The sequence below is a fragment of the Dermacentor albipictus genome, chromosome 8, assembly GCF_038994185.2.
Source record: "Dermacentor albipictus isolate Rhodes 1998 colony chromosome 8, USDA_Dalb.pri_finalv2, whole genome shotgun sequence".
NCBI classification, from domain to species: Eukaryota; Metazoa; Arthropoda; class Arachnida; order Ixodida; family Ixodidae; genus Dermacentor; species Dermacentor albipictus.
In genome coordinates this window covers 76,211,197-76,337,500 of record NC_091828.1, presented here as the reverse complement: position 1 = coordinate 76,337,500, position 126,304 = coordinate 76,211,197, and the positions used below count along the sequence as shown (strand labels likewise).

At 44.6% G+C, this 126,304-nt stretch overlaps 3 protein-coding genes across 10 annotated transcripts in view; all 3 read left to right on the top strand.

Annotated features, from left to right (window-relative positions):
* LOC135895871 (uncharacterized) overlaps positions 1 to 7,565 on the top strand; it is a 53,999-nt gene extending 46,434 nt beyond the window's left edge. For 2 of the 3 annotated variants that reach the window (XM_065424096.1, XM_065424082.1), the window contains exons 11-12: positions 2,564 to 2,680; positions 7,229 to 7,565. In XM_065424096.1, the coding sequence (XP_065280168.1) occupies positions 2,564 to 2,680; positions 7,229 to 7,423 (312 nt within the window). In that variant the 3' untranslated portion in view covers positions 7,424 to 7,565. The remainder of the gene's footprint in view (positions 1 to 2,563; positions 2,681 to 7,228) is intronic. The other variant, XM_065424089.1, reaches the window with a different exon arrangement.
* Positions 7,566 to 22,347: 14,782 nt separating this feature from the next.
* LOC135921041 (myb/SANT-like DNA-binding domain-containing protein 3) lies at positions 22,348 to 24,788 on the top strand. Of its 2 annotated transcripts, XM_065455365.2 has the most exons (4): positions 22,348 to 22,478; positions 22,576 to 22,688; positions 22,745 to 22,930; positions 24,022 to 24,787. In XM_065455365.2, exons 2-4 carry the CDS (start codon positions 22,679 to 22,681, stop codon positions 24,486 to 24,488), a joined length of 663 nt encoding a protein of 220 aa, XP_065311437.1. In that variant the 5' UTR covers positions 22,348 to 22,478; positions 22,576 to 22,678; the 3' UTR covers positions 24,489 to 24,787. The 2 variants fall into 2 exon arrangements, with proteins under 2 accessions (XP_065311437.1, XP_065311427.1); XM_065455355.2 differs by having other exon boundaries at positions 22,361 to 22,688; positions 24,022 to 24,788.
* A 6,975-nt stretch (positions 24,789 to 31,763) lies between these two features.
* Positions 31,764 to 108,843, top strand: LOC135895841 (uncharacterized). Of its 5 annotated transcripts, none has more exons than XM_065424055.1 (12): positions 31,764 to 31,946; positions 34,451 to 34,467; positions 35,593 to 35,711; positions 39,217 to 39,314; positions 46,548 to 46,751; positions 63,941 to 64,046; positions 81,633 to 81,795; positions 86,740 to 86,858; positions 89,646 to 89,817; positions 90,146 to 90,322; positions 98,276 to 98,392; positions 104,870 to 108,843. In XM_065424055.1, the coding sequence occupies exons 1-12, from the start codon at positions 31,943 to 31,945 to the stop codon at positions 105,089 to 105,091; spliced, it is 1,518 nt and encodes a 505-aa protein (XP_065280127.1). In that variant the 5' UTR covers positions 31,764 to 31,942; the 3' UTR covers positions 105,092 to 108,843. The 5 variants fall into 5 exon arrangements, with proteins under 5 accessions (XP_065280127.1, XP_065280119.1, XP_065280113.1 ...); XM_065424047.1 differs by having other exon boundaries at positions 63,800 to 64,046; positions 104,897 to 108,843; XM_065424041.1 differs by having other exon boundaries at positions 63,800 to 64,046.
* Positions 108,844 to 126,304: the final 17,461 nt, after the last annotated feature.

The window sequence follows — 126,304 nt, the reverse complement described above, 5'->3', positions numbered from 1 at the left end:
AAGTATGAACCAACTAGCCCTCATCAAGATCTTACTAACGATGCCTCACTTGGTGGAAAAAGTTATTTTTTTTAAATCAGGAAGGCCATCTTTTTCGAGCGTTCGGTATTTCTGTCCGAAGGAGCCTGATTATTTTTCAAGTACATGACATTCGCTGGGCTCCTAACGTCGGCATCTTTAATAACGCACATCTTTAATCTTGTTTTGCGTACAAGAGTCTTTCCTTCTTGTTGGAAGAATGCAATAGGCGTGCCAGTTCATCAAAGTAGCTGCATGAGCGACATCAGAAATTATCGCCCCATGTCATTCTAATCTCCGTTTGCAAAAGTGTTTGAAATAGCTGTTTACTCATCTGTCGGTTTTATTTGAGCGTAAAATTAGTGTATGCCAACATGACTTGGTTCATGCTAGGTCTGTGGAAACAAACCTTGTTTCTTTTCGTGATGCTGCAGGACCCGCTATTGCTAACCGAAGACAGTTAGACACCACATGCTTCGACTTGTCGAAAGCATTTGACATTGATTCTCGTGATTTATCCATAAACTCCTGAGTGACGGCGTTAGCACTAGCCTATGCACGTTTATCATTAAAGGCTATCTGTCAACTCGGTTAAATATTGTTCATGTTGTTGCTAAGTACTCTTTACTTTATGAGTACACTTCCGGTGTTCCGCGAGGGCCGATAATAGACAAATTACTTTTCAATACCTTCTTTATTAACCTTCAAGAATGTTTGATTATTCGAGTCCCCTTTTAAATGCTGGCGGTATTAAACTTTACCGTGAAAAAGAATAAGAGCTGGATTTATTACAGGAAGACGTTAATTCTGTTGTTCAATGGTGTGCTTCCAACTATTTGCGCATTAATCCAACTAAAACGGTTGCTGTTTTTTTTAATTGTAATATCTGTCCTTTACTATATGAATACTCCCCTGACAACATTCCTTTGGAAATAGCGAGTTGTATGCGCGACTTAGGAATATTGGTTGACTCCTGGCTAACCTTCGAAGAACATGTTTAAAGCATCGTTAATATATACTACAGGAAGTTAAGCTTCATTTCAAGGATGATTAAAAACTTTACGAATGTGAACTGCGTCACTCTCTTATATTCTTTTTTTCCGCTCGAATTTAAAGTTTAGTTCTCTTGTATGCAACAATTATTTCAACCAATGTTGCGAAAAGTGATCGTGTTCATCGACGTTTCATTCGTATCCTGTAAAATATGTTTCTCGGATGCCGTGTACTTTCTGCCTATGAGCGTGTATTGCGCATGTGTAATATTAAACCCCTAGAAATAAGGCGGAAATACCGTCATTACTTATTTTTGTATAAACTAATTCACAACCACTTTTGATGCCCGCGATTACTGTCAGCTGTAACGTTCTGGGTGCCGCTCCCTAACCTGCGTAATCCTAGCACTTTCTACGTGAATTCTTATTGTACCTCTAACGCTATAACGCGTCTTGCAACAAATAAAAATAACTTGCGGGATGATCTTGGTATATTCAGTTCTACTATTTCTTCATTATCTGCCTTCTCTCCCTGAATTACTTGATTTATTTTTTGCAATTTGTACCACTGTTGTTTGAGCTATTCTGTTTGGTTTTTTGATTTTATGTTCTTTGTGTTACACGAGTGCACCGATATCAAGGCGTAAAGGTGTTCTTGGGCACGTTAAGAAAAATAAATGAAAAAGTTGGCAAAGAAATTTAAAAAAATGTATTACGTTCTGCAGTTGGTTCTAGCTTTGCCAGTTATCTTCAGCGAACCACAGATTGATGCTAATATAGCAGCGTTATTTTTTTGTATTTCTTTTTCGTTGTATTGTTTTCGCTTAAGCATTAGTCTGCATATGTTAATATTGAACGAGAACAAATAAACCCAAGGTGTTAAATTTGTTGACAGAGACAGCCACCCGAAGCCATGCAACGTAGCCAATGCAACCGTGTAAATCACATGCAATCTCTTCCCCCTGTGTTAGCCGAACCCGTATCTTCGTCGTTAAGCCTTTGATGTTGTACCAATTGAGCCAAGGCAACGACTGCTGAGGCATCTAAACTATAGGATATTTCTGCACGTGTACGAGATGCGGTCCTTGGAGTATTAGCCAGCTACGTTCAGGTTTGAGGCAGGGCGAAGTGTACCCTTTAAAACAGAGGCGCAGCTTTTCCTTTGGATTTTCGTTACCTTGGTCGATTTTGTGCTTGTGTGTGTTTCGTGTGCTCGTTCTTGGCACTCGGCCATTTAATTTCTGTTTATTTTTTTTTCCTGTGTTGCGCCCGATAATAAAATTTGTGTAAATATTGTGTGAGTTTAATAAGAAATTGTCAGCTGCGCGCCTGTCTTCGTCCCTATACGTTCTTTATTCTAAGTAAACACGCACTCCTTATCCCACTGAGGAACTCATTAGCACATAAATGCATGTTGTCCTCCTACAGTTATTTTGAACCGCGTAAACGATCGCCTATAGGCGTGACTAATCCACTTTCGTTCGTCCACCAAAGATATTCGTGAACTTAATTCTCATGCTTGAATATCGCGTCTTTTCTTCTCTGCACCAAAGGTCTGCGATTCCAACATTCAAGGCAACTACTTCTATAACAAAAACTATGAGTCGGCATTTTTCAACGACAGTACTCGAGTCTTTACATTTGACACGGAAGAGGCACTGAGGGCTAAGGTGAGGTACACTTCATAAGAGCCTTTGTTTCAGGAGCGCCGCTCTTGGGCGCCCGTTCCCGCGGCAAGCGTCAGCGTAAGCGATCGCACGAGCGTAGCGAAGGATGAGCGAGCGAATGAAGAGCGCTGCGGAAGATGAAAGACGCGACGAGAGAAGTGAAGAGGAGGACGCAGTGGAACGATGAGGCGCAGAGCGGAGGAGGCTAGGGCGAAAGCGTTAAGGCTCAACCAGACGTACGCGTTCTTATGCGCCCGCACGCGCCGCACCACGCCTGCGTACGGCGTCAGGCGCGGAGGCTGTTTCGCGTGTCGGCGCGCGGCGGCGCGGAGACCTACAACCGCCAGGATTTTTGCGCCCGCGCCGGAAGCTGCCGCTCGCGTCAGTAGCATGACGCACCTCACATGACCGCAGCGAGCCAAAGTCATTTCCTGAACGACTTTTCGGGCGACGTTCAGGCAAGCCCGGGCAAGCTGCTTCAGCACCTCCTTGTTGGCTGTGCGCGTTGAGATCAACGTTCTTCATGGCAGGTGCGGAAATCTTCAGCCGTGACAGCTGCATTAACAATAAAACTTTGATTGCCGAAGTGCAACGTCGCCAACCATTGGTACTGCTGGTACCGACGTCGCCTTCTCTGCAGTATTAGCAGCAACGTCATCATTTTCATGACAAGCAACACTTTCTTTTTTCTGGACAATGGTCTCATGATTCAACAGTTAGCACAAAGGTAGAAAGCTTGCAGCGCAGTTCGAGGTCGGACACACCGTACAACACGCGGGGCGCGTAGCACACGAGTGATGCTATGCCGATGCTGCTGCAGGTTTCGCCGGGCTCGAAATACTCATATTATATAGGTCGCAGTTGACCTGAATGACCCGTAAGGAGTCGTAATATATGTTTCTGAAATATAAAAACAAATTTTAAGCTAAAATTATTCTGTTTTCTTGCAATATGTAACACATTGCTTAACGTGGCCGTTAAGCGAAGGCTAGACTGCCTTGAACACGGCAAGCTAGCAACGCTGCACCGCCGCGACGAGACGCACGGCTACGCGCGGCAACTCGAGCATCGTTTTGGTGCGCGCCCTCTTCCTCCGTCAGGCGCGGCGCGAGGTCGAGTCAGCGCGGCGTGTGCGGACGCACTGGAACGCGTACGTCTGGTTGAGCCTTTAGAAGAAAAGCGGCGGCGATGGCTACGAGATGGTGCCAGAGTAACGCGCATCGGTTAGGAAGTCCGTCGGCGGCTGCTGCTGCGAATCGCGCCCACGTGTGACCCAAGCGCAGGCTCTCGTGATCTCCAGATTAGATAAGTCGCTCCGTTTGCAACGTACCGCAGGAGACCGATTGTTCGCGCCAGCCATTATGTTGCGGAATGAAAACACGTATAGAGCTGCCCTCAAATTTCGCATGAGGGAGTGCGGTAATCATCCGTAAATTTTGGCTGTCCAGTGTAAAGTGGCGTGTTGTATTGGTATATTCCCCAACAGATAAAATGAGCTTACAGATTTTCTTTTGTCTTATTTTTTTTCTATCCTTGCCAAAGCAGAGTGCATTGCGTTGCAGATCGTATACCGCGCTCATCTTATAGACAGCGAAACGCGTCAGTTTCGTGTCTGATCGGCCACGAGAACTTTTTCGTATAAGGCCACGCGTCGTTCTCATTGCGACCTGCGAGTGAGAAATCCGGGGACTTTTCGTAGGGGACTCATGCTTCTAATGTGTGCTAGCCTAGGTACTACGGAGGACAGTGCGCATTGCTTTCGTGTGCTGCTTACACTTCCAAACTGGATCACAGCGATAGTTACATTGTCTGCAATGGCGATCGAGCGGCCGTTTTTTATCGTCAGTGGTTGGCCCGCGCCTTTGTGGCATACGTGGCGTCCAGTCTGCCGCTTCGCAGTCCGTGTTAGGCGCCCTGCCTTGCAGTGCCACGTTGTCGAGCCACATTTAGACGTCCTGGGCAGGCGCCATCCAGTCATGAACAAGAACCGAACAAGCGCAATTTAAATGACCACAAATCGCAGCAAAAAGTTGTCATTATTGATTGGTTTGCAGCCGCTAAAGCAGTATTTACCTAACCTCACCTCCACACCTACTACTTTCCGTGCTTTGCTCCCCTTGGCAGGAAATCACCTTTTCCAGCCTCTTGGGGAAGTATACATAGAAAACAACTCCTGGCGAAGTCTAACGGGAAAGTAATATAATAGTGCAGATTTGAAAAGAAAACGGGAACGAAAGAAAACTGTCTACCATGCGATTTCGGCCACGTACTTTAAATTAGGGCGCGCTGAGCTGTGACCGTTACGACACGAAGCACTGCGAAATAGTATCTTATTCAGGAGTATTTATCTGCGGCAGCATAGTGCAGGCCAGCTAGAGACATGCGGAGCAACGCGCGTCCTCCTCCGAAACAGTGTACTGTCTCGGGAAAAGGCAGATTCCGAAAAGCGAGATTCCCTAGATATCTGTCTGTCAACTCACGCATGCGCGCGTCCCCCGGTCATATCCGAGAAAGAACGTCCATCGCCAAGCACACTGTGTGAATCAACGGATGTGACGCACTTGGTAGAGGCATATCTGACTTCACCGTGTTAACGCTGCTATTGAGTTCTCTAACTCGGTGAAAGTCACGCCTACTGAATCGAAATTTCTTGAAGGTAGTCGCCGATTGTGCACGTGTATCGAGAGAGGCTTATCTAAGCACCCGCCGTGCTGTCTTAGTGGCTATGGCGTTGCGTTGCCAAAAACGAGTTCGCGAGCTTCCTTCTCGGACGCCGCCACCACGTTACTGTGGAGGCGAAATGCAAAAGCTGTCGTGTGCCGTGTGTTGGGTGCGCCTTGAGGAACCCATATCCAGTGCTCCATAACATCACCCATTAACTTTCTATGCTAGAGAGGCTTAGAGAATCGTGTTTAAGTCATGGGATGTGAGGAGCGTGCGAAGTGTGCTTGCCCAGGAATGTTGTTACGGGGACACGATTACTCCTGCGTGTAGTGCGTCTGCATATAGCGCATCCGCGTATTGGACAAAGTCTATATTGTAGCTCATTCAATTTCACCATAGTCACCTGCCGTCTACCCCTCTCTGTCTTATCGATCTCTCCCACTTCCCCTAACCCCGGTCAGGAGTAGGCGGCTAGAAGCAGGCTGTCCCACCTGGCGTCTGCTCCTTTCTCTTCATTAAAATCTGCTCCTCCTGTTTAAAGAACTCAAGCTGTTCAAAATCATTGCCTAATCCCCGGCAATGGCATTCTTCATGACGAAATCGCTGTTTGGTCAAACAGAACCCCGGAATTCGATTATTTATGCGTACCTTGCCTAATCAAATCACCAGTATAATGTTTGCCGTGAATGACCGGAACGGAGCGGAAAGAGACGGTGGGCTCACGCGAGAAATGCTGTAGCTGACTTCGACAACCATCTACGATAGATTCTTCCCACAGTTTTTAGTCAGTCAAGTTTGGAAGTCATTATTGTACCATGTCATTATGGGAAAATTCCTTGTACTGACATGCAACAGAAACCGCCATCTGTGAGATAATTTCTTTTATATATTGAAACAAGAATATCAAATGTGCCAAATCTGACATCTTGACACGAGTACCATTGCGACCAAGAACGCTATCCCGTGAGCGCGGTAAAAAAAGAGCAACAAAACTATTTACTACAGATATCGCAGATGAATCTCTTAATGCTAAGAAAACACTTGTTTGAAGAATAAAAATATAGATTTTCTTTCCAACAAATGTTTCATATTGAACTTGGATAAGGACACCAATTGTAGACTTTTAGCCTGTCAGCCATTCCGGCAAACGGGGGCGGTTTGAGTGGATTGCCGGATATGCGAGGGCGCACACGTGAGCGGCTGGAGCGGTGGAGCCACCTGGTGGCATAGAGTTCAACTAGACAAACACAGAGCTAAAATTGCAGCAACCCACTATATCCCGCTTCTCAGCTGGTGCAAATTTTCGGCAGCGACGTAATTGTAAGCACGATTACGCCCACCTCGAAAATTTACACCAGCAGCTAAGCAGAATACAGTAATTACCTCTCTGTTTGTGTGGTTGCGCTTTGCACAACCAGCTGGCGCGACCAGTCTGGCAGCTCGCGTTTGCGCCCGCGCTCAACGGGGAATCCGCCAGCGCGTGCCGGAATACCGGATGCCCTAAAATTAATATATTCTTAATAACGACGCTTACCACATGAGGGCGAGAACGTAGCCATTTCTTCAGATAATTTAGGTAGATGGATGTAGAAAACAGTGTGAATAACAAAACTCATTAATTAGCATTGATTATCAGAGCAACGATACGCGCATGCGCATCAAGCAAACACGCCTGCCGTAAAGAGGTATTCGCGCCAGCTTGCTTCTAAATCCCTAAATTGAAATAACAGGGGGACAAATTACGCGATCTCCTATAAACAACATGGCTACTTAGGCAGAAAAACAATTACTTTTCCAGAAAGGCCCAGTGTGCTTGCCTAACGCGGAAGTGATTCCACTTTCTCAGTGATGTGTTTCAATGTCTGTGCACTTTACATCCTATCGCAGATGTGTGCCTACAAGGAAAGAGTAAAAAATTTAAAGTTCAGCTTCGCCGTGTACGACATTGATGCCGACCAGAAAGACACCGCGTGCGATAAGGTCAAATACACGGGTCAATACAAGAGGCTGAATCTGCTCCGCAAGCTGATCAACTTCATGGAGAAGTACACCAACAAGAAGGACTGCGAAAGTGTATCCTAGCAAGTGTTTCCAGTGGCTGTGGTGTGTGGCGAAGGGAAACGACCTGATGCCTGATCGTCGACTACGATTAGTGCTCAAGACTGCACTTTTTTGTGTTTATATACCTCTCCCGTTTATAATGTGACTACCCTATATTATTTCAGCCACTGGTATGCTGTATGGTATTTTTTGCAATACGTTCCTTTCATAATGTTACCTCAGTTTCATAAGAGAGTCCTTGCGTAAAAACTTCATTGTGTGATAGAATACGTCGGTCATTTCGTTGCGAATCACTGCCTTGTGTATTTTTCTTTGTGGAAATGCGAAATGAATTGAATTTCCGTTGTTCAATAAGAAAAGAAGAAATACGAGAATACGCTGAAACATATTGTCATGAAATTGGTGAAAAAGACACTACGAACCTCATAAAATTGTAAGCAAGAGGAAGCCCAATAGACATAAGAGTAAGCGCAATCCAGGAAGCATAAAAAAAGGAACAAGCAATACGAGGCATGTTTCAATGGGCACTTTGCTTAGCAAGGTGTATTGTTAAATTATCGTAAAATTTTATTTATTAATATTGGATTTTCACATTTTCAACAAACGGTAATAAAACAAGCACGTGCTTTTACACTTATTAATAAAAAACGAAAAACGACAATAAAAAATAAGCCCACAATTAGAGAGCATTTAACAAACAGCTCGCAAAAATAAAGTTAACAACGCTTGATCCGAGTAATAAGGTCACAAACATTTCAATGTACAACAAGCCAGAAAGCAGACTGTAAAGTTAAATAAATTTATAACATTGCAACACATGAGCGTGCCTTCGTGCATCGCACCTATGAAAGTAACATCCGTCTCGAAAGACAAAACCCAAAATAACCAAGCTTCACCTTCACCTTCACACAATAACCAAACTTCGCATCTGAAGCACAAGTAGATAAGCGTGGATCACCTTCCAAAAAGGGCTACTGAGCGCCATTCTTCTATCATGCTGGTAATAACATGATCTGTATCCATTAGCTGAGTAACGAGGTGCGAAAGTTTTTGCCTGCAGTGATTTGACCAGGTTCCCTCAGTCTACAGGCTGTGTATCTGAAACTATTGGTATGTTATTTCCAAAAGCAAGCTTCACGGAATGCATCCTTGTTTGAGGTTATTCTGTCGTAAGTATGTGTCCCCATTTTATTGTAAAAATATTTTGAAACGTTACATTGTTGTGCTTGCGAAAGAGTTGGGTGGAATGCGTTCGGGGTGGAACGCCTTCATTTATGCCTGCGATTGTTTTTTTTTAATGTATGAGTACATTATTTCAGCTGCTGCGCCAAAAATAACAAACTAATAGATTCCTGAACAAGCACATAATAGAGCTGCTTTGCTACCTAATGCGGCAATAAACTCCAGGTTTTATTCATTGTAGTTATTGACCGTGACCTATTTGTAGGAAGTTTGTTGACATGGAATGGCCAGTTTAGGGTTTCATGGAAATTAAGGCCGCACAACTTTGACATACAGCGCGTTCAGTGAAAGCACCTCGAAATATAATTTGAATTTCACGGACTGTACGTTTTTTTCTTAGTTAAAAACCATGTGTTTTGAGGGCTACGCTCACACTTGTTTTAGTCATACTAGAAAATGGTCCAACAATTTATTATCTTGCTTTTCTAGATTACTTGAATTATTATTTGAATTATTATTGCCACCGAAAAAAAGTTGGCGCCTTCTGCATATGTAATGATGCTTGGTGTTAGTGGTGTACATACGGTATAATTTATGTACAACAGGAAAAGAACGGGCCATTTATACACCCCTGTGGGACACCGTATCTTATTTTACCCGTTTAAGATATTGCGTGATGCATGCTAGTGCACTCAACTCAATTTGTGACATAACTACTGAATATAATTAGGCAAAGACATCTTATTCAGCATTTGTTTAGCTTTTTCAAGAGAATTTTGAGCTTGATGGAATCAATGACCTTCTTAAAGTCGATAAATAATCCAGTTGTGTGAAGTTTCTGCTCAAAGTTTCATTTCATCTCATTTATTGCACGCTCAAGACCACAAGGTATTGTCACGTGGTGGTGACGTTGAATAACACAGTAGCAATACTGTAAACAACAAAACTAACTTTTATTGGGCGAACCTGTGCCCACAAAACCGGCTACACTTATAGCACAACGATAGCGGCGAACACAGTCAGCGATCGTCGAAAATCTGATCAGCGGGTCCAGCGCGTCGGCTTTTATACAGCAGTCATCGAATGTTCCAGACTAATCGTTGGGACCCGCGTGCCTTCCACAAAGTTCTACACCATTCGCGTCACACGATGACATCAGATAACATAAGGTTCGGCGACAAGAGACAGCAGATAGAAGCATCGATAACTTTCCAGAAACTTCGGATACACGCAGGCGCGTCCCGCGCTGTGCGACAGCATTTGTTAGGCGGCGTAACTTGGTCGCCCGATAAAGATAAGTACACGTGTCATTACCCCCCTCTTAAAAAAAGCATCGACCCGATGCTGCAAACAAACGAAAGTGACAAAGAAAAGCACTCGTAGCAAAGAAAACAACAAAATAAGAAAGTTCGTCAGCGTCCGTAAAATGGTTTAAGGCGCACCACGTGGACCACTTGGGGAGTGGTGTAAAAAAATAGTTACAAATTAAAGAGTCCTAAGAAGGCAGCAAGTGACGTAGCCATATACAAATGAAACCCGAAGCGATGATGTCGGGTATGGCTGTCCGAAATTGTGCGTGCTCTTCAATAGCAATCAACGCGCCGGGAAGGTGGTGACATCCTTGACACGTCCTAGGAAGAAAAGACTCATGACAAGCTCTAGTGCTACACTGCAAAACTCCAACTTTGTGAAGATGATCAATGCGAGTAGACATGTAGGTTGGGGATGAAATAAAATTGTCGCGCAGATTTGAATTGTGGAAGTATATTTATGAAACAGAGCTAGGCGAGAGCATTTGCGAAGACCAGAAAGCGGTGGAAGTTGCAGGAAGTTTGTTATAGAAGTTACGCTTGCCGTACGGTTATAGTTGCTTAAGATGAAACGCGAGGCATTATTTTGAACACGTTCGAGAAACTGGGTTAGTGTCTCAGCATATGGGTCTTCAATTTTACTTCTAATTTTCGCCTTGTACAAAATTAGCTTTAATGATGGCAGAGTGGAAGAGAAGTTTCGATGCATATAACCTAACATGCGATTACTTTTATTGATAACGCTGTCGATGTATAAAGACCAGGAAAGAGTAGACGTTAAATAGACACCTAGGTATTTGTAAGATGTAACTCCTTCCATGACAGTATTATTAATGTAATAGGTTGCAAGAGGAAGCTCACGGTGGGTTACACGCATGGTTTTGCACTTAGATGGGTTTAGTTTCATTAACCACAAGTTGCACCAGCTACAGGCAGCGTTAATGTAATTTTGCAGAGTGTTAGTATCAGCGGTGTCCAAAATTACACGACGAATAATGCAATCGTCAGCAAGAAGATAAATGCTAGAAGAAATTTCATTGGGTAACTCGTTAATATAAATATGAAAAAGGAGAGGGCCTAACACTGATGTTTGAGGAACGCCAGATTCAACAGGCCTAAATGTAGAGAAGTGGGTAATAAATTTAACGAACTGGGATCATTAAGAAAAAAGTGCTCTAGCCATGCAAACAGATTAGGGTCAAGATTTAGTTTACTAAGCTTAAAAATAAGTACTTTATGACATACCTTGTCGAAAGCCTTTTCAAAGTCGAAGAAAACACAGTCTGCGCATGAACCTTTGTCAAGAAGATGATGAAAATTGTGAGTGAACGAAAGCAGTCATGTTTCACAGGCTAAACTTCTGCGGAAACCGCGCTGTGCGCGTGTGAAGAATGAGTTATTGTCTAAGTGCTTAAATAAATGTGAGAACAAGATATGTTCGAGTACTTTAAAAGGAATGCTAGTGAGGGAAATGGTAGTGATGAGGTGAGCATTTGTTGCCGGACTTGTGAAGTGGGACCACGTTCCCAATTTTCCAGTCTGCTGGGAGCTGATGGGTGTCCAAAGATTGCTGTATTATTTTTGAAAGCATTAAAGATGAGTAAATGGAAGTGTCTTTAAAAAAACAGGTCTGGTCCAGGGCTTGACGACACCTTTAGATTTCTAATTACATCTTCTGCCCCAAGTGCCTCGATTATAATCAAATCAACAGCCGGGTAATTGCAGCTATCTAGGGTAATACAGGATGAGGACATCGAACGAAATTACTGCAGAATATGGAGTTCATGATTCGGGGACATTCAGCGTTGGGTATTTTGGATCAACAAGAAACATCTAAGGTTATTGTATCATCTTGGAAGGGTTTATGATGAACCGAAACATTTTCGGCTATTCTGTAAGTATTGTAGGAAAAGTGCGTTCTTGAAATATGCATTTAGCAAATTTTTTAGCTTATATGTAAGCTTTGTTGGCGTCCTTGTAAACGTCCCACTTAGATGCCAAATGACTTTTTTTTTTCAATGTGGTACAGGCGCTTTTTCCGATTCCAAAGCCTCCTTAGGTGGGAATTAAACCAAGGCGCCTTAGAATTCAATGATATTATACGCGACGGAATAAACATATCAGTTAGTTCATGTACTCTGTTTCTGAACATGATCCAGTTATTGTATACGATGCGATCATTGAAGTTACTTAAAAATAGGCCAAGGAAGTTAGATAGTTCCAAGTATATTTCACTAAAGTTTGCCTTGTCGTAGTCATGTATTAACATTTTTCCCCAGCTGGCTTTGACAGAGGAGACGTAACGTTAAATGAAAGAGATGGTCGCTTACACCAGGCATACATTAAACATCCGTAATATGTTCAGGATGAGAGCATAATATCAATAGATTGGCAGTATTCTTTGAAATTCTTGTTGGTTCAGATTACAGTTGAGTTAAAGAAAATAAGGAAAAACGGTCAAAACATTCATTATCCTTTGATGAATATGGATAACAAGCAGGTGGACCAGGGTTCCAAATTATATTCAGGAACCTAAATTCCCCCATTCTTATAACGGGCACTTTTGGATGCAGCACAAGAAAAAGTGTTTAGTGCGTCATGAAGGTCGGCAGTGAAAGAAGATGGGTAAGAGGGAGGGTGGTAACAAACAGCGAAAATATATTTTCGATGGCCTAGGTCAACGCGCACTACATCTAAGTCTACATCGCCACGTTGTGACAGCAGCAGACGCATAATAATGCAGTCCCACACACTATCGAAGAAAACAAGTGGGCAGGGGAGCAGCAATGAGTTATCAATAATTTGGCTTTATTTTTAGCACTCTCTTCTCGGTACATTTATTTTTATGCAAACCAAACTGATGCTCTGTTACAAGACATCAATCCCTCAGTAAACCAATCAATTGTTTTTGATCGATTTTCTAGAAAGAGGAGCGCCGAATGAAAGCTTTGTTTGGCAGCTCTTATTGCAAGCAGTTTGAAATTACTTTTTGCAGGGCAAGGTCGATAATCTTTGAGTATATGGACAACACGGAAATTTGCATATAGGTTTTCATGTCCTTTTAGTCACCATATTTTTAGATCACTGAAACTCTTTCAGTATTGAGCTTGTCGGTAAATATTCCAGTGCAGAAAATCAAGTCGCATGTATGTGAAAATGGTATGGCAATTTACAGTGGAACTGCTTATAATGGCCTGCTTTTATACCATCATCACAGGCAGCCCAACTATACCGTGGTCACATAATGACTAAATTCGTCTCCAATTCATCTGCGGAAGCAACAGAAATTGAGTTCTTAATTTCTGATGTAGAATTTGTAGCGGTTATGGGCACTGATCTCAGAAAATGCTTGTGAGCTTAAAATACGCTCGCTGAACATATCAGCAAGCGATGTGCCTGGACCAAAATTCACCCGCCGTTAAAAGTTCATAAAAAGTATTTGTGTTCGCTCTTGCCAAAAGATCGTGCAAAGTACTCCGAACTGCTTTCTGATCATTCATAATGCTTGTAAACTTATTTTATAGTAGTAGTTAATGCGTGCGCGCTTTATATTAGATGCTAACTTATTCCTTATCTGCTCAAATTGAAGCAATACGCCATCGATTTTGTTTTGATAAAGGTGTTGAGTAGCTTATCTGTCTCTTTCATTCTTTTTCAAAAGTGAGACTAAAAGTGATCCATGGATTTCTCGCTCATTTATTTGTCCTTATTTTTCAATACAGGTGGCAATCAAAGTTGTGAAATCTGTAACATTCATTACAAATATTTACTACGGCAAGTACAGCGTCAGTGATTTCGATAATTCGGCTCTAGTGAGCTTCAGCAACTAATTCTTTAGAAGGCTTGATTTTCTCGGTGGTAATCTTTCCGTAATAGGTTGAAGCAAATATTTTTGTTGACTTGTGCGTGATATGATGAATGCGAAAATTGGCACGTTGTGACTGACTCCAGGTACAAAAATGCCAGCGCACGTATCATTTTTCCAGTTGGTGAAACAGAAGTCGAAAAAAGTTTCAGGATATTCTGCCACTCTTGTAGGCACATGAACTTCGTTCTCATAGCCAAAACACAGCCATCTCATAAATATTGTAGCTTTAGCGAGCTGCGCCATGTATGCACTAGATATGGGCCGCCCTTCAATAAACCTCTCGGTAGCCTGCATTACTTAGTATGAGCCATTTAGCGTGCATAAAGATCGTAACAATCACAGCGTTTGCAGCGACCGGCACGCCATGCTTCTCGTCTCGGAAGCCATGCCTGGACATCGCGGCAGTGCCATCAGATGGCGCAGCGTGTCCACAAAGAAGCGTATAGAGGAGCCCGGCGCTACGTAACGCGCTTCTCAGGCGCCATGCATTTCGCAGGCCATGTGCAGGCTTCTCTGCGGCGACGCTAGATGGCGTCCAGTGTTCTTAGGGAAGCGTGCAAGAGGCGTCCCGCTGCAGCGCACGCCTCCTACATACCTCGTTTTGATGTTGGCAATACTTTGTGTGGCTCTATTTATTCAATGCTAACGCATTACCGTCGACAATCATCGTAAAATGGGTTCTGCGGCAATTCCTTTCTTTTTTATAAGTTTTACACTGCTCCGCAAGCAAATCGTGTCGAGATTGCGATAATTTTAACATGCCACCCGCTACGGAATCTAGCGCATTGTTTCGGTACCGCACCCAGACAAGTGGACGCCCAGTTCGCTGATGTTATTTTCGATCAAATTGGGCCAACGTTTGCGCGTAGCATCTGGAAAACAAATACTTACAATTCATGGCATGACCGATTCAATATGGGAGGAATGTTAGGGCATCACAGTCTTGGTATCACGACGTTGGTAACTCCAACATGGCGGTCACCAAGGTGCAAAACTACGTTTATGAACATTATAGTTTTCCTTTGATAGGCAGTTCCTGCCTCACCTGTAGAGGCATAAGACACTAACAAAAGAAAGTAAATTTTGCTCCGCCAGGCTAAGCAATTATGTGTAACAATCAAATAGAAGATGTCACGGATGTAATTCAACTTCCTATTTACATTGTGCCTTTCTATCAATGCAGTTACCGTTCTGGCGTCTCATACATAGCAGCATAAATCACTGAGGATAGGTGAAGTAGTAGAAACGGGATTAACAGAGGGGCCCGATTTTTATATATCATATCATCAGAAGCCCACAAACATAGACACCAAGGGAAATTCATCATAATCAATAGCAGCAGCAGCAGCCGCGGCCTATTTTCTGTGCACTGCAGGACGAAGGTCTCTGCCTGCGCTCTCCAATTGCCCCTGTTCTTTGCCAACCGATTCCCACTAACACCCGCAAGTTTCCTAATTTCGTCTCCACACCTAGTCTTCTGCCGTCCTCTACTGCGCTTCCCTTTTCTTAGTACCAATTCTGTCACCCTAATGGTCCAACGTTTATAATCAACGGTTCCAACGGTTATAATCAATCTGCGCATTACATGCCTGCCCAGCGCCACTTCTTTGTCTTGATATCAATTAAAATATCACGTATACCCGCTTGCTCTCTGATGCAAACCGCTCTCTTTCTGTCTCGTAATGTAGTGCAAAGCATTCTTCTTTTTGTATCTTGTAACCAGCCGGGGGCCACGCTTGTGGGTACTCTAGCGCCATCAGTGCAGTATCAATAGCCTACCCAAGCAGTGAGGTGTGTCTTGAGTTATTATGAGATGTACCGGCCAGTCGTCCTCAATAAATCTCGTGCGCTACTGTCGTCTCTTTAATAATGGCGACGAGGATGGGATGAACCGCCGGTCCTGATTCAAGCAGAAAGCAGCAGTAGACATCACGGGCAACGATCTGCCAGCGTCATCAAGCCACCAACCATTCGTCGGGTGCCTGACGGAATTACGTACCACGACAGGTAACATAGCTATCTACTTAGAGTGGTTCGAGGCTTTGCGAGAGTGAATAAGCTGCCTGAACAAAGCATGACGGATGTTCTTATCACCATCGTGGGTGACAGCGCGCACGACACATTGCGGAACGTGATGTTTCCAGATGCTCCTGAGAAGACGACGTATCAAGAGATAATACATGCGCTTCTGAACCATTAAGCGCCAAAGCGGTCGATAGTGACGGAGCGTTACAACTTCCATAAACGCACACATGGACCCCTGGAGGCAGTTCACGACTTCATCGTGGAATTAAAGCGGCTGGCAACGAACTTCTCGTTTGGAGCCTTTTTAACTGAGACGCTCAGGAACCAGCTCGTCATGGGTGCGCGCAGCGAGGCTATTCGATGCAAGCTTTTGGCCGCTGAAGACGACAAAGGCCTAACATGGGACAAGGCGTGTGTTATCGCCACGTCCATGCAAGCCGCGGAAAACAACGCGAAGGTGACGCTACCAGGATGAGACGTGACCCGAGAACAAGACAACGACGTCAAGTGGCAACGCGGTGATAGTGCCGCGACTACGCGCTCGACCAGCGACTGTCGGCGACGTGGTACGGCGGCTGCGAGGAAAGGGTGCGTTGACAAGGACAGGATGCGGTCGTGTTTTCGTTGTGGGCGTCGTCACCGCTAGCCGGGCTGCCGGCACATAAAGGCAAGGTGCTACAGTTGTGCCCAGACGGGACGTTTAGCTATTATGTGTAAGAGAAGGCAGAACAATTTCACCACGGAAGAGGACGTGTCTAGCTTAGAATTGTACACGCTAGGAGAAAGAGTTGAACTGTACAAAAGTTGATATGTATATAAATGGGCCAAGCATGAAAATAGACACGGGCTCGGCGGTATCTATTATGTCTGAAAGTGAATTTTTGAATTGTTTTGGACATCTGCCATATCAGCCTGTGCAGTATCGCTTAACGACATATAGTGGCTCAAACGTTCCCTTGAAGGGCAGTGTAACTGTAAATACAACTCATGAAGGCAATTATTTTAGACTCCCACACGTGATAGCTGCGAATGAACGGAAGCGCACGGTGCCGGCATTGCTAGGCCGAGACTAGTTAGGTGTGATCGCCTAAACTGGTCACATGTTTTGTGAGGGAACACAATCGCTAATTAGGAGGGGTTGCTAGACAAGCACAAGGAGGTGTTCACGGGCCCAATTGGAACCATTAAAGGTTTTGTGGGCTCCAATGTTTTGAAGCAGGGAGCGCAACCTGTCTTCTCTAAAGCCAGGCCAGTGCCCTACGCCCTGAAAGACAAAGTCGAAAAAGAGTTGAAGGAGTTGGAATCGGCCGGTGTGCTGTACATGGTGCATGAAAGCCAATGGGCAACATCTGTCGTAGCAGTTCTGAAGAGTGATGGAGAAGCCGTCAGGCTCTGTGGTGACTACCACGTGCCTTTAAACCCCTGTATTACGGTTGCCCACTACCCGCTACCATTGCCAGAAGATGTGTTCGCGTCGTTGGCAGGGGGACCTTGTTTCATTGTGCTTGATTTATCGAAAGCGTACGTGGAACATAGAATGGATGACCATTCGCAAGAGTTGCTAACGATAAGTACACACCTTGGCCGTTTCCGTTTCACGCGTTTACCATTTGGTCTCGAGAGCGCACCTGCCATTTTCTAGTCAGTTATGGATCGGGTATTGGCCGGTATGGAGGGCACAGTGTGCTATCTCGATGATGTTCTCATAGCAGGATAGACCGAACACGAGTGCCTGAGACCCACCGAACAGGTGCTCTAGAGACTACGGAAGCATGGAATTCATGCCAACTCTTATAAAACCACGTCCGCTATCTTGGTCACGAAATTGACGCGATTGACATATATCCTACAAAAGATAAGGTATAGAAGCCTTATTGAGTGCTGCAACTCCGACTAGTGTCTTCGAATTGAAGACCCTCCTAGGGTTGGTGAATTTTTTCGCTACGTTCCTTTCCCAAACAGCCTGCACCTTAGAACCGCTCTACAAGCTCCTCAAAAAGTATTGTCCGTGGGAATGGACAAAAGAGTGTGAAACCAGCTTTCAGAAATGCGAGCTGCTCCTAAGCGACAATTCAGTGCTGGCTTTTTACAATGGAAACAAACCGCGGCGCCTGATATGTGACGCATTGGCATATGGCCTTAGAGCGGTGTTCACGCACTCCGAAGGTCGCGGCAAGAGACCTATCGCATTCGCGTTGCGCACGCTCACGGTGGCCGAACGCAGCTACGCACAAATTGAGCGCGAGGCTCAAGCCAATATTTTTGACATTAAAATGTTTCATAAGCACTTGTTCCGTCGGCAGTCCGAAATAGAGACTGATCATCAGCCGCTGACGCAGTTGTTTGATCCGAAGAGAGACACCACTCAAGTAGCGATAGCAAGAGGACAGCGACGGAAAAATTACATGGCTTGTTATCATTATGTGATCAAGTACAATAAAGGCCAATAAGTGGGCCATGCAGATGGCTTATCGAGGCTTCCGTTGGAAACAACTATGGGGAAACAACAAGAAATGATTTCTTTTTCACCTCTTCTAGAGGTTCCCTGTACAGACAACCAAGTGGCTGAAGAAACAAGCAGCGATGAGGTTCAGAGAGCGCTAGTACACATGACATGGCACGGTTGGCCTGCAGAAACAGAAGAGCAATACCGCCCATATTTTAATCGTCCACACGAGTTCTCAATAGAGCAGCGTTGTTTGTAGTGGAACACTCGGGTTGTTATCCCGAAAGCCCTTACGCCGAGTGTTTTGTCTTTATTAGACGAGAGCCACCCTGGATTGACTCAAATCAAAATGCTGGGGCGTAGTTGGATTCGGTAGCCAAATATTGATACAGAACTAGAATACATAGTACGAGCATGTGAGTTCTGTCAAAGTGTACGGAATTCAGCGCAGTCAGTACCGGAGCAACCACGGCCAATAGCTGTAAACGCTTGGGAGAGGGTTCATTACTGGGAGTAAGCTAACGGGCCCGTAATTTTTCAGTTCTTTAACGTCTCAATATTTGTGGATTAGTATAATGTTTGCATTCTTCCAGTTTTCTGGCACCCTCGCAGTCGATTGACACTTTCTATAGAGAGCACTCTATTTTTCTAGCGTTATGTCTCTTCCATCTTTGATTGAATCGACTGTATTTCCATCTTCTCCTGCCGCTTTTCCCCGTTTCATGACTTACCAGACCCTTCTGACCTCACCTTTAGTTTTAGGAGCTTCTGGATCCAGTTCAATATTGTACCGAATGGAGTACTCCAGAGTTTTCTGGGTACTGGATAGGGCAGCATAGAATTCTTCCGATGCTTTTATTATACCTTCGAGATGGTGGTGATATTAACCTGCTTATCTTTCAGTGTATACATCTTGATTTGTCCTATGCCAAATTTCCTTCTCAATGATTTCAGGCTGCGTCCATTCTTTACGGCTTCTTCAGCCTTTCTCACATTATAATTTCGAATGTCATTAAATTTTGTTTTGCTGTTCAGTTTTCACAGTTCGCCAAATTCTATCTTATCTCTTGAGATGGACACTTTCATTCTTTGTCATTTTTTTATTAGGCCTTGTTACTTGTGAGAGCTTGCCTACTGGTTGCCTTGGTGGCATGCCTCTCACTTCAATTGCTGCCTCTGAAGCCAGCCTAGTTACGGTTTCATTCATTAGCTTTATATCATCAGCTCTCTGTTGTAAGGCTGTATGTTTATTTGTAAGTACCAGCCTAAATTTGTCTGCTTTTACCTCTACTGCCTCTAGGTTGACCTGTACCTTTTTGACCAATTTTATTCTTTCTCCAAATTGAGGTAAATCCTAGCCCTCACTATCCTATCATCACTGCATTTTACCCATGCTATCACTTCTACATCCTGCACTATGCTCGGATCGGCAGAAAGTATTAAGTCAATTTCATTTCTTGTTTCACCATTAGGGCTTTTGCAGGTCCACTTTCTCCTAATACGCTTCCTCACAAAGGTGTGCATTATTTGAAGCCCATTCTTTTCTTCGAATTCTACCAGCATCTCCCCTCTAGCGTTTCTAGAATCGACGCCGCAGTTGCCAATTGCTTCTTCGCCAGCCTGCTTTTTCCCCACCTTTGCGTTGAAGTGTTCCATAAGTACCTTAAACTGAGTTTGCACTTTTCTCATCGATAATTGAACATCTTCATCAAACCGATGTACTTCATCATCATCTTGAATGAATGTTGGAGCGTAGGCTTGTACAACCTTTAATCTATACCTCCCATTAAGCTTGATTATGACTGCAGCTACCCTCTCATTAATGCTGTAGAATTCGTCAGTGTAGCCCTATGTCTTTATGAATTAAAAATCTTAGCCCGTTTTGCTTCATATCTAGGAGAGCTCTATAGCACACGACACATCCGTTATTCAGCAACGTATAAGCCTCATCAGTTCTTCTAATCTCACTAAGGCCGATGATGTTCCAAACAGTGTCTGATAGTTCCTCAAAAAGCCCCACTCAGCCAGCCTCACTCGAGAAGGTTCTGGTGTTAAACGTTGCAAGGGTCAGTTTTCATTGGTGGCCTGTCCGGACCCTGAGAATCTTAGCGCCCTCTGCAGTGTGATATATCTGACCACCGTCTTGGTCAGGTGCTCCTCAGCTGCTGGGGACTGAGGCCCATTGGTTAATTGTAGATATCATCAGGGAGGTTGTGGCCTAATACTGCACCAGGGAGGCCAAATCCTGTTCTGCTGAGGGAGTGTCCTTTTTCAAGCATAGTGGGCCATCATAATTTTCTTGTACCTTTATTAGTATTGCCCCCCTCGCTCTCGGCACCTTTCGCCGGTGTCAAGCATCACACCAAGCCTGCTGAGGTACTTGTACCTGTACTTAGCAATTTCTTGCACTCATAATTATTAATGCAATCACTTGTGCTTACTAATTCGAAAAATGAATGATAACTTATCGGCAATGAAATTAAGATGAAGAAGTTACTTGTCGCAGGTCGGTAATCATTATTCGCAGCTTATTCGTTGCCGCGAATTCTGCCAACATCTCTCCTCTAGTGTTTCTATAATCGACGCCGTAGTAGCCGGTCGCTTGTTCACCAGCCAGCTTTTGTCCCCACTTTTGCATTGCAGCCACCCATAACAACAGCATAGACAAATTGCGCTTTTCTGAGCGCTAATTCCACATCTTCATAAAACTGATCAACATCATCATCATCATGACTGCAGATTGGAGCCAAGGCTCGTACTACGTTTAATCTACACCTCTTAATAAGTTTTATTACGTTTACTGCTAGCCTCTCATTAATGCCTCAGAATTGTAAATATTGCCCGCCACGTCCTTATGGATTAGGAATCCTACTCCGAACCGCTTCTTATTGGGAAGTCCTCTATAGCAGAGGACGTGGAAGTAGTCAACTGTATAAGCCTCAGCAGCTATTCTAACCTCAATAAGGCAAAATATATCGCAAACAATGCCTGATAGTTCCTCAAAGAGGCCTACTGAGCTAGATTTACTCGAGAGAGTTCGGGTGTTAAATGTTGCCAGGGTCGGTTTCCAATGGCCATACTGTAGCTTGTACGGCGTCAAAAAAACTAGCAAATATACGTAATGTAATGGTGTAGTGGTCTAGTACTTATATGTCTCTATCAATTCTTTGCATGTGGCAGAAAGCGCGAGTTTTAAACCGAAGCTCTTTATGGATACGTTTGCGTGCATTTTTCGTGTCTGTCAACAACTCTGCGTTCGCAAAAAGTTAGCTCCCTAACGAGATGCAAATTCTCTTCATTCTATGCAAAAGCGTATGCCGGCCATCGCTTGTATATGCGCATTCAGCAGATTAGTTACCACTAGGTGCCATTTTCACGATCACTAGACTTTCAGGTAGATTTTTTTTCCTTGCTTACGGGGGAATCAGCAATTCAGTTTTACGCGATGGACAAATTTCTTGTTGCGTAGCTGTACAAATGGTTGAGCAGTTCTGTGCCTACGGAAGTGATACGAGAATCTGTGTGCGTGCCTGTCTTCACGGTGACCTGTGATCAGGATAATAAATGTGTTCGTAGCTTTCTTCAAAATTCTGTGTTACCTCTGGGTCGTGTGCTAAGCATTTTCGCTGGTCATCGATCTTCACAAAATGAAATGGCTGAAGATTTATTTTCCAGTAGATAGTGCGCCCAACAGCCTGCAGACACACTAAGGCCCGTATTCTGAAACGTTCCTCACCTCAGACCATTTCCTTACCTTACGTGAGGAGCCCTTCATGCCTCCTTACCTCAAGGAGCTCCTTCAGGGCTCCAGCGTATTCTAAAAGCTCCCTTCAACGTTCCTTTCGAAAGGGCCTCCTCAGTGAGGTAACGTGCGTACTTCACGAGTCTTGGTTCGAGGGTAGATGTGAAATATTATATAAACATTCACTTTCAAGCCAGAATAAAGAATATGTGTAATATTTTGTTATGCGCATCGATAAATGTTGACGTGCGCACTGCTATTTTGCTAGGCAGGTGCACATGTTGTTCTGTTTTATTTAACGTTCTGCTTTTTCGGCAGGCAAAAATGTTGGTCTAGCAACATTGGCGACAATCGTCTGACCGCTTCTGACTACGCCACCACGCTTCTGACTTCTTCTGACCAACGCCGCGTTTTGACAGATTGTGATAGCCGCGTACGTAAAAATATGCCGGGGAAGCTGTTTTACAGCGACGAAGAAAAAGACCTCGTAACAGAGCTTGTGCGTAAGTACAAGTTCTCAATCGAAAACAAAAAATCCGACACCGTGTCGCTGTCGAGAAAGATGAAAGCATGGGATGCACTGACTGCCGAATTCAACAGCGCAGAAAATGTGCGGCCGCGCACTGTCGCACAACTAAGAAAGCTATGGGACAACCTAAAGCAGCGCTGGAAGAAAGAAAAGGCCAAGCAAATAAGGGATGCCATGGCTACAGGTGAGATTGTGCTACTCTAGAGTTTGCCCTTGTGTTCGAGCCAATGTCTATCGCAGGAGGTGGGCCGCCGCCGGAACCTGTGGACGAGCGGCTGTCGCAGATCGAGGCTGCAGTTCCGCATCTTTCCGAACGCGTCAAGAACCCGTATGATAGCGACCGACCACCATCAACGCAACCTGCCGATAGCGTGGCTGACATCATCGCCGGAATGACGCAGAGCAACCCGGAGGACAGTGACGACGGTCAGTGACGACCGGCCGCTATACGCACTACTACAGTGTGTTTTTGTGACATTGCTAGGTTTGATAAATCGTTGTGCATAGCTCACCGATGTATAAGGTGTATCGAGACAGCTGCAACGCACCTGCACAGAATGCCGCCGAAGCGTGCATTCAATGCTGTTCTACTTATGCAGCGACCAATTATCTCACGCAAACGGTAAAGCCTTGCTTTCACCGATTCGAACAGTTTGTGGGATCTGTTGTCTTCACGGTGTGGAGTAAACAAAAACAATAATGTAAGCAGAGCGAGGGGAGATGCACTGTGTCATGTTTGTTTGCATGGCACTGCTAATTCGTTGTGATGTTAGAATTATTGTGCATACCAGCTAAGCTGAGCTGATATTATATATATATATATATATATATATATATATTTGGTAACCCATATCTTGGTAACACCTTCAGAATGCAGAAAATAAGAATACACGCATAAACATGCAGACGTTCTTATTCCTTGGTTATTTGTCTACCCAGTATGTGCATGTTTTCTTATGCTGTGAAACAAATACCAAGCAATGTTATGCATGCGAACAGCGACATCACTCAACGGTTACTGAAGTTTCATCTTTCTTAAGCACTGCCTAAAACAGTGCGTACCATATCTACATGTAGATAGATGTGGCGGTATAAAAATGTAATTTTTATGTAACAAATAAGCCAGAGTGCCATAATATTACTCTTAACCCATACATATCCGTGTTTCCTTATTGTGTAGCCTTGTGCACGTCAGTTTTTCTGGGCTCTTGAATGCATGAGTACTATACGAAACCACAATGAGCGCCAAGTGCAAGAGGAAATGTGCAGGGTCCGCTATTTTCTTGCGTATAAGGACCATGAAATAAGCCACTACTACAATGTCCGTGGCTTACTGTTTCGTTTCTATGAGTAGATATTTATCTTCAACTGTAAGCACATGAGATGGCCAAATAAAGCACAAACAGCGAGCACTGCTATTTAGACAATTTTTATTTTATAGTATGATAGAATACTAGTTAGCAGCAGACTAGATAATTGAATTTGTGTTTTCTAAAAATGCATTTTTATTTTTGCAGATCGCACCCTGGAACTAAGTAGCACTGAATATTTGCATGTGGATTCTGCGAATGCAAGATCCCCGTTACCAGCAGACCCTACTGATGCCTCATATGAGCCTGCGCAATGCAGACAGCAAGCCTCTCAGCATACTCAATGCGCTACAACCCAGTCAGCATCTCAAGAAACAGCGGTTAGCCGGCGTGCACTTTTGCAGCAGACGCTATCCACCGAACTGGAATCCCGGCTGCAAGCGTTGCAGGATGAAAGATGCCAAAGAGCCACAGAGCACAAAGCCAGAATGAGAATGATGGAAGAAGAACATGGATGGAAAAGAGTGCAATATGCTGACGAGGAGAAGAAAAGAAATTTTTTGCACAGGATGCAGTTGCGTCTTCTGAGGGCTAAACTGAAGGTCTCCTCAATGAGAGCAGAAGTTCTTGCCAAGCAACTGGCTGGTGATGAGGCAAAGAGTAACTCTCAATAAACAAGTTGTAACAGTTTTTAGCGTAATGTTCCATTGGAGCCATTACTAAATCAATCAATCAATCATTTTATTTCAGTATCAAAGACACTTGGTGGGTACAGACAAAAAGCCATTCATCAGGCTTGACGAGGTCTGCACCCCCGAATATTGGCAGACAAGGCGCAAAACAAATACAGCACGCCTACATAAATAAACCGAACAGTGTACAGAAGTTAGGTGTGTGTGCATTTACGGTCTTAAATCAGCTGCTATTGTCATAAATACTAGTAAAAGAAGCATAACAAAAAATTACTCTGTAGAAACAAATAATAAGATAAGAAAGAAATACGCTTGAACACACGACAGGGTCACATGAGTACATGAATACTGCATGAGATTACATACTCTATTGCGAAAGCAAAAAGCACCGATAATTAGAACGTCACAGTAAAGCAAAGCAGACTATTAGGTGTGGCATTGTGTTATATTTGAAACTCTGAATTGTTAAGCAGCGCAGGTAACTGGTATTTTAACATCTGAGTGCCGTACTTTGTAATTACATATAGGAAACAAGGCATGCACATAAGACGAATGTTTAGATGTCCTAACACACCAGTGGTGCCATGAAGTAATAATGGTCTGTCGTTTTCTCCGTCTATGTCCCTGTCTGGTGAGCTGCAGTGCTCGAAAAGCGTCTCTCAATGAGCCGCCTCCGCAGCTGGTTGCCACGAGGACTGTCAGCTGGTGCAGGCCCTGGTTCACTTGCATCCTCTTCTTCATTTCCACTCAACCAGAAATCACCCAATTGAGACGCCACGTTATGAAGTGATGCACATGCTGTTATTATTGCACATGTCCTCTCCTTTTTTGTCTGCAGTTTTGTCTTCAGGCAGCCAAACCGCCTCTTCCAAACTCCAAATGCTCTCTCTACAGAGTTTCTCGTTTTAATTTGGCTCTTGTTGTATCTGCACAAAAGTACACAAAGTTACAGCAGAATTAGTCAAAACAAATCAGTCAGCCTGTTAGGTCACAGATGAGCTTAATTATTCGAATTTTTTTGTATACACACATCCGACATACCTTCCCATCAAAACTGGATGTTAAGTAGTGCGTTATGGCAATACATAAAGTGCATGGCAACTCTTGAGGAACATGTAACAAAGGGTACACTTTCCAGCTGCACTGTTTCGTGCACAAGGCACTTTCTTTAACTTTATATCCTTTAATTCAAGTGGTGCATGTTATCTATGGCACTCACCATAAGGTACATGTACACCGCCAAACTGCACACAATCAATAGAGCTGATGAATTTAAATATGCATCCTGCCTTTTTTCTGCAGCTGTCTGGGGGTATTTCAGGGGTGGCATGAGGTACGGCAGGCAAGCGTATCCCTGGTCTCCCAGAAGCATGCCAGACACAGTTCCCTGCTCGTATGACGTCATTACACGACTGTTTTCAAAAATTCGGTTGTCGTGAACTGAACCAGGCCAACCTGCAACAATGTCAAAGAACTGAAGCTCGGGTCCTGTCACAGCCTGGAACAGCAAACAAAAAAATGTGATTTTAGAAATACTGCATACCTCTGCACACAATAAAAATTCAACACAGAATGAAGAAAACGTTAGTGACATACATTCATCATCATCAACCTGTGTTTATGTCCACTGCCTCCGCCCCCTCCCCCCCCCCCCCCAGGACGAACGCCTCTCCCTGCGATTTCAAATTACCCGTGTCTTGCGCTAGCTGACTCCAAGTTATGCCTACAAATTTCCTAACTTCATCACCTCACCTAGTTTTCTACCGTCTGACAGGATTTGTCAGTGTCGGCCGTATGCACTCAAACCCAATTTTATTCTGTAAATTCCCTTCTCATGATGATGACATGCATTACTTGAGCTATAAACAGTTTACACGTTAAAATGACACGATTGCACGACAGGAAATTAATACACGGGACAGACTTGTCTGCAGTGTTTCTTGTTGTCTGGATCAACTTACCCAGAAAAACGTATTACATCGCTTAATTAAAGTTGTGAAATACACGGTACGCACAGCTACTCATCGTGCAATAATATTTTAGCTACCTCGACATGTCACTAACGCGCAGAAGTTCGCGGGCATCAATCAACGAGGTATTCCTTGAAAACAAGTAAAAAATAAAACGCCCACAACTTACCTGCACATTTATCGAAAACACGCCTTTTCGGTTCCGGTACACTTCTGCGTTGTCTCCTCCGGGACTGATGATTTGCACGTGCGTGCAGTCGATGCAGCCAGTGACGCCCGGAAAGCCAGCGATATTGTAAAACCTTGTCTTGACGGACTTCGCTTCTGCACTTGTTGGTAGGCGCACGTACTTGCGGAACAGTCCCACGCAGATTGCTTGCGTCACCTCCCAGATGCTCCTGCTCACGGATGGCTGCGATACGTTGACGAGGTCACCAACAACAGTCTGCATCGCGCCGGTCGCGTAGAATCGGAGTGTGATGAGGAGCTTTAACACAGGCGGAAGAGGCTCACCTCTTTTATCATCATTTCTGTTGAGCCGGAGCTCTTTCAGTAGCAGCACAATAGACTGCTTGGAGAAGCGATATCTACACCGAAATTCTTCATCGCTGTACAGTTCTAGTGGGTTCAACCGATCTCTCAGGTTTCTCGCTGAAGGTGACGGATAGCGGTACACCTCACCGTACACGAAGTCAGTTGCTCGTAGCGCGAATTCCAGAAAATTTTCAACATTGCTGTCAATGAACGAGCCACACACCGCCATTTTTTTTTTTGCAACTGGCCGCGGCGCCGTAGCCGCCTAATAGCCGCGGTGCTACTAGTGCCATCTGTTGGCAGATGAGAGAGTTTGCAAAGTGCTGCAGAGAAGCGCCCTTTTAGTGCAAGGAGTGAGGCAAGGCGGCACCAAGGTAGCTCCAGCGCCACCTTAACCATAAGGGAGCTCCAAGGAAGGCCTCAGTGAGGGCACCTTAGTAAGGAGCGTTCCAGAATATGTGGTAAGGCGTCCTTAAGCAGTTGAGGTTTCCTCAGTGAGGTAAGGAGCGTTTCAGAATACGGCCCTAAGTGCCTTAGAAGTGCTGTGCCTTAATAGAGAGATCGCCATACCGGTTTCGGAATTCCGTGCGAAGGAGCGTATTCAAAACTGCCTTTCACAAAATATATGTTTAAAAGAGTGGCATTCTATTGCGTTATATTACCTTAATACTGACCCCGTAATTTTTATAATGCCTGCAAAGTTTAATAGAATGACACAAGAAGCTAGAGCTGACATTGCACGCCCATGCTCAGGCACCTTGTTCAGTGAAATAACTTTTCTTCGTTCAAAGCTTTCACTGATGTTGCACTGCGGTCACGTGCCATCTTCCATGCAGATGTTTACACTGAACAGCATACTTTAATTATTGTTTGACCAAGATTTTTTTTGTCAAACGTCGTCTTCATTGTGCATGCTCTCAATGCTTTTTTTTTTGTATAAAATGCAGGAAAAGCAGTACAACCACTTCAAATTCCGAGGTACGATGCTCACATAAGAATCCCACGCAACATTCTTTCTATGTATACATATCTGGTGCATATTTACTTACACATAAAAACTCTTCCTTACACATAAAATTACGTAAAGGGCAACATAGCTGTGACAAGAAAACCCGCTGTCGTGAAGTCTGTGCTGCATATCATAGAGAAACGGGCAAAGCCGGGGCCAGATAGTAATAAATAGATTTTGTACAGACTAATTCGAAGATCTTATGCTCTTCCCTAAAACTATCAGATGAACATTTTGAATTGAATTTCACATTTTGTTGATAAATTTAAACAGTCCCTTGCATGACTACCTTCCCAGTTGAAAAAGACAACAGGAATTCCTGTCGCAACTACAGAAATTTCTGTTGTACAACAGGATTTTTCTGTAGTAACTACAGATTCCTGATGGAGCGACAGACTTTTCTGATGTACAACAGACATTTGTTGTTGCTACTACAGAAGTACAGTCTGTCGTATGTCTGTTGTTACAACAGAAAGCTGAAGCTCTACAACAGATTTTTGTAGTACTACAGAAATTTCTGTTGTACAACAGGATTTTTCTGTAGTAACTACAGATTCCTGATGGAGCGACAGACTTTTCTGATGTACAACAGACATTTGTTGTTGCTACTACAGAAGTACAGTCTGTCGTATGTCGGTTGTTACAACAGAAAGCTGAAGCTCTACAACAGATTTTTGTAGTACTACAGAAAAAATTGTCATCACTACAGGCACCCTGTTGTCCCAACAGAAATACTCCTGAAGTAACCCGAAAAACTTCTGTAGTGCTACAGAGAGCTGTTGAAATACTACAGAAACCTATTGTGGCAACAGGCCCCCAATTGTCACAACAGAAGTGTTCCTGATGTAATGCGACCAACTTCTGTTGTACTACAGAAAAATGTTGTTGTACGACAGAAACCTATCATTGCAACAGGCCCCCAGTTGTCATAACAGAAGTGTTCCTGAAGTAATGGACAAACTTCTGTTGTACTACAGAGAACTGTTCCACAACAGAAACCTATCGCCGCAACATATACCCAATGATCACAAAAGAAGTTCACTGAAATTGTGTGATGCGACAAGCTTCTGTAGTGCCCGGTTGAAAAAGACAAAAGGAATTCCTATCGCAACTACAGAAATTCTGTTGTACGACAGAAGTTGTTGACATTTCTTAATTGGGAGACATTTCTGACGTTACGGCAGAAATTCTGACTTCGCAACAGAAGCATTCTGTCGCGACAACAAGAGTTCTGAAGTCGGAACAACAGCTTTATATCCTGACAGCGACTCCGACGTTACGACACCAATTCTGACGTCGCAGCAGAAACATTCGGTCGCGACGGCCAAGAGTTCCGAAGTCGCAACAGAAGCGCTTCCCGTCGCGGTCCTTTAAAATTGTATGTTTTTGCATCGGTAGTGTACACTGTACTTTTCTCCTGCGCGGTATTCAATCGCACTACTCTGAAGCCGGCAATGCTGACACCGATGGCACCGACACCGGTATTAAAGTCGACGTGGCGAATAGTTATAATTGTGCCGTGACGACGCGGCACCAGCAACGCCCTACCGGCTTCCTCAAAATCGGCCGCTGATCAAAATCATACCATCTGCTGGAATGGCTGCGTAACCGTTTTTTTTTTTGTAAGATGTGGCACACAGGCCTGTGGACTTACATGTGCTGTTACACTGACACATTAGTTAATTTCCCAGGAATATTTCACAAGCTTATGCGAAGCGGAAAAGAAGATTTCGGTTGTTCCACAAAGTTGCGTGAAAAGCTGTCTCGCTCGGGTCTCATTAATCTGATACAGTGCTGCCGTGAGAAGCCAGTATGCTGTCAGAAAGAACTCTCATCCACGAATGTTTATGTAGCTATTTTGCATTGAACACACGAATTATATGCGCGCTCAAAAGTGTAAAGAACGAGAGACAACTGTCGAAACTAGCAGTAATAACCCTAAAAGTGAACGTTGTCTATTTCTGAATTTCTTATTTAATATGGATATCGTACATCAAAATCGATGTTCTAGCACTGCACGATGTACTTGTCGATGGTACGAACACTCTTGCTCTTTTAGAGATGCGGCACTTGACGCGGTGGAGTGATAGCGGATATTGGCTCTCAAAATGCAAATGTAAACATCAGCGCATCAGCACGTCGTACTATTCACATGGCCAAAACGTACAATCGAAGAGCATGTCAGGGGTGGTGCAGTGGTAAGATGCCTGGCTAGGAATCGAGAGGTCGTATGTTCAAATCCTAGGCAAAGACTTTTTATTTTTTTTATGTTTTTCTTTTTTGTGCTAACAAATTTACATAATCTTACGGACGTCTCTGTCAATTTTTAATTAAATATTGATCAAGAACTACAGAACTTTCTACTACAGGACGTCACACTACAGACAACAGAACTACAGGCAACAGAACTACAGGCAACAGAACTACAGACAACAGAACTACAGACAACAGAACTACAGACAACAGAACTACAGAAACAACGTCCCAAAATACAACAGACTGGTAAAATTTCCTGTTGTGTTTTTCAACTGGGTTGCGCACTTGCTAAATAGTAACACAATGCCTACAGATCCTTCACTCTGTTATGAGAAGGCTCGGGAAAGTCATTAGCACCTTTCGCTTGGTTGGTTATTTTATGTATGGCATCCAAATGTAAGGCCAGGTTTAGAAGCTGAGATTTTTGAAAAGAATCACGCGCTGTGCAAGCTCACTTTAAACGCAGTCACTGCTGTTATTATAACATATCATCTCGATATCGTGCTTTGCTTGTCGCCTCATAAAATTCAGTGGTAATAAAACTGTTGCGTTGCACCTATATCATCAGGATCAGGTTACTAAGAGTACTGGTTCACTGTTTGTTATACTCAAACGAGATGGCTGGCTGGTTATTTAAGGAGATCATCTCTGAATAGACCTGTTATTTCTAATTTTCGAGTGTCGGCTCACATCACGGTAAGAAGTTAATGAATATTTCCAATATAGAAACTTCATCGGAATATAAACAACAATATTCAGAAGCTTCCAAGATCTCGGCCTTCCCTGGAGAAGTCAACGGTATCCATCATGAAAATAAGAGGTATTGAATACAAGGAAACGCTCTGGTATCTCCGACTAAACCTACATATACGCGCGTGCAGTCTGACAATCTCTCGACTACGGTTTTTTCAGGAAACCTAAATCTGCCAGTAACTATCTTTAATTCTATCGCCAGTTATTAGAACAAAAATAACCTACATGAAGATGTGCTTCGTAAATGGGGATCACAATCGAGTGCACTAAGGAGTTAAACTCTTTATTGGAGCTTCCCCAGTATGTTTTACCCAAAAGAACATGTTTGACGCTGTGTGTGATTATATTAGAGTTACAAAATGGTTGCCGCGTAGATGTCAGTTTTCTTCTGATAAGCGCTGCTATAACTGTTAGTTAGTTCGAGTCTAAATTATTCCGGGAACCTTACTTTACATACTTCAATGCAATTACGCAATTACCACTCTCGAGTACTCTGATAAATAAAAATTTCTTCCCAGACTTTTGAACTTTCGGATTTATATTTTAGTTCCATTAAACAAACTTGCGTTCAAGTCACCCAATTTTCGACTGATCCCTTACTATGGTTACGCGCAATTTTCGTAAGCCTAATGAACGTCATTACCATAAGCAGGGCAATAAATGCCGCGGTTTTCTTCGTCAACCCGTGATCACGTGGGCACTGGCTGATAATCGCCAGAAGAAGACGGCGTTAGCCGCGAGCGGTCGTTCTGCTGCTGCGCTCCGACAAACCGACTTTTCAGCCCAGGCATTCCCCGAAGATACAAGGCGTTGCTGGTCTCGGCGTGTCCATCCGGCATAGTGACCCTGTCTCAGCGTCGTGACCAGTCGCTGGACGTCCTCGCCTTTCATCCGCCACCTGCGCTTTATACACCATGGGTAGGCATTCGCTTCTTCTTTCTCATATTAGCCAAAGCCTACCTATCAACGTTTTCACTAATATGAAAGCTATTTACCTATAATTCTTGCAACTTTCATGCAGGAAATGTGCGCGTAGCGTCTTCTGTAGCTGATAACGTCTATTTCCTACTCAGAATTTAGGCAGTGCAAAAGAAAGAAAATCACTTAACGTCCTGTTGTTTTGAACGCACGGATTTTAAATACAACGTAAAAAAGGTCATCGGAAGGTCTGAAGGGACCGACCGATGTTTTGTTAGCGGTGATTGATCGACATCGTTGTACTTGCAAAAGCGGTGCACGAGCTTTAGCTACGTTTACGTGAATCTGATACAGAGAAGCCGAGGCTGATTTCGGGGCGAAATTCGGTGGTCGGTTTCACTTAAGCGCCAGCAGGTCAAGCCAAGCCAGCGTAGAGGTTATTTCTGCCATAGGTGGGTCATTTAGTCCGATGGGCTTTGCTAATTGCCTGTAAAGACGGCGGGGTCACGCTGGGTCACCTCGGTCTCTGATTCGACCCACTAGTGTGGAGGTTATGTAAACGAAAGTTATCAGACGTTGGCGGGCTAGTGGGTTAGAATCCATGATAGCGTGTATAAGCGCGACTGAACGAGGACGTAGAAAGAAACAGATGCACACAGAAAGCGCTTCTCTGTTTATCTGTTTCATTCTACGTCCATGTTCAGTCGCACTTATACACTCTACCATGGAAACTTATCGGTCGCATCGTAGAGGAGAGATGCGGAGTAATTTCAAACATCCAGGCTTCTTTAAGGTGTCTGCTTTGCGCCATATCCAGCGATGCTGCCTCGGTGGGAATGTAGCACCTACGCCCAGGCATTGCACCTGCGACCTCATTATTAGCAACATTGCGTCATAGCCACAGAACCACGGGATTATTCGATCAAATGTAAGCGCGACAGGCGTTTCGTAACAAAATTTGTGACAATTGGAAAATTACATTCTCTTATGTTAATTTTTATTCCTACATATCAGAATGATCGCTTCAGTATATGCTTCTGTAGAAATGACACCCCTAGAACATCATGTTCACATGGCGAGCTTTTGTGCCTCAGAAGTACTTAAGTTAGGCGACTTGAAATGGTCCCCGTGAAAATTATTGAACTTAATTATTTTCCGCCACGAAAGACCGCTTGCGCGAAGCTCATTGTTCTCGGCGCTTAATCTCATGTGAACGAGCCCCTTAAATGACAGGGCAGCAGCCTCATAATCGCAAATTGCACACACCTGCTTGAGATGTGCTGTCAAATATTTCACAGCCTGCTTTTTCAAAGGTCGCCTGACGCAGTGTGGCTCATTGCCTACTTCATGCACTTTGAGGGAGGACGAAATGTGGAGTATGCGCTTTGGAGTCACGGCATAGCTATCCCACAATATACAGCGCAATAAATGTTATAATGAAAAAAAATGTTCGCGCATCCATTATTTCAAGATCGAGACCTGAGTGACATTAGCAATCTCTTATTATGCGTATGTATCGCGTGCCTGTGTTTTGTTGGTTATCATGATGACTATTGTATCACCATATCATATACGCATCTCATCCGTGAATGGCGAAACTTTGTGGCCACATCAGCAGACACACGAAGTAGGAGTACCGGTGCCAAACACAGTGCCCAATGATACAACCACACAGTGTATCTTATTAATACTACTCCCTGGTTTAAACGCTTTATATAGCAAATCCCAATATTCCTAGTATACTGGCTGCAATATCGTTGCGCTGAGAGAGTAGTCGATTGCAGACGAGGTAGCACCGCATTAACATAGCTAATGCTATACATCCCTTGTGTGGCATTGGTGCAACCATATATACTGTGTAATTAACTAAGAATGGTCACAATCTAGTATCACGTATGCTGTGCCAAAGTGGTCAGTTCAGGCAGAAATACCTAATAGTACGTACTCAGGTACCGAAGTCTTCCGCTAAGCCAAACAGCCGTCAACAGCAATTTAGCTCATCTAACTAGGGCACGCACTCATCTGCTTGTCAAGAGAGCAGTCGGAACATACCTGGTGGCCCAAGAATGTAGAGTACTTGATTACTGAGTCAAACCGGCTAGATACATAACAGCAAACCAAAAAGTTGGTGAAGATCACAAATACTGGTGAAATCATTAAAGTGTGCCTTCCAAAATAATTGCCGCTTCACTGAAGCGTATTGAAGCTGTTGCTCCCTGATTTCACAAATGGTACTTCAGCCGTAGCAGAATATATTCTACATGTGCCAATGATATTTCGTGATATTGCACATTCTTCGTTCCATTGCCCTTCGCGCGGTCCTTAACTTGTTTTCGAGCTTCCTTGTTAGTGTCAATGTTTTTTCCCCATATGCTAGCGCCCGTAGCATGCTTTCATTGCACGCAGCTAGCTTTACTACACCTTTTTTTAAATATTCCCTTTATTTTTTCAAATTTTGAGAAAATAAGCCTTGGTACTTGTTATAATGTTTGTTTCTTCAACAGGTCAAGAACAGGGCTCCGTAAGTACAAGTTTAACGACGACACATTTTCTCTATTTTTTAAATAATCGTTTTACTAGATAACGGAACAATGCAAGGAACATTTCGCTGACAGCGACGTTGATTAAAGTGAGTGTAGCTCATTCCTCAAAGAAGAAATTGTGGAAAATATTCACCCACCGTGGTTGCTTAGTGGCTATGGTGTTGGGCTGCTAAGCGCGAGTTCGTGAAATCGAATCCCGACAATGGCGGCCGAATTTCGATGGGCTAAAAAACAACCGTGTACTAAGATCTAGGTGCCCTCTAAAGAACCCCAAGTAGTCATCCAGAGTTCCCTAGTACGGCGTGATTCATAATCAGAAAGTGGTTTTGGCGCGCTGAACCCCATAATTTGGTTGTAACATATTTCTAATGCGTGGCTATGGGCGCACTTCAAGTCACTTTGTTAGCCAGAATTGAGACTGCTAAATTTTTCAAATCCAGAAAAATACTTTTATTAATCAATATGTTAAAATGTCAGAATAGATGTAGCAGCAGCATAACGAAGTTGGTTTGGTCACGCAACAAGGACGCAGCCAAAAGTTGAAGGCTGCTGCCAGCTAAGGAAATATTGAATTTTCCAGGAATTTGGGACCGCATCGCGTAAAACCGTAGAATGCTATGCAACAGTGTTGTTTGCATGCAGACTGGAGATCCGAATGCATGACTTCTTATCGAGGTGCGAAAACATTACTCTTTTCTTTAGAGGGGTTAATAGACTATGGACGCCCAACGTGTGCCTATTTTGATGCAAATTGCGTTTTTGCGCTTTTGAAATCGGAGTTGAGGAGCATTAGGTCTATTGAGTAATACTTTCTTTTGCTCTTTACCTTATCCTACAGAGTAACAGAATCAGAGATGATTAGATGCGGCCACTTAGTCGCAATTGAATGCATACGTCCTTTATGTGAAATAAAAGGCTGCGAGCCACCTCTTGCTCACATCGTTGTCCGTGGCCGTCGTAGGTGATGCAGTAAATCCATGAGCAATCCACTGCAGCCTGTTGTGTAGTATATCTTGTGGAGAGGTATTCTGCATAAAATTGACACAGGTACTGGTTTCGTTCACCATGCCTAACTTAACCTGACCAAATAACTGATGACGCAGGGTGGCAATGAATACTATTCCTCTGTCGAGCCTGCTGGCCAGGCGAACTCTACCGCAGGGCTCGCCGACGCTGCACCAGCGGCACCGGCACCGGCACCGGCAGCGCGGGTTCGAGCCAGGTGAGGCAAAATTCTGTTGCACATTTACACAGCTGCGACCCGAAGACAAGCAGGGATGCGCTTCGCTTTCATGCGTTCGCATTTTAAGGCTATTTCATACACTTTGCTTGGGATCTGTCTGTCTGTCTGTCGGTCCGTCCGTCCATCCGTCCGTCCGTCCGTCTGTCCGTCCGTCCGTCCGTCCGTCCGTCCGTCTGTCTGTCTGTCTGTCTGTCTGTCTGTCTGTCTGTCTGTCTGTCTGTCCGTCCGTCCGTCCGTCCGTCCGTCCGTCCGTCCGTCCGTCCGTCCGTCCGTCCGTCCGTCCGTCTGTCTGTCTGTCTGTCTGCCTGCCTGCCTGCCTGCCTGCCTGCCTGCCTGCCTGCCTGCCTGCCTGCCTGCCTGCCTGCCTGCCTGCCTGCCTGCCTGCCTGTCTGTCTGTCTGTCTGTCTGTCTGTCTGTCTGTCTGTCTGTCTGTCTGTCTGTCTGTCTGCCTGCCTGTCTGCCTGTCTGCCTGTCTGTCTTGCCTCTTACGTCGAACAAGTTGCCCAAATGTTCTACCAGCTTGCTTTACCTGAGGTATGTTGTCGGGGACTGGATGTCGTCGTGGTCGTTGCAAAGCGGTCATTCCAGCATCATCATTCGACTCCTCACATTGCCGTCGTCTTCACGCTATCGTCGCCATACAATCGTTGTCACACAGATGTCACGCTGTCATCGCCATATCGTCGTCGTCGTCGCAATGTCCTCGTGCTGGTGTCGTGCCACCATTGTAATTCCGTCGTCGTCTTACTCTAGTCGTCGTGTATTGCTGGTCGAACTGTTGTCGTCAAGCTACCTTGATCATTCCGTTGTCATTGTTGCCACTTTATCATGTGACAGTCATTATGCTGTCGTCGTTAGGCCATCAGGATCACAACGTCGTCGTCATACCAATCTCGTATTGTGGTCGACATGAAGCAATTAAGCTTTTTGAAACGCTAAATAAAAGAAAGTAGAATTAATCAAACACGTCCTCAAATAACCGTCAAATAAACGCGATAGCATTCAAAGAACCCTGACTGCTTCTCACGCTTTCCGGCAACTCCAGCTTATGTAACCGTATTCTTTTCCTGGAAACACTCGCGGCGAGCGGTGTGCACGACGACGAGCTTCCTAGGGCGCGCCGCTCCTACAAAGATAACCTCGAACAGCAGCTGGAATAGGGGTCTGTGTTTGAGTTTCCACGTAACACAATTATCTTTCCTAGTATTTTAAAATTACCATCCAACGCTGTCATGTCTTGAACTAGTGTGTACGTCTTCTCGAATTTGCTGACGTCTTTTACTTTAGGAAATTCAATTAGTTCAGTAACGCCTATGCGTCACGTATAGAGCCTGCGTGGATCGGTATGCGGGGTTCGGGATGAGTTTTCTCATAGGGACATCATTGCCACCGCCGACGCCGACACCGACGCCAGTTTCTCTGCGACAAGGGACCCTTAACCCTCACGCGTTCTTATGGCTGCGTACTGGCAGTGAAAGCCCAATTCGGCTCGTGCCTACATTGGAAATACAAACCCACACTTAATCCGCAGCTTTCTTATCTACATAATGCCCACGTAATAAGCCCAGTACTAAACTGGAAAAGTTTTACCAAATACCTAATTGTCGTTGCGTATAAAAAGAAAGGCTGAGCAACGAAAAATGGGTGCATTTAATATTTTCGGAACAAACAGGTAATTCGTATAGGAATTTCCACGTAAATCAACACGAAAACGGGGAACAGGAGAGTGCTTAACCATATTAGACGACACTTTCGTTCCTTTAAAGTCTCCCTCACAAATTATTTTATAAGTGCCCAATTAAATACTGAAATTTTTCATTATAAATATTAGCGTCAACTGCGCGGAGAATTCTTGTCGAGTGAGAGTGGTTTTGCTGCCGCGTACCAGCCCATTTTCATGGGCCGACCTTCAAGGCACTGGTCGCCAACACAGCGTATCAAACAGCGACCTAGGACTGCATTGGGGAGCGACAAGCGTTTACGACACGCCCAGATAGCACGCAACGTGACCTGTAGTCACACTAAATTGCTGACAAAACATGGTGCAATCAATTACCCCTTCACACATGCGCACCCTGAATCCCGCAACAGAGCATTTGCGTTCTTCCATAAGGGCGTATTCACGTCAGAGCACATTGGACTTGGTGCGCCCTTACTAGTTAATCCACCATCAGTGAGGTCACCGATCAAAACATGGTAAAAACCGAAAATATTGGGCCGGTGATTTGAATAATCATGCGAAGTGATATACAAATGTGGAATAGTACCTTCGAAACCATAAAATATTCAACTTGTTCGAAATCATCTTTCAGAGTAGAGTTCCCTATAGGCAACATGCCAGAAAAAAAACGTGCATTCCTCAGTTTCGGTATTGAGGACGCAGTTTCTGGCTGAACGTCTTTGGCCAGAACTGATGGGAAGGCAGCAAGCGGTATTTCTTTCTTTGGAGCACAAGTGCAGGACGAGCAGGAGGTCAGGTACACGAATCGCTTTCTCTTGAGCGCACGCTCAGAAGAGACAGACCGATGCAAGAACTCCGGCTGCAGGGACGTTACAGACGCGGCCTAATCGAAATGAAATGTTCCCCAACAGTTCAGATAGGACGACAGTAGTCTGTACAAATTCCAAATGAAGCGATTGATGGCTTGTGGTTAAGCCGTCTGGCCGTGTCCTTCCAGGTGTACTCAAGCTATTGCTGAAAAAGTTTCCACCAGATATTTTTTTTTCTTTTCGTTGATTTCTGTTATTCTCGATAGGCTTTGCACAATCAGGCAGAAGATAAATATTTTTGACCTATTGGATGTGCCTTCATTAGGGTGTTTACGATGCGTTGTCAGAGAAATGTTTTTTCTTCAGTAGCTGTTGTACGTTTCGCTTTATAAAATCACCACGGTTCGTGAGCACCACGGTAACCCAGAAGTGTCTAGTCATTTTGATACGCAAGAAAAATAACGATAATTGTTAAATACGAATCGAAAACAGAGGCGTTGAAGATGTGTCTGGCAGCTAGCACTTGACGCACCTTGTGTGATCGAACCGTAAACGCTAGAGTGTGATTTCACAAATAAAATTTTGCGAATCCTAACGAAATACATGTACGGTCCTGCATCGTGTATCTTTATGTAGAATTGTAAAATCGTGTTCGGACACCATATTTAAAAAACATTGTATGTTCACTATATGTAAATCTGTAAAACCCAGAATTATGTTTTTCTCTGTCCTTCGGCCACCTGTCGGCGCCTCGTGACACCGCCGCTCCTCACAGCGGGCACTGTGGCTTGAACGCTTAGATAAGCGCCATTTGTGAAATGTAGACCACATTCGCAGAAAAAGTATTCATAATGCTTAAATGCATGAAGGGTAACGCTTAATCATAATTTCATTGTAACCGTAGGAGTTATTTGGTTCATATCCACGTGTATGTTTTTCGTCTAGCTTTGACAAATACTCTTGTTGCTTTTCGCACGTTCAATATTCCTTGCAGGGGGACGTCAGCCTTCACGATCTTGGTCGGCATCGCCGCAATCCTAACAGTGGGCGTGGTCGCCATCGCTCTCGCTTGGTATCTCTTGAAAGAGACGCGTGAGTTCGCATCTGCTTATCAATGACTACTGTGTCGATGTGGTATATCAATTACTAATGTACATTTCAATTACTACAGGATCCAAGTTATTACCATACATTCTAATTTATATTCCAAACATACGGCATGTTAGCGCATCTAGAAAAGTCCGAAAGAGACGTGCTTTTGTGCACGATATCTGATGTTTACAGAGGGCGCACACTTTAAAAGTATTTATTTTTTGTTTTGTTTTTTACAGTGGTATCAAGGGAATTAGCGCCATTCAGTCTTTTGAGGTGAATTACTTTCGCCACAAATCGCAATGAGAACTTAAAAAATTCGCCTTGTCACCTTTAGAGCATTTTTAATTTAAAGGCCATTTCATAATTGCAAAATAAGCGCCAATTGCTATTGAAATTGTGCTGCTTAAAGGGACACTAAAGCGAAATAATAAGTGAGTTGACACCAATAAAGCATTGATTGAGAACTCTGCAGGCAGTCATTTCAAAATAATAGTTTGATTATTAGATTAGGAAATGAAGGTCTAAGTATCAGTATTTGAATTTCGCGCCGACACCCCGACGCCGTTACGTCAATGTGACGTCAGGGATTTCAAAGGGTTTCTTTTTGCTTTTCCGCCGCGTTGGCTGAGTAAACCTCCCGAAATTTACGATGTTTATTATTTGGTTCCATTCGATCACCACGTCATCATCATCATCATCAGCCTAGTCACGCCCACTGCAGGGCAAAGGCCTCTCCCATACTTCTCCAACTACCCCGGTCATGTACTAATTGTGGCCATGTTGTCCCTGCAAACGTCTTAATGTCATCCGCCCACCTAACTTTCTGCCGCCCCCTGCTACGCTTCCCTTCCCTTGGAATCCAGTCCGTAACCCTTAATGACCATCGGTTATCTTCCCTCCTCATTACATGTCCGGCCCATGCCCATTTCTTTTTCTCGATTTCAACTAAGATGTCATTTACCCGCGTTTGTTCCCTTATCCAATCTGCTCTTTTCTTATCCCTTAACGCTACACCAATCATTCTTCTTTCCATAGCTCGTTGCGTCGTCCTCAATTTCAGCAGAACCCTTTTCGTTAGCCTCCAGGTTTCTGCCCCATATGTGAGTACTCGTAACACACAGCTGTTATACACTTTCCTTTTGAGGGATAGTGGCAACCTGCTGTTCATGATTTGAGAATGGCTGCCAAACGCACCCCAGCCCATTCTTATTCTTCTGGTTATTTCAGTCTCATGATCCGGATCCGTGGTCACGACCTGCCCTAAGTAGATGTATTCCCTTACCACTTCCAGTGCCTCGCTACCTATCGTAAACTGCTGTTCTCTTCCGAGACTGTTAAACATTACTTTAGTTTTCTGCAGATTATTTTCAGACCCACCCTTCTGCTTTGCCTCTCCAGGTCAGAGAGCATGCATTGCAATTGGTCTCCTTCATCAACTTTTATCCCCCATTCTTCCCACTCCAGGTCTCTGAATACCTCCTGTAAACATGCGGTGAATAGCAGTGGAGAGATCGTATCTCCCTGTCTGACGCCTTTCTTTATTGGGATTTTGTTGCTTTCTTTGTGGAGGACTACGGTGGCTGTCGAGCCACTATAGATATCTTCCAGTATTTTTACATATGGCTCATCTACACCCTGATTCCGTAATGCCTCCATGACTGCTGAGGTTTCGACTGAATCAAACGCTTTCTCGTAATCAATGAACGCTATATATAAGGGTTGGTTATATTCTGCGCATTTTTCTATCACCTGATTGACAGTGGGAATATGGTCGATTGTTGAGTAGCCTTTACGGAATCCTGCCTGGTTCTTTGGTTGACGGAATTCTAAGGTGTTCCTGATTCCATTTGCTATTACCTTAGTAAATACTTTGTAGGCAACGGACAGTAAGCTGATCGGTCTATAATTTTTCAAGTTTTTGCCGTCCCCTTTCTTATGGATTAGGATTATGTTAGCGTTCTTCCAAGATTCCGGTACGCTCGGGGTTATGAGGCATTGCGTATACAGGGTGGCCAGTTTCTCTAGAACCATCTGACCACCATCCTTCAACGAATCTGCTGTTACCTGATCCTCCGCAGCTGCCTTCCCCCTTTGCATAGCTCCTAGGGCTTTCTTTACTTCTTCTCGCGTTACCTACGGGATTTCGAATTGCTCTAGGCTGTTCTCTCTTCCACGATCGTCGTGGGTGCTACTGGTATATATAAATCTCTGTAGAACTCCTCAGCCACTTGAACTATCTCATCCATATTAGTAACGATATTGCCGGCTCTGTCTCTCAAACGCACACATCTGATTCTTGCCTATTCCTAGTTTCTTCTTCATTGCTTTTAGGCTTCCTCCGTTCCTGAGAGCCTGTTAAATTCTATCCATATTATATTTCCTGATGTCCGCTGTCTTACGCTTGTTGATTAACTTAGAAAGTTCTGCCAGTTCTATTCTAGCTGTAGGGTTAGAGGCTTTCATACATTGGCGTTTCTTGATCAGATCTTTTGTCTCCTGCAATAGCTTACTGGTTTCCTGTCTAACGGCGTTACCACCGACTTCTATTGCGCACTCCTTAACGATGCCCATGAGATTGTCGTTCATTGCTTCAACACTAAGGTCCTCTTCCTGAGTTTAAGCCGAATACCTGTTCAGTAGCTTGATCCGGAATTCCTCTAGTTTCCCTCTTATCGCTATCTCATTGATTGGCTTCTTGTGTACCAGTTTCTTCCGTTCCCTCCTCAAGTCTAAGCTAATTCGAGTTCTTACCATCCTATGGTGACTGCAGCGTACCTTGCCGAGCACGTCTACATCTTGTATGATGCCAGGGTTTGCGCAGAGTATGAAGTCGATTTCATTTCTAGTCTCACCTTTCGGGCTCCTCCACCTCCACTTTCGACTAACCCGCTTGCGGAAAAAGGTATTCATTATCCGCATATTATTCTGTTCTGCAAACTCTACTAATAACTATCCTCTGCTATTCCTAGAGCCTATGCCATATTCCCCCACTGACTTGTCTTAGCTTGCTTCTTGCCTACCCTGGCATTGAAGTCGCCCATCAGTATAGTGTATTTTGTTTTCACTTTACCCATCGCCGATTCCACGTCTTCATAAAAGCTTTCGACTTCCTGGTCATCATGACTGCATGCAGGGGCATAGACTTGTACCACCTTCAATTTGTACCTCTTATTAAGTTTCACAACAAGACCTGCCACCCTCTCGTTAATGCTATAGAATTCCTGTATGTTATCAGCTATTTCCTTATTAATCAGGAATCCGACTCCTAGTTCTCGTCTCTCCGCTAAGACCCGGTAACACAGTACGTGCCCGCTTTTTAGCACTGTATATGCTTCCTTTGTCCTCCTAACCTCACTGAGCCTTATTATTTCCCATTTACTACCCTCTAATTCCTCCAATAACACTGCTAGGCTCGCTTCACTAAATAACGTTCTAACGTTAAACGTTGCCAGGTTCAGTTTCCAATGGGGGCCTGTCCGGAGCCTGGTATTCTTAGCACCCTCTGCAGCGTCACAGATCTGACTGCCGCCGTGGTCAGTTGCTTCGCGGCTGCTGGGGACTGAGGGCCGGGGTTTGATTGTTGTATTCATATGGGAGGTTGTGGCCAAGTACTGCACCAGGGTGGCCAATCTTGCTCTGGTGAGAGAGTGCGTTACCGGTTCTGGTCACCGGGATCAGGCCGCATTCCAGGCTTGTTTGTGCAATTTTCTCAACACACGGTTTTTTTTTTGTATTTTCCGGTTCAGAATTGCGCGGCACCGCGATTTGAACCACGGTCCTCTTGCACGGGAGACGGATACTCTACCGTCCCCGCAGTAGTTAAATTAAAAATTAAATAATGGGGTTTTACGTCACAAAACCACTTTCTGATTATGAGGCACGCCGTAGTGGGGGACTCCGGAAATTTCGACCACCAGGGGTTCTTTAACGTGCACCTAATTCTAAGTACACGGGTGTTTTCGCATTTCACCCCCATCGAAATGCGGCCGCCGTGGCCGGGATCCGATCCCGCGACCTCGTGCTCAGCAGTCTAACACCATAGCCACTGAGCAACCACGGCGGGTCCCGCAGGAGTTGTACGCCTCATTTAATCTACAGTGGTGCCCTATTAGATCAGTCAAGGTTGACCAATCTGAGCTCGGTTATACCGCACGGATGGCACTCGGCTAGAGAACCTGGTATTTAAGACTTGCACATGTGTCGCCATACCTAATTGAGGATGTATATAATTTTTTGTAGGAGGGTCCCCGTACAGTCACAAAATAAAGGAAAAGACAATAAAAAGAAAGAAAAAAAGAAAAGAAAACTAACATGAATGGTGATTTGAACTCATGACCCTTGGATGTTGCCTGGAAAGATAGCTCAATCGGTTGGTTCGTCAGGCCCCAGGTTACTTTCAAGCGCCATAGCTCCTGCTCCGAGCCTCATACTTACGTGGAAAGGGACTGATGTTGTCCGCGATAGCCGCGAAAGGCATACTTTCTTGGAAAAAATGGCCGCCCGAGGAGAGGAGCGAACTCGAGTGGCTTTAGAGACTAGGAAAACTGCCTTAAATTATTTAGACCAGGTAGTCAATCTTTATTGCTATATACTTAAGTAGGCCCTAGAAGACGCCATCAAAAGCCATGACGTCACAGCAACCAGGCGCGTAACTTAAAGGAGGCATCGCCACCCGCCTTTTGTTCTTGCGCTTTTTCTCGCTTACTAAGCGTCTTATTGTGCTAATAGTGGTCTTTTTGGTGTCGTAGAAAGGTAATTTACTGATGGTGAACAAATCATGTTTTTTCTCGTTAGTGTCCCTTTAGTAATTATACCGAGACTAGCACAAGGTTCAGCGTGCTACTTCTCAAAATATTGAAGGGCGATCTATACTGTACCAATTGTCTTCGCTTTAAATCTTATTTCATGTGCAATTCACAGAATAGTGATATCGTCCTTCTTTTCTTGCTGAGTAACAGTGCTGTAAAGGTGACCGTTCGCTTTTTGAAAATTTGCTATTTCCGAAAACATTTATCCCAAATTTTCGATTTAATTCAAAAATCCGCTTCGAACAGCAACATGAATCTAACTTTCTTTAAGTACATTTAAGTACAAGAAACCTCATCAAATTTTGTGCAATGGTAGCCGAGAAAAACGATCTTTCCTTTACCATAGACAGAAAAAAAGCGGTTTTGATCAGAGAGCAGACGGGTATTGCCGATATTCTAATTGGCATTAAAATAAAAATAGAGCCTGGCAGGTCATGTAATGCGTAGGTTAGATAACCGGTAAACCAATATGATAACAGAATGGGTGCAAAGAGAAGGGAAGCGCAGTGGAGGACGGCAGAAAACTAGGTGCGGCGATGAAAATGGGAAATATGTGGGCGCTATAGTTTCAATCGGTTGGCGCCGGACAAGGCTAACTGGAGATAGCAGGGAGAGGCCTTTGCACAGCAATGAAAATAAAATAGGCTGATGATGACATTGTCACGCGCTAAGGAAAAAGTAAGCAACAGACCAGCAACCAGGCACGAAAAATGCCAGGCAAGAAGAGACGGTTCTCCAGCTGGCGCGGGAGCTTTGACTTCGTCGTCTTCTTCATCGTTTTCGCTGGGCATGCAATGCCGACTGTTTGCTGGATCAAAACTCCAAGTAGCATAATAAAGGAGCCCACAAGCTAAAGATTTTAGCTCAGGGGCCGCTGCCATCTCTCTCTTTTCTCCTTCTCTTATTCGGAACGCATTCTGTAACTAATAAACAGCCCGTTATCTTCCATAAGCATTGCAGGTGCCGCTCAACCCTATTGATTCCTCCTACTGTCCGCTATGATATCGCCTAGCCACGTTTGAGCTCCAATAGCGACTACGTATATCGTTCACGAGGCGCACGCAGTGTTGTATTTATGTTCCGCGTTACAACGTGGCTGGTGTGGCAGCCTCCATTACCTGCCGCGCCATTTTTGTCCTCTTGCAAGGCGCAAGGCTGTCCGACACACTACGTTGTGACATGATAAAGCGCAGGGCCTATATTTGGCAGCGTTCGCTTTCATCACGTGGTGTTGTTTTCCACATTTTTTCACACATCGCAGCTGGCAACAGATATTACACTTACGGCTGCTGAAGGTCCTCACACTTTCTTTGCACACTTAGCATGAAAGGTGTACGTATGTTGACGCAGTTCCTTCTGGATCAATACAACTGGAAGTATTTCCCATGCCAAGTGACCACAGGAGGGCGACTTATGATAACCTAATGTGACACTGCCCTGGCGGGCAAGCAGTTCCAAAGCTAAACAATTTATACCCGAAATATTCCCGCCCCCGATGTTAGAGACACCTCGAGCTCCCGTCTCAGACAACGCCCTGTGATGTCTAGTTTTCGAAAGACCCGTCACAATTGAAGCACTAACGCCCAGCACCATGTGCTTGCATGCCTGCAACGTCTTACCTGAACTGAACTAAAAGAAAAAGCAAAGACAAGGTTCGCGTGACAGGTTCAAACGAGCGAAGTTTTGCCCCACATTTTACAGGCGCAGTAATGACCGATATTACTCCCTGCAATCTCCGTTCGTTGAAAGCGCATGACTATTGGACAAGCGAATGTGCTGGCTCATCGGCGGTCGTATATGTATACTTTTCCCTTTATTTTATTACTGTGATATTAGCACAGCAAATACGAAACACATATTAGGCTTTTCGCGCTTCGCAATAACGGCGATCTGAAAGCGAAGTTATAAGTGTTTTAAACACCTGGAATGCTCCGATCGCCTCCGTAGTTCCTTCGTAAATCTGTCTTAAATGAGCGAAATCGCCTCGGAACAATAAATGTTTGCATCGCCTATTATACCTGTAACATCGGATGCCATTTGGAACGGCTTTTCGGAAAGAGACGTTTGTAAAGCTGATTTCAAGTTGAGGGCTGAGCTTTGTCGAACTTATTTTTTCCGGACATCCTTAAATGACAGCTGCTGTGGTAAGATATTCGCGTAGTAAGGCGCTTTAAAAGCGCGCCGAAATTCCACGCTAGTTGCCACTCCCGGTCTTTATAGTGGGCCGTAGGTTTTCATGCTCCGAATTCCTTTGTTATATGTTCATAGGAGAGCTCACCATTATGAGTGATCTGTGCTACTCCTTCTTTCTTAGGCAAACAGTACGTATAAAAACAGGGCGGCTCAAGGAATTCTTGTGCTTGGCGCATTTCTTGTGCTGTACTTTGTGTCTCAGAAAGCTTTCTTTCTCGCATGCCGATAGCAACCGAAAAGGAGCCGCCGAAACCACTGACGATTACTAAGAAGTTGACCCCGTTGCCGCCCATATTGCCGCCCACGTTGCCGCCCACGCTGCCGCCCACGTTGCCGCCCACGTTGCCGACCCCGTCGCCGGCCGTGTTGCCACCCACGTTGCCGACCCCGTCGCCGGCCGCGTTGCCGACCACCCCCAGCTCGACGACGACAGGTAAGCTGAAGATACCTTAAATCGTGTAGGCGTGCACAATGAACATACCGATGTTTGCTAGAGCTTATATATATATATATATATATATATATATATATATATATATATATATATATATATATATATATATATATAAACGAGAAGAAACAGGGTTAACCGAGGGACCCGATATTTATTAGTCATATAATGAGAAGCCAACAAACACCAACACCAAGTACAACATAGGGGAAATTGCATGTGCTTAATAAATGAAATAAAGTAATGATAAATTAAGGGACATTAAAGTGGATGAAAAAACAACTTGCCGCAGGTGGGAACCGAACCCACAACCTTCGCATGTCGCGTGCGATGCTCTACCAATTGAGCTACCGCGGCGGCGTTTCCCCATCCACTTTCTTGGGTATTTATGTGTACTAGTAGTACCCTGGGAGTGTTAGCCAGCGCCCCCACTCACAGACCTTGGCGGCGGACGTGCAACGTCTTTTTTGCCGCAGGCGTCACGAGAACATGATCTTTTCGGGTGAAGGCAACTGGTCAATAAACCCACATATGCTACCTGAAGGCATCAATGTTGCTGGATTCCCTTTCCCTCTTTCTTCTCGTTTATTACGTAACGAGGGTCTCGAATCCGGCAACATTGATGCCTTCAGCTAGCATATGTGGGTTTATTGACCAGTTGCCTTCACCCGAAAAGATCACGTTCTCGTGACGTGTGCGGCAAAAAAGACATTCCACGTCCGCCGCCAAGGTCTGTGAGTGGGGGCGCTGGCTAACACTCCCAGGGTTCTGCTAGTACACATAAATACCCAAGAAAGTGGATGGGGAAACGCCGCCGCGGTAGCTCAATTGGTAGAGCATCGCACGCGACATGCGAAGGTTGTGGCTTCGGTTCCCACCTGCGGCAAGTTGTTTTTTTCATCCACTTTATTTCCCTTAATTTTTCATTACTTTATTTCATTTATTAAGCACATGCAATTTCCCCTATGTTGTACTTGGTGTTAGTGTTTGTTGGCTTCTCATTATATGACTAATAAATATCGAGTCCCTCGGTTAACCCTCTTTCTTCTCGTTTATTACGTAACGAGTGTCTCGAATCCGGCAACATTGATGCCTTCAGGTAGCATATGTGGGTTTATTGACCAGTTGCCTTCACCCGAAAAGATCACGTTCTCGTGACGCCTGCGGCAAAAAAGACGTTCCACGTCCGCCGCTAAGGTCTGTGAGTGGGGGCGCTCGCTAACACTCCCAGGGTTCTACTAGTACACATAAATACTTAAGAAAGTGGATGGGGAAACGCCGCCGCGGTAGCTCAATTGGTAGAGCATCGCACGCGAAAGCGAAGGTTCTGGGTTCGGTTCCCACCTGCGGCAAGTTGTTTCTTCATCCACTTTAATTTCCATTAAATGTATGGTTTCTTGATTCCATTTACTAAGCACATGTAATTTCCCCTATGTTGTCCTTGGTGTCAGTGTTTGTTGGCTTCTTATGATATGACTAATAAAACTCGGGCCCCTCAGTTAACCCCCTTTCTTCTCGTTATATATATATATATATATATATATATATATATATATATATATATATATCTATATATATATATATATATATATATATATATATATATATATATATATATATATATATATATATATATCGGTTATATATAAACACGCAGGAAAAGAAGCAGTTCTGGGTCCGGGTAAATATTCACCGTGAAGTGAATATATATATATATATATATATATATATATATATATATATATATATATATATATATATATATATATATATATATCAGAAAAGAAGCAGTTCTGGGTCCGGGTGAATACTCACCGTGAAGTCGATGCGCCTAAGAAGCGGTTTCGTTACGTTTCGGCTGGGGTCCGGCCTCAAATCAGATGAAGCCCGGACCCCGGCCGAAACGTCAATAAACCGCTTCATACGCACGTATACTTCACTATACATATATATATATATCGAATAAATCAACACCCAATGACGCCAACCAAAACCACAGCATGCTTGGCATTTTATTTGCAATGTAGAAACAATAAATAAAGAGACAATCATTGCCGTTTATTTGTCAGTCCTCTGTTTGTATTAAAATAGAACATGTATTTCACCCTAAGGTTTTCTTTGAGTCATCGCCTCTTCTTTTTATGTGATTGTGATTCACGAATATTGGGCCCCAATTTTAACCTTCTCGGGGTATACGCGCTGTTTCACGTAACTTGAATGACCGATGTAAAATGAGTGGTTGAGCGTAGCAGGCTAGAACCAACGACATATGGTTTGCCGTCACAAGCCGCTCCTGATTTTTTTTTTTAGATTCTGCGTGATTACTTTCTTAACTAAGAACAATTATTCATGTTCTTAATATTCACTTTAGAGCCAAGTGCGTTTCATTACGTCTGCAGGTGGTTCAGAAGAGACAAGATTCCCTCTTTGTGGCAATATAAGGTAGATGCTGCCAGGTGATATTTCGGCGTTTAGAGAAAGCCCGCAAAATACGAAATTAACCAAGTGACGGCGATCATGCGCTATGTCATTGCAGCCCTCTCGGCCATGCTTCGAGCGTAAGAACCACTCGCGTGGTGAGCCTAAATCTTATCAGGGACGACGGGGCTTCCTCTCGGCTTGCAGTGACGCAGTGTGACGCATGACGCCGATGCCTTTTAAACCCGCGGGCGCTCACTTCGCTAGCAATCTGCGCTCAAGGGTATTTCGCTGGAAGCTCCGTTCAGAGCGCTGCAATACGATAGCCCATGAGGTTGGTCACGTGGTTTCATTACGCATTTCGCGGGAGTTACTTAAACGGCGGAAATAATTGTCACGCGGCATGTACATACGCACCTTGTGAGAAAAAACAAAATTGGACGGGTCGTGGCCTGATCTCCTCTACCACGTTACGGAACGCACCTGGCCTTAAAGTGAAACAGCCTGCAGATAGCGTGCAGAAAAAAAATCGTTCTTTCGACATTGCGATTGAAATGAGTCATTATTTCAGTTTGACGCTGGTCTGCCTTCATCCGACTTAAACAACGGCTCCAAAAAGATTATGTTTGCACACACACACACACACACACACACACACATATATATATATATATATATATATATATATATATATATATATATATATATATATATATATATATATATATATATATTGTTGCGTGCGAAGGTGACCGTTTGTAACCCTTACGGATGAAGGGGACCGTTTACTTTAAGTCGCGGAGGTGAGCGCAAGAGCGGTCAGCTGGTTTATCAACTGAGCGTCGTCCTCCTCTTCCTTCCTCCACCCGGGACCGCAAGCACGTTCACTGGTCTTCGTTTTCTTCATGCGTAACATTCCTCTCGTCGCAGACGAAGCCCACCGGGCGAGTCAATCCATGTGTCTTGACGTGAACAATTTCAAGCGGGCGACATGGACCACTTGTGTCTTGGCAGCTCTTCTACCACTCGCCGTGAGGCGAGCTATGTTATACGTGACTTCCGTGAGTCTGTCAATAATCACAAACGGTCCATCGTAGGTGGCCAAAAGCTTTTGGCATAACCCGCGTTTCCGTACTGGAGTCCACAGCCAGACTAAATCACCAGGGCGATAGGTTACCGGACGGTGGCGAATGTCGTAGCGTGCTTTTGATCTGTCCTGCGATGCCAAAGTGCGCCAACGAGCAATACGACGAGCTTCTTCGGCGAGGCAGAGAGTCTCGGCAACAGTGGGATTTTCGTGACTGCAGAAGGGGAAAACAGTGTCCATTGTGTACCGGGGTGGCCGTGCGTACAGCAGGAAGAAAGGGCTATAGCCGGTGGTCTCGTGCTTGGCGGTGTTGAACGCGTACGTGATAAAAGGCAGTACGTCATCCCAGTTCTTGTGGTCGGATGAAACGTACATAGATAGCATGTTTACAATTGTTCGGTTGGTGCGCTCCGTAAGCCCATTCGTTTGTGGATGGTATGGTGTCGAGTGACGCAAGTGCGAATCACACAAACGAAGCAGCTCCTCTACGACGTCTGCTGTGAATTGTCGTCCACGGTCGCTGATGATCACGCGAGGCGGACCATGTCGCAGGATCACATATTGCAGCAGGAATGTTGAAACGTCAGTGGCAGTTGCGGAGGGCACTGCCACCGTCTCGCAATAGCGTGTGAGGTAGTCGACGCAAACAACTATCCAACGGTTTCCCTTGGCTGATTTTGGAAATGGGCCTACAAAGTCAATGCCCACTTGTTGGAAAGGCGTGCTTGGAGGCGGGATCGGCTGCAGAAGACCTGCTGGAGCAGTAGATGGCCTGTTTGTGGCGCTGACACTGCATGCAGCTGGCCACATACGTCTTAACAGATTGTCGCATTCCAGGCCAATAAAAGCGTTCCTGAATCCGGTAGAGCGTCCTCGCCGAACCTAGATGGCCAGACGTAGGGTCGTCGTGCATAGCACTCAGAATCGCTGTGCGAAGGCTCTCCGGCACCACTAGGAGAAAACGTGCGCCAGTGCTGGAAACGTTCTTCTTATAGAGGAGTCCATCACGTACACAGAACTGGTTTGCTGTCGTCGAGGCGGTCGTAGAGGTGAAGAGCGGTATTAATTTATCGTCTTTTCGCTGTTCGGTTTTGAAGCAGTCGACGTCTGGAAAACGCGGCGACACAGAAGCCACGAGGTGATCGAAGTCGTCGGCGTCACAGTCCGTAGTACTAAGTGGCATACGTGAGAGACAGTCCGCATCAGCGTGTCGTCGACCACTCTTATAAGAGACGGTGAAGCTGTATTCTTGCAGTCCGAGCGCCCAGCGCGCAAGGCGGCCACAAGGGTCACGAAGATTCACAAGCCAACACAATGAGTGGTGGTCGGTGACCACCGTAAAGGGGCGTCCATACAGGTAAGAACGAAACGGCTGAACCGCAGATATTACCGCGAGGCATTCTTGTTCCGTCACAGTGTAATTCTGCTCTGGCCGACTTAATGAGCGGCTTGCATATGCGATCACGTGTTCACGGTCACCGTAGCATTGAACTAGGACGGCACCAATACCTATGCCACTGGCATCCGTGTGGAGTTCTGTCGGAGCTGAAGGACTGAAGTGTTGAAGAACCGGTCGTGACGTCAGCAGGAATTTCAACTGACGAAAAGAAGAGTCGCACTCCGGAGACCACTCAAAGGGGGTGTCCTTTCGTAGCAGGCATGTCAGCGGATACGCAACGTCGGCGAATTTAGGAATAAATCGGCGGAAATAGGAACAAAGCCCCAGAAAACTACGGAGCTCCTTGACACAGCGTGGTGCACTGAACGCTTCAACGGCTGCTGTTTTCTGGGGATCAGGGCGGATGCCATCCTTGTCGACGAGGTGCCCAAGCACAAGGGTTTGGCGGTCTCCGAAGTGCCATTTCTTAGAGTTTAAAACTAGACCAGCGTTTCTGATGCAGTTCAGGACAATATCCAGACGCGAGTTGTGTTCGCTGAAGGTGCGGCCAAAGATGACGACGTCGTCGAGGTAGCACATGCAGATGTTCCATTTCAAGCTACGCAATACAGTGTCCATAAATCTATCGAAAGTTGCCGGAGCGTTGCACAATTCAAATGGCATCACATTAAATTCGAAGAGCCCGTCAGGGGTTACAAAGGCAGTCTTTTCCTTGTCGTCAGGATGCATCGGAATTTGCCAATAGCCGGATCGTAAATCTACTGAGGAAAACTAAGAGGCGGAATGAAGGCAGTCTATTGCGTCATCAATACGTAAGAGTGGGTACACGTCCTTTTTTGTTACAGCATTCAAACGGCGATAGTCGACGCAAAATCTCCAAGATCCATCTGTTTTTTTTTTTTTTCACAAGAATCACTGGAGCTGCCCACGGACTTGCTGACTCTTGTACGACTCCCTTTTTCATCATTTCGTGCACTTGTTCGTTGATAATCTGGCGCTCTGATGGTGAAACACGATATGGCTTTTGTCTAATCGGATTTGCCGAACCCGTGTTGATGGTATGGCGCGTTCGAGACGCAGGGATTGCAGGTATATTGTCCTTCTGCGCAAAGTCGAATACCGAAACGTGCTTCGAAAGCACACCCACTAACGTTCGGCGTTCACTCGTGCTGAGCAATTTATTTACCATCGACAAAAGGGCCGTTTCCGAACTGTGGCCATCAGGTTCTTCCGGCACATATGTACGTTCAGCCACTGATAAGGACGCGTGTTCCCTGGCGAAGGCTAATTTCATGCCATCTGATAGTATAACGGGCTCCTTAGAACAGTTTACGGTCCATAAGCCAGTGCGTCCGCCTTTGATCGACACCACACAATGTGGCACCAACACATTCTTCTTCATACAGTTAAAGTGCATCGGTTCTACGGTAGCTTCGAAGCAGTGGGAATCGGCGCCGCAACAGACAACGGGAAGGCAAACGGTAGATGATGCAGGTATGACCGTATCACCACAAACACACAGTGCAGTTTCGCGATCTACAGGGTTCTCCAGGAGTCCTGATGGAATCCTACCACTTAAGAATACTTTTCCTGAGCGGCAGTCGACAGTAGCACCACACTCCCGCAAGAAGTCCATGCCGAGAATAACATCATGAGTCGACCGAGGAATAATTCCAAACTCTGTCGTAATAACATGGCCTCCCAAAAATACGTCAGCACTACACACACCAATAGGTCGCAACGGCTCACCACTCACTCCACAGAACTTTGAATCTTCGTCCCATTTAAACAAAACCTTTCGCCCTAACACGTGTTTAAAAGAGACACTCATGACCGAAATTGTTGCGCCTGTGTCCACCAGAGCCATCACAGGGACATTATCTACAAGCACGCGCACTTTGTTTTTCAGCATCAACACAGGAGGTATTTCTGTCAGTAGCATGTCTCCGGCGACCTCACCTCCATCGGCCGCGCTAGCTAGTTTTCCGGTGACGAAGGGGACGCGGTGCGACGCAGCGGTGAGGGAGAACGGGGAGCACGACGTTGCGGCGGGGGTGTCAAACTTCTGTCAGATGCTGGGGAGCGATTCCGGGAGCTGCTCGGCCAATACTCATCGCCAGACGATACGTGTGCTGGCCACGGGGCACCGTGTGGCCGTTCGGAGGGCCGAGAAAACTCTGACGGCTGGCCATACCACGTGGTCATACGCTGGTTGCAAAACCGCGATATATGACCCGGGACGCCACAGGAATAACACACCGGGAGAGGTCGAAACCTTGGTCGTTCCTCGATGAAGCGGATATTACCATTTTCCCGCGTGTAGTGGGTTGGTTCGTGGCGTGTGTCACGAGGATACATCGGGCGTCGAGAAGGCGTGCGCTGAGTGCGTTGGTCATAGCGCGGAGTCGGCGGGCGTGTTGTCATCCTCGACTGTGGGGCTGCGCTGTACTCCACGGCCGCTGCGGTAACCATCGGTTGCCAAGGGGCCGAATGTTGCGCCGTCATAGCCTCTCGCGACGTGTACACGCCATGGTGGTCAACAGTCGAATGCAACAAACCTTCGCGGCGGGAAAGTTCCTCGCGGACAATCTGTCGGATGGTCGAAGGGAGGTCGAGGCAAGGACTCGTGTCCACACTGGCAACCGTCGTCACGTTTGCCAATCGACCAAACTTTGGCGCAATCCGACGCATCTTGAGCGTTTCAAAAGTTCTGCAGTGCCGAATGACGTCGGACACAGAACTGAGGCTCTCCTTTCCAATTAGAAAATTGTATACATCCTCAGCCACTCCTTTCAGCAAATGTCTGACTTTATCTTCTTCTGACATGCGAGCACTGACCACCTTGCACAGCTTTAATACTTCTCCGATGTATGTTGTGCATGTCTCACCTGGTAGCTGCGCCCGTTGAGACAGTGTCTGCTCCGCACGCTTCTTTTTGGCGACTGAGTCCCCAAAACAAGCCTTTAGCTCGTCCACAAAATGTTCTCACGTCGTAAGCGCGTCCTCGTGGTTCTCATACCACACGAGGGCGGTATCGGTCAGGGAGAACACCACGTTGGTGAGCTGAGCGGTTGCATCCCACCCGTTGGATTTGCTCACTCGTTTGTAGTGGACGAGCCACTCGTCGGCATCTTCCCCCGCTTTGCCTCCGAAGGTGGGTGGAACTCGGTAGTATGGCAGTGGACTGCTAGGCGCTGCCCTCGGAGTGGCTCCTTCTTCTGGCATGTCGAAGATGGTCACGGCTGATGGCGGGAGGCCGGCAAGTCGACGGCTTCGACGAAGCTGCGGCAGTGATGGTTCCGTTGTTGTGAGCGATACCCCGCACCTCCACCACTTTGTTGCGTGCGAAGGAGACCGTTTGTAACCCTTACGGATGAAGGGGACCGTTTACTTTAAGTCGCGGAGGTGAGCGCAAGAGCGGTCAGCTGGTTTATCAACTGAGCGTCGTCCTCTTCTTCCTTCCTCCACCCGGGACCGCAAGCACGTTCACTGGTCTTCGTTTTCTTCATCGTAACAATATATATATATATATATATATATATATATATATATATATATATATATATATATATATATATATATATATAATGAGATAGGTGGTAGTCTTTTTTTTTCATCTGACATACACATTGCCAATTAAATGACCATATTCATGTTTACTCAAGCAGGTAATTAAGTGTTCGACAGCAAATGGCGATGCGCATACGATGATGAACTTCGCTTATGGTCATTGAAGGCAGCATGTTATCTAAAACACATTTACGAACCACACCAGTCGAATAATAATAAAAATAATAATATGAAATATAATTTATTATTATTATTATTATTATTATTATTATTATTATTATTATTATTATTATTATTATTATTATTATTATTATTATTATTATTATTATTATTATTATTATTATTATTATTATTATTATTATTATTGCCATATCGTAGAGGATACAAAGAGGTTCAGGCCCGTCAAAGCCAACAGGAGGCTGAAGGACTGGGCCCGGCAGTTTACGGCAGAGGTAACAAAATGGCGGCAACAAACAGAACATTGATTGAAAGGAACAATTGGATCAGCTGAAGACATAGAAAAACTAAGCAATCACCAAATCAGTACCAAGGACGGCAGTGTTAACTCCAAGGAAACAAAACTCAGAATATATAATCTCATACTTCTAAGCACAGCCGTAAAAGCATACAACAATCAACACAATGTTCTCAAATGCTTTTTTAGGTTCCGCATAGAGGTTACAGCAAAAAGATCTTTTGGTAAGCCATTAAAAATGGCAGGCACATAAGCACACCGTCTTGCCTTTCCATATTTTGTTAAGCTCAACGGTACGTAATATCGAATGGTCTTTCGCAAGTTCCGGTTAGCATCATATATAATTAAAAAATCTGAATTCCAAAAGTGGCGATGAACAACCGCTTGTACGTAGAGAGAACGGAATAAAGGTAGACGTAAGAACCGAAAATGTCCGCCCCGGATGGGATATGTCAAATATACAGAATGCTGTTTAACATGTTTTTTAAGATGCTATCAATTCGGCAATGCCAATGGGTAGGACATGACGCACATAATATGGTTCCATATCTAAGAACACTATACGCAAGTGCATAAATTATACTTTTCTTCACATATATTGGAGCCACAGATCTGATATGAAAGAGTAGCTATGAAATTTTCCGTAGCCTGGCACAAACGTACGCCATGTGGTCATGGCATGATAAATTGCTATCGAAAACCACCCCGAGATATTTGTACGAACTTGCAAACTCAACGGCTTCACAATGACAAGGGAGAGAATCATGATCATGTAAAAATACTAGTGTGTCTATAAGGGCTGTCTTTAACGGACTTATAAAACATATTATATTGGTTTTCTCGGTGTTCACTGAAATTACGTTCTCAGCGACCCATTTGATTACATGATTTACGTTTTCCTGCAACACACTAACTGCTGTCTCGTAGTTTATATGTCTTCTGAGCAAAACAGTGTCTTCCGCGTACGGAAATATTAAACACTTAGAAGTTAGACAAGTCATTTGTCAATATATTAAAGAGTAGTGGAGATAGAATCGATCCCTGTGGTACACCAGCCTTCACAGGCAGCTTGCTACTATATTCTGATTGGTTGTTTAAACTTACAATTTGAGAACGACTGCTGCAAAAATTCTTGAGAATCGCAAAAAAAGGAACCTCGGAAGCCTAGTAAGTATAGCTTTCTGAAAAAAATATGATTAACCGTATCAAAATCATTCTTAATGTCTAAAAAGAGAGCCCAGCTAAACGAGTTTTCCTCAAATGCTGCGTACAACTGGTCTGCGAATTCCTCCAGAAGATGTAGGGTGCCCCTTCTTGGAATAAAGCCGTATTGACGGATTGAAAAGACAGGAAATTTGTTTAAGAAGGACATCATGCATACAAATATAAACTTCTCTAGTACTTGGGAAAGGACTGGCAAAACAGAGATCGGTCTATAGTTCTCAACTGTGTTCTTCTGACCTCCCTCGAACAGTGGTCTTACAACAGCGGTCTTCAACTTTTCTGGCAAGACGGCATGTTCTAAGAAATCGTTAATCAAACAGAAGATAATGTCCGAAAAAGCGTCAAAATTCTGTTGCATCAATGCCGCCGATATGCCATCTATTCCAGCGGCCTTACTCCGCTTGAAGCTGAACACTAATCTGGCAAGATCTTCCTTTGATAACTTTGGAAGGTATGCGGAAGCTGAAAAAGATTCTTTTAAAGTGCATTTTACGCCTTGTCGTGCTGCTGCCATTTCCGCCGCGAGCGTGAAATGCTTATTGAAACTATGAGCTTTTGAAACAGGCTCTTCAACTAAAACATCGAAACTGGGCACATTCATGTCTCCTCCACGAATATGGTTAATCAGTGACCAAATCTTTGCAGGATTTTTAAACGCTCGTTTGAACTGCTGCTTAAAGTCAACATAAACTTGCTTACTTAACTACTTAACTTACTTAAAGTAAACTTTGTTTCTGGCGGCTCTGTAATCTCACCGAAGGTCTGCGTTTTTAGGAGCATGCTTGGAACGCCTCCAAAGCCAGTCCCTGTTCGCGATTGCCCGTAAAATTTTAGGACTAAGCCAATCAGGATTCCGCCTTTTTACGCATAATTTCTCGCCTAAAAGTTTTTTTGAGCTCGTTAAGTATACGGCACATCTTTGAATAAACTACCTCGGCTGGATCGTCCGCAATTGAACTTGTCCAGTTGAAAGATGCCACAAATGCATCCAACTTTCTTTCATCTGTTATTGTCACATGTACCTTATTAACATCACTGAAATTTGAAGCAGTTCCAGATTGTTTATACTGAGGAGAAAAACGACAGGCGGTTACATAATGATCTGCTAGACGCTGAGAAATGATACAGGAGGTGAAAGTGTGATTGGCTACAGGAACAGCGATGTGGTCAAGACGTGACTTAACTTGTCGACCGTTCAAGAAATCTTCACATGTGGCGGCCGCGATCGTGTTTTCAATTCCATATACTGATAGTGAGGAGAGGTAATCTGAAATATAAATGTTGTTTGTGCTTAGAATATCAATGTTCAGATTCCATGTTAGGCAGAACAACTCAGCTTCTTTCTACTTGAGATGTATTTCCTCGAGTTCAATTACAAATATTGTCATGCTACCAGACGGCGGTCTGTATACCACGAGTAATGTCAAAGTCGCGTGTGATAAATTCACGTTTAAGGCCAAACATTCCGCATGCATAAACGTAGTGTCAACAGCTGAAACATGTTTTTCACTCACAAAGACAGCGATCCCTCCCCCACGGCGTACGGGGTGTGCAATAAAACTGGCACTATAACCGTTCACTGTGAACATATCTAAACAGGAGTGTGGTGCATCTATCGCGGTGAGAACAAATATATCAACAAAACCTATAGATTATTCTGCTAAAATATTTAATTGTTCTTAATATTTGCGGAGACTACGAACATTCAACTTTATCACCGTGAATTCTTGATCTTCATTTCGGCCAAAGTTTGCCTTAAACATGGCCTAGTCAGGAAATTCTAGTGCGCTAGGTAATGATCGATAAGTCATTTTATCTTATTGAAGTCCGAGTCGCGAGTAATTCGAATGAGTGTTGCGGCTTCATCTTTCTTTGCGAAGGTCTTGCCGCCACTTATCTATATGAATTTGTAGCCTGCTTTCTTTCTTGCGGTCCTTGCTAACCGAAATAATCTCCTGTTCAACTGTGACAGATTTTCGTTGAAAAAATATAATAATAATAATAATAATAATAATAATAATAATAATAATAATAATAATAATAATAATAATAATAATAATAATAATAATAATAATAATAATAATAATAATAATAATAATAATAATAATAATATTAATAATAATCAATTTGTACATATCATTTTGCTAGGTCTGCCGAAGCCTTCTGTGGCCTTGTATGGCCGAAACCTGGCAGTCAGGCAATGCATGATGTACCCTATTACAGACAAACTAAATGCAAAACTAGAAAAAATAAGAAAAATAAGAAAAAACGTATCACAGGTTTTTCAGGTAAACATGTCCAGTAAACAACACCTAATGTTCAAATGAAAACACGTAGTACACAACAACCATTAAAACTGAGTAAACAAGGCACAATATATAAACGAAGTTAGAACCTATCGAGAACAAAAAAAGAAAAGAATCGTGAAAAGAGCGGAAACAGTCTTACATTCATTTTGGTAAAGATCACATTACAACAAAAGAGACTTTATACATGTGAAAACTATTCTATCATTGCCTTGAGAGCCTTTTTTAATCCCGACAAATTGGTATGATCCAGTACAGCACTGGGAAGGTCATTAAACCGGTGGGGGATATAGTACTTTCTTTGCCCTTTTCCATAACGTGTTCTTGTCCGAGGAACTACATATCTGGGATGACTACGCAAAGCAACACATTTATGGACAGGTTCTCCAAAAGCGTTGCTCCAGAAATAGTGCATCACAATTGTTGAACGAATCATAGACTGCAAATCGGGCATTTCGGAATCTCGAAATAAGTTATCTGTGGTTTGGTTGTAGGCAACACTTTTTAGTACGCTTTTCAATAGGTTGTCAATGCTATGTTTCCAAAATCCGCTGCAATTAAAAAAAAATATCAAATTCCGTACCTTATATGCGAGTATCCTAAAGCATGCACTATCACTTTTTAATGTTGGTAGGTGCATAACTCCTTATACGGTAAAAAGACACATGCAACATTACGTAATCGCGCACAAATTCGAGCCATTTGAACATTCCATGATAATTCAGTCTCAAGTTCTACTCGAAGGTACCTGACAGTATCCGCATATTGTACTGGGGCACAAACACAGTCTAAGCAATCAAAACCGTGAAATAAGACATGTTGACTTGTTACAAGAGCCTTTAACGGATTTCTAAAACATACTAATCGAGTTTTCCGAGCACTGACGTTTATACGGTTTTCTTTAAACCAGTTCATCACATTTTTCATCTCGCATTGAAGTAAAAGCGACAGTTGCTTCGTACTGCATGTGTTTAGAAACAAGCAAGCTGTCATCTGCGTAATGGAAAATCGTACATGAACTTGTTACCTGTGCCAAGTCACAAACGTACAAATTAAAAAGAAGCGGAGTCAGGATGGAACCCTGTGGAACCCCTGCGTTAAGAAACCGCAAAGGACTCTTTTGGTCGCCAACACATACAATCTGGGACCGATTTAACAGGTAGTTATGTACAAATACATGGAAATGCCCCCGAAAACCATAATTATGCAGTTTAGCACATAGAATAGTGTGGCTTACTGAATCGAAAGCCTTAGATATGTCTAAAAACAGCCCACAGGCTACCTAGTTAAGTTCAAATGTTTGATATAGAAGATCCGACAGTTCTTCAAGAAGCGCATGCGTGTTTCTACCAGACATGAAGCCATACTGGGAAGATAGGATGGTATGTTTTATAAGGAACCCCTCAATCGTTTCAAGCACGTATCTTTCCAACAGCTGTGCTAAGAAAGGAAGAACTGAGATGGGGCGTAAGTTCTTTGGCTTCGAAGCATTTCCACTCTTAAATATAGGTATCACGCGTGCTCTCTTTAGTAAATCTGGTATTATGCAAGTATCAAGGATTCTGTTAAAGATAAAAAGAAGCGGATCGGCCAGAACTCTGGCGTTGTGACATATATCTTCTACTGATGTGCCGTCAAGTCCGACAGTCTGGCTTTTTCTAGATGGTGCAACAATCTATACAGGTCTTCTTTAGGTATTGGTGGAAGAAATGCCGAATCAATACTGAACTAAGACCACCATTGAGACCGACAGAGTCCTTGAGTGCATCATTATCAGCGCAGACCAAAGAAAAGAAATCATTAAAGCTGTCCGCCAGATTTTGATTTATAGATCCAAAACTTTTGGTTATCGGGTCCAAATACGTACCTGGATAAGAGCCTCTAAGCTCATTTACCAGGGACAACTTTTTAGCGGGTTTATACCACGAAGAGAAAAATTTATTACGATAGTAGTTCCTCTTAGAACAGCACATCAGTGCTGTAACTTTGTTCCGGGCTTCTCGATAGAGACATTTTAGGTGTTTTGTCATCAGGGTGCTGTCGACACCGCTTTCACAATTTTTCCGTTTCTTGAGTAGTTTTTATTGTCCGACGGCTCAGCGAGTATAGGTGTGGTCTTCGTTTTCGGACCAAGATTGTTTTTCTACATGCCTTCTTTATATCGAAAGTCGCCGCTATAACAGTATTAAATCACTGTTCGCACAGCTATTTGTTAGCATTGCGTGGGAAACTAGTCGGTCGAAATTAAAGCAATCAAATATTTCAATATATTGGGATTCTTTACTTTTCGATGGCTGGGAACTTGGGAATGAAAGGTGGCATCCTGTATAATAGTGGTCTGCCAGCTTTTTCGTCACTCGGACGGAACTTATATTTGAAAAATCTATTGAACGGACCATGACGTGGTCAATACAGGAAGTCACAACGCGAGCCAAAAAAAGCTCCACTCGTGTAGCCTCGTTGTATAACCAACTCAATGCCATAGCCAGCTAAGATGTTCAAGTAATTGGTAACCATGGCTTTCTCCGAGCATAAAATGTCTAAATTGATGTCTCCAATGAGACAAACGTTCGAATTAGGAGGTAGACAACCGAGATTTGGCTTTAGTTCATTCAAAAATATTTGCACACGTTCGGAGGGGGGACGATAAATCGCAGCTAACCACAAAGCCACGTCAGAATTTTCCATGCGGAAGGCGAGGCTTTCCGCCCCCGTAAAACTAAACGTCGTAAGTGTAGCTACGCGTTTAGACTTCATGAATACTGCTATTCCACGACCTCTCATGGCCGTTCTCGTAAAAAAAGTGTTCTTGGTAATTAGGTAGACGTAACTGCGACAAATATCATATTTAACATTTATCTCCGAGAGAACAAATGCATTCACTAAGGCTATGATGTCAGCAACAACAACAAGAAACTGATCCCAGTATTTTCTTATGCTTCTTATGTTTATGTGAATGACTGAAAAAGAAGGCTATCACAGTTTTCGAAAATAGATCCCAATGAACCGAAGTCCGGGAGAGAAGTATAGTTTATCGCCATGAGTTTAAAGCATCTTATCGATGTCAGTGACCGAGGCAATCCTGATGACAGCGCCTCCGTCTTCTTTTCCTGCAAAGATCTTCGCATTCCTTACCCAGATAAACGTATAGCTGTTTTCATTGCCTTTAGACCAAGTTTTCCAAAAAAAGTTCCTTAGTAGCTTGGGTGAGGTTATCATTGAGATACATAGCAGGTGCATTTTTTCCCTGTGCCAAGGCACGAAGCTTGCCACGAGCCACCAGCCAAGTGTCCCGCAAAAACGGGGACGAGAATCTAATGAGCATGATAGGCGTTTTATCTTTTCTAGCAGGCGAACGGTGGATGGCAACCATGTCACGGGGTTCAATATCTATTATTTCTAGCTTCTGTGCGAGATCCGCGATAGCAGTTCGCAAGTTTTCACCCGATGAAAATGGAAGCCCGTGTAGCTGAAGGTTCTATTCAGAAACTCATTCGGAATGGAATCAGGCACAGGCGACTTTTGTGTTTAAATTAAGTGGGAGGGAAAATATTTATTATTGTTCAGGCAAAACAACATTCAGCATGTCAAATCGCAGTGCACGGAGGCAAAGAAATAGGAAGACTGAACAAAGAATGAAAATAAGCATTGCATCTGTTGGCGATTTCTGATTGGACGATAGTAAAACAACCATCAGTTTCAATGAACCTCATGTTTTCGTACGAGGGTGAAAGGTGACGCCAAAAACACCGTGGAAAAGCTTTCATAAATTGCGTGAGCTTACCTGAAAGATTTTCTTCTTTCTCTGAAACCTTCTTTTTACGCAGCAAAGACAGGCTCGAGATTTCATTTGTATCCTTTTCTCGCTTTCGTTTCCGGCGTTTTATGTTACGTTTAAGTTGGGCAATCTCACCATGTGTCTCGTTAGAAATATAGCTGTAGAAGAATGTATAGAAAAATAGTTAGACATTAGTAAAATTCAACACATGCGGAAGTTTTGCAACCTTTCCTCCAGTATTATTCGTCATTTTGATGCTAGTGAGTGAAAGAGTTTTTTTTTGTACCAACTCCAATTTTTATACAGCGACACCGATGTGCATTGGTGCATTTATTGTGTTTAGTTTTTTTTTACATTTAATATGTGACAATCGCTTTTACAATACCGCAATATGTGTTAAGAAATATATTAATGCGGTATTGCGCTGGTAGTATATTTTTTAATTACGTGCGCAGTGCACAAACTGACAACGCAAAGACAGCGATTCAAGCGCCATTCTAACAACTTAAATTTTTATTTGGAAGCAACGTGCAATTTAACAATTTAAAAGAAATAGATGTGGGTCACGTGCATGATGCTCGTCACGCATTTAGAAACAATAACAGCTATCATGCCTTTCAACATTTCAAACGATTGTTCACTTGCGCTCTAGTCTCGTCTTGTTTTTGTTCTCGTTGTCAGCTTGCCTGCGGGTCTTTAGTGGACAGTTTTCAAAACGCGCTCTCTTTCTATCCAACTACAGTTTATTAGTTTGTTTTTTTTACTTCGTGCAGTTGCACCAGTCGTACGAAAGCCGCCAATGATCTGCACGTACAACTTTGACAAATTCTCACTGGTCTCAGTGCTACCTAGTGATGGCCTATGTGACCAGATATACCTAGACTCTGTGTGCAGAGAGTCGCCCTGCAACACAGGTGCACAGTGGACCGTCACAGGAGTGCTGAAAGACTTTCTCGAAGTTACCAAAGCAGCGAGAACGGGCAACAACAGAACAAGGCTGGGCCTGGCTTTCGACTCTCAGTAAGTTTTCGCACACCTCTGACATGCTTCTTCTGCGCCCGAGACACAACGACCAAGCCCGGTTTTATAGATCCGGTCTATAGTAACCTGCAGCTTATTGCTAAAACTTTTCTTCACTAAGAATACTCGCAATAAATCTGTAGAACGCCACTCACTTAGAAGCAAGTGCTTTCCACTCCGCTTTATTTAAACCGAATGAAACAAAGAACGTCTCATGCATGGTCATCCCGACTGCCTGGTGTTCAATAATCGGATGGCTAGAGATTGTCAAAAGCCGCTTCGATTTTTCATCGAGTATAATGAAAACCTCTTATACTGGGTGTTTCAGAGAACAATCTCAAAAGTTTTAAAAGGTTGCCTGTGGCAGATAGCTCAATTCTAGTTTATGGGCCGGTCTACTCGAAGCGGCGGACACTACTTGCACAAAATATCAATATGCAAAATCGACTAATTAACAATTTACTTATGAACTTTGTAGATAATTATCTTATGACCCATATTGCAATTTACAAACTCTAGCAGTGAACTTCGCAAAGTGGATCCACTTGGAAGGAATTTTCAGGATGACGCCAGTTTCGAGACATAAATTCTCGTACTTTGCGGAGAAATGCATTGGCGTTCTAGTTACTTGTGTGCTGCAGTGCATGAAATGACGTCTTGTGAGCAAATTAACTAGAACGCTAACAAATTACGTTCGCCTATGCTTCCTTTAGCGTTCTAATCTGTTAAATTAGGCCTCTTCTTCCCTATTCTTCTCATCTCTCTCTCTCTCTCTCTCTGTGTGTGTGTGTGTGTGTGTGTGTGTGTGTGTGTGTGTGTGTGTGTGTGTGTGTGTGTGTGTGTGTGTGTGTGTGTGTGTGTGTGTGTGTGTGTGTGTGTGTGTGTGTGTGTGTGTGTGTGTGTGTGTGTGTGTGTGTGTGTGTGTGTGTGTGTGTGTGTGTGTGTGTGTGTGTGTGTGTGTGTGTGTGTGTGTGTGTGTGTGTGTGTGTGTGTGTGTGTGTGTGTGTGTGTGTGTGTGTGTGTGTGTGTGTGTGTGTGTGTGTGTGTGTGTGTGTGTGTGTGTGTGTGTGTGTGTGTGTGTGTGTGTGTGTGTGTGTGTGTGTGTGTGTGTGTGTGTGTGTGTGTGTGTGTGTGTGTGTGTGTGTGTGTGTGTGTGTGTGTGTGTGTGTGTGTGTGTGTGTGTGTGTGTGTGTGTGTGTGTGTGTGTGTGTGTGTGTGTGTGTGTGTGTGTGTGTGTGTGTGTGTGTGTGTGTGTGTGTGTGTGTGTGTGTGTGTGTGTGTGTGTGTGTGTGTGTGTGTGTGTGTGTGTGTGTGTGTGTGTGTGTGTGTGTGTGTGTGTGTGTGTGTGTGTGTGTGTGTGTGTGTGTGTGTGTGTGTGTGTGTGTGTGTGTGTGTGTGTGTGTGTGTGTGTGTGTGTGTGTGTGTGTGTGTGTGTGTGTGTGTGTGTGTGTGTGTGTGTGTGTGTGTGTGTGTGTGTGTGTGTGTGTGTGTGTGTGTGTGTGTGTGTGTGTGTGTGTGTGTGTGTGTGTGTGTGTGTGTGTGTGTGTGTGTGTGTGTGTGTGTGTGTGTGTGTGTGTGTGTGTGTGTGTGTGTGTGTGTGTGTGTGTGTGTGTGTGTGTGTGTGTGTGTGTGTGTGTGTGATTTACAAAATGTGCCGTTCACGTGGGCACGGAGCCCGATCCCCAACGTAACACTTACCCCTAGCGGCTGCAGCGCCATTTCGATGTGTCTTACGTTGTTGTTTTGGGCTGATAAGGCTTCAGTCGAGAGACATGTATGATATCGGTCACTGGAAAACCAGATATCTGTGGTGCCAATGGCGATATATTACATGATACTTCGGTCACTTGGCGAAGAAACAGCTAAGGCCTAACGTAAAACGTGAAAGCCGTCTTTCCCATAGGCTGACGCGAGGAGAAGGCAGCCAAAGCAGGAGAAATTACAGAAGAGTATGCATTTGGGCTGGATGGTTCATGATTACGAGCAATAAAAAACAGCGCGAAAGAACAGGACGAGTGAAGGGACACAGATAGCAGCGCTGACTAACAACCAAAGTGTCTTTATTCTTTCAGTGAGCATATATCTACTCCACCGCTATCTCAAACATCAGAATCGACAGCATTGGACATGCGTTGGGGGGATTGCAATTATTGCGATAGGAAGGCAATCGCCTTCGGAAGGAGAGATATAGAGGGAAGGCTTACACATGCTTCGCCGCTAACATGAATGTGAAAAGCTTCGGAAATAAGGCGTGCGTTGTCATGGCGGTATTTTTACAGCTAGGTCACATCTTTGAAAGACGGCTCGCAGCCGCATTCATTGCGATGCAGTGGTAACTGACTATCTTTCGCTCGTTTTTGAACTTCGTTTCAGTGCTGATGCACCGCCTCGTTTGGCCGACACAAGAACGCTTGCATAAAAGAAGAATCTTATACACCACACAGTCACAACAGCCACCAACAAACCTCTGTCTGTGCTGCTTTTTACGACTTTTGTTGTTGTTCTCGGTTACCTGATTACCTTGATGGCACATGCCACCTGACTTGCAACCTTGAAGCGGCAACCTTGAACAGGCAACGTGACGCCTGCCCTGCTGACAATCTTTTTGAGATTATGCGCAACCTGGTGCACATATGGGGTAACCGCAACCATTTGGCGTGAGTGATTCCCAGACTGAGCAGCTGCCGACTGTTTTCTTTTAAGGCTTGTTGTGAGGCTTTCAGCGATGCTGGTCAAAAGCGGTGCCGGGAAACTTCAGCCTGGCTACTTGCTTTTCGAAGCTTACGTCCACTTGGTGGTCACAAGACCTGATGAGGGCCGCCTTCATGCAAGATCTTGCAGTACCACGCTTGACTTTCTTTGAGTGCACGGACGAAAAGGGGAGAAGGCTCTTATGAGACCGAGGAGCGTAACCCCAACATACATAATTGCTAGAGAACGATAGCACCAAGTATAAGAAACGGAACTTGTTGTCTGACGGATGCTCCGTGGTCAATTCAATGGCATCTAAAACTACGCGGAACAGGTCAAATATTATAGCAGCAGCAGGTTTCGCGTCAGTAGTGTTAGTATTGTAAAAAAATAAAAAGCCATCGACGTATCGCATCACTTTGCAGTGCTTGTCTGGCTGAGATTAGTTCCAAGATTGCGGTCATAGTTGGTAATTAAAATGTCACTAAGAACAGGGCCTATACAAGAACCGATGGACACACCTTTCTTCTGTATAAAAAACTTATCCTCCATGAAAATGAAAGTGGAAAGCATGTAAAACCTTAAAAGCTCTAAATACTTCTCGACATTGATACCACGTGCATTCTGAAACCTAAGAACATCATATGTGTCAATACAATGGCTGACTTCAATGCGTATATCTTCTTGAGGCAAAGAGTAATGTAAGTCCTTGATATCCAAGGAAAAGGCTCGGACAGCCTTGGGACATTCCTCACAGAGAAAGGGGGGGGGGGGGGCAGTACCTGGCTTCCTTATGAGGAAAAGGTCATCGATGTCAAGGAGGCACGAAATCCTTTGCAGGAACACTCCCACTTCTCGTTGCCAGGTTCCGTGCTCAGATACAATGACCCGAAACGGGCACAGTTCTTTGTGCGTCTTGGCGCTGAAAAACACAGAAAGACTGGTTCCGTTGCGGGCCTTTATGGAGGTGGCCAGCTTGGAGAGTCCGGCTTTTTCGCAAAGCTGAACAGCCCTTGTTTTCACCTTCGCACGAGCCACTCCATGCACTTCCTTAAAGTTGCCTAGAATGGCCGAATCTGCTTTGCTCTTGTACAAGCCGCCATGCATCGCGACAAAACCACCTTCTTTGTCGGATAGGAGCAGCTTGAGCCCCGCATTCCGAAGGACGGTCACTGCTGTGCGGAGCCGAACTGTGTTGGAACGCTTCCGCTTACTCAGGGATGCGGTGGCTGGTCTAAAATCGGGGCGGCGAGCAACAGAAGGTCAAAAATGGCGTTAAAGCGAACCCTCAGAAAATAGTGTTGGCACAGCAATGTCGTATATGTTCCGAAAGGTATCGATAACTTTATGTTGCCACGCTATAGCTTACACGCAATTAACTCAAATCTTCCTGGCACCTCCTAGTAGCCAGTGCCACAGCGATCGGTGGCAGCCATCTTCTGTTTCGTTTGGAACGGCGCAGTCTGCGGCTATTCAGAAAAACTTGAACTTTTGTTCGGCATATTAATGCGTCTTTACGCATACACGTCACTTTGACGGGGTGAATTTTAGTCGTTTTGGGCCATCGCGTGACAGACAGGACGAGTGGGCGTAGCGCAAGATCGTTTGACTAAAAGGAATTGGTCAAGCAATGCACTTCGCTAATGACGAGAAAGGCGTCGAATCAGAAATTATTTTTCTTTCATTCGGTGTAGTCGTGCATAGTCAATGTACACTTGTCATATCAGATGGGGCGTTTTGCGGTTTTAGTGACGTCGCGTGACGGAGAGGCGCAGTGGATTGTGACTCGAGAATTTTTCACCAGTCGTCGTGGGCTGATCGCCATCAACGGAATAGGAATTGGAATAGAAAAATTTGTAATAGCTTTACGTTATAGCGCCCTATATGGACAAGAACTCATATTTGACTGTCGCCTGAATTACATTTAGCATAACTGCTATATCCGCGAGACCCCCTTCCGCTCACACCAGTCACCAATGACGCACCTTCTGCCCGTCCCCAGACTCTCCCCCCGTCGGCGGCTCCTACAGAGACAGAGCAGGAGCACGACAGAGAGCAACCGCAGATTACTTCGAAACGCACTGCGCGCAAGACCCTCTGGCATGAACTCTGTTCAGTGTTTCGAACGCTTTTTATTACGGCTACCACGGACATACCAGTGGCGACGAGACACCCGATTGCAAGGTCACGTCGACCTCTACCTGTGCTACGCAATCGCAACGCAAGCACGGGGCCGACTACAGGAATTGACTGGCTCATCGTCGACATCGTGGTTTGGACACCTCCAGTTCTACTTCGAAGGGCTAACAGCAGCTCGGACCCCAACAAGAAGGTGGCGCACCTGACGACGCTGTGCGGTGAGGATATGTACGACACCGTCTGCGCCTTCGTGCAACGAAGCCGCCCAGCTGAAGTGGCCTGCGATGACATTGTTGTGGCACTTCAGAAACACTACGACCGGAGACCATCCGGCGTCTTCAGCCGAGCTTGCTTCCAAATACGTGACCACTTGGAGGGAGAGACGGTGAGCGCCTATGTCGTGCCGCTAAAAACCCTGGTCGCCGACTGCACCTTCGAGAATGTACGCACATTGGTTAGTGGAGCAGCAAATACCGAAGAGCATGTTGCGTCAACAGCGTCACCTGCCAACGCAGCAATGCTTCCCTTGGACACTATGTCGCGTCGCTGATTCGTGTGCAGACTACGGGATGATGTCCTGCAACAGACACTTCGCTGATGTTGGCCTGACAATCACAAAGCCCTTTGACATCGCTGCTCTAGTATAAAGCACTGGCCAACAGCAGCGAGACATCGGAAAAAACATCGAGCTGGTTCCCCAGGCGACTCAGCAAGTTCGTCGCGATCAGGCAAGCACAGACCGATCTTCTAAGCCACAATGCCGCTGGCGTTGCGATTGGCAGCACAGCCCCCAGTCATGCAAGCACCAAGCTGCTACGTGCAATTTTTGCCGCAAGCGCGGCCACATTGAGGAGGCCTGCATCACGAAGAAAAAATAGGCCAAGGGGCCACTACAGCGACATAAAAAATGAAAGCCTCGAAGATGATAACGCAAGATGAAACACAGCACAGTCCACCAGCATCAACAGTGCTGTACGACATACATAACGTTGTCAAACTCGGCACGCCACCAAAGATCATGGTCAACCTTACTGTCCATGACCAGCCCATACAATTTGAAGTATATTTGAGAGCAGCACGGACGCTCATCAACGGGCGTACGTACCGCAACGCACGGCCACAGAACGCACCAGCACTTTTCGATGACACTACACACCAGAGAACATGGTCGGGACAGCACCTCCCACTTCTAGGTAGTGCCAACGCAGAAGTTGTGTACAACGGCACTATTGCAAAACTGCCTGTCGTGATTGTGAAGGACACTGGATCCCGCCTCTTGGGCAGAAACTGGCTCGACGCTCGCAATATTCATACCTGTGACATCCACTAGGCAGGAGAAGATAGTGCGATCGAGCAGCAAAAGCTAGTCTAGCGGCTGCAGAATAAGTTGGAGGCGGTCTTCTATGGGGAAATTCCTGGACATAACCGTAGACATCGAGCTTCACCCAGACGCTAATCGGTAGTTACTGAAGAACAGACCCATACTGTTTGCCCTGCAACCTGCCTACGAAAGGGAGCTAGACATACTGAAATAGCAGGGTATCATTGAGCATACCCAGCATTGAGACTGGGCTAGACTGCTAGTCACCGTGATGAAGAATAACGGAAGCCTACGCCTTTGCAGGCACTACACATTCACCGCAAACTTGGCGACAAAGTTGTCCTCATACCCGCTGCCGACACCGCAGGATGTCTTCAGTACACTACTACGCGGAGGCAAGATTTTCAGCTCCCTAGGCTTATCTCAAGCTTACTAGCAGCTCAAGGTAAGCGAGAAAACTATAGCAGTGCTGACTCTTAACACCACTAGAGGAGTCTACATGGTTAAGCGACTACCATTTGCAGTACCGACAGCTCCAGCAATTTCCCAAAAGTACATGGAATCCCAGCTTCAAGGAATTCCTGGCATGTGCGTCTACTTGGAAAATGTAATCATCAGTGACGCAACCAGTGAGGAACACGCAGCTCGCCTACAAATGTTTTTGGAAAGGCTTGCTAGCGCGAACCTCCGCTTGAGCATGAATAAGCATTGCATCGCGGTGCCCAAAGTGAAATTTTTCGGCCACCTGATCGTTACTAAAGGCATTGACCCCGCCAGAAATAAGGTGCGGGTCATAGCGAAGGCACGCGCTCCAACTAACGAGCAGGAGCTCCAATCTTTTTTCGGGCACCTTACGTTCAATGACCGCTTCCTATAACACCAAGCAATGATGGCCAATCACCTATAAACCCTGCTGAAACAGAACGTTCACTCAAATTGTTCGCCACGCCATGAGAAAGCACTTAAAGCCTTGAAAGAGCTGCTCAGTGAGAGTGTAGTGCTCAGGCACTACGACAAGACGTTGCCCTAACTCTTGACGCATAACACGCTGCCCTCCGGGTCGGTGCAGTTCTCCCTAAAGAGACGATCAAGGAAGAGAAGCAGCGATGGCCTTCGATTCCCGCACGCTATCACCTCCAGAAAGCAATTTGTCTCAGCTCGATTGTGAAGGACTGGCCATCGTCTATGCTGCCACCCATTTTCGTGAGTATATTGTGGGCAGATGCCATTTAAGGGGGCCGCTTTTGGGCATCTTGGGGCCGCAGAAGCCGATTCCGCAAACCCTGTATTCCCGTATCACCAGATACGGGAAGCGCCGAAGCATCTCTTCGACACCATTTAGGGCCAGCCTATAGTTGGCTGCAGGTTGATGTTCGAAGCGCTACCAAACCCTCCGTTAACAGCCGACAAGGTCTCAACGGCCACACAAGATCACCCGACGTTGTCCAAGCTGTACAAAGCTCCACAGGAAGGTAGCGTTAAAAAACTTGAAGTAGACAACTTCAACGCTTTACCCCAGAGAGCTACGGAGTTCAGCGGCCATCGTGGCGTTATCACGCTAGGATCACGAGCTGCCACTTCAGGCCCACTGCGTCAACAACCCACGGCTCTCATCCACGCCGGACACAGAGGCGTGGTCGAAATGGTGGAGTGCGCAAGCAGCTGCATGTGGTGGCCAGGAATAGAGAAAGATATCGGGACCCTGGTGGCAGAGTGCACAGCTTGTCTGACCAATCTACGCGCTTTGCCTCGAGCCCCAGTTCCGAATTTGGACACTCCGAACACACCTTGGCACACCCTGCACCTCGATGTCGCTGGCCCAATTGACGGATTCACGTTATGGTGGTTGTGGACGCCTAGAGTAAAGTGTTGAAGTTCGCCACAAGAAGAATACAACATCGACATCTGTTGTCGAAGCCCTGCGTTCATTGTTTTCAAGGTTTCGGCTGCCCCAGAAAGTAGTATGCGACAACGGAACCACATTCGTGTCGGCAGAAATCAAGAAATTTTGCAGTGACATAGGTATCACGGCGGCAACATCTGTTTCGTGCCACCCAGTCGAAAACAGACAGGCCGTGCGCTACGTTTGAGAGCTAAAACACGCTTTCGCAAGAGGAATCCAAGACGCCATGCGCTGCAGGGAACTCTAGATTTGAAAACAAGTGTTTGCCGCCAGTTTCAACGAAAGTTAGTAAGTATGTAAGTAAATTTATTTTCCAGGTTCAACGGGAGGGTTCTCTAGCTTGACTATGTCGAGAAAAACACCAGCAACCAGTTGTACACGAGTGGTACAGAAATCAGACACGCATACAATAGTTACACTCAATAAAGAGGAAACATTCACCAGTTATACATACAGAGTCTAATAATATATTTACATATCAGCCCGGGTGGGTCGGTATCTATAATCTGTACCTATGAACCCTGTTGGGTCCCCACCATTGTGTAGAAATGCATCAGCTTGATTTCTTGGCTAGTCGACGTCAACGGGACGGTTACCCGCCGGCACCTCAATCAGCTACGCCACTTAGGAACACATTCCCCGCCGTCTGACACCGCCAAAGGTAGCACTCCTCAGGCTTTTTTCAACATGACTCGGCAATTATTCAAGGAACACTTGCTCCTGAAACGACACTTCCGACACAGCCAGCGGATCCAGCGGAAAAAAACATGCCCCAAATGTGATCCAGACAACACGGCGCCCGCATAGCGACGCCCTCCAGACCGCTAACAAGCTCAATACTAAGGGGAGAGGAAGTGTTATGTCTACGAGCTCCCCTTCTTCCGCTCACACCAGCCGCCAATGACGCACCCTCTCACCGTCTCCAGACTCGCCTTCCGTCGGCGGCTCCTTGGGAGACACATAGAGCAGCAGCCAAACAGTGAGCAACAGGAGATGACTTCAGACGGCGCTGCGAGCAAATCCCTCTGAAATGAGCTCCGTTCCGCGTTCTGAACGCCTTTTTATTACGGCTACTGCGGACATAACAATAATTATGCTGCTGGCCAAGGCTTTGGAAAATATCAAGAATCGCTGAATATCCGCGGAGGTCGCTGCCAAATGTAGCTGAAAAGACAATCACGTCGTCAATATAGCATAGGCCTGCGTGACGCATGATTCCGCGTCGAAGGGTGTGCATCATGCGTTCGAATGTTGTAGGAGCGTTACACAGTCATCAAGGCATTGACTTCAAGTGGTAGACTTCATTTGCAGTAACAAAAAGCAGTTTTCTCGCTAGCATTTTCAGCGACGACAATTTGCGAGTAACCATGACGTAAATCGATCGTATAGATACAACTAGCAGAATGTAATCAGTCCAGCGCATTGTCGATACATGGAATGGTGAACACTTCATTTTTCGTAACCTTGTCTAGGTGGCGTTAACCGGCACCAAACCTCTAGGTATTATCCTTTTTTCTGACCAGGACGACGAGTGACAACCAGTGACCACAGGAGGGCTCAGTGCTCTGTTTGGAGGTCGTTTTTGCACCTTAGTTTGTATGACTTGCCCTTCAAAAGCTGGCATGCCGTTAGGCCGTCAGTGAATAGGAGATCCATCAGCAGTGTGGATCATATAGATGGAAACATAAATGCGACCCAACGGATGATATATAAAAACAAACAAAACGTGGCAAGAATACCGTAGTCGTCTGAGGGCGTGAACATAGGCAGGGCTTAGGACGGCCGGTATTTTGGCAAATTTGTCTGAACACGAGATGGTTGACGCAGAAGTTTCAACAGAATCGCAGCGGCAATCAGCTTTTGAAGCAGAAATGACACAGTCTTTCAATGAGTACAGTAGGGTGAGCGATCACTTTCACTAAGTACATTCACAGTGGACCCAAAGTTTAAAAGGAGAAGCCAGGCACGACTGCTGGTGACACTGACGAAAGCTCTTGGAAGCGCTATGCGACGGGTCATGATGACGCCATGAATCAGTGAGGCTAAGTATTGGTCGTCAAGAAGGGGCGGGAAACGTTACGTGGGGAAGTAGGCCACAGTAGCAGTTTGCAGCCGAACGAATTTGACGCTACGATGGAGAAACTGATGTGCGGCAGCATCACCACGCGAGCAGGAACGTTCAAGGCAGAGAAAACCGGCAGCAGAGACGATAAGCGCAGAACTGAGTGTTATGAAGTCAGGACAGCGGAGGGAACTGATATTGAGAGACCGTTGATAGCACGGGCATTGCACATTCCAGTCACGGCTGTCGTGCTTTCATTGGCTACTCGCATGGCAGGCACTCGGCGAGTGTTAAAATTTTACAGAGAGCGGTACGGAGCTGCAAAATGGTGAATGATAAAACTAACTTCTTATTGGATGACTAGTGCCCCAAATCCAAGCTACACTAAATGGAATGCGAAAGCGGCGAAGCCAGTCAGTGCTCATTCGAAATCGGATCAGAGCGTTATGGGCGTTGTTTATATATCAGTAATCGTAGGTTCCAGGGTAATCGCTGGTGCTCGCGTGTCTCCCGGAAAGTTCTCTACCATTAGCGTCGCGCACACATATCAGCTTACACAAGGTTCGAGGACAACAGAAGGCGGATAAAAGAACAATGAATAACGCTCCAGAAACTTCCGATACATGCAGGCGCGTCGTGCGCTGAGCGATAGAATTTATTCGTCGATGAGGCGCGGTCACCCGATAAACAAGTACACGTCTTAACTCAATATGCTCTCGGAGAAGAGTACCAGTGGTTGCGACAGTGGCTGGAGCTGTGCTCAACCCGCGAGCTGAGGAAGGAAATAAGGCTCTGTGCCGTAACACTATCAGCAAGAGCAATATATATAGAAATACCTGAGCTCGATTACTTATGGCTATTTCACTTAGGCTATTGAATTTTCATTTCATAAATTTCTAACTGTCCTTACGGTGCCTATTGCAATTCACGAATGGTAACCGGCGAGCTCCGAAGGGCTATCCACTTGTAGTTCTCAGGATGGCACCAGGTTCAACGTGCTCATTCCCAAAGTATACAGCGAGATGTATTGATGCTCCGTTTATTTGTCTGATTGAATATATAAAAGGGTGTTTTGCAAAACAACGTAGGTGCAGCAGTGGGGCTGCATGTCTGAAGGCGCACATCTTGAAAGCAGTGCTAAGCTAAATATTCGTTCCAAGTGGAAAAACCCATGGAACACATTGGATACAATCTGCAATTTGCAATTTGTGCGATAAGTAATCGGTTAAGAACTGAATTAGTAAACACTTTCTGGTACGATGTATCTCTAGCTTTGCCTCACACATTTATTGAATCCCTTTTGGAATAGAGCACAGCAGTAGCTACTCGCTGTTGGCGCTGTTATGGAGATGCCCGGATGATCTGCCGCGTGCCAGCTGGCTTGAGCATGCGGAGGCTCAACTTCAACTTCGCCCTCAAAATGGTGGTTCCGGTTCTCCGTAGCAACCCTCTCCCCAACCTTGTTCCATCTTGCGAGGAAGACACCAAGTGCACGAAGAGTCCCTAAGAGCGCTGGGCTGGTGACCACTGCGTTGTGGCAAAACATGCGCTCATTTGTCACGGACCCGTTTTCGACTCTATAGGAATGGCGTCAGTATCAAGGAAGGCCGGCTTCTACCGAGGGAGACGCTGCCTTTGAGACCTTTTCGTAGGAAGGCAAAGCGCTTGGGCCAACGCTTTGCGACTATGAAGGGTCCTTCATATGGCGCCAGCAGTGGTGGTCTGATCGCATTGTGTAGAACAAAAATGGGCGTACAATAAAGCACCTTTCATAAACGGCTGTTGTGTATATTTTGTACGTTCCACAGAACTGTATAAACGATGCGGATGGCACCCTTGAGGCCTCCTACATTGATTGATGGAGCAAATGGAGGGTCAGAGAACTCACTAGCCAGGTAGATTGAGCATGATAGGAAAAACAAGCTTCCCTGCTCAGCAGGAATCGTCAGTTCATAGCATGCTGCTACATGCAAGAGGGATGAACTGTAGGTGCTCCCTCCGTCGTATTGAAAAGTGTACTTATTTGTCTTTATTGCGGAACGGCATTTCACCTTCTAAGAAATGCTGTTGATCAGCGCAGGGTGCGCCTACATGTGTCCGAACTTTCTTGTGTGTTATCGCGGCTTCTCTCCGCTGTCTGTTGTCACTGAACCTCGTGCAATCTGATCACCTGTACGCGCCACGCGAATTGTGTAGAACTTTCTGGAAAACGCGCAGGCACAACCGAATATTCTGGAACCTTTGATGACTTATGTAGAAAAGCCGACGCACTTGACCCGCAGATATGATTTCGGCGATCGCTTACTGTGTTCGCCACTATCGTTGTGCTTTGAGTATAACTTATTTTTGTGGGCACAGGACCCGGCTTCTAATAAAAAGGTAGTTTCATCGTTCCCAGCATCGGGACTGTTTTCTTCATCGTCACTACAATAGGACAGTATCAAGGTCTGTAACATTATAAACGTAAAGAGTGGACGCTCCCGTAGGTGCCTGCGGCCGACTTTGGTTCTCAGCGCGCCTTGCGGAATCGGCGAAACGCACCAGCCTTCAAGATTGCCGCCGCACGCCAACGAATCTCTGAAGCCAAAATTTCATTTTCATTTCAGTGAATATTTCTGTCTAGGTGGGGACAATAACGTGGGATAAATCGAGTGATGTGATGCAGGCGCTTGGGCTTCTACTTATTTGTCGCGACGATGAGTGCACCCCCCAAAGGTGTTTAACTTTATGCTAGTTTGATTTAAATTCATATTTGGTATGTTTCAAGTTGTAATTTATAGAGTAAAAATCACGCGAATTCTTGCTGAGGAAGTAGAACTTTATCGTTTCTGGTATTGTGCTTCTTGTAACTCACACCAGAAAGGAGTATCTTAAATAAAAGCGCAGTGTTCCTCCTATATCAATCATCTTGCTTGACAGCCAATAATACGGAAATATAGACATTTTATTGCAGGAAGATTGTGAGAATACTGGCAGACATTTGAAAACTGAAAATAACTGCGAAATTCAAGTAATATAAAGTAGTCGGAAATTAAGGTCGTTATGGCGGTAAACTTTACACAAGCATACCAACGCGCGCAAGACATGTTCCAACAATCCAGAGAATGAAGAAAAAAAAATCTGCACAGGCAAGACAGCAAGTAATTTAATCAGACTAGGATTGTTTAAGCAGGGATAGATATGACGCTTTTCCTTGTACTTATACGAAGGAGAGTGAATGAGCTAGCAAAGCTGTGACAATGGTTGCGTGCCAAAATAAAATGGCTGCAAAAATAATTGCGCACGCACCAACATCCTCATCTCGATTGTGTAGGCCAGTGAGTTCTCCTTAAACAGCTGCAAGGTATTTACATCTCAGTACGTTAAGCACTTCCAATGTGTTGAGGGTCTTAACCCGCTGTCTTCAAAGCCTGACAATCGTCTACTGACAATTCAAAATTTACCCTTGAATATGCATGATGTCCTTTGACTGTAGAGTGTGTTTTTTCAGGAAGGAATAGTGGAGATTTCTCCAATACGTAGAAGGAAAGGCAGAAGGTAAGAACACTGGGTGCTTCAAAGCTTTAGAATGTGGATGCTACGTTCTTTTGAGTAACCGTCAAAGTTTTTTAGTGGAAATGCTATATTGTTTCGTGTAATGCATATTTTTCTGATCAAAGGACGAGCTGGCACTGCTATAAGTGCTGAGAAACAAGAAACTTTCTATGGTAAGGACTCCATACACAATAAAAACATGAAAACACGTATCTTCAGCCGAATGCAAAACACCGACAACGCTCGAGCGCATCCAGCCTATTACAAAGGTTGAGAGAGCGCACACTATTGCCATACTGCAAATATTCCACGTGTACAGCTTTAGTAATAGTCACATTGCAATATGGGACACCAAGCCACTGTGCGTAACCTTTCTGAATAAATCAACATAAAGCACTCTGCACCCAATGGCATGTGTGCCTAGGCCGTATTCCTCAACAAACCATTTTATTGTTTTAAACGTGCGTCGAAGCTCAAATGCTGCCACGTCGCTGTTATCGCTGGCATCACCACTCATTGCCGCCCATGATGAAAGAAGAATGCAAAACAAAATTCAACGTTGCAAATGGGCAGCAGCTGTTTGTCTTCAAGGCTGCCATGCCCGTTACTCCTTCATGCGGCTAGCAGTGACCTAATGAAATACGAAGATTACAATTTTTTAACATGCAAAAGAACTTCCTGTGGCCTTACCTTGAAACGGTGATGAAGTAGTAGTGTCAGACGCTGGCAGAAGAATCCAACAGCGATGTTTGGGAGCATTTGAGTGAATAACGACGCCTCGATTCCCCCAACGGTGCCTGGCGGGGCTTCGGCCTTGTCGGGTCATGCCGCCTGTCCAGCTGCTAGCCATGACGCCGCAGCCACGGCAACTTGCTGTGCTCTGCTTCCTAGCGGAATCGCGAATCTTCATACTTCGGCCGCGAAACGGCTCGGGTGCCCACTCCTGTCGTTTACCATGTTACTCTATGGTAAAAGTGTGGAAGAGCGCGGAGATGAACTTACGATGGCCCGCCATCGGTGGTAATATTCCTGGGCACACGGAAGCGATTGAGCGACACCCTACCGTGTCCGGCGGCGATTGATTTCGACGTGATGTCATTGAGGGGTAGAACTTCAGGCCAACGCGTGAACCAGTAATGCATCCTGAGCGTTAGTGGTTCAAGAAATAAAGAACCATGACCAGTTCAAGAACCAGCCGTTCTTGGATGGAGGCAATGGGTCAACATTGTGAAGGTGTACGATCGCTGAAGTGGCAATCAGAAGGACTGACGGCAGTCATTGTGTGTCTTTCGACCTTGACTTGCTGGCACTGTCCAGCAAGTCAACAACGTGCCCAGCGACCGGCGCCAGTAGTCGTGTGTGGTCAAAGGCATCACGTATTACGAGTCATGCAGTCGCACGGACACCATGGTGCAAGGAGTGCAAAGCGTCAAAGAGGACGCGAAGAAAGGATGCTGAGAGATGAGGGTCTAAAGAACAGCAAGGCTTTAGATATAGACAACCTACAAATAAAGCCCATAAAATATGTTATCCAATACATTACATCTGCGCTCGCTCACATATTCAATCTCGCTATCCAGTAAGGTCAAATTCCTGACGCACTGAAACGATCCAAGGTAACAGTAATTTACAAGGGAGGCAATAAAAATGAGACAAAAAATTACAGGCCAATATCTGTGATACCAATTTTTTTTAAAGGCTTAGAAAAAATATTGTTTTCTCGACTGACTAACTTCTTTGACAAAATAAATCTTTCCGACGCGCAGTTTGGTTTTAGGAAAGGACGCTCAACCGAAACAGCTTTATTACCTCATAAAGAAAGCGTGCTACAAAACATTGAAAATAAACACATAATTCTCGGTCTTTTCGTAGATTACAGTAGGGCATTCGATTCACTTAACCATAACATACTTATATTAAAACTCTCGGACTATGGGGTTCGCGGTAAGCAGCTCGAACTATTCCGTTCGTACTTAGCCAACAGGACTCAGTCTGTGTACATCGGCAATTACCATTCATCTCCCCTCGATATAACATGTGGTGTACCTCAAGGCAGTATTTTAGGTCCTCTTTTGTTTAACGTTTACATAAACGATATTGTCCGTATTGACACAAGCTCAAAATTTATCATATATGCTGATGATAGCACTATCCTACTCTCCGGAACTGATGAAGCCGATCTAGCGTCAAGATGTAATCAGGTCCTTGAGAAGCTCTTATTCTGGTCAAATTCTAACTGCCTCAAGATTAACCCAGCTAAAACTAAAGTACTTTTCTTCCGTGCAAAAAAAAATAAAGTAATCGATTTAGAACAGGATATATACTGCGATGGGCACAGGATCGAAATCGTCAGTGAATATAAAATTCTCGGAGTAACATTTAGCTCTAATCTCACATGGGATTCGCATGTTGACAACTTCTGCAAAAAACTTTCAATGACCACAGGAGCTCTATCGCGTTGCCGTGTAATTCTCCCAGTGGAAGCCAAAAAACAAATTTATTCTGCATTGTTCGCTTCTCATAATTATTACTGTAGTCTCGTATGGTTGACCACTACACAAAGGAATATTACGAGGATTTGTTTATTACAAAAGAAAGTTGTTCGCAATATCGCAAATATCGATTGTTTAGCTTCCACAGAATATTACTTTAGGTTGTACAACATTATGAAAATACAACATATGTATGAATTTCGTGTTTTGCGTTCATTCTATGCGTCTTCACCCACTTTTAAAAACTTTATTAGTACAATAGCACTGCTTCAGCAAAATAGCAATGATCGTACACGTTCTCTTGACTTTTGGATAATTCCGCGTTTCCACACTTTTTACAAACTGCAGTCTTTGAAATATAATCTTCCATTCATACTAAATAAATACAAAGATATAGTAGAGCCCACACTAGCATTACTTCAACAGCTCTTTTCTTAAAAAAAATATCATACCTACCACTATTGTCGCGAAGCTACGTACATTCATATTCTTTTTTTAACAGAAGCTAAATACTCCTGTGACTGCTTGTATTTCATATTGTAGTGTTTTTGGAATGTGATATCTTTTCCTGATGTATTATATGTGTTTCTGTGTATGCATAAGTGAATTCATATATGTACATGCATGTGTGCATATATATATATGTATGTATATATATATATATATGTGTGTGTAGGAATGTGTGTATATATATATATATATATATATATATATATATATATATATATATATCTGGTCTTATATAAGCATTATATCTGGTATTATGTATTCTTATTCTCATGACCTGTTATTTTCTGTACATTTTTGTTTAACGGTTCGACATTCACGTCGAGGTCAAGCCCTGCCTTGAATATGGTGTCCGGGCCTCTGTCAAGCTGCAGACCACAGCTTTTAGCCCTGTCAGCCACAAAACTTGTTTTGGAAAATAAAGAATTTGATTTGATTTGATTTGAATCGTAGCAATTACTATTCATTTTCCCGTTGTTAATTACTTGTTTACACCTTGCGCGTTTCCGAAAAACTGTTACGTCTAACGCGTGCCTTTGCTTTGAATTGATAAGTTCGACTTCAACCTGCCATCTGCTTGTCGGCTGGTTAGCTCAGATGGCAGAGTGGCTGCCCCGGAAAAGCGGTGGTCGAAGGTTCGGGTACTGGACTAGGACGAATTGGTCTTAAAATTCGAGGCATTTCTCTCGAGGAACCTGTATGGTTTTACTTCGTAGCAATTTTTACGATTAGGTGGACATCTCGTTTTCTCTTTATTCGTTTTCTCAGTCTGGCGGAATGATAAGAAGTGTGCTATCTGCTCCAGGTCAATATTTATCAATATCTTTTATTATATGAAAAATACTTTTGGATAAATAAACGCTCTTTCAGATTTGTTTGGAAGTTTTTACGTATCGCGCTACATTTATTGGTCCAAATTTTGTCACTTCTCATTTAGTGCCAGTAACAACTTAGCGATCTTCCACTCTGACGACAACCAGAAACAAATCACTGAGGAACTGTGGAATACTTACAAATGTTCCCACTATGCAACTCTTCAAAACAACATCCGCTCATTTACCAGCCCGGCGATGGCAGCGTCGCTATGGAACCCATTGTTCGTAAGTCTCGTCAGTTTTCCTTCTTTTTAGTGCTCACACTTAAGCGGAAACCTTACCAGTGGATCTTCTATCTAAATTCCTGCCGAAGGGTAAATTGTTTTTGTCCAAAAACACTCCACCGAGTTTGAGAAAGCTTATTCCGTTCAAAGCTTAAATAATAAAAGATCAAACCACTTTGGGAACTAGTTTTCTTTATGCAAGTTTTTTTTTCACTGTGAAGCTGAAAAGTAAACAAGCATGAATGTAATTTTTGGATTCTGAAACATGAAACAGTATCACAATAGTGTAAGCTACGCCTATTAAGACATCTACGGAGAAAAAAAATGGATGTATTATATTCCACTCTGAAATGTACTTTTCACGTTGTCTGACAACTTATATTACCAAGTTGTACGCTTTGCATTCTCCAGCTGACGTACTTTACCGAACTGCGACCTCCAGCTTTAGTGTAGAATTGCGTATCTGTAAGTTTTGTCATTGAGTATGTCTTTTTTGTTTAAAATAGCGAATCTCAGGAATTTTCTTTAAAAGTTGCTTGCCCTTAGACAAAAAAAAACCTGCTAGAGAAGGTAGAATTGAGCATTCTCTCCTCATTTCAACAAATTCAACTCAACTCGGTTCACTGACTTTCCATTTTTTCTTAAAAAGCATTTCTGCATTTTATACGCACTTGAGTTAAAAAGCTTGGGGAAAATAATTTATTGACTGCTCATAAAAATACCATTCTGCAGTTTTACGAGGGAGAATTGCGATCTGACTGCAAAGCATGCCATAGTTGGAAACTCTGGAACAAGTTTCGCCACCTGAGCTGCTTTTAATTTCACAAATTGGACGGTACGCGAGCGTTTTCGCCTACCGCCCTTAACGGAATAACGCCGCCGCGACCGTGGTCGAAACCGCCACCTTGCTCTTTCACCTGAACTCCATAGGCGCTCATCTAACTTGGCTGGTGACTGCTGTCTACCTGCAATGCAGACATTTATAGGAACTCATTTAGCCAGATCCTCTAGTATAATAATTGCAGTAGAAGTATTGAAAATGCAGAATGTAGTAAACGGTAATAATTGCCTGGAAGGGAAATGAATGCCGAGCTGTAGTAAACCATCTATAATTTCCTGGAAGGGGATTGAATGCCAGCCATAGTAAACTAGTAAACCACCTATAATAACTCATGTAGCCAGATTCCCTGGCATAATCATTGCTGTAGAAGTATTGAAAATGCAAAGTGTAGCAAACTATAATAATTGCCTCAAGGAGAACTCAATGCGACAGAGAGGTACGTGCCGCTGAGATTATTTATTGCCTGTATCGGCGGTTTCAGTAATGGCTGAGAAAATATAAAAAAGGGATGTAGCAAAGAAAAATTTGACCTCGTACTTACAATGTCCCTTGTTTCGAGTACAAAGACTGCTTGATTTATTTAATTACTTTTTTATATATAGTGTGAACCAATACTTAAGGTTAAAAAAGAGGGTTAAAAAAACGAAATGTACGAGAACATATTAAATAGAGTTCAATACTATGCGAAACATCGCCATCAATTCGAATGTTTTCCAGAAAGGTCCACCAAAATAAAGCGCTACATGAAGCACAACATGAAAACAGAATAATGCACAATAACACATCAAATGATAGGTCCAAAGTTCTTCTGCAATGCCAAGACGAGCAAACAAAAAAATTACTAACAACAGAAAACAGTACAGCTCCTTCTAACGCCAAAGAACGAAGACGTAATCTTCAAATATTTCCGCAATGCCATTTGAAGCAGACATCTTCAACGGAAAGGCATTCTACAGTGTCGCATTCTAGAGCATAAAAAACTGTACTTACAGGCATCAGTTCGTGGCAACATGGGTGGTAATTAGCGATCGTATTTAGTAAGTCAAAACCCTTATATGTCTCATCGTTCAATCGACCTTCAAAGTCCTTCAGCGAAAGCGCGTCGACGACACGAAAGGTACAAAAGGTCACGTGGTAGCACAGTCGCGCTCGTGCCACAGCTCGCGCGTTCGTCATCGCCTTCTACAGCTGGCTCCCACGCCCCACACCACGTCAAAAAGAGTCAATGTTAGTTCAGGCAATGCAAGCCACGGCCTTCGGTGGGAGTCGAGCCCTCTCATGCATGTGGGACTCCAACCCACGACCTTTGTTGATAAGGGGAAGTAAAGGCACAGCTAATCATCATACATCTAATTAGGTTCTCGAACCCACGACCTTTGTTGGGAGAAAGCAAGTAATAAGAAGTAACAACGCATTCGAATAAGAAGGTAAATTGAATGAATGTCTGGTGAGTACGCAGGCTTTCGCTTTCTTCCTCTTCAGCGTACGCTCAAGCGACTGTCAATTTATTTCACTCTTCTGGGTGTATGTGTGTAACTCATTGTTTACATATAAACATTTTGCTACAGATAATTTGGCATCATATATTTAAAGTGAGCTGAAGAGAGGGGTTGACCGAGGGGCCCGATTTTTATTAGTCATATCATAAGAAGCCAACTAACACTGACACCAAGGACAACATAGGGGAAATTAGATGTGCTTAACAAATAAAATGAAGAAACGATCAATTAATGGAAATCAAAGTGGACGAAAAAACAACTTGCCACAGGTGGGAACCGAACCCACAACCTTCGCATTTCGCTTGTTAGGCTCTACCAATTGAGCTACCGCGGCGTTGTTTCCCCATCCACTTTCTTGGGTACTTATGTGTCCGAGTAGAACCCTGGGAGTGTTAGCCAGGGTCACCACTCATAGACCACTCATAGACAAAGGATCTCGATTGAATGTCACGAACTTTCTCCTAGATTAAACAAAGCCAGTGTAAGCAGTCTTTTTGTGCAGCGAGGATGATTTGCTTAACTTTCTTTTTAAGAACCACAGCTTCCAATGCGCTTTAATAGTAATATCTCAGAAACATCTTGTCCAAGTTAGAATACCGGCAAATGTGACAAATAAGTATCTAAATTGGTCCACTTGTTCAACTGGACAATAACGAAGGTTGTATGGAAATGAGAGGGTATGTATGACAGGGCGGTTTTCTTGAAATTCGGCGCCATATCAAAGTCACTGTAAGAAATGCACTCTAGTACAATTTCAGCGTATCAATTCGTAGCACATTTTAATAGGATGCATACGCTATTTCTTCAAACGCCACACAAATTCTCCCCAAATAACCTAATTTCTCACATGAGCGCGCGGAACTTCGACGAAGTCGTTCATATAAATGAGAAATAATGACGGATCAAGCACAGTTTCCTTTGAACACCAACACTGACAAAAACAACATTTGACACAGTGTTCTTTATGACGTCAAGTTTGTTTTCTATTAGTGTGATAAACACTTATACATCCAACGATGAACCTGCGTTACCATATACGTGGTAGCTTGGGCAGCAGCTTATATGAGGGACCTTATCAAACGCCACATAAAGGTCCCAAAGAAAGAATATCAATGTGATCCGACACATCGAACTTACGCGATAAATGCTTCACATTACTTAAGGGCGGCGCAATTGTTGACAAGGCCTTAATGAAAACGTTGTTGATGACATGGCGATGCCCTTCTATAAGACAAAATCATTTAATAGGCAAAAGCGTATTCTTGTAATTTGCAGCAAGAACTAGTAATCAACACACACCTGTAGTTATTAACAAATAACCGGCAGCCGTAAATATATTGAGGGCCTACTCTACCTTTCAGTCAGTCATCTGAAACTTCGCTACAAGCTGGTTAAAAGTATGAACTAAATATTTAGGTAACTTTTTTAGGTAATACAATAAAAGTGAATTCCCAATAACGTCTAGCTCCACACAATTTTTCAGACTTTAAGTAAGCCGCTCATGACAACCTCACGTGTTATCAAAAGATTGCCCCCGATATCAGAAAACGGCACTAGACAGGATCTTTTAAAAAAGATTTCAAATATTTTTAAAAATTATCAACTACGATCACTCCCCTTATTATACCGTTTAACTTCTCGCTTATACTCACATGTGAAAATTACGCAATCAGTCCGTCAGTGCACCCGACATGTGTTCAAGTAGAAATACGGGGACAAGAAGCAGTTTTAAATGCTTGCATACCCGTGCCTGCAGTGAAATGGGGTAATTCTTTACCAATGCAGCGGTGTTTATATAGAACGTGTCAGAAGCTGACTATTGGCATACATTTTGCATACAATAGTACTCATACCCGCCGTGGTTGCTCAGTGGCTATGGTGTTAGGCTGCTGAGCACAAGGTCGCGGGATCGAATCCCGGCCATGGCAGCCGCATTTCGATGGGGGCGAAATGCGGAAACACCCGTGTACTTAGATTTAGGTGCACGTTAAAGAACCCCAGGTGGTCAAAATTTCTGGAGTCCCCCACTACGGCGTGCCCCATAATCAGAAAGTGGTTTTGGCACGCAAAACCCCATAATTTAATTTTTAATAGTACTCATGTGAACTGTAGTGTTCTTCCCACATTTTAAATGCACCATACAATTCACAGAAGTTGAACCACGTGAGGCTATGAGGAACGTAGCCGCGAACCCAGTGCGATGTCGCCATCGCACCACTTTCCTCCTCGCAGAGGCAAAGGAGACCGTCATGGCATCCAGCGGTAGCTTGCAGCGACAGTGGTTATCAATGGAAATTACTGTGATTCTCAAATGATTCTTGTGTAAATATTGTGTTATCAGGTGAGGCGAGGTTAAGAATTACCTCTGCGGTGTTCCTGGCGGGAACAATTACTTTCGTGATGACGACTACTGCTAGCTGTACTATGCAAAGCGCATCTTCATCTTTTGTGTTCGTGTCAGCTGTTTTTTCATCGCAGCCATGATTACTTGCAGACTTGTCCCGTTTTCATTGCTTTTTGAAACACGTCTTGTATGTGAAACGTAAGCTCCCTTTTACTACTCGGATTTACTTCGTTCATTCTTGTTTCTTTTCTTTTTTGATAGCTCTTAAGAAGAAAACTGGAGAGTCTTAGTGGCGTTCAAGACGATTTCGGACTGGTGCTGGGTGTCGCAAGTACGGACATACCAAGGATGATTGTGAAAGTGATTGAAGACTACGACAGGTGAGAACAGGATGCATCAGGCGCTCATTTTTACTAAGTCCCAGGTTAAAAAGAAGCTTAAGCTCGGGTGCAACTCTGTTTTCCCGAGTAGAATACAGGGTGCATTTCTTTACGCCATTACTTTTTGAAATACAACCTCACAATATTTGCTCAATTTACATCACAAATGTAAATTATCTACTGAGGCTAGCGTCATAGGCAAGAAAAAAGAAGAATTAATGAGTGCATACTAGCTTTACATTTTAATTATAAACCTCACAGCCCATGTTTCCAATTGAAGCTTGAAAATAATTGTCATGAAAGTCTGGTTTCGCACTTCTACATTTTAAAATGCTCATGTAGGCCAAGATAGCTGGCTTCAAATTGTTCTTTCAATTTGCATAACTAAGCACGTAGCGGCACAAAGCGAGGTAAGTGGTCAGAATCAACTTTGACGCGGTGGGTCAATGAAAAGCTTCGCTATATTGCGCAATTGCGCAACGTGGCCGCTGAAGTGTCTATGCTTCAGCCAAGAAATTGCGCACAGCAACCAATCAGAATCAGCTCGTGCGAAGAGGTGACTGCAACACTAGCTTCATATTACGCTACGCTATTGCGTCACGCACTGGTTAGACAGAGAGATAATGCAAAGCGATAGAAAGTGTGGCGAGTTGCTATACAGTAACGTATTTATCTTAGCGCTGGTCCTGTCTTCTTCTAGTCTCTGTGTTTTTGTCACTTCGCGCTACAAACCAAGAATATGTTAGGCAGAGAGCCGTGCTTCGTCGGGCCGCGTGCGTTGTTGGGTAAATTGTACGAATAAATTAATATCAGGTATTTCGGCTTACCCAGCTGTTTCACAATTTCAAGAAACTTCAAATTTACTTTATTGACGATTCGCTCAAACTTCTAGTTAAAAACATGTTCCGTATCGCTTGTAAGTATAAGGCTTATTATCTCGAATAATTTAATTAGCTAAGGAATTTTTTTACAGATGTCTGCTTGGTAAAAAAGTTCCTTTGTATATGCATAATTTCGGTAAATTTCGTTGGGTATTTTTTTCAAGTTTTCTTTATTTTCTAGAGAAAATTACATTCTGTCAAGTCTAGAAGGAGAATGTTATTTAGGGTCAGCGATTTTTATAAGATATTCGGAAAAATGTACATAAGAATTTTAAAAATCTGAACATGATGTATTCATAGATGTCCACCAAAAGGTATACTACAGTTCTGTCAATTGTATTTTTAGAGCACCTAGAGCGGACAAATCTGGTACATCTATTTACAGGTTACGTTGAATATGTAAAGTCTTTACCAGAACATAGCAAATGCATTGTTCAAAAGTTACAAGTACACTTAGGAGATGTGTCTAATGCATCAATAAAATATGCTTTAGACATATTATATGAAGCTTGCAGAAGCGAGATATCGTTTTCTATGCTAAGGTACAGCGTCGAACACTTTATACTCGAGTACCTTTGTGTGTTTGCCTGTTCACCTTCTTAAATAACTATCTCAAACGCTGGCAAAATAAGTCTAAAATTTAAATTTTGCTTTGTTCAACGTGGTATGCATCAACCAATAAATATGAGTTATACGACTCCTCATTGCATTTAGCGATGTCTCGTGTACCGCAAGGTTCGATATTAGGGCTCTCACTCTAATTTTCTTCAGTGACCTCTCTAACCGCGGGCCTTCACTTGCAGGGCTGTTTGCTTATGACAGTGTTACTTATGGTTAAATGAGATTACAATGAAAAATTTACCATGTCGTTTACCATGGAACCCGTTCGCATAAACCCGATTGTCTTTAGGTTTTCATGCACTATTAACGACAGACACCTTTAAGACAACCTTATATGTATAATCCATGTTTAGTACCGTCAAGAGTATTTAAATTAAAATAAGACACTTAGCGATTGAGAAGGTTGGATGTCACTTGGCAGATTTCAAATCTGAAACTGAATTCGGCCTAGACGTCCTGGACTCAGATGTTCGACATATTGGTGGTCCATGAAACAGAGGAAAATTTGCCAACGTTGTGTATCCATAATTCTAGGTACGGTGATGCTGCTCATACAAGAAAAAATATAAATTATACGAGCGTAATGCACCTGTTTCATCTGACTGCGCTTCCCCGTTGGAGGCGCAGCGAAAGCACGAACGGCGAAGCAAAAGCCACGTCGTCGTGGCTTTTTGGCCCATAGGCGTCCTAGATACTGAAACCAAAACTTTTTTTCAGCAAGATGTATTATAGCAAATAATTTTATGTCTCAAATGCCTGCCACACTTTTTTGCAGTATTTCAACAATTTCAGCCTTCATGTGACGCAGAAAAATAACAGGTAGCATATGCCATGTTAAGGGTTCTCCCAGCGATATTTCAGTAAGGCGAACAACCCCACCAGTGAACTGCTGTTTAATTCTTGAGATTGTACATATTCTGCTCTACCTACGAATATGTGAACGTAATATTTAGAAGCGTTGTCATTACATTTATTATTTTATTCATTTTATCCTCAAGGCCAAACGCAACACATAAGGGAGCGTGCAAAAATATAACAAATTGTATTAGACAGAGTAGCATACAGTTATTATTAGTAACAGTAAAAAAATTCAAATTACGCGTTAAGCTTAATGCCTGACTATGCTAAAGGCAAGGAGTCCCAGTTCTTTTTGTTTAGTGAGGACAGCTACACTCTTCTCACTATACCTTCACCTAACTTACCACATGGACCAGTCACTTATTGTGAGTGTTGCTTAAAGCCATTCGGTCTACTAAAATCCAGAATTCTGACTGATACATTACAGAACGCCCCCGTACTGGACTAGTCTTATTATCATCAGCCACACATCATTCGCAAACTACGCCTTGCCACCATACGATGATAAAGCAAGCTTTGATTTGACGAACTGTTATATTGTGCCTCCCACTATACATAATTACGGCAGTCACTACAACCAGACCTACTACGGCACTTTGGTAAGTAAGAAATCACTAATTTCGTTGTAGTTTTCTATACTTTGCGAAATGGTTACCCCTGTCAACAGCAACGGCTAGGTAATAGTGGTCCATCCATCAATGCATTTGCTGAACACAGCACCGGACGGTGGAGCGTCATTTCTAGCTACGCGAAGGAATACATATATGTAATAAAAATGAAGGAATTTGAGAATAAAGAACTCTGCACAAAAATCCGAGATCAGGGCACGTACGCTGAAAGTTCCCGGTAAATTCACTGGAAATATAAGCGCATCTGCTTGCATGCGGAATACATACTCTTCGTGTCTCTCTTTCCATGACCCTAAAGGAAGACTCGTCGAAGTTCCTGCAAGAACTTCTGAATGCGGCCCAGACGGTTCCAGTATCGGTGTCGGTGACTTTAAAAGGCCGCTGGTTTACGTCAAATGCGCCCGTAGACGAAAACAGGGAGATTTTCAAGAAGTGCACGAAATTCAACGAAACCACGGACGCACCACCGGTCTCTGTAAGTGTCGCGCTTTCCCTCAAGTGATACTTTCCCACTCTGACGGTGTTTTCTTCTTATTTATTTTTTTTGCTGTGTTTCTTGCGTTGGTATGGTACTTACGTACGGACTATTTTCGGATCCTTCAGTCCTCTTCATTCTTCTCGCGCACTGTGCTCTAATGCAACCTGTGGTCTCTCTTGTTCAAAATAATAATTGTCACCTATTTTGCGTCAACTATCTGTGCGTAGCTACGACAAGCGAATGCTCGCTCATTGATAGTAGGCCAAGTGCTGACTCATGCTCATGCGTGCTTACACTTGTCGGTACTCTGTCACGTTCCTACTTATGCTCATAGTCGCTTCCATTCACGTTTACCCGCACCCACTCAAACTAACAATCCCTTCCACTCACAGTTACCTGCACTCAGTCACTCTAACACTCGCCGCGACTCTGTCACCTGCATTCGCTCACGCTAACATTCGCTACGACTCACAGTCACCTGCATTCACTCGCGCTCGTGCATTCACTGCATTCACTCGCATTCACGTGCACTCGCGTCAACATTCACCTCCATTCAGTCACCTGAATTCACCCACGCTGAATCTGGCCTCCAGTCAGTCACATGCACTGACTCACACTAAGCCTCCACTGACGATCACCTGCACTCGCTGGCGCTAACACTCGGCTCTATTCACAGTCACCGGCACTCACGGAAACTAACACTCCCTTCCAGTCACAGTCACCCACACTCACTCACGCTAATATTCGCCTCCACTCATAGTCACCAGAACTCACTCACGCTAGCATTCGCCTGCATTAGCAGTCACCTGTGCTGACTAACGCCAATACTCGCCTTCACTCTGGGACGTGCACACACTCTTGCAAGTACTCGCCTCCACTCAGTCACCTGCACACGCTCACGCAAACGCACACCTGCACTCACAGTCAACGGTAGTCACTCACCCTAACACTCGTCTCCACTCAGTCACCTGCACTCACTCACATGCTAACACTCGCCTGCATTCGGCGTCACCTGCACCCACTCACGCTAGCACTTGCCTCCACTTAGACACTTACACTCCTTCGCGCTAACACTGGCCTCCACTCAGACACCGGAACTCACTCCCACTAACATCCATCTCCACTCACAATCACCTGACTTCACTCTCACTAACACTCGCCTCCACTCACTGTCGTTTGCAGTCATTCACGCCCACTCCTACTCGTCGACACCCTTTCAAGAAGTGCAAGCAGGCATCGCATTCATACCCAGGTGCACTCACACTCAGCGTGACTTTCTAATAACCTGTCTCATGTCTCTCAAATTAGTGTAGAGCAAGTACAGGTCAGCCTACTCGTCAATGCATAGCCGACCTAATATTCGCGTGCCATGGCAGCCGCAGTGTGAAGTAGAAATAGAGCATCACGTTTGTGTAGTCAACCTCCGATTTTCAAGTAATCCCCCAAGACAAGGCAGGAAGTTTTCGTAGCGCACCATGCCGGACGTCGATCGCCGTGGCTGGTGCTGGTTTTTTCTAGCTTCCGCTGCTGTCTTACCGGTAAACTAGTGAGTAAGGCAGCGCTGATATAACAAAGCTGCTTAATATGTGCATAGCTATGTGTAGTATCTTACAGATGAGCATGTGGCCGGCGCAGTTGTATGCAGAAGTAAGGAATGAAACGACCAACGCCACCTATATACCATCACTGCGACAAATATTCACCTTAAACCTCCTCCCATTTTTATTAAAGCAATACTTTTTTGTTGCTATCTTCCCGTTTTTCTTGCTCAAGATATTGGTGACCTCTGTGGTGCGTACTTCTGCCAACATTTACTGGCTATTTATGTTACACATTTCGTGCGAGAGCTTTTACAGCAAAACTGTTTATGTGGACCCTGTGCTGTTGTTGTCAGACTTAGCTATAAAGGGGCCAAGTTACCTTGCGGGAGAAGGAAAGAAGTGCTCACCAGAGGGAAAGCGGTTGCAGTGAGTCCTTTCCACCTGTGAGAATGCTATCTTATATGCAAATCACACGGTGCATTTTTGGTGATCAATCCAGATCGGCATCAAATTTATCGACGATTATTGCACCCTGCCGCGAAAGAAACAAATTTTGCCCTGTCGACTTGAGGCCAACGTACAGTGCCCAGCGATTGAAACGCTGTACTTGGAGCGCGTGGCTGCCGGCACTTCTTGCGCCAGCAAGTAGTGCCGGTAACCACGTCAGTCGTCAAACCAATCTAACCAGTCGTCAAAACGATTGCAGCGCACGCATATCCAGTGGTGGGCCTTGCGCCCAATATATGGAGATTTGAATTAGTGCTTCCCCACATTCCATCCCGCAATATAGACTGCATGCGAAGTTTGACTTGCATGGTGTAGCACTTGGTGTAACTTAACAAAACTTCCTTGTTCGACCATCTTCACGTGCTGAAGGGGCGGTGATTTTTGTCGTCTTAATGTTTAGATGCGGTGCTCAGTGTCGGTGCTGTGTCGTGTTTCTCCGCCGGCGGGTCCGAAGGTTCCGGCCACGTTCGTTACCGAACACCGCTGCGCGCGTCTTGTAGAGAGGCTCTGTTTCGTCGTCTTCGCTCGCCACAACATCGCTTAGACTGACTCCTACTGTGCGTAGGGCGTGCGTAATTTGAAATCGAATACTCGGAGAAGTATCTGACATTCGTGGAGTAAACGAGCAAACAAGTCAATGCACACGCGCAACTGTTGTCTTTCCATCTATGTCACGCCTTTGTTTCGTTGCCGTGAAACTGCCGTCGTCGTGCCGTTGTGACCAGGGTGTCGTGATTTTGTCGTCACACCCACTCCATCATACTGCAGATGTCGTCGCACCCTGATCGCCTCCATCGTCATCATTTCATCGCCGACACAGTATGGACCTCGTCACGCTGTCGTGCCATCTATCAATGCAGTCGACTATAAGATATAGCAAATATCAAACAGCGCTGCTGAAGTCAGGGGCATAGTTGGGAAATATTTCTCAGTGTGCCCGTTTAATTTTTGCGGCCTCCATATGGTGCTGCTGGAGGGGGGGGGGGGGGCTTTAACTTGACGGTTCACTAGTTTCTGCATCAGTTTCTTCAATATAATACTTCACTCAGTTAAGGGCTTTACCAGGGATGTTGCGGTTACTGTCCAGCCGAATAGTTTACATGCGAGATTTGAGTGCTATAAACAAGATCTGACTTATACCAGCGGGATGACATCTGTAAAGCTATGGATGCCATAAGTCGTCCCGTTTACATGAATGGGACAGTGTCCGATTGCATGGCATTCATATAAACAGCGGTAATGCGTTGGGAAGGCGCATCGCATTAATATGCCTGGCGAGGGCAGAATTACGGGTGTGAGTCGACTCACGCGTAGCATGTAAACGCAGGATCGTCGCATTAGGAATTATGGAAAGAAATTAGCTGCCGGACTGCCACGCTCATGCAGTTGCGAGACAGCAGCGCCCGAAGCGGAAGCGGTATGTACTTTCCTCATACGACATCAGGTGGCGCTACGTTCTCACGAGAGTTAATGCGCTACATGCGCCACATCGCCTTTCCCAAATGCCCTTAGAAGTGCGATCGCCCATTGTCGCCTTAATGTAAATTGGGCTAGTGTGACCACGCGACATGACAGAAGTATTTGGCAGATTTTCTTGTGCAGTAATTTATTACTACAAAGAGCCTTGGGAGTGTTGCATGGCTGTTGAGCGTGCATGTCCGTACAGCGCGCGGCTGTTCAAGCGCGCAGGGCGGACGCCGTCTCACCGGAGCCATTTCACGCCAAACATTCTACGCACGTGCATTCGAACATCTCGAAGCGAATCGTGTGAGACTAGAATAATCTTACCTACTGACGAAATTGTCAATCATTATGAATCCAGGTGAACAGTCGCGACTTTTGAGTTAATGAAGACTTTGAACATACCGCGATGCTCAATACGCTGCCGTGGTGAGGCGTGTGTGCATGTAAGAACCCGCCTACCGGTGACGCTGCACCCGGCCGCTGCTCCGATCCAAATGCGCATGCGCGAGCTCTTCACGGTTCTTATCGGCCACTCTGTTTGCGACCATGGAAAGTGCCTTATATCGCCATTCACTAAAAATCCATCCACTGTGTCTACGTCACAGTATCGCCATCACACATACCTCACGGATATATGTGATAGGATAGGATAGGAATAAACTTTATTTGTCCAACGGTTGTTGATGTTGGTGCCCGGGGCTAGGCTGCCAGGGGTCCATCACCCGAGGAAAATCTTTCGAGACCCTCGGCAACGGCCCTGGCCCGCTGGACGGCCCACTCCTGGTCTTCGGGTGTCTCGCTGATGAGGGCGGCTTGCCATCTCTCAGTGAGGCGCCCCGCTTCAGAGGGTTCTGCTCTTCTATTGCCCCTTCCTCTTTGTCCTTGTTCCACGTGGCGTCGGCATTCCCAAAGCACATGGGCCATATCGGCCCGTTCCTGCTCGCACCACGGGCAGCCGGGCGACGGGTGCAGCGCGGGCCACAGGCGGTGCAGGTGGTAGGGGTTGGTGAAAGTGCCCGTCTGCAACCGTCTCAGGTCGACCGCCTGGGATCTGTCTAGGCGCCCGTGGGGTTGCGGATATTTTCTTCGTTCTTTCCTATAGTGACCAAGCACCTCCCGGTACGTTGCCGGAAACTCCTTGACATCGCAGTCGGCGTCCTCGTGATCCCCAGCTCCATCCGCCGCGATTTGTGTTGTATTGGTAACAACAGCGGCCGTGCCAGACGGGGTGGCAGCCGCCGTCGCCGTCACTCCTCCACTGGGGTCCCGCACAACTACGGCAGCGGCTGCCCGCTGGGTGACCGCGTCGCGGCGGGTAAGCTGCCTCGCGACGAGGTGGGCGCGCTCGTTGTGGTTGGGTGGAGTGCCGTTGCGTCTTCGGCCGTTAGCATTGTTGGTGTCATTATTGTCGTGGCTGTTGTTTTTACTGCCAAGATATATGTGATGATAATAGCATCTGTATCTGTGAGGATGGAGATGCTTTGCCGTTTCGTGCCTTCCCAGTGGTTAGGAAAGTAGGCTTAGAAAGGTAACAAGAATGCGTTAATAAAGATATTGTTCTTTTTAGGATATATATTTGTTGTGATGAACACATTTAAGCTCCAGTTGTTCTACAATACGTGGCAAATCTGTCCGCTAGCCTCGACCCCTAAAGGGGTAGTAAAAATGGCAGTGCTTCCAAGTATGGTACAGTGGAAATTCGCCGTTTTCGTGTGCACTCAGTGCTAAGGAAAATGAGCATAGAAAGGTTACAAAGGATTGCTTTGTGCAATGAATTTTGCTCTTGGCATACATTAGCCACAATGAGGATATTTAGGTTTCATTTGTTTTATTACGGAGTCATATCGTAAGAAAGATGGCCCACAGCTTGGACAGGTATAAACGTAATAAACATGGTGGCGCTTGGAAGTCGCTAACAGTATAATTTAGTCGGTTCTACAAAGGACGGCATCTCTGGCACTTCTACAGCGAAGCTCTCTATGCTTAGGATCTGGAAAAAGTGTATCCGAGATGTTGACAAAAATAAATCATGCAGGCCGATATTGGTGATAGTGCAAAAGGAGTCCACGATCATTGACACATACCCCTGGGACCTCGAGTATTCAGCCATCGTGAACTACGACAGAGAGATTCGCTTGTGATATCCACCACCCCATAGAAATCGAAAGACAGTGGATGCCGCTGCCTGGCGTAGGCTCCAGACCGGCACTTACACGAACCTACGCATTTTACATCGGATACACCCCACAGCCTACAGGGACGAATGCCCGCGGTGTGGGGCCACACCAACCCTATACCACATTACCTGGGAGTGCACACTACACAACTTAGAGCATTCAAACACGAACGCCACGAGGGAGCAATGGGAGGCAGCACTGCTGTCCAGCTCGGCCCTCGACGACCAGCTCAAGCTGATGCAGAGAGCTGAGAAGATGGCAAGAACCAGCGGAGCCCTGGACTAATGGCCCCGTCCATTAACGGTTTTTTCGATTATTCTTTTAATAAAGTTTATCTATCTATCTATCTACCCCTGGGGGTTCGGGAACCTATAACGCGCCCTTGGAGTACCCTTGTCACACATGGGACTCAAAGAGGTCTCAGGCACAAGGGTAACAAAAGAAGTTTGTAAAAAAAGTGTTTTATGGAACTTTTTTTCAAAAGGACTGTTCAACAATTATCGACGCCAATCACGCAAACGCGCTAGTCCCACTTATGTCGCGTTCGTCGTGGTCATCTTCCACAGCTGGCTTCACTGCCGCTGGTCATTACAGTGTAGAATTTGACTTCTGTCGTCGTAATGTGGAGGCCATATTTACGGGGATATGAGTCATTGCTTAAGGGGGTATTTACTGATGGAGGTGGCACGCGAATGTGGGCGCGTACCTATATCGCCACGATGACCACAGATTAGGACCATAAGTACATTCGTACCTTTGCTTTGCTTGGTCACATCTGCGCTTTCACCATCACAGAGTGGAATGGCTCATGAATTTTTTTCGAAGCTGATCCATGGTAATTCGGCTAACTCAGCGTTGAACTTGTCTATGGATGTACGTGTCGAACGCCGTCAGACAACTAACGACGCAGTTTCACCACATACGCCCTCGCCTTCGCGTCGGATATCACTGCAACGAAGAGTAGTCCCCATTGTGCTGTTTGTGACGAGCAGCAGCACGTGCCTTCGTGTGATGGTTATTGCGGTCATTGCTTCATCCTTCGAGCTACACTGCGAGTAGTAACAGACTGTATACACTTATGACTCATATTTGGGAATTGCCAACGAGGCTACCACTGACTAAACTGCCAACTTTAGCCTCATTCTTTTCGTCAACGGGCAATCCTGTGCTCCGCCGAACTCCCTCGCCAACGGGCATCACTATCAGAATAAAGTTGTTTTGTTCACCTCAAACGAAGATGTCGGTTCTTTTTTGACCTGCCATAATTTCCTCAATATTTGGTGCCGAAACCCGAGAGAAACGATCGAACGACCATTTAGGCAACGAGGTCAACAGACGTCGACAGCACAATGAGCTGAAGGAAAATAACAATGATCCTCGGGCAGAAAACGGTCGACGAGGCGCGCCTTCAACAAGGCCTAGGGACGCCACACCCAACTGAAACCGGCACCACGACTCAAGCCCCATCGCGGCAAGCGAACTGTAAACATTGATGCGACGATGTAACAGCTCAAGCTGAAAAAAGTGCATTGAGAACTCAAGTGACTAAACGGATTTCTGAAGCGGACTTTTTCTTGGAGAGTGATGCAGCCGAAGGAGCTCTTAATGTATTGTCTGCGAGGCTTATCGCCCTCCAAATTCCGCTAAATGAGGTGGACGCAGCCATAAAGCCTTTAGTGCAAGACCAAGACGCAGAGCAAAATTATGTTGGGACCATGGAATACAACGACCGTATCGTCGCACACATGGCAAAACTACACCAGGAAGCAGAAAAAAGACCTGCGCAGAAAACAAGCAGAAATGGCGGAGACGCGGGCGCAGATGGACGGCCCTCCGGTGCGGGTTAAGTGCGAAGTGAAACTGCCGAAGCTCGAGTTACAACGATTTAGCGGCGCCGCCATGGAGAGGCAGTCCTTCTGGAAGCAGTTCGAGCAGGCGCTGCACGGCAATGATTGCCTCTCCAACGCAGAGAAGTTTCTGTACTTGCGATCGGTGCTTTCGGGAAAGCCGCTGCGGCCATTGCCGGCATTCAAGTGAGTGGGGCAAATCACACCACTGTCATCAAACTTCTAAAAGTACACACGCATCCATTACTGATAAACTGATTAGCACAGAAATGCATGTTATCCTCCTACAGTTAATTTGAACCGAGTGAACGAGCGCCTGTAGGCTTGACTGAACCAAATTCGTTCGTCCACCAAAGATGTTCGTCACCTTAACTCTCATGCTTGCATTTCGTATCTTTCTTCTCTGAACCAAAGGTCTGCGATTCCAACATTCAAGGCAACTACGTCTATAACAAAAACTATGAGTCGGCGTTTTTCGACGACAGTACTCGGGTCTTTACATTTGACACGGAAGAGGCACTGAGGGCTAAGGTGAGTAAAACTTCATCGGAGCCTTTGATTTAGGAGCGCCGCTCTTGGCCCCCAGTTCCCACGGCAAGCGTCGGCGTAAAGGGCCGTTTATAGTCCGGCGTAACGCGAGCGCGCGCGCGCGCTCGCGCATGCTACGTTACGTTGGCGAAAACAACTCCTTCTATAGTCCGACGCACTGCAGCGCCGACGTAACCGGCGGCTGCCAGCGCGCCCCGACGAGCTTGGCGCATATTTGGCTCCTGCTCCATTTGCGCGCCGGCGCCGCGAAACGCGTCGACCCACAATGCATTGCGCGCGAAGAAAAAGGCGCCAACACAACTCCGCTGACGGCTTTTGCGGACGGTGCGCGACTTGGCGAACGCTCTGCGCATGCTCCGAAGATAGCAGCCGACGGCGCGCGCGTTGAAGTATAGAGGGGATGGCATCTCGGCTGGCGCAGCGCAACCGACGTAGCGTGACTGACCGCGAACGACGCTCGCCCGCGCGCCGATAACGTCGGACTATAAACGGGCCTTAAGCGATCGCACGAGCGTAGCGGAGGATGAGCGAGCGAACGAGGAGCGCTGTGGGAGATGAAAGAAGTGAAGAGGAGGATGCAGTGGAACGATGAGGCGCCGAGCGGAGGAGGCTAGGGCGAAAGCGTTAGAAGAAAAGCGGCGACGATGGCTACGAGATGGCGCCAGAGTAGCGCGCCTCCGTTAGGAAGTCCGTCGGTGGCTGCTGCTGTGAATCGCGCCCACGCGTGACCCACGCGCAGGCTCTCGTGATCTCCTGATTAGATGAGCAGTCGCGCCACACTTCACTCTGTTTGCAACGTACGGCGGGAGGCAGATTGTTCACCCTAGCAATTATGTTGCGAAATGAAAACACGTATGGAGCTCCGCTCAAATTTCGCAATAGGGAGTACGGTAATCGTCCGTGAATTTTGGTTGTCGAGTGTTAAGTGGCGTGATGTATTGGTATTTTCGCCAATGAGAGAAAATGAGCTTACAGATTTTCTTTTCTTTCACTGATTTTTTTTCTGTCCCTGCCAAAGCAAAGCGTATTGTGTTGCAAATCGTATACCGCGCTTAGCTTAACGCCATGGAAACGCATCAGTTTCGTGTCTGATCGGCAACGAGAACTTCTTTATCGTATAAGGCCGAACGTCGTTCTCATCACGACCTGCGAGTGAGAAACCTGGGCACTTTTCGCAGGGGACGCGTGCTTCTAATGTGTGCTAGCCTATGTACTGCGGAGGACATTGCGCATTTCTTTCGTGTGCCGCTAACACTTCCGAACTGGATCACAACGATAGTTACAGTGTGTGCAATGGCGATCAAGCGGCCGTTTTTTGTCGTCAGTGGTTGGCCCGCGCCATTGTGGCGTACGTGGCGTCAACTCTGCCGCTTCGCAGTGCGTGTTAGGCGCCCTGACTTGCAGTGCCACGTTGTTGTGCCACATGAACACGTCCTGGGCAGGCGCCATACAGTCATGAACAAGGAGACAACAACCACAATTTAAATGACCGAAAATTGCAGCAGCGAGGTGTCATCATTTATTGGTTTGCGGCCGCTAAATCAGTATTTACGTAGCCTAGCCTCCGCACCTACCCCTTTCCGTACTTTGCTCCCATTGGCGGGAAATCACCTTGTCAACTCTGGTGGGGAAGTATACACAGAAAACATTTACTGGTCAAGTCAAACGGGAAAGTAGTATAATAGGACAGATTTAAAAAAAAAAAAAATCTGGGAACGAAAGAAACCTGTCTAGCATGCAATTTGGACCATGTACGTTAAATCAAGGAGTGCAGTGCTGTGACCGCTACGGCAGGAAGCACCAGGAAAGGGTATCTTATTTAGGAGTATTTACCTGCGGCCGCTTAGTGCAGGTCACCTAGAGACATAAGGAGCAAGGCGCGTTTCCATCCATGACAGTATTAACCACGAGAACGAACACGACCGGCGCTGCGAGCGCCGCTCGCGTGACGTCAGGGCACGGACTCGCGCCTGTCGTCTGCTACAGTTCGGGCGCTGTCCGGGCGCTTTCTGCGGTGTTTTCGTTTGTTCGCCCTCGTTCTCTCTGCTTGTATACTTATGGTGGTCGTCTCAAATATATTTTTACGACGTCTTCCTTTGCGAACAATCATTCAAAGAGCTAATTTCTTAGACAACAATGCAGCTCTCGAAGGCAACGCTACAGTGCCATCCGAAGCGACGCAGACCAGCCCATTGCGGGTTTTTCATACGCGCATAGACAATCCCAAAAGCATAGCCTATAGGAATCCAGTTATGATACCATACCTGCCGCGCTGCAACAAGTATGTCACAAAGTTGGCGTTATATGACTTCTACAGCAGTCACGTTGATTTTATTCCGCTAAAACAGGTTTGCTCAAGACGAGTAGTTCATGGTGTAATATCGAATTTTTGCATTTCCTCACAGAAACGCTCGGCAGTAGCACGGGGACTTAACTAATACTGGAGCTTAGATTCTACACGCCTCACTTGCTTCTTTACCTGCTTGTCAACATTAGGCGGTTCTTCACGTCTTTATTTTTTTTAAGCGGCGGAAACTTGAAGTAAAGTTAATGAAGGCTTACAGCTATTTACAGAGTACAATTGGGAATGTACCCATATATATTCCCTTTTCCGTGCTACACGTTCAACTCACCTCTTTAGAGAGCGTTTGTTAATGATTAATAATGTATGTTATGTTCCTCTTTCTTTGTCTATGTTACCTAGTGTATATCATTTATTTATTTCAATGCCGCAGTGTGTTTTGCATTGTTATTGTGGAAATATTTTACTGTTCTTTCATACATTGTATAACTGCAATGTTTTATGGCCACTATATAAATGTAATTTATATGGCGTTTGATGTGTTACCACATGCAGCCAAATTGTACCTAAGGGGGTGAGGTTACCTCAAGCCGCGTCTGTGCGGCTTTTTTCCCTCATCCACCTCCATTTACCACTCCTCTGCACATGTGTGTGTGTAAATGGAAATTAATAAATCAAATCAAACTCACTTGAGAAATTTACTGGTGCTTGTTGCTTGAGGAATATACATGACGAATCTGTTTGGCGAACTGACACAGGCTGCTCGGCCCAATTTTTTTATTGAAGCATGCCTGCTGGACCGCATAGCTGCAGCCAGAAAGACGTCGAAGCGTCAATGACTAGTAGTATGGGAGATATTCAAGATCTCGAAATTCCCCCGGTGGAGGGTCAGAAATCAAGTGAAAGTATATGCAAGGCTTGTGGTGCTTTCTTTATAAATGTTTGCGGCTGGATTGGAGTAAACTTAATTTAGCCTTAATTTATGTACCGACGAAGCGAATTGTTATCCGTTTGTATAATTAAATGACGCTGGATCGAGACATCGTGAGACAGAAGGTGCTTGAATTTTCCTTTTGTAGGCAATCTAAGCTGCGGTGTAGTAGCTCGAGAATACTTTAGCCATTCCAGTTGGCGCTGTAAAAAATGCTTTATGGTTTTAATTCGAAGTTGTAGTGAACTGATGGGCTTCGCGAACATAGCGTGCCTCGCCATACGGACTGTCGATTGCTACCGTTACGTGATCAGGGGTGTGCCATATTGTTGATAAAGGCTACTGAGGGCCACTATGAAACATTTCATCACTTTCAATTGAGTGGCTCTCGATCTTGACAACGAAACTTTTCTCTCAGGCGATTGCTACTATGGTGTTTGTGAATTAACTATGTAAATACTCTACATGACGTGCCGTCGTGCTAGCAGCCATGAGCAATTCGTTTTTGGAGGCCTGTTTCAGAGGGGGATGAAAGTAGGAGCAAACTTTTTCATAAGAAATGCGCGCCTATTTTTTTACGCAACAATGAATGGCCATATTTGAATAGAACAACACACCAGAGTAATAGGAATCGTGATGACAGCTTCGCTGGGCAGTGTCTTTCTAACATCGGATAACATGTTGACGCCAATTACCAAATTTTTCTTCCACGTAAAATGCAATGCCTCTCATAGCTAAATACTAAAGGACTGTTAAGTGTTTATTGAAGCATCATACACAACTTCGCGCGTTGAATTTGCAGATATTCTTTTTTTAGTCAAAATTTACCGATAGACACGGCGCATATATGCATTGCAAAACCTAGCAGACCCCTTTAACGCTACTCCAAGCCGCAAAATTCCAAGCCGCAAAATTTCTCGACTCACACGCCTTTGAAGAGGAAACTGTGGTTAAGGTATGGCAGCTGAAAGAAGCCGACGTATTCTTCAATACGTACGGCTCGAGCCACCCATACCCCGAGCATACACGAAGGGAACCAGCGTGCGCGGCAGCCGAGCGAGCCGGAGCGAGCGGCGTCCTGGCCGTGACGTCACTCGTGAGAGGGCGTCACTCCTAATTCTCGGGGCTAATAGTGTCTAGGGAAAATGCAGACTCTGAGAAGCGAGATTCCCTAGATATCTCTCTACCAACTCACGCATGCGCGCGGCCCCCGGACAAGTACGAGGAAGAACGTCCATCGCCACGTTCACTTTGTGAGTCAACGGATGTCACGCACTTGGTAGAGGGATATCTGATTTCATCGTGCGAACACTGTTATCGAGTTCTATAACTCGGTGAAAGGCACGCCTACTGAATCGCAATTTCTTGAAGGTAGTCGCCGATTGTGCACGTGTATCGAGAGAGGCTTATCTAAGCACCCGCCGTGCTGTCTTAGTGGCTATGGCATTGCGTGGCCAACAACAAGTTCGCGAGCTTCATTCTCGGACGCGGCCACCGCGTTACTATGGAGGCGAAATGCAAAAGCTGTCGTGCGCTGTGTGTTGGGGGCGCCTTGGAGAACCCATGTCCAACGCTCCATAAAATCACCAATTAATTTTTATGCCAGAGAGGCTTAGACGATCATGTTTAATTCATGGGATGTGAAGAGCGTGCTGAATGCGCTTGCGCGGGAATGTTTTTACAGGTACAGTATTACTCCTGCGTGTAATGCGTCTACACCGCGCACATTCGCGACTTGGACAAAGTGGACATTGTAGCTCATTCCATTTCACCCTAGTCACCGGCTGTCTACCTCTCGGTATTGTCGGTCTCTCCAGCTTCCCCTCACCCCGGTGAGGGGTAGCCGGATAGAAGCCTGCTGTCCCAGCTGGCCTCTCCTCCTTTCTTTTCATTACAATCTCCTCCTCTTGTTTAAAATACTCAAGCTGCTCAGAATCATTGCCTAATCACCAACAATGGCATTCTTCATGACGAAATTGATGTTTTGGTACGCAGAACCCCGGAATTCGATTATTAATGCATGCCTTGCCTAATCAAATTACCAGTATAAGGTTTGCCGTGAATGACCGGAATGGAGCGGAAAAAGACGGAATTCTCAAGCGAAGAATGCTGTGGCCGACATCGACAATCGTCTACGTTAGCTTCTTCCCACAGTTTTTTGCCGTACAAGTTGGGAAGCCATTGTTGTACCATGACATTATGAGAAAATTTCTCGTACCGACATGCAACCGAAACCGGAGTCTGTGAGAAAATTTGTTTATTATATTTCAACAAAAATATCAGATGTTCCAAATCTGACATCTTGATACGAATATCATTGCGACCAAGAACGCTTTCCCGTGGGCACGGTAAAAAAAAAACAGCAACAAAACTGCTTACTGCAGATATCGCAGTCGAATCCCTTATTGCTAAGAAAACATTTGTTTCAAGAATAAAAAATATAGATTTTCTTTCCAATAAACGTATCATCTTGAACTTGGATAAGACCTCTAATGAGAGACTGTTAGCGTGTTCGTCATTCCTGCAAACGGGGGTGGTTTGGGTGGATTGCTGGATATGTGGGGGCGGAAACGCGAGTGGCCGGAGCGGTGCAGCCGCCTGGTGGCGTAGACTTCAACCAGACAAACGCAGATAAAATTGCAGTAACCCAGTATATCTTGCTTCTCGACTGGTGCAAATTTTCGGCAGCGGCGTAATTGTGAGCACCATTATGCCCTTCTCGAAAATTTGCCCCAGCAGCTAAGCAGAATAGAGTAATTACTGCTGTGTTTGTGTGGTTGAGCTTTGCACAACCAGCTGGCGCGACAAGTCTGGCAGCTCACGTTTGCGCCACCGCTCAACCGGCAATACGCCATCGCTTGCCGGAATACCGGATGCCCTAAAATTATTCTATTCTAAATAACAGCGATTACCACATGAGCGCGAGAACGTAGCCCTTCCGTCAGACAATTTAGGTAGATGGATGTAGAAAACAGAGTGAACGACAAAACACATTGATTATCACTGATTATCAGAGCAATGATTCTCAAACAAGCCTACCGTGAAGAGGTATTCACGTGAGCGTGCTTCTAAATCGCTAAATGGAAATTAGAGGGGGACCTGTTACGCCATCTGCCATTAACAACAAGGCTGCATAGGCAGAAAGCGATTACTTTTTCTATAGAAAGGCCCAGGATGCTTTCCTACCGCGGAAGTGATTTCCACTTTCTCTCTGATCTGCTTCAAGGTCTGTGTACTCTGCATCCTGTCGCAGATGTGTGCCTACAAGGAAAAAGTAAAAAATTTAAACTTCAGCATCGCCGTGTATGACATTGATGCCGACGAGTCCTCGAATGCGTGCAATGAGGTCCAATACACGGGTCAATACAAGAGGCTAAATCTGCTCCGCAAGCTGATGGACTTCATGGAGAAGTACACCGACAAGCAGGACTGCGAAAGTGTATCCTAGCAAGTGTTGTCAGTGGCTGTGGTGCGTGGCGTAGGGAAACGACCTGATGCCTGATCGTCGACTACGATTAGTGGTCAAGACTGCACTTTTGTTTGCGTGTGTATATACCTGTTCCGTTTATAATGTGGCTACCCTATATTATTTCAGCCGCAGGTATACTGTATGTTTCTTTTACAATACGTTCCTTTGATAATGTTACCTCAGATTCATAAAGGGTCCTTGCCTAAAGACACCATTGTAGAATAGAATACGTCGGTTATTTTGTTGCGATCACTGCCTTGCGTATTTTTCTTTTTGGACATGCGACATGGATTGAATTTCAGTTGTTAAATAAGAAAAGAAGCAATAGTGGAATGCGCTGAAACATACTGCTATGAAATCGCTGAAAAAGACCGTACGAAACTCTTAGAATTGTAAGATAGAGGAAACGCAAAAGACATAAAAGTAAGGGCAAGCCAGGAAACATAAAAAGAAGGAACAAGCAATAGGAGGCATGTTTCAATGGGCACTTGCTTAGCAAGGTGTGTAAAGTTAAATTATCGTAAAATTGTATTTATTACAATATCATTGAAATTTTAGTATTACCATAGGCTACCACATTTTCAACAAAACCGTGATAAAAGAAGCACATGTTTTTTGAATGTTACTTTTGAATAAAAAAGGAAAAAAAACAATTAAAAAGAAGCACACAAATTGACATCATTTTACAAACAGCTCGCAAAAATAAGACTACCAACGCTTGAACCGAGGAATAGGGTCATAAAAATTTCAAATATACAAGAAATAAGAAAGCAGACTCTAAAGTGAAATAAATGTATAACATTGCAGCACTTGAGCATGCCTTCGCGCATCGCTCTTATAGAAGTAACATCCGCCTGGAAAGACAAAACCCCAAATAACCAAACTTCACCTTCACCTTCACACAACAACCAAACTTCACCTCCGAAGCTTAAGTAGATAAACGTGGATCACCTTCCAAGAAGCGCTACTGAGCGCCATTCTTCTATCATGCTGGTAATAACATGATCTGTATCGATTAGCTGAGTAACGAGGTGCGAAAATTTTTGCCTGCCGTGATTTGACCGGATTCCCTCAGTCTACAGGCAGTGTATCTGAAACTATAGGTATGTTGAAGTAAGCTTCACGGAATGCATCCTTTGTTTGAGGTAATTTGGTCGCAAGTATGTGTCCCCATTTTATTGTAAAAATATTTTGAAACGTTACAGTGTTGTGCTTGTGAAAGAGTTGGGTGGAATGCGTTCGGTGTGGAACGCCTTCATTTATGCCTGCGATTGTTTTTGTGGAATGTATGAGCACTATATTTCAGCGCCTGCGCCAAAAATACCAAACTAATAGATTCGTGAACAAACAAACACATAATAGAGCTGCTTTGCTACCTAAAGCGGCAATAAACTCCCGGTTTTATTCATTATACTTTTCGACCGTGACCCATTTGTAGGTAGTTTGTTGACATGGAATGGCCAGCTTAGCGTTTCATGGAAATTAAGGCCGCACAACTTTGACATACTGCGCGTTCAATGAAAGCGTCTCGAAATATAGTTTGAATTTCACGGACCGTACGTTTTCATCTTAGTCGAAACAACGTATCTTGTCTTTTTAGTGTTGCGCTCAAATTTCTTTTTAGTCATATTGAAAAATGGTTAAACAATTTATTATCTTGCTTTTCTAGATTACTTGAATTATTTACACCGAAAAACAAGTTGGCGCCTTCTGTATATGTAATGATGCTTGGTGTTAGTGGTGTACATACGGTATCATTTATGTACAACAGGAAAAGAACGGGCCATCTATGCACCCCTGTAGGACACCGTATTTTATTTTACCCGTTTAGGATATTGCGTGAGGCATGCTAGTGAACTCAACTCAATACGTGACATAACTACTCACTAGATTTAGGCAAAGACATTTTATTCCTTATTCGTTTAGCTTTTCCAAAAGAATTTCGCACTTGATAGAATCAAAGACTTTCTTTAAGTAGAGAAATATTGCAGTTGTGCGAAATTTCTGCTAAGTTTCATTTTATTTCATTTATTGTACCCTCAAGACCACAAGGTATTACAGAGGGGAGTCGTGTAAAAAGAGTTACAAAACAAAGAGACCAAAGAAAGAAGGCATCACGTGACGTAGCCATAAACAGGTGAAGCCCGAAGCGATGGTGTCGATTATGGCCGTCCGAAATTGTGCGTGGTCTTCAATAGCAATTAACGCGCCGGGAAGGTGGTTACATTCTTGACAGGTCCTAGGAATAAAAGACTCATGACAAGCTCTAGTGCGACGCTGCAAAACTCCAACTGTGTGATTATGATCAATGCGAGGAGATATGTAGGTTGATGATGAAATAAGATTATCGCGCAGGTATGAATTGTGGAAGTATATTTATTAAAGAGAGCTAGGTGAGAGCATTGGCGACGAGCAGAAAAGTGGTGGAAGTTGCAGGATGTTTTTCATAGAAGTTGCGCTTGCCGTACGGTTGTAATTGCTTAACATGAAACGCGAGGCATTATTTTGAACCCGTTCGAGAGATTGTGTTTGTGTCTCAGCATTTCGCACTTGCCTGGCCTTAGCGACCATGATCCATTACATCTTACAATTTGTCTTTTTGCAGATGACTGCGTAATATATCGTACAATTACTAATGATTGCTAATATCTCATCTCTTCAGGACGATTTAAACACACTGCATAACTGGACTCTAAAATGGCGCATGCAGCTTAACGTCAAGAAATGTAAATCGATGCGAATATCCCGTACTAATGATGCTTGTCCTGTCTATTTACTTGATAGGATTCCTTTAGAGAGCTTAAGAAACTACAAATATCTCGGCGTCTATATAACCTACAACTTATCCTGGAAGTACTATATCGACTTTATAACAAGCAAAGCTAATTGGATATTTGGATAATTGGATACACTTGGATATTTTCGCAGAAACTTCTCTCTCGCACCATTATCACTCAATCATTTGTTATACATGACATATGTCCGTCCACAGTTGGAATATGCATCATCAGTATGGGACCCACATCATGCTATCTCAATTAACTGCCTTGAAAGTGTCCAGAATCACTCCGCTCGGTTTATACTAGGTAATTACCATCGCACGGCAAGCGTAACACAAATGAATGCTATACTAAACCTACCTTCGCTGTTAACCGCAGGAAACAATCACGCCTATGCTTATTTCATAAGATTTACTACCAGAACGCAGCGCTTCGGTCAGCATGGATTACTCCAGCACCATTCATTTCCTCACGTAGAGATCGAACGCATTAGGTGCATGTGCCTCGCTCTAACACACTAACAAATTCACAATCATTTTTACCGAAAACATGCAACGAATGGAACGGTCTGCCAGCATCCATTGTTAGTGTAAGTAATCGTGTTCAATTTAGAAACGCTTTAATTAACTATATTTAAACCATGAAACTTGCGTTCAATATATCATGTGTCTTTTCATTGTATAAATACTATATTTGCAACTTAGCTATGTGTGTATCGACCTAGCATTCCCAACTTGTTTTATTGAAAAGTGTATCAAGAGATTTCTATGGTGAACTGCCACTATTATTTTTTGTCTGTGATGTGTAAATCAGTGAGCGAGCATAATTTATCATTGTTACTTATATTGTGCCTTTTCTGTACATCATTTTTACCTCCTTTATGTTGCCTCTCCCCTCTATAATGCAGACTTACGCTCAGGTTATTGTAAATAAATATGGGACCCAAAGTGATGAAGCCTATTCCATTTTACTTCTAACTAGCGTCTTGTACAAAAATAGCTTTAATGATGACGGAGGAGAAGAGAAGTTTCTATGGATATAATCTAACATGCGATTACTTTTATTGATAACGCTGTCGATGTGTAAAGACCCAGGAAGAGTAGAGGTTAAATGGACACCTAGGTGTTTATAAGATGTACTGCTTCCATGGCAGTATTACTAAGGTAATAGGTTGGAAGAGCAAGTGCACGGCGGGTTACATACATGGATTTGCAGTGGGTTTAGTTTTATTAACAAGTCGCGCCAGTTATAGACAGCGTTAATGTAATTTTGCAGAATGGTAGTATCAACGCTGTCAGAAATTTCACGACGAATGGACGCCGGGACACACGAGAGTGGCAGGGAACCAAGAGGCGGACAGGATAGCTCGAGGGCGCACTTATTACCGAGCATCCAACATAGGCGACCTCGAGGAGACCGAACAGGCCTGTACCCCAAGACTATTCGGCAATACTAAATTACTACAAGGGCTGCAGAAAGCGGTATCCACCACCACACAACTCCCTTAGCAGAGAGGACTCTGTCACGTGGAGGCAGCTACAAACGGGCTCGTACCCGAACCTAAACGTACTCAGCAAAATTTATCCCACAGAATACAATGACAAATGCCCCTGGTGCCACGAAACACCCACGCTGTATCACATAACGTGGGCAAGCCAGAAGATAGACGTGGCACCCGTTATACCAAACCCGAGTGCGGAACAATGGGAGGGAGTGCTCTCCAGCGATCGCCAGGTCGACCAAGAAGGTCTGATTCGGCGAGCACAACTGGCAGCAGCATCCAGCGGAGCCCTGGACTAAGGGCAACCGACCATTGTGCTAGAAGATGGATGATTCCATCTGAAGACCGCAGAAGACCAGCGAATCTAGAGCTGATAAAGGTTTTCACTCACCCACTCACGACGAATAACGCAATCGCCAGCAAAAAGATAAATGGTAGAAAAAATTTCATTGGGTAAGTCGTTAATATAAATCAAAAAAAGGAGAGGGCGCAACACTTCCTTGAGGAATGCCAAATTCAACAGGGATAAATGTAGAGAAGTGGTTATTAAATGCAACGAACCGCAATCATTAAGAAGAAAGTGCTCTAGCCATGCAAATAGATTAGGGTCAAGACTTTGTTTAATAAGCTTAAAACTGAATAGTTTATGACATACCTTGTCGAAAGCCTTTGCAAAGTTGAAGAAAACAGTTGGCGCAAGAACCTTTGTCAAGAAGAAGATGAAGATTGTGAGTGAACGAAAGCAGTCGTGTTTTACAGGATAAACTTTTGCGGAAACCCAGCTGTGCGCGTGTGAAGAATGAGTTATTGTCTAAGTGCTTAAATAAATGAGAGAACAAGATATGTTCGAGTACTTTACAAGGAATGCTAGTGGTGGAAATGGTAGTGATGAGGTGAGCATTTGTTCCCCGATTCGTCCAGTGGAACTACATTCCCAATTTTCCAGTCTGCAGGGAGCTGATGGGTGTCGAAAGATTGCTGGATTATTTTTGAAAGTATTAAAGATGAGCAAATAGAAGTGTCTTTCAAAAACTTTGCGGTAACAAGGTCTGGGCCAGGGCTTGACGACACCTTTAGATTTCTAATTACATTTCCTGCACCAAGCGTCTCGCTCATAATAAAATCTATAGCCGGGTAATTGCAGCTTTCTAGGGTGGAGAACGCAGGATCATGATCTAGAACGAAATTACTGCAGAATACGGAGCTCATTATTCGGGGACATTCAGCGTTGGGTATTTTGGATCGACTAGTATCATCTAAGGTTATTCTATCATCTTTGGAGGAGTTTATGATGAGCCAAAACTTTTTCCGGTAATCTGTAAGTATTGTAGGAAAAGTGCGTTCTTCAAATATACATTTAGCGAATTTTTTAGCTTATATGTAAGCTTTGTTGGCGTCCTTGTAAATGTCCCACTTAGATGCCAAATGACTTTTTGTTCAATGTGGTACAGGCGCTTTTTCCGATTCCAAAGCCTCTTTAGGTGGGAATTAAACGAAGGCGCCTTAGAATTCAATGATATTATACGCGACGGAATAAACATATCAGTTAGTTCATGTACTCTATTTCTGAACATGATCCAGTTATTTTTTACCGTGCGATAATCGAAGTTACTTAAAAAGAGGTCAAGGAAGTTAGATAGTTCCAAGTTTATTTCATTACGGTTTGCCTTGTCGTAGTCATACATTAACATTTTTTCTCACAGCTGGCTTTGACAGAGGAGACGTAACGTTAAATGAAAGAACTATATGGTCGCTCACACCAGGTATACATGAAAAATACGTAATGAGGTCAGGATGTGCGCATAATGTCAAGATATTGGCGTTATCCTTTGAAATTCTTCTTCGTTAAGGTACTAGAGGAGTTACCGAAAATAAAGAACAACGATAAAAAAATTCATTACCCTTTGAAGAATATAGATAACAAGCTCGTGGATCAGCGTTCCAAATTATATGCGGGAATATAGTCCCCTCCTAATATAACAGGTGCTTTTGGATGCAGCACAAAGAGTGTTTAGTGCGTCATGAATTTCGGCAGTGAAGTAAGACGGGTAAGTGGGAGTGCGCTAACAAACAGCGAAAATATATTTTCGATAGCCTAGGTCAACGCAGGCGCACACTATTGGTTATTGTGAAAGGTAACGTAGTGACAAGGCAACGATTTCGAAATGGCAAGCAGTGCGCCTCTTCCATGGCCAGCCATGCGATCACAACGGAATAAATGGAAGCGGGATATGTCAAAAATTTTGCAGTCGTACACTTGAGGGTGCAACCACGTTTCAGTTAGAGCGATAATACCGGCACCGCAGTTGTCGACGAGAGAGTTAAGTGCTTCGCGCTTGTTTATTACACTTACGTTAGCACTGCTGCGCTGCTGAAGCAAACACCACTACCCCTCGCGTGTTCCTACGTAGCAAAGGCACTAACCTGAACTGGCAGCTGTGGCTGTGCCATCAGGGAGTGCGTGCTTGATTTTCTTGACGCTGTCATTCATTGGGTCGTACAGGAAGGATCGCGTACCAATAATAAGCTTATTAAATCTTATCTGAAACTGGAGAAGATTGGGCTGGCGCTTACCGAATTCGATAAGATTTTTCCTTGCGTGCCTTGTAGCGGGCGAGAAGTCCTCATACACAGAAACGCTGTTAGCTTTCAGCTTGCTGCGAGAGGTAAGTATGGTTTCCTTGACCTGAAAGTTCGTTAATTTCATTATGAAGGGAAGGGGGGGGGGGCACATCCCGTCTGAAAAGGCTCCGATACGGCAAACAAATATAACAATTTCTTCAAATCAGTCTTCACGGAAGACAATGGTACACTCCCCCCTCTTCCACCATCCTGTACGTCAGTGCTTGATCGGTTAATAATAACGGATGCCGGCATCCACAGTCTTCTCCTCAACATTGACCCTAAGAAATCAAACGGGCCTGACGAAATTCCAAACGAATTCCTAAAAAATATGCTGAGTGGTGCAGTAGATATCTGGGACCCATTTTTCGTAAAACACTAGCAACTTCTAATCTACCACATGACTGGAAAAAGGCTAAAATAATACCGATCCACAAGAAAGGAGAAAAAAATAATGTTGCCAATTTCAGACCCATATCTCTCACCAGCACTTCATGCAAAATACTAGAACACATCATTCTAAAACACATGACAGTATTTCTAGAACGTGAAAACATCCTATCGCCTCACCAGCATGGTTTTCGATCTGGCTTATCAACCATCACTCAACTAACAGAGGTAGTTCATGACCTCGCTCTTAGTATTAATAATCGTTCTCAAATTTACATGATTTTACTTGACTTATCTAAAGCTTTTGATTGCGTGAGTCACACTAAACTAATTGCAAAAGTGGAGCATGCCATCTGGAAAGGAGAAGTTTCTGCTTGGATAACAGCTTTTCTAACACACCACTCACAATTTGTTATGTTTGACCACATGCCATCTGATGTCGTTCCTGTCACATCTGGAGTACCACAAGGCTCGGTACTCGGGCCGCTGTTATTTCTAATCCTTATTAACGATATAACCGATAATATAGGGTGCAAAATCAAACTCTTCGCGGATGACTGCGTGATATATAAGGAAATTAACAGCCATAACGACAATCTCGATCTTTCTGATTCCCTTAACACGCTAGCCGAGTGGTGTTCCCAGTGGCAAATGTCTATTAACGTCAATAAATCGGTGGCAATGACAATAACAAGAAAAAAGCAACGCTCTCATTTCACCTATATCGTTAATGGCACGCCTCTTTCCATGGTTGAGCAACAGAAATATTTAGGAATAACGCTGACATCAAACCTCAATAAGGAAACACACATAACTAATATTACAACTACTGCACTACGAAAGCTATTTTATCTAAAAAGACGCCTAAAGATCGCTCCAACGAACATTAAGCTTCTGGCCTACAAAACATTTGTGAGACCTATTTTAGAATACGCTAACACACTTTGGTTTCCTTACACAGCAACTAACATAGCTAAACTTGAAGCTGTACAAAGAAAAGCTGCAAGGTTCATTCATAGTAAATATCGTTCTACTGACTCACCTTCACGTCTCTTAGCTTCCTCAGGCCTCAACACATTATCGACGAGAGCGAAACAGGTCGATTAAAATTTCTGTTTCGAATGCTGCACCATCAGTATAAAATTGATATCACCCGGTACATTTCATATTCGCAATCTAGAATAACACGGCATCAACACGAACATACGCTAACTGAATATTCCTTTTCTAATGACGCATTCAGGTACTCATTCTTTCCTCGAGTAATCAGAGAATGGAATGAACTTAACTCATCATTAACAGCGACAAATTCTTTATCCCTGTTCGTTTCACAACTGGAGCTCATCACAAGAGATTATAATTGATTTCTCATGTTTGTTCCCTGTTCTCTTTATGCTAAACTAACAGTGCTTAGAAAAAAAATGTATACACTTCTTTGTTTCCAATACTTCACATTTTTTTTTGACTATGATATGCCCCAGTTGTTGTTCACTTTGTTCTGCTTTGTTTAGTGTTCTGTTGTATAGCTTATCTACCTTATCCTTTGTATTTTGTTGAATATTGTTGCTTTTTCATTCTTTGTGTAACTCGCACATGTATTTATGTCGGGAAAAGAAAGTGTTCATGCCCGTCTGCTAGGCTCTCGGCTGAGAGCGGCAGTATTGTAAAATAATAAAATAAATAAATAAAATCTTATCTGAAACTGGAGAAGATTGGGATGGCGCTTACCAAATTCGATAAGATTTTTCCTTGCGTGCCTTGTAGCGGGCGAGAAGTCCTCATACACAGAAACGCTGTTAGCTTTCAGCTTGCTGCGAGAGGTAAGTATGGTTTCCTTGACCTGAACGTTCGTTAATTTCATTATGAAGGGAAGGAGGGGGGGGGCACATCCCATCTAAAAAGGCTCCGATACAATGCGCGCGTTCAACCGAGTTCGGTGGCAGATCACGTTCCATCGCAGACGACAAGGCACCGATTGTTTTCTTTTGGGGCTGCAGCCATAATTCACGGGAGTCAGGTATGCCATAAATAATTAGATTCTTACACCTTGTCCTGTCCTCTAGATCATCTAGACGCGCTACAAGGGTACCCTGCTGTTTTTCCAAGCTTTCCGCTGAATGTTGTACTTTGACCAAATCACTAGAGACATTGTCAAGCGTTTTTCAGGTTTGTTTTTTTTCGAGTGATTCGAGGTGGCAGTAAATGCCAGTTAGCTTACTTTCAATACCTTGTTGGCTTGTTTTGACGTCCTTAGGTCCTTTTTTACCTCAGCCTTGTATTTAGCGAGCTCACCTGTTGTTTTCTTATGTCTTTTAGCATTTGTAGCAGAGAACAAATTTCTTCGCACTGAAGCTCATTAATACTATTAGAAGCTACGACATCTTGGCTTGATTTTTGAGATTTTGGTGTTCCTGGGTTTTCCTCGATATCGCCACTTTGTAATAACAGCAGACTCATATTAAGGGTGTCCCGCACACCATCGAAGAAAACAAGTTGGCAGGGGAGCAGCAATAAGTTATCAATTAATTTGGCTTTATTATCAGCACGCTCTTCTCGGTACATAAATTTTTCTGCAAACCAAGTTCATGCTTTTTTACAAGATGTTTCAGGGTACCATGTGTTGCCATAGGTTATATTACTTTAACACTGTAGAAATTGTGTAATTCATTCTTTGTTTGTAACCACAACTGACGCCTTTTTATTTATGTATTATTATGTAACTAAGAACAAGAGGTCCCGTTGCAGTTTATAACTGTGGGACCTCTTTCTGTATAACTTCTACTGCATATATGTATCACCTATGAATGAAGCAATAAAACTTGAAACTTGAAACTTGAAAACCATCAATCCCTCAGTCAACCAATCAATTGTATTTCATCAATCTTATAGACAGAGGAGCACCGAATGAATGCTGCGTTTGGCCGCTTTTATTGCAAGCAGTTTTAAATTAGTTTTTGCAGGGCAAGGTATATAATTCTTTAATATATGGGCAACACGGAAATTGGCATGTAGGTATTTATGTCCTTTTAGTCACCACCTTTGCAGATCACTCAAAGTCTGGCTCTCTTCAGCTTACCGGGTAATATTCCAGTGCAGAAAATCAAGTCGCATGTATGTGAAAATGGTGCGCCAATATACTGTGAAACTGCTTATAATGGCCTCCTTTTATAACATCATCACAGGCAGCACAGCTATACCGTGGCCACATAATGACTAAATTCGTCTCCGATTCATCTGCGGGAGCCACAGAAATTGGTTTGTTAATACGATTTTTGATGTACAATTTATAGCGATTATAGGCACTGATCTCAGAAAATGCCTGTGATCTTGAAATACGGTCGTTGAACATATCCGCAAGCAATGTGCCTGCAGGAGCAAAATTTGCCGTCCGCATAAGTTCAGAAAAAGTATTTGTGTTCGCTCTTCTCAAAAGATTGTTCAGAGTGCTTCCAACTGCTTTCTGATCATTCATAATGCTTGTGAACTTAGTTCAGTAGCAGTTTATGCGTGCGCGCTTTGTATTAGATGCTAACGTATTCCTTATCTGCTCAAATCGAAGCAATACGCCATCGATGTTGTTTTGAATAAGGTGTTGAGTAGCTTATCTATCTCTTTCATTCTTCTTTAAATGGGAGGCTAAAGGTGATCCATGGATTTCTCGTTTTTTTTCTGTCCGTCTTTTTCACAACAGGTGGGAATCAAATGATGAAATCTGTAACTCTCACTACAAGTATTTACTACGCAAGTACAGCGTCAGTGATTTCGGTAATTTGGCACTCGTGAGCTTCAGCAACCAACTGATTGTCCTCTCCTCCAGATCATCTAGATGCACTAGAAGGGTGATCTGCTGTTTTTCTACTTGATTTTCTCGGTGATACTCTTTCTGTAATAAGTTGAAGCAAATATTTTTGTTGACTTATGTGTGATGTCATGAACGCGAAAATTGGTAGGTGGTCGCTGACTCCAGGTACAAGAATTGCAGCACACATATCATTTGTCCAGTTGGTGAAACACAAGTCGAGAAGATTTTCAGAATCCTCTGTCGTCCTGGTAGGCACGTGAACTTCGTTCTCATGGGTAAAATACAGCAGTCTCAAGAAAATTTTGCCTTTAGCGAGCTGCGCCATGTATGCACTAGATATGTGCCGCTCTTCAATAAACCGCTAGGCAACCAGTATTGCTTAGTATGAGCCATTGAGTGTGCGTCAAGCGAGAACCATAGAGTTTCTCATTATAACACCTAGAGAGAAATCTGGCTTCCCCATCTATGGGAGTTAATTAAGGGGCGCCGTGCCATCATGGGTATGACAGTATATGTGTCTGCGCGGCTGTTGTTATAAGAGGCTTCGTTTAAAACGTGCATATGGCTACACAAATAACGCGTTCTTAAAGGAAAATCTTCATAAAATGTTACCATTCGCGCAAATTGCATCTTTACTCACCTACAATGCATGACGAAGGGAAGAAAGGCAAGAACAGACGACAACCTGCTTCAAAGCGAGCGCGAATCTTGTCGTATGTCCTCCAACTTTAGCAGCCCACTTTTTACGTATCATATAATTGTACATGCAATAACAAGCTCTCATAGTTATACAAAACCTGTTTTTACGTAATAATAAAGCTAAAACAGCTTTTTACGTGTATTTTTAGTGGAATATGAATCATTGTGACAGACGGAACGGTGCTTGCCTGGCTCTCCAAGTATGATGCCAATCCGAAGTCACAATATACCGGCATTCCCATGCATACCACAGCGCAGCAGCGCCAGATTTCCCTCTAGGTAATATAGTGAGGAACTCTATGGCGAGAACAATTCTCAGTGTTCGCAGGGGCTCGCACGCCATGCTTCTCGTCTCGGAAGTCACGCCGGCACTTCGCGGCAGTGCCACTAGATGGCGCAGCGTGTCCACAAAGAAGCGCATAGAGGAGTCCAGTGCTACGTGACGCGTTTCTCAGGTGCCGTGCATTTCGGAGGCCACGTGCAGGTTTCGCTATGGCAGCGGTAGATGGCGCCCAGTGTTCTTAGGGAAGCTTGAAACAGGCATCCGGCCGCAGTATACGCCTCCGACGTACCTCGTTTTGAAGGTGGCCATATTTGGGTCGTTTTATTGACTCAATGCTAACACATTACCGTGCATAATAATCGTGAATGGGATCTGCAATACATCCTCGCTTTTTATAATTTTTACACTGCTCCACTAGCAAATCACGTCGAGATACCGCAATTTTATGGTGCCGCCCACTACGGTAACTAACGCATTGTTTGGGTACGGCATCCAGACAAGCGGACGCCCAGTTCGCTTATGTTATTTTCGATCCAATTTGGCCAAATTTTGCGCGCAGCGTCTGGAGAACAAATATTTACAATCACTGGCTTGAGCAGTTCAAAGTGCGACGAAAGATAGGACATCACCGGCTTGGTAGCTCGATGTTGGTAACTCCAACATGGCGCTCACCAAGGTGCAAACCTACGTTTATGAACAATATAGTTTTCCTTTGATGGGTAGTTCCAACCTCACCTGTAGAGGCATGTAAGACACTAACAAAGGAAAGTAAATTTTGCTCCGCCAGGCTAAGCACTTATGTGGAACAATCAAATAGAAGATGTCATGGATGCAATTAAACATTCTATTTACATTGTTCCTTTCTATCAATGCAGACGTCGTTCTGGCGTCTCATACATAGCAGCATAAATCACTGAGGATAGGCGAACGAGCAGAAACGGAGTTAACAGGGGCCCGATTTTTCTTTATCGTATCATCAGAAGCCAACAAACAAAGACAGCAAGGACGACATATCGGAAATTCATCATCGTCATCATCAATGGCAGCAGCAGCAGCAGGTCTCTCCCTGCGATCTCCAATTGCCCCTGTCCAGTGCCAACCGATTCCAACTGGCACCCGCAAATTTCCGGATTTCGTCTCACCACCTAGTCTTCTGCCGTCCTCTACTGCGCTACCCTTTTCTTAGTACCAATTTGTAACTCTAATGGTCCAACGCTTATCTAATCTGCGCATTACATGACATGCCCAGCGCCATTTTTTGTCTTAATGTCAATTAAAAGATCGTGTATATCTGTTTGCTCTCTGATGCAAACCGCTCTCTTTCTGTCTCGCAATGTTGTGCATAGCATTCTTCTTCTTGTATCTGTAACCAGCAGGAGGCCACGCTTGTGGGTACTCCATCGCCACCAGTGCAGTATAAATAGCCTATCCAAGAAGGGAGGGGTGTCTTGAGTTATTATGTGACGTCCCGGCCAGTCGTCGCCAATAAACCTCTTGCGCAACTGTCGTCTCATTAATAATGGTGCCGAGGATGGGATGAACCGCCAGCCCTGATTCAAGCACCAAGCAGCAGTAGCCATCATGGGCAACGATCGGCCACCGTCTTCTAGCCACCAACCGTTGATCGGGTGCCTGACAGAATTCTGTACCATGACAGGTAACATGGCTATCTACTTAGAGCGGTTCGCGGCTTTTGCGAGAGTGAATAAGCTGGACGAACAAAGCAGAACGGCCTTCTTATCACGATAGTGGGTAGCAGCGTTTACGACACATTGCGGAACTTGATGTTTCCGGAGGCTCCTGAAAAGACGACATATCAAGAGATAAAACAGGCGCTTCTGAGCCACTACGCCCCAAAGTGGTCGATAGTCATGGAGCGTTACAACTTCCATAAACGCAAACAGGGACTTTGGAAGGCAGTTGACGACTTCATCGTGGAATTAAAGCAGCTGGACACGAACGTCTTGTTTGGAGCGTTTTTAACTGAGGCGCTGAAAGACCAGCTCGTCGTGGGTGCACGTAGCGAGGGTATTCGATGCAAGCTTTTGGCCGCTGAGGACGACAAAAGCCTAACATGTGGCAAGGCGTGTGTTATCGCCACGTCCATGGAAGCCGCGGAAAACCACGTGAGGGAGGTGCTTCCGGAACGAGACGTGACCCTAGAACAAGAGGACGACGTCAAGTGGCAACGCGGTGATAGTGCCGCGAGTACGCTCTCGACCAGCGACTGTCGGCGACGTGGTACGGCGGCTGGGAGGAAAGGGTGCGTTCACAAGGACAGGATTCGGTCGTGTTTTTGTTGTGGGGTTGCCACCACTAGCCTGACTGTCGGCAGATAAAGGCAAGGTGCTACAGTTGTTCCCAGACGCGACATTTAGCTATTATGTACAAGAGAAGGCAGAGCAATTTCACCACGGAAGAGGACGTGTTTAGCTTAGAATTGTACGCACTAGGAAAAAGAGTTGAGCCGTACAAAGTTGATATGAATGTAGGTGGACAAACCATTACATGGAAACAGACATGGGCTCAGTGGTATCTCTTATGCCAGAAAGTGAATTTCTGAACTATCTTGGACATCTGGCATGTTACCCTGTGCAGTTTCACTTAAGGACATACAGTGGCTCAAGCGTTCCCTTGCAGGGCAGTGTCACTGTAAGTGTAACTCATGAAGGCAATCATTTTAGACTGCCGGACGTGATAGCTGCGAATGAACGGCAGAGCGCATGGTACCAGCATTGCTTGGCCGAGACTAGTTGAAGCATATTCGCCTAAACTGGTCACATGTTTTGCAAGGGAGCACTATCGCTAAACAGGAGGGGCTGCTAGACAAGTGCAAGGCTGTGTTCACGGGCCCAGTTAGAACCAATAAGGGTTTTATGGGCGCCATTGTTTTGAAGCAGGGAGCGCAACCTGTATTCTGTAAAGCCAGGCCAGTACCGTACGCCCTGAAAGACAAAGTCAAAAAAGAGTTGAAAGAGTTGGAATCGGCCAATGTGTTGTACCTGGTGCGTGAAAGCCAATGGGCAACATCTATCGTAGCAGTTCTGAAGAGTGATGGAGAAGCCGTCAGGCTCTGTGGTGACTACCACGTCTCTTTAAACCCCTGTATTATTGTTGCCCACTACGCGCTACTCTTGCCAGAAGATGTGTTCGCGTCGTTGGCAGGGGGAACTTGTTTCGTTGTGCTTGATTTATCGAAAGCGTACTTGGAACTTCGAATGGATGACTATTTGCTAACGATAAGTACACACCTTGGCCGTTTCCGTTTCACGCGTTTACCGTTTGGTGTCGCGAGCCCACTTGCCATTTTCCAGTCAGTAATGTATCGGGTATTGGCCGGTATGGAGGGCACAGTGTGCTATCTCGATGATGTTCTGATAGCAGGATAGACCGAACACGAGTGCCTGAGACGCACCGAACAGGTGCTGTAGAGACTACGGAAGCAAGGAATTCGTGCCAACTCTGATAAATGTCAATTTCACGGAAAAGCCGCGTCCGCTATCTTGGTCAGGAAATCGACGCGGTTGGCGCGCATCCCAGAAAAAATATAGTATAGAAGCCATATTGAGGGATGCAACTCCGACTGGTGTCTTCAAATTGAAGGCTTTCCTACGGTTGGTGTATTTCTACGCTAGGTTCCTTTCCCATACAGCCGCCACCTTAGAACCGCTCTACAAGCTCCTCAAAAAAGATTGTCCGTGGGAATGGACAAAAGAGTGTGAAACCAGCTTTCAGAAATGCAAACTCCTCCCAAACGAGAATTCGTGCTATCTTTGTATGATGTAAACAAACTGCTGTGCCTGACATGTGACGCATCGGCATACGGCCTTGGAGTGGTGCTCGCGCACACCGAAGGTCGCGGCGAGAGACCTATCGCATTCGCGTCGCGCACGCTTACAGCGGCCGAAAGAAACTAAGCACAAATTGAGGGCGAAGCTCTAGCCATTAATCTTGGCATTAAAAAGTTTCATAAGCACTTGTTCGATCGGCAGTTCGAAATAGTGACTGATCATCAGCCGCTGACGCAGTTGTTTGATCCGACGAGACACAGCAGTCAAGTAGCGATAGGAAGACAGCAACGATGGAAAAATTCCTTGGCTAATTGTTATCCGTATGCGATCAAGTACAAGGAGGGCCGACAAGGGGACCACGTAGGTGGCTTATCGAGGCTTCCGTCAGAAAACACTACGGGGTAACAGCAACAAAAAGATTTGTTCGCCCCTACTAGAGGTTCCATTTACAGCCAACGAAGTGGCTGAAGAAACAAGCAGGGATGAGGTTCTGAGAGCGGTAGTACACATGACATGGTGCGGTTGGTCTCAAGAAACAGAAGAGCAATACCGCCCATATTTTGATCATCCACACGAGTTCTCGATAGAGCAAGGTTGCTTGTTATCGAACAGTCGCATTGTTATCCCGAAAGCTCTTACGCCGAAGGTTCTGTCTTTATTAGAGGAGAGCCACCCAGGAATGACGAAAATCAAAGTGCTGGCGCGTAGTTGGATTTAGTGGCCAAATCTTCCTACAGAACTAGAAGACATGGTACGAGCATGCGAGGTCTGTCGAAGTGTACGTAATTCGGTAATCGTAATCAGTAACGGTGCAACCACGGCCAATAGCTGTAAACGCTTGGCAGAGGGTTCATTTAGATTTTACGGAAGTTAAAAGGAGATCATTGAGGGTAATGGTAGACGCGTACTCAAAATGGCTCGAGGTAACAGTAATGCACGCCACATCAGCCTTGGCCACGGTGGAGGCGGTAAGGACCAGCTTTGCGGCATTCGGCCGGCCCAGTGTCATCGTGACCGACAACGGTCCACAATTTAGATCCAGGGAATTTCAGCACTTCTTGGGACAAAACGATGTAAGGTCGCTTTTCACGCCCTCGTATCACTCCCAGTCAAACGGTGCAGTGGAAAGGTTGCTGCAGACCAGGAAGAGGGGGTCTTGAAATTACAGCTAGACGGTGAAAGAGCCGGCCGGACGCGGTCGTTACAGCACCGCATTGACAATTTCTTGTTTTCATAGAGGACGACGCCGCAGTCGTTCGCAGAATCAGCGCCCTGTAAGTGGCTTCTCAGACGAGAAGTCTGAACCAGACAGCCCACGCTGAAACTGTGAAGGATGAAAGTGTGGAAAAACAGAGATGAAAAAATAAGCTAACGGCAGATGAAAGAATTGGTAAGAGCCATGACCTTACACAAGGTGAAGATGTATATGTCCGTACTGTTCGCAACGAATGGTCGAATTGGTGGCCAGGGAATATTGTAAAGAACCTGTCAAAAGTGACGTTCCTGGTACGCGTAAGTGGGGTTATTAGGTATTGGCATGCCGATCACTTAAGATGTAAAGTGGAATTGGCAAAGGCTCCCTGCTCCGAAATAACAATGAAGAACACGGCAGAAACCCAAAGCAAGGCACTCCCCGAAATTTTACCGATGGAAGTGGCAGTAGAAGCAGTCACGTTCACTCAGCAGCGGCGCCATTAGCAAAGGGCCAAGCAACTGAACAAACTACCCCACAGCAGTCAGTCGGACCCGTGCCCCTGCGGCTATCCACTAGGATCCGGCGAGTGCCCGAAAGGCACGGATACCAGTAACCAAATGAAGGGAAGAAAGGTGTTGTATCTTGTAACCAGCTGGGGCTACGCTAGTCGGCACTCCAGCGCCACCAGTACAACACAAATAGCCTACCCAAGCAGGGGGCATGTCTGGGGTTTTTATGTGATGTACCCGCCAGTCGTCGTCAATAAATATCTTGCGCAACTGCGTCTCTTTAATGGTTCAATCGCGCTCGGTGCGGTCCTTAACTTGTTCTCAAGCTTCTTCGTCAGTCTCCAAGTCTCTACCCCATATGTCAGCACCGGTAAAATGCACTGATTGTGTACCTTCCCTTTCAATGATAACGGTAAGCTTCCAGTCAGGAGCACACAATGTCTGCCATACGCGATCCAACCAATTTTTATTCCGTGAATTTCCTTCTCATGATCAGGGTTCCCTGTGACTAGTTGACCTAGGTACGCGTACTCCTTCACAGACTCTAGAGACTGACTTCCAGTCTTGAACTCTTGTTTTCTTGACAGGTTGTTCATCATTATCTTTGTCTTCTGCATATTAATCTTCAACTCCACTCTTACACTCTCCCTTTTAAGTTCCTCAATCGTTTGTTGTAACGCGTATGCGCTGTTGCTGAAAAAAATAATGTAATCGGCAAACTGAATTTTTCTGAGCTTTTCGCCGTCCATCCTTACTCCTAAACCTTCCCGGTTTAATAGCATGAATACCTCTTCCAATCACGCAGTGAATAGCATTGGAAAGATTGTGTCTCCTTACCTTGCCCTTACCTTGCCTGATCCCTTTCTCCATAGGTGTTTTCCTACTTTTCTTGTGCAGAATTAAGGTGGCTGTAGAATCTATGTAGATATTTTCCAGGGTATCTACGTAAGCGGTCTGTACTCCTTGATTACGCAATGCCTCTATTACTCCTGGTATGTCTACGGAATGAAATGTTTTTTGTAATCTTTGAAACACATAGAGAGGGACTTGTACTCTGAAAATTTCTCGATAACCCGATTAATCGCATGGATGTGATCAATTGTAGGGTATCCCTTCCTGAAGCCAGCCTGTTCCCTTGGTTGACTAAAGTCCAGTGTTGGCCGTATTCTATTGCAGATAATTTTGGAAAATATTTTATATAATACTGGGTGTAAGTTAATGGGCCTATAATTTTTCAGTTCTTCAACGTCCCGATTTGTGTGTGAGTATTACTCCTGGTATCTCTACGGAATCAAATGCTTTTTTGTAATCTTTGAAACCCATAGAGAGGGGCTTATTGTACTCTGAAAATTCTTCGATAACCCGATTAATCGCATGGATGTGATCAATTCTAGAGTACCCCTTCCTGAAGCCAGCCTGTTCCCTTGGTTGACTAAAGTCCAGTGTTGGCCGTATTCTATTGCAGATAATTTTGGTAAATATTTTATTTAATACTGGGAGTATGCTAGTGGGCCTAAAGTTTTTCAGTTCTTCAAAGTCCCGATTTTTGTGGATCAGTATAATGTTTGCATTCTTCCAGTTTGCTGGGACGCTTCCAGTCGATAGACGCTTTGTATAGAAAGTACCCAGTTTTTGTAGCATTATGTCTCTTCCATCTTTTATTAAATAGACTGCAATTCCATCTTCTCCTGCCGCTTTTCCCAGTTTCATGTCTCGCAAGGCGCTTCTGACCTCATTTTTAGCTATAGGAGCTTCTGGATCCTGTTCACTATTGTTCCGAATCGCGTACTCCTGAGTTTTTTGGGTATTGTGCAAGTGAGTATAAAATTCTTCCTCGGCTTTTCTCACACATACGAGATGGTGATTATATTAACCTGCTTATCTTTCAGTGCATACATCTTGGTTTGTCCTATGCCAAGTTTCCTTCTCACAGATTTCAGGTTGCGTCGATTCTTTACAGCTTCTTCAGCCTTTCTCACGTTATAATTCCTAATATCACCTATTTTTGTTTTGTTGATCAGTTTTGACAGTTCTCCCGAATTCTATCTTATCTCTTGAGTTGAACACTTTAATTTTTTGTCTTTTCTTACTGGTTTTCATACTGGTTGCCTTAGTGCCATGCCTCCCGCTTCAATTGGTGCCTCTGAAGCCAGCCTGGTTACCGGTTCATTCATTAGCTCTCTGTCATCATCTCTCAGTTGTAAAGCTGTATATTTGTTTGTAAGTACCAGCCTGAATTTCTATACTTTGACCCTTACTGCCTCTAGGTTGACCTGTATCTTCTTGACGAATTTCATTCTTTCTCTCTTCAAATTGAGGTGAATCCTAGCGCTCACAATCCTATCATCACTGCACTTTACCCAAGGTATCACTCCGACATTCAGCACTATGCTCGGATGGGCAGAAAGTATTAAGTGTATTTAATTTCTTGTTTCCCGAATAGGGCTTTTGCAGGTCCACTTTCTGTTGATACGCTTCCTGATAAAGGTGTGCATTATTCGAAGCTTATTACTTTCTGCAAATTCTACGAGCATCTCGCCTCTAGTGTTCCTAGAATCGACGCCGTAATTGCCAATTGCTAGTTCACCAGCCTGCTTTTTCAGCACTTTTGGATTGAAGTCGTCCATAAATACCATAAACTGAGTTTGCACTTTTCTCATTGCTAATTAAACATCTTCATCAAACTGATGTACATCATCATCCTCATGAATGAATGTTGGAGCGTAGGCTTGAACAACCTTTAATCTGTACCTCTTATTAAGCTTGATTACGACTACAGCTACGCTCTCATTATAGCTGTAAAATCCGTCATTGTAGCCCGCTATGTCCTTATGAATTAGGAATCTTACCCCGTATTGCGTCTTATCTAGAAGACCTCTATAGCAGATGGCACGTTCGTTATTCAGCAATGCATAAGCCTCATCAGTTTTAATGTCACTAAGGCCGGTGATGTTCAAAACTATGTCTGATAGTTCCTCAAAAAGTCCTAAAAGCTTGCCTCACTCGAGAGGGTTCTGGTGTTAAACGTTGTAAGGCTCAGTTTTCATTGATGGCCTGGCCTTTCCCAACCTTGAGATTCATAGCCCCGTCTGCAGTGTTGCATGTCTGACCGCCGTCTTGGTCAGGTGCTCCGCAGCTGCTGGCGACTGAGGCCCATTGGTTAATTCTTGATAATATCAGGAAAGTTGTGGCCGAATAGTGCACCACGGAGGCCAAATCCTGTTCTGCTGAGAGAGTGCCCTTTTTCAAGCATAGAGGGCCATGATAATTTGGTTGTACTTTGATTAGTATTGCCCCACTCGCTCTCGGCATCTTTCGCCGGTGTCAAGCATCACTCCAAGCCTGCAGAGGTACTTGTACCTGTACTTAGCAATTTCTTGTACTCATAATTACTAATGCAATCACTTGTGCTTACTAACTAAACAAAGGAATGATAACTCATTGGCAATGAAATTAGATGAAGAAGTTACTTGTCGTAGGTAGGCATTCATTATTTGCAGCTTATTCCTTGCCGCGAATTCTGCCAACATCTCTCCTCTAGTGTTCCTCTAATCGACGCCGTAGTTGCCGATTGCTGGTTCACCGGCCATCTTTTTTCCCAACTTTTGCATTGCAGCCAC

Bases quoted from the DNA above. Each gene is read 5' to 3' on its own strand.
- LOC135921041 (XM_065455355.2), top strand. From the start codon at position 22,421: ATGCCGGGGAAGCTGTTTTACAGCGACGAAGAAAAAGACCTCGTAACA. The intron at 22,689-22,744 runs GTGAGATTGTGC...TGTCTATCGCAG, and splicing joins AAGGGATGCCATGGCTACAG to GAGGTGGGCCGCCGCCGGAA. The intron at 22,931-24,021 runs GTCAGTGACGAC...TTATTTTTGCAG, and splicing joins CCCGGAGGACAGTGACGACG to ATCGCACCCTGGAACTAAGT.
- LOC135895841 (XM_065424041.1), top strand. The intron at 81,796-86,739 runs GTAAGTCTCGTC...CTTTTTTGATAG, and splicing joins CGCTATGGAACCCATTGTTC to CTCTTAAGAAGAAAACTGGA. The intron at 98,393-104,869 runs GTGAGTAAAACT...ATCTGCTTCAAG, and splicing joins AAGAGGCACTGAGGGCTAAG to GTCTGTGTACTCTGCATCCT.